This window comes from Prosopis cineraria, unplaced genomic scaffold, assembly GCF_029017545.1.
Source record: "Prosopis cineraria cultivar Desert tree isolate PC_DT_omini unplaced genomic scaffold, ASM2901754v1 PC2, whole genome shotgun sequence".
NCBI lineage: Eukaryota > Viridiplantae > Streptophyta > Magnoliopsida > Fabales > Fabaceae > Prosopis > Prosopis cineraria.
Window position 1 is genome coordinate 41,104,901 of NW_026555333.1, and position 124,117 is coordinate 41,229,017.

General features: G+C 31.8%; 2 protein-coding genes, 3 long non-coding RNA genes and 1 pseudogene across 15 annotated transcripts; 5 read left to right on the top strand and 1 right to left on the bottom strand.

Annotated features, from left to right (window-relative positions):
* Positions 1-23,999: 23,999 nt before the first annotated feature.
* LOC129301944 (replication protein A 70 kDa DNA-binding subunit A-like) lies at positions 24,000-30,050 on the top strand. Of its 2 annotated transcripts, none has more exons than XM_054940573.1 (12): positions 24,000-24,697; positions 25,418-25,523; positions 27,110-27,247; positions 27,359-27,626; positions 27,742-27,838; positions 27,950-28,074; positions 28,157-28,250; positions 28,348-28,480; positions 28,556-28,713; positions 28,828-28,948; positions 29,031-29,204; positions 29,578-30,050. In XM_054940573.1, exons 1-12 carry the CDS (start codon positions 24,216-24,218, stop codon positions 29,740-29,742), a joined length of 2,061 nt encoding a protein of 686 aa, XP_054796548.1. In that variant the 5' UTR covers positions 24,000-24,215; the 3' UTR covers positions 29,743-30,050. The 2 variants fall into 2 exon arrangements, with proteins under 2 accessions (XP_054796548.1, XP_054796549.1); XM_054940574.1 differs by having other exon boundaries at positions 29,595-30,050.
* Positions 30,051-34,813: 4,763 nt separating this feature from the next.
* On the top strand, positions 34,814-36,067 carry LOC129301535 (uncharacterized). Its single transcript, XR_008591034.1, has 2 exons — positions 34,814-34,959; positions 35,272-36,067. It is a non-coding gene; the product is annotated as an uncharacterized LOC129301535 (long non-coding RNA).
* Positions 36,068-36,396: 329 nt separating this feature from the next.
* On the bottom strand, positions 36,397-44,981 carry LOC129302330 (pentatricopeptide repeat-containing protein At2g16880). 6 transcript variants are annotated; one of them, XM_054941123.1, is made up of 7 exons: positions 44,637-44,981; positions 44,380-44,565; positions 44,005-44,276; positions 40,119-42,736; positions 39,520-39,636; positions 37,526-39,097; positions 36,397-36,716 (listed from the first exon to the last, which is right to left on the bottom strand). In XM_054941123.1, exon 4 carries the CDS (start codon positions 42,663-42,665, stop codon positions 40,386-40,388), a length of 2,280 nt encoding a protein of 759 aa, XP_054797098.1. In that variant the 5' UTR covers positions 42,666-42,736; positions 44,005-44,276; positions 44,380-44,565; positions 44,637-44,981; the 3' UTR covers positions 36,397-36,716; positions 37,526-39,097; positions 39,520-39,636; positions 40,119-40,385. The 6 variants fall into 6 exon arrangements, with proteins under 6 accessions (XP_054797098.1, XP_054797100.1, XP_054797099.1 ...); XM_054941125.1 differs by having other exon boundaries at positions 37,526-38,612; positions 38,723-39,097; positions 44,380-44,981; XM_054941124.1 differs by having other exon boundaries at positions 44,005-44,254; positions 44,380-44,981.
* A 22,337-nt stretch (positions 44,982-67,318) lies between these two features.
* On the top strand, positions 67,319-72,434 carry LOC129302027 (uncharacterized). 5 transcript variants are annotated; one of them, XR_008591147.1, is made up of 6 exons: positions 67,319-67,537; positions 67,947-68,045; positions 68,723-68,801; positions 69,345-69,501; positions 71,283-71,491; positions 72,073-72,434. It is a non-coding gene; the product is annotated as an uncharacterized LOC129302027 (long non-coding RNA). The 5 variants fall into 5 exon arrangements; XR_008591146.1 differs by having other exon boundaries at positions 72,153-72,431; XR_008591145.1 differs by having other exon boundaries at positions 72,190-72,429.
* A 4,861-nt stretch (positions 72,435-77,295) lies between these two features.
* Positions 77,296-77,387, top strand: LOC129304283 (U6 spliceosomal RNA; annotated as a pseudogene).
* A 35,504-nt stretch (positions 77,388-112,891) lies between these two features.
* On the top strand, positions 112,892-114,362 carry LOC129302139 (uncharacterized). Its single transcript, XR_008591185.1, has 3 exons — positions 112,892-113,021; positions 113,549-113,659; positions 114,119-114,362. It is a non-coding gene; the product is annotated as an uncharacterized LOC129302139 (long non-coding RNA).
* The last annotated feature ends 9,755 nt before the right edge of the window (positions 114,363-124,117 follow it).

The following is a 124,117-nucleotide window of genomic DNA, read 5'->3' on the forward strand; positions in this document are numbered from 1 at the left end:
TAATATTTTATGGCAAAATAATAACAACAATAATAATATTAATAATAATTTTTGAATTTTTTTAAGGCAAACAAATATTTACAAATTTATTCTTATTAAACTAAATTAAAAAAATTATATTTTTTTTTTACTCAGCCAAAGATTTTGCTCTAGCGAAGGTGCTTTTTGTAAGCTAGTTAAGCATTTCATAGAATAGTCTTTTACTCCAACGAAACAAAGTTTCACTCCAGCGAAGATACTCTCTGGTATTTTGGTAAAAAGTCATAGAGGCATCTATCGTCAGAGTGAAATGAGATTTTATTGTAGCGAAGGTGCTCTCTAGAATTTTTTTAATGAAAACTCACAGAGACATCTACCGTTAGAGTGAAATGAGATTTTACTACAATGAAGGTGTTCTTTGAAATTTTTGACAAGAACACAAAGAGACCTTTTGCTAGGGAAAAATTCTCTGTTACTGAGACAAACAAAATAAAGAATAAAAATACTCAAAATTTAAGAAAAATATGCAAATAAAGCAAAAAAACTCACAGAGAAAAGAGCCTAAGCACCTCCTAATCAACACAATCATCATATCAAACTCGCTTCCACACCTTCTGACATTTAATTAAACACTTTCAATCTAAAATTTCATAAACACAAGATCTTGATCCCATATAAAAACATATAAATATCATTAATTAAGCATAAGGATAGAATACTCCCCCAAAATATTATTGACCCGTTTTTTGATTCCAAGACTTGGCTTTAAGCTTTCAAATTCTTCAAGAACTTTGCAATCCTACAAACACACCAAAATAAAAGAAGTACAAACTAAAGATAAAGAAAACAAACAAACCAAAAACACAAGTAAAGAGAAAATAAACTTGGATTGCCTCCTAAAAAGTACTCGGTTTATAGTCTTTAGCTAGACTCTCTCAGATCATCAACATGGATCAACCAAGTAGACAACATACTTCAATTGCTCTATGTCATCTCCCCAATAATGGTTGAGTCTTTATCCATTAACTTTGAAAGATCTACTCGTTCTTTCATCAAGAACCTCAATTGCTCCATGTAGTTCTATAGAAAGCACTTTAAAAGGGCCGGACCATTGAGATTTTAGCTTTTCAAGAAATAGCCTTAATCTTGAGTTGAAAAGCAATACCAATTGTCCTAGCTCAAAAGTATGATGTAAGATATGTTAATCATGCTACCTCTTAGTTCTCTCCTTATAAAGTCTAGCACTTTCAAAAGCATGGAGTCTAAACTCTTTTAACTCATTCAATTGCATTATTCTTTATGCACTAACTTGCTTAGGGTCCATATTCAATTGTTTAATTACCCACCAAGATTTATTCTCCAATTCAATAGGTAAGTGACATGCCTTCCCAAAGACTAAAGGGTATGGGGACATCCCAATTAGAGTTTGAAAGGCTTTACAGTAAGCCCATAAAGTATCATCAAGCTTATCTAACCAATCTTTTCTAGTATGACCTACTATCTTCTCAAGTATCCACTTGATCTCTCTATTAGTCAACTTATAAAGACCATTGGTTCATGGGTGATAAGCAAGGGACATTTGATGATGGACTTTATACTTTGACAAGAGAGCCTTTAATTGGTTATTATTGAAGTGCGTACCCTCATTAGTGATAATGGCTCGAGGAGTACCAAATCTTGGAAAGATGTTCTTCTTTAAAATCCAAATCATAATATTACCATCATTTGATTGACATGCTATAGCCTTTGCCTACTTGCTCACATACTCTACAGCAATGAGTATATATTGATTTCCTCTAGAAGAAGGAAATGGTCCCATGAAATTCATACACCAAACATCAAACAATTCCACTTCTAAAATCATGGACTGAGGCATCTCATGTCTCTTAGAAATATTTCTTGTCCTTTGACATCTATCACACTTGGTAACAAATTAGTGAGCATCTTTAAACAAAGAAGGCTAATAAAAACCAGACTTACATACTTTAGAAGTAGTTCTTTATCCTTTATAATGCCCTTATATACAGATACATGACAGGTATATAAAATGGCTTCTTAGTCTATTTTAGGAACACATTTTCTAATGATCAAATCAACACATCTTTTAAATAAAAATGGTTCATCCCAAATATAAAAGTCAATATCACGCAAAAACTTCTTCTTTTGAAAAGGCTTCAAATCAAGAGGTAATAGTCTACACACAAGGTAATTCACAATATCCACATACCATGGTAAATTACAAATACCAACAACAAATAATTGCTCATTAGGAAAATTTTCAGCAATCAATAAGTCATCACCATAATTAGAAACATGAACAAGTCTAGACAAATGATCAGCGACCTAATTTTCAGTTCCTTTCCTATCAACAATTTTCACATCAAATTCTTGCAACAACAAAAACTATCTAATGAGCTTAAGTTTAGATTCTTTCTTATTCAACAAATATTTAATAGCAGCATGACCAGTATGAACTATAACCTTAGTACCCATCAGATAAAACTCTAAACTTTTCAAAAGCAAAAACAATAGCAAGCATTTCTTTTTCAATATTTGAGTAATTTACATGTGCACTAGCTAAAGTCTTGCTTGCATAGTAGATAGGATAAAAAATCTTTTCGTGCCTTTGTCCAAGCATCGCTTTAACAGTAAAATCACTTGCATCACACATGACCTTAAAAGGTAGTAACCAATTAGGAGCAACAATGATAAGGGCAGATGTTAATCTACCCTTCAACTCTTCATAGGCCTTTGTACACTCTTTATTGAAATTGAAAGGAGTGTCTTTTTTAAGTAGTTCAGATAAAGGCTTTAAAATCTTGGAGAAGTCCTTAATGAATCGACGATAGAAGCCAGTATGCCCTAAGAAACTTCTCATAGCCTTCACATTAATAGGCGGTGGCAACTGCTCAATAATTGAAGTTTTAGCCCGATCAACCTCAAGACCTTTCTTAAAAACTATGTGACCTAGAACAATACCTTCAGTTACCATAAAATGGCATTTTTCTCAATTAAGCACAAGGTTAGTCTCCTCACATCTTTTCAAGATTTTAGCCAAGTTGGATAAGCACTATTCAAATGATTCTCTAAAAATAAAAAAAATCATCCATAAATATCTCCATAATCTCTTCAATCATATCAAAAAAGATGCTAATCATGCACCTTTGAAAAGTGACGGGTGCATTGCAAAGACCAAATGGAATTCTTCTAAAGGAAAATGTGCCATAAAGACACATAAAAGTTATTTTCTCTTGATCCTCAGGAGCTATAGCAATCTGATTGTAGCCTGAATAACTATCCAAGAAGTAAAAGAACTCCTTACCAGCTAATATGTCTAATATTTGATTAATAAATAGAAGAGAAAAATGATCTTTCCTTATGGCATCATTCAACTTCCTATAATCCATGCAAATACACCACCCAGTAACTGTTCGAGTTGGAATTAACTCATTTTGCTCATTGGTAATTACTGTCATTCCTCCCTTCTTGGGAACACATTGCACCAAGCTAACCCATGCACTATCAAAAATTGGATAGGTTATCCCAGCATCCAACCATTTAATAATTTCTTTTTTTCCTACTTCTTTCATCATAGGATTCAACCTTCTTTGATTTTAAACAGATTTCTTATGATCATCTTCTAACAAAATTTTATACATCATAATAGAAGGACTAATACCTTTTATGTCTACAATTATCTATCCTAAAGCTTGCTTGTGATCTCGAAGATCTTTAAGTAACCTCTCCTTTTGATCATTAGACAAAGCAGAAGAAATGATAATCAGCAATGTCTCAAATTCACCAAATAAGCATAAGGTGCGGTGGTAAGGGTTTAAGCTCTAAAATTAATGCCTGTTCAATTGAAGGCTTTAAAGAAGGATCTTGCCTAGATTCCAACTCTAAAGATTCAAATACTCTTCTTAAATTGAGAAATTGAAGGGTTGCTTAAAGTAATTTCTTACATTCAACAATATCATCAATGTCAACCACATTATCTCCTAATAATACAGCATGTAATGAGTCTTTCATAATAAAGGACTCTAAAGTCTCTTGAACTACTTCATCTAAAATCTTCACTCCAGAATAAATTTCAGATTTCCCAGGATACTTCATTGCTTTATGCATGTTGAAGCTAATTTCTTCATCATTTACTCTAAGCTTGATCTCTCCTCTCTCAACATCAATAAGAGCTCATGCTGTAGCTAAAAATGGTCTACCTATAATGAGTAGGAGATTTCTATCTTCATCATAATCCAAGACATTGAAATCAATAGGAAAGATAAATTTATCAACCTTGACTAACACATCCTCAATTTTTCCCTTAGAAAATGCCAAACTTCTATTAGCTAATTGAAGAGTTACTGAAGTGGGATTAGCTTCACCAAGTTATAATTTTCTAAACACAAAAACTGATATCAAGTTAAGCCTAAATCACATAATGCCTCACCTTGAAATTTATCTCCAATCACACAAGAAATTGAGAAACTACTTAGATCATAGCATTTTAGAGGTAATTTGTTTAAGAGAATAACATTGCACTCTTCAATAAGTGTAATTGTTTCACATTCACTCAATCGCCTCTTCTTACTCAACATCTCCTTCAAGAATTTAGCATATTGAGGCATTTGCTCCAAACCTTCAATAAGAGGTATGTTGATATGCAATTGCTTGAAGATTCCCCAAAATTTCTTGTATTGCTCCTCTAATGCCTTCTTTTGAAATCTTTGAGGGAATGGTAGTGGTGGCACCCAAGAAAGATGATCACTAGTTGGTCCCTTCTTCTTAGATATTGTCACCGCCTCTTTTAGAGACTCCTTCTCAATATCATCTTCAATAATCACAACTTTAGCTTTAGTAGGTGTAGAAGATACCTCTTACTTAGTTTGATCAATTTTTAGCTCAGGTGTAGACTCAAAAGTAGGAGGGGAAATTTTAGATAATTGCTTCTTACTCCTTAAGGTAATTGCTTTACACTCCTCATTTCCTTCTCTATAAGGATTAGTCTCTGTATTGCTTGGCAATCCCCTTTTATAAAGTGCAGTCACTGCAGTTATGATTTACCCTATTTAAACCTTAAGATTTTTTAGAGATGAATCAACTCTTGCACTAATGGCAGCCTGTTCTTAATTGTTCTTAATATGAGATTATGCTAATTTTTTCATTACTTCTTTCAAGTTAACTCTTGACTCTGGAATAGGAATAGATCATTTTTTAACTTGAGGAAAAATTGGAGGAACGATTGGCTTTGCACTAGAAGATAAAGCTTGATTGAGGGTTGCACTATTTCTCTAAGAAAATTTAGGATTCTAACACCACCCAGGATTGTAAGGTTTGAAAATAGGTTGACTTGATTATTACCATAATAATTTCTAGCATAATTTACTATCTCAACTTGTTGAGAAAGATGGCAATGTTTAGTAGCATGTGCATGTAACATCCTAAGTTTTTCATTTAGTAATTATCAGTATTTTTAAAGATAATTTGGTCAATTTAGATAAATTATTAATTTAGTGAGGGTTACGGGAGACTAATATGGTTTTTAAATCCTTAGACAACCTTAAAAGAGGGGTAAGTTGATGTTTAAGCAGGCCATGGCACAAAAGGGAGTTTAAAATTTTGTAAGATATTCTGTGCCATATACCGTGGTGGGCGTTTCGACAAGCCACAGTGCACGTGCAAAATTTGCACTTATTAGATCGTAAATCAAACTCAAAAAATAAAAGAGAGAAAGAAGGAACTCGAGAGCAGCGGCGAAGGGAGACTTGTGGCTGCTAGGGCTTGCTTTCAATGTGATTTTGGAGGCCTTTCAAGCTTCATATATATTGGGTAAGCCTTCATTTCTTCTCCCTTTCCCTCTTTTATGTGAAAATCTAGATAGTTAGGGTAGTTGGGGCTTTGATTTCAATTTTCTTAGGTTTAGACCAAACCCATTGATTTATTTAAGGTCTTGGGGAGTAATCAAGCCTCTAACCCTAAGTTTATGAGCTTTATGGTGATTGGAAATTTTTGGTAAGGGTTTAGACGAACCCTAAGTATAATTTAAGGATTTTGAGATAAAGTAGGTCATTGGTTAGTGAATTTGGTGTGTTGAGATGTTTAATAGGATGGTTAGAGTGTTTGAGAATAGTTGATGTTATTAGAAAAGAAATTTAGGTATTTTAGACACTTAGAACCTAGAGAATTCAAAGTTATCCAGAGTGATAATTGATGATTGTCACTTGATTATATAGATTGAGTGTTGCTCGAGCTATATTATGTGTATAGAATGTGTAGAGCTAACGTTGAACCACGATAACCCTTTTGTGTGTGACAAAAGGTTGAGGTAATGAAATAATTTACATTAATTGATTATATTGCTTAATTATTTGTGAGTAGATATGTGGATTTGAACTTGAGATTTGATAACCTTACATATTGCGAAATGTGATTTTGTGCATGAAAATCTATTTTTGCAAATGATGAGTATGATGAAAGTTATATATAAATGAGCCGAGAAATTTAAAATATTTATGTGATATATATGTTGAGTGTGGGCATGATCATGTTAAGGGTGAGAGTTCACCTGTAAGGAGGAGGAGTAGAAGTCCATATGGCATATATCTCCTTAGTGTTTAATGAGGCATGATGTTGGAGATTTTCTCCTTAATATCCATGTAGAATACAGCATTGGAGAGTAACACTCCTTAGTATTAATGATGCGGTGTTGGAGTAACGAAACCCTGATTTGTGTGTGATAAGGGGGAATTGTAGTCCAAAAGTGGGATAAGACACCTTTGGTTGGGTAATCCTACCACTGAAGGTGAGCTCGGATTATTGTGAATGTGCACTTGGTCAAGGAGCCTATGGTTTCAGTCAGGGTGATATGAAGGCTCAGATGGTAGAATGATCATACTAGTAATAAAAGATTTATACTGATGAAAAGAGTATGTGGTGATATGCTAAATTAATATTTTGGAAGTTTCATAGTTTTACTATCTTATGATTGTGCATGTTAATTATTAATAGTAAATTATTCTGTTACTGAAATATTTATCTCACTCCGTAGTTATATTTTATAGGTGAGGGCTCCGGTAGGGGCAAAGGGAAGGAAGGGGCAATTGAAGGGTTAACAGTGTTGTAGTATAGCTCTTCCCTTTCTCTTTTTAGTTTTGTAACGAATATTGCCACTATATATTGCCAACTAAGGTACATGACATTATTTTGGATATTACTTGTATGAATTTATGATAAATGTGTGTATCTTGGTTCAATATTGATGTTGTGGATTAAGTGTGTGTGCTTGGCCAAGTTACACTTATATGTGACAAATATATTTCAAGTGTTTTGAGTGCCAAAATAACTAATTGATTTGTGCGTTGAATTTTATCTGCTCCATTGTGTTATTATCAAATAGGGGTTTGGTGGTCATTTTAAACATGATTGCTTAATTGCACGGTATGAATGAATTCTTATGTTGTGTATAGTTCATTTAAGATGGTCAAAGTATCTCTGGGGCTAATGGCATTCGGTATTGTGAGTTGGACACCCTTAATGTGTGGTTTGAAGTGAAAACAAACCATTTTGAGTTTAGGTGTCCATCTTTTAAACAAATGATATTTGAGTTTAGTGCTATTAGCTAGAGGGCCTAAAGAGCTTTATGTGGACACCTGAATCTCCTAATTCGGATGTTGGATGGCAAAACGGCACACTCTGAAATTTTAGAGGGATGTTATGACAGCAATCTGCTGTCATGACAATGGGCGCACACCGTGGCATGTGGTTGTCGCGCTGCGGTGTAAGAGGTCTTCAAGGGACTTGTCCCTCTGTACCATTTGTAACGGTAAACGCAACTTGCGCCGCGACGAACAGAGGAGAATTTATAGAAGAATGGCATTTTTAGCCTAATTTTGATGTGGTTTGTTTACCATGCTTCCATACTTATTCTAAATTGATTTTTGACCATGGTTTGAAATAATATTTTAAAAAATATTTTCTTGGAATTCCAATGTTTTAAACTAATTATATTTAAACCCTTAAGTTGTGGTAAGTTTTTTAGAGGATTTTATTTAATCCTAGTTCTCACAATGATGTGTAAGTATTGTCTTGGTAATGTCAAGGTGGACATTACAATTTGGTATCAATTTCAAGCATTTTGAGATTGGTATGTGTGGTTGTTATGTTCGTTGGTTTTGCTTGTTGTATTCATATCTAGAAGTTGGCATATATATTCGTTACACTTACCTTCCTTTTGCATAGTTATTTCATTTAACGCTTACTCTTTATATGGTTACTTCTATCCTTAGGAGGGGAAAGAGGATTGCAAGAAGAAGAACCGTCAGAACGGCTACGGGTGGTAACCCATCTTATATGGATGTAGTACCAGAGACCAATGAGCTACCACTAAAGAATCACATTCTGGTTAGTCAAAACTTAGAACAACCGAGAAACGAGCCGGAGGGTAATGAGGCCTTGCTATTGAAGATGAGGAATTTGATGCAAAAAATAAGTCATTCGGTACAGGGACAAGGTGCACAGAGGAATGATAGGGCAAGAGGAGACAGTAGAATAATTGAGAATGAAGAAGAGATGTATGAGCAAAAAGATGAAGTTTATGAAAAGAGCATACCCAAGCAATCTGGAACTATGGGTGGTAGTGGTTCACAGAATTTCATGGATTGAGTATGGAAGAGTTTCTCATGGCTTCATCCAACTACCTTTGATGGAACAATAAAGGAGGGTGAAGCCAAAGAGTGGATTGAGAGAATTGAGACAATATTTAAAGTGGTGCCATGCTCAGAGAAGTAGAAGGTGACTTTGGCCTCAATATTGCTTGTAAAAGAGGCTAAATATTGGTAGAAGTCAGTGAGATCGACGGGTGGAGTCAAGTGGACATGGGATGAGTTCAAAGTGAGGTTTTTCAACTTTTACTTCTCAGTGGCCTTTAAAGCAGAGAAAGAGGTCGAGTTCCATAAAGTCAAGCAAAGGAATCTTGATGAAGAAGCTTTATTGCCAAGTTCAATCAATTGGCAAAATACTCTACCTATCTCATAAGGAATGATTACTCAAAATTGAAGGCTGAGAGGTTACTTGAGAATATGAGGCCTAAGTACTGATAACAGCTGGGCTTACTTGAGATCAAATCTTATGATGAGATATGCAATAAGCTGAGAATAGCTACGAAAAGGGGCAGAGAGGCAAAGACGAAGAAGAGAATGGATAGTCATAGTAGATTCTCACAATCGCTTGGCCCTATTGGTGGAGTTAGTAAGAGATCTAGTTTTAACTCTAGTAATTCTGGGAGCTTTGGGAAGAGGAAGACTTTTCAAAGGGATCACAATCCTGAGGTTCCTTCCAGAAGAGCAGTGGACCAAAGAAAAGTACCAGTGGTGCATAGCTATCTCAACAGGCTTCCACAATGCCTGTGCCTACTCTTAGTACAACCAAAACCCCACAGTGCTTAAAGTGTGGGAGATATCATGTGAGAAAGTATTAGGTTTGCTTCAAGTATGGTAAGATGGGGCACATAGCCAAATATTGCAAAGAGGGTAGAGTGGGTACCACAGAGTAGAGATCGATTGTTTTTGGCAGAGTATTCACGTTGTCCCAGGACGAGGCAGGTGCGTCTCCAAATTTGATTAGAGGTAAAATCTCTCTGCACAATTGTGATATGGATGCTTTATTTGATTCAGGTACTACCCGTTCTTGCATTTCTGATGACTATGTGTTGAGGTTGAAATTGTCTATGCATACCTTGCCATATGTGATTAATGTGTCTATATTGGCTGAAATTTCTATAAGAACTAACCATGCTTGTCTAGGTATTAATTTGAGATTTAAGAATAAATCAACATTTATCGATTTGATCCATCTACCCATGATTGGGATTGATGTAGTTGTTAGTATGGACTAGTTGTCAACAAAGAATGCGACACTAGATTGTGTAAGAAAGATAATATCCTTGTCAGTGTACACTCACCTACAGTGAAACCTAATTAGTCAAGATTCTTGTCTATAATGCAAGTAAAAAAGTGCATTCAACAGGGCTATTAGGCATATATGGTGTTCTTTTTTGTTCATGCTGCTTATGACGAAGGAATTAAGCGAATTAGAGTGGTGAACGAATTTCCCAAAGTATTCTTAGTAGAAGTATATGGATTATAGCCTGAATGAGAGGTGGAATTTTCTATTGACCTTGTACCTGGAATAGAACCCATATCAAAAGCTTCATATCGGATGTCTCCGTCTGAGTTAGTAGAGCTAAAGAAACAACTAGAGGAATTACTAGAAAAAGGGTTTATAAGACCGAGTGTGTCTCCGTGGGGATCACTGGTGTTATTTGTGAAGAAAAAGGATGGTAGTATGAGACTTTGCATTGACTACAGACAGCTGAACAAAGTGATAGTCAAGAACAAGTATCCTTTACCCAGGATCGATGATTTGCTAGATCAGTTGGTTAGAGTTGCGATGTTCTCAAAGATTGACCTACAATCAGGCTATTATTAGTTGCGAGTCAGGGTCGAGAATGTACCAAAGATTGCCTTTCGCACTAGATATGGTCACTATGAGTTCCTAGTGATGATATTTGGATTGACGAATGCTCTAGTAATGTTGATGGACTATATGAATAGAATCTTTCATCCTTATCTGGATAAGTTCTTGGTAGTATTCATTGATGACATTCTAATTTACTTAAGATATGAGGAAGAGCACACGGAGCATCTTGGTACTATTCTACAACTTTTAAAGGACAATAAGTTATATGCCAAACTTAGCAAATGTGAGTTTTGGCTATGGGAAGTGAGATTCTTTGATCATGTGGTGTCGGTAGAAGGAATTGTCGTAAATCCACATAAGGTAGATGTTTGTTAAAATGGGAACCGCCTACCTTAGTAACAGATATTAGAAGTTTCTTGGGATTGGAAAGCTACTATCGACAATTCATTCAGGGATTTTCATAAATTATGTCTCCTTTAACCAAGTTGACCCGAAAGGATCAGCCGTATGTGTGGACCGACAAATGTGAATCGGCATTTCAAGAGTTAAAGAAGAAACTGATGTATGCTCTAGTACTCATTATTCCTAATCCTCGATTTCCATATGTAGTTTACACGAATGCATCATTGAAAGGTTTAGGGTACATTTTAATGCAAGATGATCAAGTTGTTGCATATGCCTCAAGACAATTGCTACTGTATAAGGAGAATTACCTAACCTATGATTTGGAGTTAGCAACAATGATTTTTGCCTTGAAAATTTAGCAACACTATCTTTATGGGTTTATGTTTGAAGTATTTAGTGATCACAAGAGTCTGAAGTACTTAGTGGATCAAAAGGAACTGAACATGAGGCAACACAGATGGATGAAATTTCTCAAGGACTATAACTTTGAGATCAAGTACCATTCGGGTAAAGTCAATGTAGTAGCAGACGCGCTAAGTAGGAAAATGGTACATGTTGCTTATATGATGGTTTAAGAGCATCGATTACTTGAGACTTTCTTAGATACTCAAAGGAAAGCACCTTAGATGATGTTGTACAACGTGCATTCTACAGTCATAACTAATGAATTCTGGAAAGAGTTGCGAACTGCTCAGTTTGAGGATGAGTATCTACTCGAGATCCGTAAGGATATATTAAAGAGAGGAGACCCACAGAATTTGGATTTAATAATGATGGATATGTGACTTATCGGGATTGGATTTGCGTCTGAGTGATGAGGAGATAAGGAAGACAATCCTAAAGGAAGTATACTATAGTGAGCATACTATTCACCTTGGTGTCACCAAGATGTATCAAGATATGAAGCAAATATGGTAGTGGCCAGGAATGAAGAAAGATGTGACAGAGTTTATGACTAGGTGTCTAATGTGTCAAAAGGTTAAAATTGAGCACCAAAGGCCTAGTGGTGTATTACAATCACTAAAGATCCCACAGTGGAAGTGGACAGCATATCAATGGATTTCATTACTAGATTGCCTAGAACTCAAGTGGGCTATGATGCAATATGGGTGATTATGGATTGGTTGATGAAGTCAGTGCATTTTTTGGCAGTGAAGACTACTTATTAACTTGAGAATTATGCCAAGGTTTATGTAAATGAGATAGTGAGGCTTTATGGGGTGCCAAAAGACATTGTCTTTAACCATGATCCAAGGTTCACATCGAACTTTTGGAGAGCATTGCAGAGAACAATGGGCACTAAGTTAAGATTTAACACGACCTATCATCCACAGACGGACGGCCAGACTGAAAGGACTATCCAAAAGCTTGAGGACATGTTGAGAGCTGGTGCCTTAGAATTGAGAGGCAGTTGGGATAAACATCTACTATTAGCAGAATTTGTGAATTTGCTTATAACAACAGTTTTCATTCTAGTATTGGAATAGCACCATACGAGGCATTGTATGGAAGAAGATGTCGATCGCCTCTATGTTGGACAAAATGAAGTGAGAGAAGTTTGTTGGGTTTAGATCTAGTAGACCAAACCACCCAGAAGATCTAATTGATTAAGCAAAAGTTGTTGACAGCTTAGAGTTGACAAACGAGCTACATAAATCGATGTAGAAGACCATTGGAGTTTCTAGTTAGTAATCATATGTTTTTTAAGGTTACGCCAATAACTGGCATTGGGAGATCGATAAAGGCTAAGAAATTGACTCTCAGGTTTATTAGTTCCTTTGAGATTTTGGAGAAGTTAGGACCTGCTGCCTATAGGATTGCCTTACCATCGAGTTTATCAGGTGTTCATGATGTGTTCCATGTGATTCAGCTCAAGAAATATCAACCTGATCCTTCTCATGTTATTAAGTTAGAAGAGGTGGAACTCCAAGAAAATTTGACCTATCGAGCTGAACTAGAGCGAATTTTAAATGTGAAACACTGACAGTTGAGGAACAAGACCATTTGATTAGTTATGGTCTTTTAGAAGGGTACAACTCTTGGTGATGTGACTTGGGAGACTAAGAATAAAATGAGGCAATTATATCCCTAATGATTTACACAAGTATGTGTTTGAGTAAGATTTTAAATTTTAAGGGTAAAATTCCTAAAACGAGGGGAGAATTGTAATATACTAAATTTTCCATTTAGTAATTATCAGTACTTTCAAGGGTAATTTAGTCAATTTAGATAAATTATTGATTTAGTGAGGGTTACGAGAGATTAATATGGTTCTTGAATTCTTAGACAGCCTTAAAAGAAGGTTAAGTTAATATTCAAGTGAGCTATAGCACGGAAGGGAGTTTAAAATTTTGTGGGATATTCTGTGTCATATGCTGTAGCGGGCGTGTCGACATGTCGCAGCACACATGCAAAATTTGCACTTATCAGATTGTGAATCAGACTCAAGAAATAGAAGAGAGAAAGAAGGAACTTGAGAGCAGTGAGGAAGGGAGACTTGTAGCTGCTAGGGCTTGCTTCCAATATGATTTTAGAGGCCTTTCAAGCTTCATATACATTGGGTAAGCCTTCCTTTCTTCTCTCTCTCCCTCTTTTATGCAAAAATGTGGATTGGTGGGGTAATGGGGGCTTTGATTTCAATTTCCTTGGGTTTAGACCAAACCCATTGATTTATTTAATATCTTTGGGAGTTAAATCAAGCCTATAACCTTAAGTTTATAAGCTTTGTGATGATTGAAAATTTTTGGTAAGGGTTTGGACGAATTCTAAGTATAATTTGAGGATTTTAAGACAATGTGGGACATTGATTAGTGAATTTGGTGTGTTAGGATGTTTAATAGGATGGTTAGAGTGTTTAGGAATGATTGTTACGCTGTGGCACAAGAGGCCTTTGAGGGACTTGCCCCTCTGTACCATTTGCTACGCCAGACAGAGCAGAATTTGTAGAAGAATGGTATTTTTAGCCTAATTTTGACATGGTTTATTTCCCATGCTTTCATACTTATTCCAAATTGAATTTTAACCATGGTTTGAGCTTAGATAATATTTTAAAAAGGGTTTTCTTGGGATTCCAATGTTTTAAACTAATTATCTTTAAATCCTTGAGTTATGGTAATTTCTTTAGAGGATTTTATTTAATCCTAGTTCTCACAATGATGTGTGAATGTTATCCTGATAATGTTAAAAGGGACATTACAATGCATCCCCATAATAATCACACTGAGCATATATGGCATGAGCTTCTATAGGTTCACCATTGTTTCGATCAACATGTGCTTCTAAATAGTCAAATCTTTTACTTAGAGTCTGAAGTAAAGCTATCACTTGAGAAGATGAAGAATTATTAGTAACTCTTTCTTGTGGTCTTCTAAGTCTTCTCTCATTATTGTTCTAGATGTAATCAACGATAAGATCATTTACATAGTTACAGACATAGTTCATCGGTTGCTTTGTAATCCCACCATTAGTGACTGAATTCATTTTAGACTTGGATTTTGGTGTCAACCAGCTACTATAAACTTGAATCAAAATCCATTTCTCTTAATTATGCCCAAGACTCTGCTTCACTAATTGCTTAAACTTTTCCTAAGCTTTATACAAATGTTTGCCAAACTGTTGATTAAAATTAAGAATGTTGGCTCTACAATCAACTATCTTGTTATGTGGGAAAAATCTAGATCTGAACTTACTTTCCATTTCCTTCCATGTTGAGACACTACCCTTATCCAAATTGTTGAGCCAATCCTTAACTTTCCCTTATGGAGAGTAAGGGAAGAGGCGAAGACGGATAACATCTTGAGGGACCCCATTTTGCTTGAATGAGTCACATATGTCAAGGAAGTTCACTAAATGTCTATTAGGATCCTCATCTTGATTTCCCACAAATTGCCCATTCATCTTAAGCATGGTTTGCTTAATCTCAAAGTTGTTTACTTGGAAGTCAGGCACTTTAATCCTAGACTGGTATCCTCTAGTTTGTCTACCTAAGAAATAAGTAACACAAAGCCTATCATTCTCATCGTTAGCCATCCTTTATTTGTAACTTTTTCATCGATCAGAGGTTGAGTTTGAGGTAAAATAGCTTCCAAGATTTCTTTGAGACTCCTTGTTCTCACAGTTGTCTTTTTCGGCTTAGCCTTGCATGGCATGCAAAATAGTCTTGTAAAAATAAGACAAGATTAAGGATCTAACTGAAAAAACAAAAAAAAGACCAAAAAAAATGCTCAAGCTAAAACTAATCAAGGTCCTCTATTTCTAATCACCAATTGCCTAGATTCCCCGGCAACGGCGCCAAAAACTTGATGCACACAATTATGTTTTACCATAGTATACGGTTCATAATTAGTAAGTGGCAAATCAAGGTTGATCCCATAAGGAATCAAATTAATTGGCAATTAAGCAATAAAGTTTTCATTTTCATTTAAGTTGAGCAACACAAGATATGAATTTGATTTTTGCAAAATAAGGATTGAAATTAAAAAAATAAATTAAAATTAAGATTCCAACAATCACAAACAATCAAGGCAACCTAGGGTGGCTAATCCCTCTTCAATTCATAAAGCATGTAATTACCCAAATAAATTCACTTAATATTAATATGTTAATCTAGAGTATTAATAGGAATAATTATCTTTCAATTAATTATACCCCTCTCTTAAATTAATTTGCTATTTCTATCACAATTACCCAAAAGGCAAAATGGCACAAATTCACTCTAATGTGATTATATAGGTCCAATAGGTATATTCCTATCCTATTGGAAAATTAGAATAAATTCTAATCCTACATTACTCAATCTAATGGTCAAATTTAGATTTTCCTCTTCTAAGGCAAAACCCAAACCCTCAAATTCTCACTCAATAGTGGCCAAGCATTAAGTAGACAAAAAGCACAAGATTAAGTAAACAAAACTAATATTAAGCTCAATTAAATGGTTCAAACATGCTCTAATCTAAGACTCAGTTCATAAGTACCCTAGATTAAGAGAAAACTAGCCACACATGGCTTTCATGATAGTAAAATTAGCAATATATACAATAAAGTAAAGAGAGGAAGGAGAAGAAAAGCCTAATTGGAGCAATCTTGAGCAAAATCCTTGATTTTCTACTAAACTCAAGCTTCTCCAACCCTTCTTTAGCTCTTTTCCCTCTTCTTGGACGTTCTGCAGTTGCTGGAGGTGAAGAATGGTCAAAATTGAGGTGCCCAAATCCTAAAAATTCATTGAGAGTCAAAACTGTACATTTTACTAAAATCGCACTTCATTGCAGCAAAACGTGTTTTCGCTGTAGCGAACATAACTTGTTCAGATTTTCTTTTTAGATTTAATTCCTTTGACTTGGGCTCCAAAATTCTCTTCTTTGGGCCTCCTTACATGCATAAAATCCAAAATAAATGATAGAATTAGTTCACTAACTTTTAACATATTTCCAAGCCCATTTTCATACACATTTATCCACTTAATCATATTTTTGCTAATGAAATTCAAATAAATGATTTCTAATTACATTAAAAATACTAATAAATTTAATAAAATATTAAAAGTCATGACCCTACCATGAATCAAGCATATAATATAATAGAGGATAATGCTTAACGTTCTATTACTGGATTCACTAAGTCCTCACCTATAGAAGGAAGTGCTATGATAGTAGGTCGGGGACAAAGATGTGGTAGAGATGGTGGACATACAAATTCCTCAGTTGAGTGCGCCCATCGTCACAAATGTGGACACGCCAAAGAAAATTGCTATGAGATTGTGGGGTACCTTGACAACTATAGAGGAAACAAGAACAAAGATGCTCCAGAATCAAAGTCAAGAAAAAATAAGATAGAGGCTAAAAATGGAGCAGAAGACATAAATCAAACTATTGCACCTATATTTACTTAAGAACAATATGAGCAAATACTTCAGCTATTCAAGAAGGATGGTTAACTAATGGTCCATGCACTCACTGGTACATGTTTGCATAGTTCTTCTTCTTTCAAGAATAAAACTAGTTAGATACTTGATTCTAGTATTACCACTCACATAGTGAGTGACTTGCGGTTTTTAGATTCTTATAAAAGATATACTGGTCGTATTAAAAACATCAAAATTCTAAATGGACAAAAAGTATTCATAACACATATGTAAGATATTAATCTTTCAAATGGAATATCCTTAAGGAATGTTTTATATACACCTGAATTTTGTTTTAATTTAATATCTATTCCTAAACTTGCTAAAGAAGAACACTATATAGTTATATTTTTTCCTAACCTATGTGTAGTGCAAGACCTTTAGGGTGGCAAGATGAAAGTGACTGGTAATTGTGTGGAAGGTTTACACGTTTTGATTATTAGTAACTATCTTGTTAATGCTGCTAGAAGTTTTGATGTAATAAAAGAATCTAGTGAACTTGGTTGTGGCACTGTAGATTAGGCCACCTTTCATTTCCTGTAATGAGGCATTTACCTTATCTGAAAAATTATGTTCACTTGAATATTGAAAATAAAGTTTATGAGACTTGCATGCAGTCTAAGCAAATTAAGATTCCCTTTTCTTCTAGTTTTATAAATCTACATTTTGTTTTGAGTTATTGTATATGGATATGTGGGGACCTTATAGAGTACCCACATACTAAGGTCACTAATATTTCCTCACTATTGTGGATGATTTTTCTTGTGCTACTTGAGTGTTTTTTTTTACAAAATAAAATAGAAACTATGTATAGCATTAAAAATTTTCTTGCCTTTGTTCTAAATCAATTTAATGTTCATGTTAAAAGGATTAGAACTAATAATGGGAAAGAATTCTTCAATAATGGACTAAGAAATATACTTGAAGGGAAGAGAATCATATATAAAACTACTTGCCCATATACTACTGAGTAAAATGGGGTAGTTGAACGCAAAAATAGGAGCTTCATATATGTCTCTATGTGTCTTATATCCCAATCTATCTTACTTATTCAATATTGGGGTAAGTGCATTAGAATAATAGCTTAATTGATAAAATGTACACCTTTTAGAGTTTTACAGTTTAGAACTCCATATGAGGTTGTTTATGGAGAGCCACATACTTTTGATAATCTTAGAATTTTTGGATCACTTGCATTTTGCCACAGATTTGAATGTCACAGATAAATTTCATTCCAAGTCTATTCCTTGTATTTTCTTAGGTTATCCTAATAATCAAAAGGGATTTATATTGCTTGATTTGAAAACAAAAAGAATTTTTGTAAGCAGGCATGTTGAGTTTGTTGAGAATAAATTTCCCTGCAAAGATACTATTATGGTCAATTAGACTAAAAATCTTAAATCCTTTGATGATATATTCTGATATGAAACTTAACAAGTTAGACTTGGAAATGAAAATAATGATTTTGTTAATGCTAAACCTGTTGAGGACAACCTACCTAATATGAATGAACTAGGAAGACCAAATAAGATAGGGAATGATGACATATAAATCTAAAATTAACATATAATTAAGCTTGTAAGGGAAAAGAGACAACCTATATGGGCCAAAGATTATGTCTGTTCTGCATGTGACATATATATTGTTAAATATCTAATACAATTGCAAGTGTCTTATAAATCTGTATCTACTTCACATCAATGCTATCTTTCCTCTATTGATTCTGATATAGAACCTATAAGTTATGAAGAGGCTGTTAAGGATAGAAAATGAGTAGAGGCTATGAATTGTTAACTTCAAACCCTAAAAGAAAATAAGACCTAGAAGATTATAGATCTACTAAAGGGAAAGAAGCCCATAGGTTGTAAATGGGTGTATAAAATCAAATAAGGTTGATGGAAGTATTAAGAGATACAAGGCTAGTTGGTAGCAAAGGGTTACAGTCAAAGGGAGGAGGTTGACTATCAAGAAACCTTTCCCCTTATTGTGAAGATGGTTACTGTTAGAATAGTTTTATCCTTAGTTGCATAACAGAATTGGACTTTACACTAAAAAGGATGTCTACAATGCACTTTTACAAGGAGATTTGAATGAGGAAGTCTTTATGACCATTCCTTAATGTCTCGTTGGTAAGAGGGAGAGTCAGAATAAATCATGCAAGCTTAATAAAACATTGTATAGTTTAAAACAAGCATCCTAATAGTGGAATTATAAGCCAACACAAGCATTAAAGGAAAGGGGTTTTAGTTAAAGCATGCATTCTTATTCATTATTTGTTAAACATTTTTATGATGGTGTGGTATTAATTCTTGTGTATGTGGATGACTTATTAATCACTAGTATTTCTGAAAATGGAATTAAATAGACTAAAGAGTTTCTACACAGCAAGTTTAAAATCAAAGACCTTGGTTTATTAAAATACTTTCTGGGAATCGAAGTGGTAAGATCCTAAAAGGGTATTGTCATGAATCAAAGGAACTATGTGTTGGATTTGCTATTTGAAATAGGGATAAGTGGTTATAAACCAATGTCGGTACCTATGGCATAGAATTTAAAGCTTATAGCATATGAGGAAGGTAAAAACTAGAAAGAGGAACTGTTAAAGGACCCAGGTAAGTATAGAAAATGCATTGTAAGCTAATATATTTCATAATGATACGTCCTGATATTTCCTCTTTAGTGCAACAGCTCAACCAATTTATGCAAGCTCTAATAAAGACATACATGGTAGTGGTTAAGAATGTGCTGAGATATCTAAAGCAAAACCTATGCTTGGGAATACTTTTAAGTTTAAAAAGTAGCTCAAAACTGAGATGGTTCTGTGACTCAGATTAGGTAGCATGTAACACCACTAGGAGGTCAATCTCTGGTTATTTATTGAAGCTAAGAGACTCCTTAATCTCTTGGAAAACAAAAAAGCAGGGTATTATATCTAAATCATCAATTGAGGTTGAGTACAAAGCTCTCATTTCTGCTGTGTCTAAGATAGATTAGGTATTAGGACTAATAAAGGACTTAAGACTACATGATCTGATGCTTGTGCAAGTTCATTATGATAATAAGGCAGCCATTCACATAGCTAATACCTTGTTTTTATGAACGAACCAAACACACAGAGAAATTATAGAAAAAAATGATTTCTCTCCATCATGTAATTTCTGTAGACCGAGAAGTAGATATATTGACTAAGGCATTAGGAAAAAAAATCTCAAGAGAGGTTCCTTAGCAAGTTTAGAACTATTGATTTACATAGTTCTAACTTGAGGGGGAGTATTGAGAGTAAATGATGTATTTTAAGTTGTTATTTGTGTAATTATGTCGTTTTTTATTTTGTATTATTGTTTAGCCTTATTTTATCTTGTATAAATAGGCATGTACAAACCTTATTTTGTTAAATGTAAAGTATTATTTAGATTATGAATTTGCATTCACATTGTTGTATAATGTGACAAGTTAGTCCATTACCACTCAACACATACCTTGAGATGATGTTATGGATGGCGAGGTAAAATGTTATGGAATTGTTGTATGCATTTTGTTTCAAAGCTCATTGAGAGCCCAGTGTAATCTCTCCATAAATTAAAAGTTCTAAGGTTGTGATCCTCCCCATAATAATCAAAGTAATGAAACTAAAATCTCTAGGAATTATGGGTTCAATTCTTGACTTTACTCAACATATTATCCCATTAATAAGGAACATGTCGACCACATCCAAGTGCTTCAAGAAGCCAGCTTGATTTAACCATTTCTTTTTTATATAAAATGGGTGGTATGGAACTAAATGTACCTTGGCACTGTAAAATAGTGGATCGTATGTGGAGATTGATACAAAAGGGAAGATTAGCTTGATGCAAGGAGAGAAAGGTAGAGTACAAAATGCTAGTTTTTATTTAGGGTTAAGGCACAATTTTTCTCCTAAACTATTTTCATAAGAGCAATGTTGCCTCTAAACTACTCATTCTAGTAATGTTGCCTTTAAACTAATTAAATAGGAGCGATGTTGCCCTTGCTGTTTAAATATCTATTATTGTAGTTAGTATGACCCACTTTTCATGAGTTAAGGTGCAATTTTACCCCTAAACTATTTTTAGAGGAGTAATGTTTCCTTTGTAGTTTAAAAATCATAAACGTCCATTAACTGTATTAAATGGGACCCATTTTTCATTATCTCTCTCTAGTTAACATTGAAGCAAGTCAGGATTTCAATTAGATTGTGGCATTCTAGTTGCTGGATTGGTTTTTGAGTAACTACTTTATGATGGTCTATGTATAGGCTTTTTTGTTGACAATGCATATGAGTGAGTACATTTATTTATGATAGTCAATTTTATAGGCTGATTTATTCAAGAAGATAAGAAGTGATCCTTTTAGCTCAACAATGTTGTTTATATGCTTTTTGTTAGATCAAGAGCTTCTCTTATAGTATTGTTAGTGTGTATTTATATTTCAACTATTGTTGTATTTGTCATTGAAGAAAATTAGTGCAAAAGTTGAGCTTCTTCTCATTGTATAGTTCATAACTCATTGAAATGTTGGTGGATAATATCATTACACAAATAAATACTTTCATATGAATATTGGATGTTAGAAAGGATGTCAATGGAATGGTACTAGTACAAAAGGTACTTTTCATTATCTCTCTCTAGTTAATGAACATTTATGATTTTTAAGTGACAAGGGAACATTGCTCAGATTTAATTGGTTCAGGGAGGACATTGCTCCTTTGAGAATAGTTTAAAGATAAAATTGTACCTTAACTCATGAAAAGTGAGTCCTACTACCTACAGTTGATGGTCATTTAAACGACACAGGCAACATTGCTTCGAATTAAGTAATTTATTGGCAATATTATTATGATTAATAATTTAGGAGCAGTATTGCCCGTCTAAGAATATTTTAAAGGTAAAATTACACCTTAACTTTTTTATTTATATTCTAACTATGCATGCCCTTCTCAAGTTTCATACTTTTCTAACTGATCTTAATGAATTTTTAATTTATTATTTTTCTTTTCCAGGACAAACAATTGCTGATCTCGATTGGTGTCTTCATCCCCTGCGTGTTCTCTTGATCCTCAAAGCTTCAAGTAGCTGCAAATGTGAACTGATGATGATCGGTGATCACAAATTTTTATTTTTCCTTTACTGTTTACTGCTTTATTTATGTATTTGCTGAAACCGGTGCGAATGGAGACAGACTCAATTGAAAAATCTCGCTTTAGCTAAATCCGAATCTCTAGATTTTTTTTTTCTGCCTCCAAATCATAAATTTTTGCTCAGAATAGTTTAAAAATAAAATTGTACCTTAACTCATGAAAAGTGAGTCCTACTACCTACAGTTGATGGTCATTTAAACGACACAGGCAACATTGCTTCGAATTAAGTAATTTATTGGCAATATTATTATGATTAATAATTTAGGAGCAGTATTGCCCGTCTAAGAATATTTTAAAGGTAAAATTACACCTTAATTTTTTTATTTATATTCTAACTATGCATGCCCTTCTCAAGTTTCATACTTTTCTAACTGATCTTAATGAATTTTTAATTTATTATTTTTCTTTTCCAGGACAAACAATTGCTGATCTCGATTGGTGTCTTCATCCCCTGCGTGTTCTCTTGATCCTCAAAGCTTCAAGTAGCTGCAAATGTGAACTGATGATGATCGGTGATCACAAATTTTTATTTTTCCTTTACTGTTTACTGCTTTATTTATGTATTTGCTGAAACCGGTGCGAATGGAGACAGACTCAATTGAAAAATCTCGCTTTAGCTAAATCCGAATCTCTAGATTTTTTTTTTCTGCCTCCAAATCATAAATTTTTGGATGACAGAGATTTTTTAAGTCGTATTTTATTGTTCTTTTGTTTAAAAAATGTAAAAGGTAAATCAAAAATTAAAAAAAAAAAGCTGGCCAAAATTTAGTCAGTTCAAATTTGATGGTTGATTGATGTTGAAAACTCTTTAATGAAATAAATTCAAATTCAAATACGAAAACTAATGACTAAGTAAAAGCCATGTTGACAAATAATTCTAGGGAAAATTGAGAAGAAGGAGCAAGAGGTCCAAATATTTAGGCAAAAGTCTAAAAAATGGATTTAAATACTGCCAGTGACCATGGGTTCGGAGAAACAATACATCTATATGAAAATACCATAATACCCTTCCCTTTAAGTGAGTTATACTTACAAAACAAAAAAAAAAATTAAAAGATAGAGGATAAAATTTCGAGATAACCTTACACTTTTATTCTAAAATATGCCCACATGACTTAAAATTTTTAGAACATGATATTTCGTTTTCATAAAAGATATCATTGTAAACTGAGTGCATGAAAAAAATAAAAGGTATCAGCAATAATCTTCAAGGAATCTTTCATGGATATTCATTTGACGTGGTTATGAATTGTTTGTTGATCATATAATGATTTCTTTTAATTGTTTTACTAGCTTGCATAACTATTTAACATGTACTCATTGCTTTCATCAAACACTTAAAATGATTTGTAAAAAGAAATCCCATTGCGAGAGATATAAAATTAGTTTGAATATAAATACTATTAGTGTATATCTCTATTGCGTTCACCATCCAATGTGATGGACTCTTTCCTTTTACATAATAGTGAGCTCACAAATATTTTAGGAATGTCTTAAATATATTTATGTAATGTGAGTGTATATTTTAAAATTCAAACTCACGACTTAGATAATTTGATTCACTTCTCCACCTCAAGTGCTATGATGGATGCTTTCGGAATTAGATATTTTAGATGTGTAAATTTTGGAGAAAAATTGATCGAAAACATTGTGATCGTAGGATTAGGTTCCAGATATCCAGCCTCCCTGCAAATGCAACGCACGAGCAAAGGACCAACAGTCAACAGATCATTCTGGTCAATGCCTCAAGGGCCGCGTCCCCAATCATTACAAACGACAAGAATAAATGGACCACTAAAGTGACCTTGTTCGACAAGAATAAATGGACCACTAAAGTGACCTTGTTCTATTTCTTTTTTGACTCCCCCCCCCCCCCCGGGGGATCGAAGACCATCAGGTCACTTCATCACCATTCTTTGCAAAAAGCGACTCAAGGTCCCACTATTAGTGAAAGAAGACACGAAAATGGAAACCCACCATTGTGGATGGAGGAAAAAAAAAAAAAAGACAACCAAGTGATAAAGTGAGAAGTAACAGCGCACCAAAAGGCGAAACGATATCCATCTTCGCATCTCAGTGTCTGTTTGGCTGGGGAGAAAAAAAAATTTTAAAAATTTTCTCTTCCCTCCCTTCCAAAATCTCTCCTTCTAAATTGGAGGATCCATTCCTCTCCTTTCCTCCTCTTCCTCTCTCCTCTCACCTCCCTTCCCCTCCCCTCCCGCACTAACAACCTTCCTTCTTCACAGTCCATTCAGTCGCTGAACATTTGATTCCCTTTTACCAATTTGCCCAAACGCTCCTCCAATGGCTGCACCAGGTCCTTCCACTGCTACATCTTCTACGATGAAGTATCATGTTTTCTTGAGTTTCAGAGGCACCGACACTCGCACCAACTTCACCGATCACTTGTACGCTGCTTTGCTTCGACGAGGAATTTTAACTTTCAGGGATGATGAAGATCTTCCAAGAGGAGAAGTTATTTCGGACAAACTCGTCCAAGCTATTGAGCAATCTATGTTTGCGATTGTTGTGCTCTCTGAGAATTATGCTTCTTCCTCTTGGTGTTTGGATGAATTGCACAAGATCATAGAATCCAAAAGGGACTCCGATCAAACAGTTTTTCCAGTTTTTTATGGCATAGATCCAGCTGATGTACGACATCAGAAAAGAAAATTTGCTACGGCTTTTGAGACCCATGAGGTTGGATTTTCAGATGTTAAAGTGCAAAGATGGAGAGAAGCTTTAACAAAGATTGCTAATTTATCCGGTTGGGATACAAGAAATAAGTAAGTTATCATTAATTCCTAACCCATTTTTTGTTTTCTATTCCCACAATTTTGCTTGTTAGTATTATCTCTTCGTCTTTCGATCGAATTTTTTTATTAATATCTGTGTGTGATTTTTAATGATGACATGTCAAAGATATACTTGTTATAGGATGATATATATATATATATATATATATTCTCTTCATCCCACTTTCAAAAGTTAGCAGATGTTGAAAGCTGCCGGCCATAGTAGTTGTAAATATGAATATCTCTGTTGGTTTGATTATAATTACACTTATAGAGACTTGATGGTTTAGGGAAAAAATTAATGAAATAAATTGAAATAGGACAAGGATGAGGCGATCAGGCTTTTGACATTTTTCTTTGATTACAACAATTCTCGCTTGCTATAAAAACGGTTTTAGTGGTTATAGTTTTTGAGCATCTGAGTGATTTTCTTATAACATATCGTTTTACATGATAACTTTAATTGTTTATTATAGATGTTGCATGTTGTCATAGGTTAAGCCAGGGATGTCAACTTAATATATATACCTTAATCAATGGCTCTCAATTGCAGCTAAACGAAAAAAAAAATTCTTTCCCCTCTCCTCTATATCCCTCAATATGCTTAAGAGATTATGTATACAGTATACTTCATTTACTCATTTCTCTTAAATTTGATTGAAATTTCTATTTCACAGAGCATAATTACTTAATATAATTTGGTCTATGCAGATATGAGGCGGAAATTGTTGAAGACATCGTCGGATCTGTACACAAATTATGTTGTAAATTGCCATCCAATTTTGAACATTTAGTTGGAGACGTTCCATCAAAGAAGGTAAGTAGAATAATCTCCCTTTTAAAGATAGGATGGGTGATAAATGCTTCATAGAATATGGGGCATTGGCGGTATAGGCAAAACAACTCTTAGCTGAATTGTTTATAATGCACTCCAAAGAAAGTTTGATGCTTGCAGTTTTCTTGCCAATGTGTAAGGGAGGATTTTGATAAGAATGGCTTAGTTTACTTGCAAACGAAGCTTCTTTCTTGCCTTGACATAAAGGTATCAAAAATAAATGATGCCTATGATGGAGTAGAGGCAATAAGAAATTATTTATCCCATAAGGTTCTAATTGTGATGGATGATGTCAGCCATGGAAGCCAACTGGACAATTTGGCTAGAAATAAAGAGTGGTTTGGTGAAGGGAGCAAAATCATCATTACTACAAAAGACATACAATTGTTGACTCAATATGAACAGTTTGAAGAGTATGGTGTTCGAGAGTTGAATGAAGATGAATCCCTAAAGCTGTTATGCCAGAAAGAATTTAGAAAGGATGAGCTTGAGGAAGGTTCTATGGATTTCGAAACTAATATGCTTGTGGACTCCCTTTGGCTCTTGAAGTTTTGGGATCATTTCTTTGCAAGAGAAATCAATGTGAATGGAGAGATGCATTGTGCAAATTGAAGCAAAATTTACAAAAGGATATCTTTAGTAAAGTTTGTATCAGCTATGAAGGATTAGAAGATGAAGAGTGCAAAACTATATCTATCTACCTATCTATCTATTTATATATTCAAATTTTGTGAGTTAATTTTGTATCTTCAAATCTTAGTTATGAGATTTTTAACTTATTATTATTAATTAATTGATAATATTCTATCTGTCTATATTTATATTTAGATTATATTATACTCCTTCCGTCCCAAATTATAAGATATTTTTAAACAAAATATCACATATCAATAAACCTCATTAAATACACTTAATAACCTTATCTTTCCAAAATAAAAATATAAACTTTCAAAAATATCTATTATTTAATATATTGAAAAGAGAAGAGACGGACATTAATTATAGAGAGAGGAAGGGTAATATTGAAATTGGCACATTTTATGAAACCTTAATCTATTCAAAATATATATCTTATATTTTGGGACAAAAAAACTCTTTCAAAAGTATCCTATAATTTGGGATGGAGGTAGTATTATATTTATATTTAGGTTAGATTGCTGCAATTTTAATGGTTATTGCAATTCTAAGTATCTTATTTTCCAAGTTTATCTCACCGCTTAGCTTAATGCTGATAACTGCTTCTCACCCCTCTGGAATTCCCATTGCCAATTCCCAATTCCCAATTTTATTTAAATTTCTTTTAAAACTTCTATATATTTTAGATATTTTAAAACTATAAATTAATAATTAATAATTGATAATTAATTAATGGGGCCAAATTTTAATATTGCTTTATCTGACCATTTAGCTTATCATCAATCATTTATGAATTATGATAACTTTTTGCTTATCCCTCTAGGTTGTACTTCGTATATAAATTTCATTCTGTCCTATTATAGAATCTGCATTACCTCCTTTTTAAATTTCATACCAATACCAATACTAATATAAATATGTCTTCTGTCCAGCATGATCTTATAGGAGACATAAATGACGACAAAGAAACATGGTCTATCGTAGCAAGAGTCATCCGAAAGTGGCCGCTCAAACGTAAAGATCCACCATTTGCGGTGTGGGGCATTACAATGGTCCTAATGGATGAAAAGGTGATATCAGAAAATATTAATCTTTCCATTCTTGTACTTTATCTTGGCCTTGTGTCTTGTCATAACAAAAGGATATTTATCATCCTTTCAATGAATGTCATTTACATGTAGGGATGTAGAATAGAAGCTGGTGTGCAGAACAAATGCTGGCTTGAAAGATATATGGAAGAACCTCTAGAAGGAAAGATTTTTGTGTTTGAGAACTTTAACGTGTTGCCAAACAATAGTCAGTATAAAACGACAGTACATCCATGGAAACTTGGATTGCATGGCAGTACTTACTTCAAGGAAGAAGATGCATCAATTCCGGATTATATATATGATTTCATCTCCATTGAAGATATTCTTGATCACTCAAGAAAAGCTGAAGCTTTATTCGGTTCTCTCATTTCTTTACCAATAGATTACTTTACTTCTTATCATTTCATTCACTGTGTTTTAAAAATGTGGATCACTATTATGACTAACCTCATTTTCCTTTTACTTTTGCCTAGACGTTATTGGGTTACTGAGAAGTTTTGGCACTGTTAAGAAACAAAAATTACAATTTGATACTATACCAAGGCTAGACTTCACCATTGCTGATGAACAGTAATTTCGACATTCAACTCCCTCCATTTCCTAGACAATTCATTACAAATCAAATTTATTTCCCATCATAATTCAAGTACATGATTAATATTTTTAAACTTGTGCTTGCAGGGAAAAGTCTATCACTGTGCGTCTCTTTGGTCACTGTGCAACTGATACTTTTTACAGTAATCAGTTAGTGGAGGATCTGCATCATGTTGTGGTTATTCAGTTTGCAAGAATCAATATTGACAAAGGTTTTGTCAAGGGACTTTTGTTTTATTAGGTAGAACCTTACTCTCTATAGTCTATAGTTTATTAACATCATGTCAATTATAGTTGACCCACAAAAAATTCAGTTGTCCAACTTTGTCACTGCGACAAGGGTTTATTTTAATCCGGATATTCCAGAAGTCCATAACTTATTGAAGAGGTAATTTTAATTTTTATTTCTTTACTTTCTATATATGGCATGTTGGAATATAAACATCTTCTCACATGTTCTATATGTGTTGACTTGTCCTATTCAGGTTGCAAGAGTCATCTGAGATGCCTCAAAACTTCACACAGGACGTTAATCTTGAAAGCAAAGAATCTACCACATCATCAATGATCACATTTCCGAAAAGGTTTACGATTGACCAAATTTCAACAATAGATGAGGTTAGTTTTGAAGGTATTTAAGATATTTATTTACATATAGTTCAATGCAGCCTTTTTGATGCCTTATTAGTGCAGGCATGTGAAATTGTTATCCGAGCACGTATAAAAAAGTTGGAAACAGCTCTAGGTTGGTGCTATAAGGGATGTGTAGTTCATGAGTCAAAGCTAAAGGAGGAAAATGGCCAGTTATATTGTGAGAAGTGCAAAAAGGAAAAATCCCTATCCGAACTGAAGTAAATTATGTACTTTCATATTTATACATTCACTTTGTGATTTTACTCTTGTAGTATTTTAATATATTAATTGGAGGGTAAAAGTCATTACATTAAAATATTTGTCCTATCTAGATTTAAAGTCCACTACACTGTCGTAGACAACACTGGGACGGCATCTGTGGTATTCTTCAACAAATTGGCGGAACAACTTATTCAGTCAAAGGCCATCAAATTGAAGAAATTACTAGATAAGGTTTGCATAATTTAACATTCCATTTTCCCTTTTATTGTAATGAGATGGATCTAATTTTTTCCATTCATACCTTTATTACTAGGAACGAAGATCACACTCGTTCCCATCAAAGTTGAGTGATTGCATTGGCAAGGAGTTGCTAATGAAGGTCAATGTCACTGACTATAACATGAATCATCGATCAAGCAGCCTTACTGTCACTGAGTTCTCTGATGACAATTCTCTGTTGCGGCTATTTACTCTCTCAAACAAGGAGGTTATCTTTTCAAACATTTATTTCACTCCTTTTTATTCTTTAACATTACGTAGTATGAAGATAAGTGATGGTTTTTGAGATTTTAACTGATATTATCATCATCTCTCCAAGATACTTACACTAACTTTTTTTTCAGTTTCATTCACTTTCTATTACGTAGTATGAAGATAAGTGATGGTTTTTTGAGATTTGAACTGATCTTATCATCATCTCTCCAGGATACTTACACTAACTTTATGTTTAGTTTCATTCGCTTTCTTCAACATTACAGTTTGTAAATTTCATATACAATTATGGATATAGAAGTTTATTTAATGCCATGTTATCTTAACTTCTAAACTCTGTTTTCATTTGAGTTCTTTACATTTGTTAGTCTGACTTCTATCAAAGGTCCAAGAGTGGGGCAGTAATATCAACTCCAGACGATGATGACTTAACCATCTTCCAAATGATGACCCCTCAGCCTATGAGTGTGAAGAGAAAACAATATCACAAGGAGACAACTTCTGAGCAAGACATGGCTGATTTGTCTCATTGAGAGGTCTAAAATTTAGCACAACCAAACCATCGAAGAAAATTAAACAATCCAAACACTGAAATCAAGTTTTATGTTCACTGATGTTCTACCATGTCTTTTGTCCTATTTTAATTATGAAGTTCACCTTCTAGATCTTTTTTTTATTTGTGTATTCTCAACAACTCATCTTAGAGTTAACTAGATGCCTCAGTTTAGTGGACGTCCTTGTTTTTCCCTATGGATAACTTTCCTGGATTTTTTGTTGGGACTGATGGGTTTGCTTTTTGTGACACTCTTCATTGTATTCATTCAAAGCCATAGTACTGTTATGTTACTCTACAACCATATAAATTCTCTAGAGCTGGTAATCTGAATTAGCCAGCCGGCTATTGAGTTTGGCAGGGTGGGCTAGCATAACCCGCATCCTAGCGAGTTGTATTTCTGCCAACCCTCCAGTAAAACATATTTTTTATAATTTTTTCAATTTTGAAAATTACAAATTCACCTCTTCATTTTTTTTTGTAGTAAAAAAATCATATTTTTCATCTAAAAACTAATCATCCAAATAACAATAAAACTCCTTCTAAATCATTAAAAAACACAATACAAATTTACAATAGATTAATAAAATCCTAAATAAATTTATACTTAATCACAAACAAATATAGTAAAAGGTTTAAATTACAATCCAAAGTTGAAGATTCCTTCTAATCAATGATAATATTAGAAGCTTTATCAAAAGATGCAATAACATTAATTTGAATAGATGTCTCCAAAGCTTCATTTGCCACAAAAAAAAAATAAAACATAATTAAACATGAAAATATCATTAACATTTAGAAGTTTAGAAGGTAAATGTGAGAAAATATAACTATTATATTACCAAGCCATGGAAAACCAAGAATCCAATTGTGAGTACAAATAATAACTTCAACATTATTTAGAAAAAGGCTACTTTGATACTTTATGAGAACTCTTGATCCAATGCTTAAAGCAAATTCGTTAGCCATTGCCGTGATTTGATGCTAAAAATATCACATGCCATCCTTGAAAGAAGAAGAAATTGAGTTGAGTTATTCCTCCAATATTCCAACACATTTAATTTTTTAAAGTTAGGATAAAGTGTTTCTTCTAGATAACAGTCTAATTCAGACTTTTCTATGGATGCAATGTCTTGGTTCTTGCAAGTAAGATAATCTTGGAATATAAAATTAAATCATTAAGCATAACTAAAGTTGTCAATCCAAATAATATTAAAAGAAAACATTTAAATATGAAAATATTTAAAATTTAGAGTAAAAGCATCCATGTAATTATTTTCCTCTGATCCCACTAAATTAAGAGTAGATTTGTATGATGATGATGACAAGCATTCTAGAAGCCATATATGTAATCACAAAATCAACATTATCTAAATTTGCTTTTAACGATAACTCAATATTTGAAATTTGCATGAAATATATGTTAGAAGTTGGATATGATGACCCAAAAATTAACTTTGTTATTACTACAAATGGCTTCAAGAATTTATACATCTCCTCTGCTCTAAACCACTCTTCACTCATGAGTACTCTTCTCTTAATACATCTAAGTGTCTGATCACCATTTAATTGATTTGTTCACTTAGGTAATATGTGAAAGGACTAGCTTGAGCGTGGAACTTGAGTAAAATAGTACAAAAACTTAAAATTTGCATCATTACTAGATGGTTTTATTAATAAGATAGAAATGTACTTACCTAAGTTTTGTTAATAGCTAACTAGGGTTGAAGTTTAAAATTTAATTTTATAGATTGTAACAAGAGATTGAGCAATTATTTAAATTAAACACTTGTTCATGACTTGAGAGAGATTGTTCAAATATTTTTAGAACTCTAAGTTATCACTTATTTTTATTAAAAATATTTATGAGATAAGGTTATTTTAATGTTATGAAATGCAAGGAGATAAATAATTCTAAGTCTAAATTTGTACTTGAAATTTGAGAACACTTTGCTTTTCTTTGTTTTCCAATTTTAATATAATTTGCAAAATCAACTTTCCCAACTAATTGTGTTTTGCTTAACTTGATTAAATTTGCTAAGTCTTTTGCTTGATAACTTTTTTTAACAAAGCAAATTCAAATGTCAAATTGTTAATTCAATATTTTTATTTTTAAAATTAAAATAAGCATACTAAGTACTAACAACTTATACAAAAAAAAAAACTAGTCTATTTTGTATCAGTGCAATTTATTAATTCAATGAGTTGTTGATGCCTGAGATATAAAGAGAGAAAATTAATTTTGATCATATTTATAGAACATTTCACTATTTTTTGTGTTTATCTTTACAATTCACCTTTATTAAATGCTAGAAATTTTTTTAAAAATAATCCTTCTTGTCCTTATAAGGGAGCATTGATGGAAACTTACTAAACACTAAGACAAAGTTAATGAGCATATTTAATTTTTCTTAATTTCAATAAAAATATATTAAAAGTGACTTATAAATAGGATTATAAAATATACAATAGGAATCATTATTTTGTGAATGTTTTGTAAACATTTAAAATTACTCGACCATCATTTTTATATTAATTGCATTAACTCTAGTAAGACGACTGAAATAAAATATTTAAATTAAGAGATTAAATTGAAACAATAAATAAATTTAAAAAGAATTGAAGGTGCATTTTTTCAAAAAATTATTTTATTTTTTTATTTTTTATAAAAGAGATTGATTCTGATGTCTAGAAAGAAAAAAATTAAATATTAAATTTATATATTCATTGTATCTGTTAGATTGGGAGTCACAGTGAAAAATTAAAATTTAAATCTCAATAGCAATTGAGGACTGATCAAATTCATTTAAATCAAAGTGAATAGAAAAAATACCTTTTCTAGCGTCGAACTTCTTAAGTTTTTTTCAAGTGTTTGGACCTTAGAAGCTAACAATGTGGATTGACTCTATCAACCAATATCTACACAAGCAACTTTCCAACACAAATAGCATACGGATTAGCGCTTTTAATGTCTAACTGTCCGTCAATCAGACGCTCCTTTATTTTCTAAGATATTTTCGCAACTCTTAAAGTTTTGCCGTCAAGAGACTCTCACTTTGAAAACTCATCCCTTATCTATATTATATAGATTAGGGTTTTGTAGCCAATGAAATTAAATTTAATTTATCTCATAAATTAAATCTATGATATCATATCTAATTTAAATTTATCTCATAAATTTAAATTATAGAAGTGATATGATATCTTCTTATATCATGTTAGTTATTAAATTTAATTTATCATATAAATAAATTTAAAAATAACACAATAATATAATATAACATATATATATATATAAGATATAAATATTGTACACACTCACACACATATACTCCCTCCGTTTAAAAATGTAAGATATTTTTAACTGAATCTCACCCCTAATAAAGTAATTACCTACTTTCCAACTAACCCTATTTTTTCATATTTGTCCATATTAAACACCTTACAATAAATATAAAGTCATTATCAATAGGGGCACTTTTGAAAAAAAAGGTAATGATTACACATCCAAAGACTAAAAATACCTTATATTTTTAAATATACAATTTCTTAAAAAATACCTTATATTTTTGAATGGAGAGAGTATATATTATATTTTAAATTTTATATTTCATATACATATATATACACAAATATTTGTCAAATAAATATTTAAATACATACATACATACATACATACACATACAAATTCATTCACCCTAGATAAAGTATTACATTCATTGAATCTAACACACATTTCTTATTCAATAAACTTAGACATTATAAATTGAGTTAGGGTATTCTTGTATGCAACCTTATAGGTCCATATGGAGTTAGCAGTAAGCCAATAACGCTATTAGCCCATAAGTCATAAGTGGTCTCTAGCAAGGTATTGTGACTACCTAATACATATAAGGATCAATGATTCAACGTAATATATCATATAATCGTATCACATCCTTTTTGTCACACAATATTTCGGTCAAGTGTGAGATATGAAATTGTCATTCTCCTTCATTTGACCATTACTTTCTCGATCTCTGAGTGAACTAACTATAGCAATGGAGAAACATTTTCTATTGTAGTATGGCCATATATTTTCTCAGTCCTACTTATCAAGGAGCCCAATAATATCTCTCAATTAATGTGAGGAATAAATTCCATCTTAACCACTCATATTCCTCTGCATGAATATCACTAGACTCAATTATAGTCTTTATAATCACTCGATTAAAGGTGGCTTTTGACGAGGTCAAAGTTGAGTAGTTATCATGTAGAAATTCACTATGATCTCAGGTCAAAGGGCTTAGTGACATGGTTACATACAACTTTCTCATAGCAGATCGGTCCAGCACCATGCACCCTTTCAAGTGCCTACAACTTTGATTTACATCTTTATAATTAATCAAAGTCATACTAGTCTTATTTCATTTATAATCCCTTATAAATAATCGATTAGAGACATTTAAGACAATCACTATAGTTTGTTTAAAGATACAGTTATCATAGTGAACATACAATTAATATGATAAAAAAATTCACTAAATAACAATGTTCAAAATACAATGATTGACCCTAAGACATAATTTTCAATAGTATCTCTATCTAATAAAATAAAATATTATATGTTTAGTTTAAATTTTGCCAATAGCTAATCAATAACAACTTTCTCTTATTTATAACCCTAAGTAAAATGGCTTTTTCTTTAAAAAAAAATAGCAAGAATTGAGTTTAACAATAAGGGCTAATCTTTTATAACATGATAAATAAAAGTTTTAACCCCTATCACAGAATGTGCCCACATTTAGTGTGTGATTGTGTTTTCAATAGAAAGATACTTGTAAAACGTATAGGGCATGGCCCAAGTTCAAGTTTAATGAAATGGTGCATTTCATTCATTAATTATGCAATTGATAAATAAATGAATTATAGCCATTCATCATAAAAATTTGTGTTGTTCGATGTAACTGCCAAAGCACATGGTTCGAGAATCCATAGTTTTTGAAAGCCTGTTGTTTTGAACAAATGCCATTTAGTCCAAATACGTTGAGATGCAGACTCGAAAATCAATTTTCACATCAAATTTTATTTGGCTTAGTTTTTATGCAGAGAAACTATCTATGAAATTTGATGCAAATGAAGATGAAGACGATCGCCATATGATGCCACCACAGGGGTTTGTTGTTGAAAAGAAATCAGATCAATGAAATACTAAAAGGTATTAAAGCAAAACTTTATCATTAGTTGTTTGATGTGATTTATATTTGTTTGAAGGGTTAATATATATTTTTATCCTTAAAATATTCATAAAGAAGCACTCAATATCTTAAAATAATAATCAATTAGAGCAATTTTGCGTAATTAAAACATAGTATTTTTGCTCCTCTCATTAAATTTCATAATGTTGGCAATTAGCTTCGAATAAATTTAACCCAAAATACTACATGTCAATTCATGTGGATTCCAAATGCGACATGCACCTTGCATATGTGATCTTCTGAACATTTTCTGGTGTTGGTAATTGAACCAGGCTCTGCAGAAAAGTCAGGATCGGGTGAGAGAAAGATCGACTCGATTAGGGCTAAGAGCAGTGAAATGAAGTGAGTTACGACATTCCAGTGTCGACCAATGTGCAGAGAAGATATAATTGTTGGAAATATTTTGTTCCGGTCATATACGACTGGTTCCTCAATCATAATCTTTGCATCTTATGTATTACACTGCAATGTATTAATTTCTTGTTCATTCTGTTAGCTGTTACTTGTATTAATGAGATTCTAGTTTTCCTATTACAGCAATGAGACCGAAGCGAATAAAAATAATGAGAGTAGTGAAAAGCGTGGTTGAAGTAATAATCAATGTTCGAAAACTTCTGCGTACATGGGAGTTAGCAGGTTTTTGGTATTCCTTATTCTCTTGACTCATGTTCATATATTTTTCAAATTTTGTACAGCTTATAGCTACTGAAAGGAAGAGCTTGCCACAAAAGTAAAAATGGATATGAACAGTGTAGCAGGTCCAGATCAAAAATGTACTGCAACATATTTCCTTGAACTATGTATTGTTTAACATGTAAAGCTCATTGTAATTAGATGATATGAAAAGGGGGAAAAAAATAGTCTGCCAAAGTTCCCAGCCTTTTCTCTTCTTTGGGGCAAAATTTTCTCTACAATCTTCCTTCTAATTATGTTATTTTGTATTAGTGGTGTCTTTTTCATGAATATGGATAAGGTTTTCAATTGTAAAGAAGATGAGGACAGTTTAGTTAATTTGTAATACATGTATGACGTATACGTAATATTGGATCAATTTAAATTTTTCAATTATCTTTTTGTGGTCCTTATATATACAATCTCAATTGTTGGAAGATAACAATTCATCTAATATATAAAAAATCAAGAGGTCTCTAGTACATGATAATAATATAATAATAGTAGTTCACAACAAATATCAAGTTGTTAATAAACATACAAGAAGAAAAATCTTAAAAATAAGGTGTTAAGGGGTTGGAGATGGCTTGGCCACATTAACTAACGTGTGTTGCTTTGTAAATGAGGTTATTTTAGTTGTCTAATCTTAATTTTTCAACTGACCTTTTGAACAACAAAACACTTAGGATTCACGTCATCTCTAAGTTCAATACACAATCTTCAAGTTTAAAGAAAACTAGCTTTATTTATTAACAATAGTTGATCTATTACAAGGAGTTTGAGTTGTCTCACAAATTTTTCAAAATATGCAGTTTTGATAGCCCATTGTTTCAAAGTACAGTTTCAATGTCACAGTTCATTATTTTCCTTGTCTTGTATATAATTTCAGTTCAGCTAAAGGCTCAAAAATTCCTTCGACTATTTCAAGGGGTGGTGAAACAATCCCAAGGGCTTCGATAAGCTGACCATGGATTGTATGCGGTTCAGGAATGGCCCCCTTGGAAGGCTGCTTGTCACCTGCTAGTTCCTCATTCTTATTCATAACCTGCAAAAGTCATAGCAATCCAAAATTTATTTAAGGCTTATTTTATCTCAACAAAGACTTAATTTGCTTACATATAGACAAATGAAACAAAAAATCATCTTAGATATTTACCTAGCACCTCAACTAAGCTGATGAGAATCTAGAGGGGGCCTAGAGTTCTATTGGAACCAATGAAGCAGCAATGCAAATAAGAGTATCAGATACGCGTGATACACGAACAGTAATTTTCAAAAATTTTAGAATATGAATATGGCCATATAAATAATTAAATATTAAATATTTATATACATATATATATATATATATATATATATAATTAAATAATTAAGTAATATCAAGTGGCAAAAGATAATGATCAACTTAAATTAATAAATATGAAAAAATTGTAAACAATTTCCTGCATATTTTAAGATGACAAGAACTAATAAAAATTTAAAATAAACAAATAAAAATTATCTAAATTCAAGCATTGCCATTATTGTAATTAGAAAGACTATAAAAGGAAGCCGAACTTATTTTTAAATAGGATCATGAAAGAGGACAAAATTAAAGTCAATGGATGAAAAGGGGAAACCAAATTTTTTTTTTTTTAAACAGCTCTCCTATCAACGATCAGCTCACTTTGTCCACATAATAAGTTAATAATGAAGAACAGCAGCCAAACTCAAGAATATTACCTCTCAAGTCGCAACTGAGAAGGAGAGACAAAGCAACACATTGACTAAGGAAGACACCAAAACAGTGACTGAGGAGGCGGAAGAGAGAGCGACAGTGGCTCAGAGAGATAGAGCGACAGAGGAGAATATTACCTTGCTCGAGCTCGACGGAGTAGGAGGGAAGGACGGCGGTCTACAGCAGTGGAGGGTCACTGGGTCAGAGCAGAGCAACACAAGTCAGGCAAAGGACTTGGGAATGAAAGGGATCGGTTGACATTCGTGAAGTAGGGCATCTAGTGGAAAAAAAAACCCCAAAACCTCGACGCTTCACATCCTAACCGCGTCAACCCATGTCCGCTTGCTGCCGCCCATGTCCGCTCATTTTGCAAAAAAAAAAAAAAAAAAACCAAGAAAGAAAGAAAGAAAGAAGGGAGACGCTGCATCCGCGTACAAGACACGTGTCCATGTCAGATACATATCTGACATGGACACAGCGCTGATTTTGGCGTGCTTCAAAGAATGGAACCAAGGATGCAGAATAGTTAACTTGTGCAGAGACTCGTGAAAACTCCAAACTCTGATTACATAACAGCAATCAAGAAATCACCCTTTCATCATTATTTTAAATTTGATTTGGGAGATTCTGATGAGGGACTAGTATGTTACTTATGAGCATGTGTTTAGAAAAACCAACACTTGCACAGTATGGCTAGCCCTACATGATAAGGACATCGAGTTTAAGACGATTGACAACCTCCCTTACAATAGGACTACTCTGCAACATGTACTTTTTTTTTTTTTTTTGGAGTGGAAATGGGAATTCATTTCCACATAGAAGTCTACCTTTGAGCAGTAACCAAATGAAAGTTCTAACTCTGTTACAAGGGAGTCTCCACATGCGGCCCCATCTTGGGTCTTTCATCATTCCAACTCAGGGACCGAAATGCTTGCTAAGCAGATTTAACTGTGAAAGTTCCATTAGAGGTAAGATGCCAGAAGCAAGACGGGTTAGGGTTAGTAGGAGTCACCATTGTAGCACGAATTTGTTGTAACAGTGAGTTCGGCAACAGATGAGAAAAAAGATTCCAGTTCGATTGCCCATCCGGTGTAAGAAAGTCAGAAATAGACTTTTGCTGTTCAGACTCATCAATCTAAGCATAGGAGATTCTTCAAGGGTCCCAAGTCACATACACAAAAATCATTCCAAAATTTAAGCTGGTGACCATCTCCCGGTGTCCACCTAACATACAACATAGTATCTGACCATACACTTGCGAAGCTCTTCCAAAGGTTAGGACGAGTTAGTTAAAGTGAGGTTTGAAGGAGTTAAGCCATTGAGACCATATTTACCTCTTTGAACACGCACCCATAATGATCCAGTTCTGCAACAATTTTGTAAGCCAATTTGGAGAGGAAAGCCTTGTTTTGGCCGTCAAGATTGATAAGCCCACAGCCTCCAAGAGATAATGGTTGACAAAGGTCAGTCCACTTAAATGAGACTTACGCCCGTGTTCCTCTGAATTTTCCCAGATAAATTTCCTCACAATTTTCGCAATTGCCTTACAACTTGAGGATGGGAGTAAAGTACTTTGCATCTTGTAAAATGGAATTGTCATGAGCACCGATTTGGCCACAGTGATGCGGCCAGCCACGGAAATTGTTTTGCTTTTCCACCCAATGATTCCATTACATAACCTTTTTCCTTGTATAACTTGATGCCATACCCTTTTATTCCAAAACAAAGAAAGAAACAATAAATCATCTGCTACAGTCATTATGTTAGTTTATTACAACTAATGTGTACTACACATGTTAGTATAGAATGCATCTGTCATAAGCATATGTTTATTCCTTTTTACAAAAAAAAAATTAATAAAGAAAGAGACCGCATAAAGTTACAACAACAAGAAGCCTTGTCCCCCTAAGTCAACTACATAAATTGCACAATTGCATAAAGTAATCCTCAAAGAAAGAAAACATCATAGAAGAATTCCTAAATAACGACTAATCAGTAATTTGGAGTGAGAGCTCTCCAATTCCTCGGAGAAAAGTGAATCCCTTTAAACAACCACAGACAGAGAAGGAAAGAAAAGCCATAATAATCAATATGTTAATTTGAAGTAATATTCCCTAAACTGAGAGTTCACCAGCCAAATTTCCGTCTCCACTTAGCAGAGATATGATCTGAATATCAGCTGCTGATTTGGTATGCAGTAAGCTCAATTACTGAAGCAAATATAACAGCATTTCCTACTTTCCCTTAACTGCATGGGGGCAAAAAAAAAAAAAAAACGGTATGTGATTATGCTGCATTTGATCAGTCGAGAAACAGACTGCTCTCCAAATTTATAGCACCCAAATACCACCCAAAAAAAAAAAAAAAAGCCATGCGTCTGAAATCCCCGTTATTGGATTATGTCTTTTATACTTGTAGACAAAGACAGACACACACACAGAAGAAGTCATGACAAGTGCAATAAATAAACTAAATGGTTTTCTTAAAAATATTTACAGTGTTCTGGAAGAAGTTATATGCACTAATCACTCTCGAAATTCTTTCCAATGTTCTGTTTACTCAAAGCTGGTCTTTTTAACTAGGTTGAATGGAAGCATCATTAATCAATATACAGACATAAATCTATTTAAAAAAACAGCACAATGCATAAATTTCAGTAATTTAAATTAATCTCAAGCTCAATAATAGACAAAAAGAACTTAGGCATGCGGGAACATAAAAATTATGTACCTTTTTGGATTCAGCATAAAGCCCCAAGAGCAACATAAAATGGAACCTCGCAACAAAGGTTATCTCCAATTCCATGAAGAAAGCCCCATGTACATCCATCCTGGAGCCAAATCTCAACCGTAGCTTGCTTCAATTGCAATATTGCCACTCTCAAAAATACCCCATAGAAAATTTTCAATGGGAAAGAATAGCATTGTTAGCTGACTTAGTGAATCAACCATGCCTCTTAAGAGTCCATGCATGATCAACTGCAACCTGTGGACCATTCTAATTAAGTGATATTTGTATGATTTTTCGTCTCTTCAAGATCCCGTCCATTAGCTTGATATAGGCATATTTGTTTACAGTAACTTCTTTCTGCTCTGATTCATGAAATAATTCCATTGCCTCTATATACTTCCCTTGAGTGCACAAATCACTTATACGATCTGAGTACATTGTACTACAAGAATCACGCTCTCGGGAAGCATCAAGAATTTTTTCATCTTGCTCAGTCCCTTTAAGTTTTGACATGAAAGACTCTGCTTCCTCAGTTCTACCGGCATTAATAAGTGCACCAGCAATAACATTATAAGTATAATGATCAGGCCCCAATTTTTTTTCTTCCATTTCAGTCAAAAGATCAAATGCATCATGAAGCCTTCCCACTTTGCAAAGGGAAGATATCAATGTGTTATATGTAACTGTATCAACAAACTTCCCTTTAGAGATCCATGTGTCAAAAAGTTTAAGAGCCTTCTCAAGCATTCCATCCCTGCAAAGTCCACGAAGAAGAATGTTACATGTAAAGACATCTGGCCTGAAAGAATTCTCAACCATTTTGTTGTGGAATTGAAATGCTTTATCCACCATTTTCTCCCAACAGTAACCAAGAATAATTATGTTGTACGTAATTTCATCAGGAGACAAGCCCCTCTCCAGAAGCTCATTCAATTTCTCCACTGCTTGATCAGTTTTTCCATACATACAAAGACCTTTAATTAATGTGTTATAGGTGACAATGCTAGGGATGATACATTTCTTCTTCATCTCATCCCAGAGGTTCAGAGCCTTTTCTGTTTGTTCATCCTTAAAGTATCCCATGATTAGAGTTCCATAGGTTACTTCATCAAGAATATAACCTCGCTTCCTGGCCTTCATGGTTAACTCATATGCCTCTTCAAGCTTCTTCTCCACACACAAAGCATGTACTACCGTATTGAGTGTAACAGTATCAGTTTTCAATCTCTTTGATAACATTTCATTCATCATCCTAAACGCTTCTCTAAACTTTCCAGCTTTACAATAACCATGAATCATGGTATTATACGTAAAACAGTCTGGAGAAAATCCTCTTTCTACCATTTTCATGAAAGTCTGCTTTGCTTCATCGATCTTACCTTCCTTAAAGAACCACTTAACCATTATGTTGTGAGTCACTCCATTTGGCTGGACCCCTTTAACTCTCATTTCTTCAATTAACTTAAATGCTTCTAGACTTCCTCGCCACTCAAAACAACCATCAACCAACGTATTATAAGTAACAACATCAGGTATCAATTTCAACTTCTCCATCTCACCTCGAAGCCTAATAGCCTCATCAATCTTACCTTCAATACAAAAACCCCTGATCATGGTATTGTAAGTAAAAACATCTGGCAACATATTATTTTGTGTCATCAACTCAAGAACACGGGCAGCTTCCTTCACACATTTTGATCTACAAAATCCATGGATCAAAATGTTATATGTGTTTCTATTTGGCACTAAGCCAATATCTTGCATGTCTTGCAACATTTCTCTAACCTTATGTAGCTGACCTCTCATACAAAGTGCATTCAAAATGGTATTATAAGTGACATTATCAGGGGAACATCCGAATTTACTCATCAGATTCTTTAGCTGAACAGCTGACTTGAACTTATTATCCGCACAATATCCATATATCATTATGTTAAACATGTTGGTATTGGGTTTCACCCCAAGTTTAATAGCATCATTAAAGACTCCTCTAGACAAAGAAATAGAATCTGAAGATGGGTATCTTACCAGCGCATTGATAAGTGTATTGCAAGTTAGCAAATTAGGGCGATACCCAAGATGCTTCATTTTGTAGAAAATGTGAAGAGCAAGATGGGGATAGCCAGCTTGAACATAAGCTCCAATGGAGGTATCAAGCAAGGCTTTAGTGCTTCTGGGAAGGTTACGATTAGGGTGAAGAATGGAGGTGTGGAGTAAATGGTGGCGATCAGAGGTGATGAAGCAGACAAGAAGAGACTTGGCATCAGTGAACATGCTACGGCTGAAGAGATGAGGGAGAAGAGTGAGGAGAGGCTGTGGGCTCATGGAAACGGTAGCAGGTGCATGAGTCTGAAGCCACTTGAAGAAGGAGAAGAGTGTAACAGGGTAAGAAGCAAGAAGCTTGGAAGAGAGAAGAGAGAGAAGAAGCGTGTGATTGTGGAGCTGGGGAATGTAGGGTTTGAGGTGGTGGAATTGGATTTGACTGGTGGTGAGGATAGTAGTGATGGCTTGAAGGAGACCACGGTGTTCTGTTGAAAGAGTGCTCATATTTCTTCTCTTACACTACCATGTGTACAAATTGTCTTCTGCCATTTCCTCTGCTGTAATGAAAACTTTGCCTGTAAATTATTAGGGATGAACGGTAAGCACCCCAATCAATATGAAAAAGCAGCAGGGGAAAATAAATCTATCAATTTTACTAGAGTAAGAATCTCACTCTAATAAAACTAATAGTCAAGGGTAGGAGAATCTCCCAGGGATAAAAGGATATTTTATTTCTCAATGTCACTAGCTATAATGAGAGCTAGCCTATTTATAATGATGAAACTACATCTGAATAATAAATAAATAATCAGAAAAATATCCCAAAATATCTGGGAAGACTCAACTGACTTGAAGGTGGGTGAACCACTTAACAACAATTGGACCACTTATTTATCTAACTAACACTGAGAAAATGCAACAAATAATCAGGAATTAACTCAAGTCTGCATAACTGACTCTAACTTCCTCCTCTTTCTTCTCTGATAAGTCAAAAGTGGAGGAGCACGCTGACTCAGATCAATGAAACAATCAAGTCTAAATGAATGTATCAAAATGATTATCATTCAACATAACTCAAACTCCTACATCTTAATTTGTGCACCATTTCATTTCTAACAGTTGCAAGTCAAACTCAAATTGTTCAGAGTTCAGCACATAATTACCACTAAGCAAGCATTAACTGTAGTCAGAACAAGCAAAGATATTTTCCAACAATTTGTCAAGGGTACAGGCAGCATCAATGTGTCATGCTGACGCTACTCAAATAACAGTCCTATTCTTATTTTCATATATCAAGGCTAATGTATTGAATAATTTTATAATGCGGCTAAGTGGTTACAATAGGAATTATTTCTCACAAGTTCAGCCCAAAAGATTTAATTAATTAATATTCTCATAATTAAGCACTAATAACTTTTGAGACTATATTAAAAAATATTGGACAGAAATCATCAAAAACTTAAAAAGTGCAATATAGCTAACATTCTTTTCGAGAAAAGAGATGGGTGTTTATTTTGTAAATTATATGGAGGAGGCACACATGTTAGAGAATTGGTGCATTATAGAACTTGGAAATCGTCTATCACATTATAGAATTTAAATACTGTATATCACCTTAATCACATCACTCAGCAGCTTCGTACATTGGACAGCAACATTCAACAACTATTGAATCACATCTTAAACAATAAAGCCACTAAAAAGCGGTAGACATGAAGATTAAGCTTGACATCATCAGTTTTCACGTATAGACCTCTATGAAACTGCATTTTTTAAAACAATATATATAATTCTTTTTATTATTTGAGCAATAACCGTTTATTGTACAAGAAATATTGCACACCTCCTCTTTTGTGTATGTGTTGCATGTGAGGAAGCAGAAATTCCTCAATTCATTGGAGACAAATTTCTTCGTATTTCCTTCAATCACAGAAAGTAGAAGGCAAATAAAAACATGTTTCCAAGCTTGGTGGAACTTTCTGTTTGCCTTCCTTCAATCCCAGCGTCAGGTTGTCTGCGATCAGACCACCTTCAATCACGCAAACCCTGGGCCCAACGCCTTTAGACCAAATCAACACCAAACCAGCCAAAATCTATAGAAAAAAGACGGATTCACTGCCACGATCAGCAAGCATGTTAGTCCAAAAGGAATAAAGAAGAAGAAAATGCAGAAGCCTGGAGCCAGAATCGAAGATCAATTAGATAGGCTTTGAGCTACCTTGCAATCTAAGGACAAAGAATCAAAGACCAGCAACTCCACACACCAGCGACGCTGTCGGCCTTCGCCGTTTACCCTGTTCGCCAGAACGAGTATCCTTTGAGCGTTCTGATTCCCTACACTGCGTCTCCCATTCTCTAAGCCTCCACTGCTGGGACACGACGTCGTTTGGGGAAATAAATTTACCTAAACACAGCATAGTCTGACAACGAGATTTCAATTGGGAAGCATCAATGTCCAACTCCAAACATATTTACCTCCCCACATCATTCACACGTTCAAATCAATTGAGAATAAGAGATTGAAGAAGCACGTGAGCAATAGCAATAATCAAACGCTTCCTCTCTTGATCGAGTCAGCATTTGCGCCACCGTCGCACCCACTGGTTTCAAGCAGTTTAAGAAATTCCAGCAATTAAGATTGGGATCGAAGAAGCTTCTCCGCGTGCCACAAACAAATCAACTTCGATTCAAACCCAAGCCGTTCAAGTTCACGCCACTGCCTAACTCGCGCCGCCTTCACCCGCTGTCGTCGAACCCACAATGTCGTCGCACGCCTCTCACTGTATGCCTTTGCACGCCGCCTTCACCAACAATGGATCAAAGAAAGGGGAACGAGGGACGGAGGGAGGTTAATTTTGGGACTGGTCAGGATTGAAGAACGAAATTCAATGGATCAGATTTTCCTACATCAGTAAGACGGTGCGTTTCACTCTAGTTTATGTTTTAGAAGATCTATCTAAGTTGTATAAATTCTTTAATCATTAATTTTGGAAACGGTAGGTGTGGCCTGTATGAGCCTGACCTTATGTATCTAGATTTTGATGCCATGTAAAATTGTCTTATTTTTTAAATTTAGCTTTTATTTTAAAGGTTAAGAGCAAACCCATAAGCCCATTTAAAAAAAACAAAAAAAAACATTACAAATAAAAATACAGACTTAATATCCACAATGGAAAATTCCTAATATATTCACATATGATTAGGAAATAGTAATACAACCTAAATTCAACTTTTAACACTAACTCTGGGAATCAACTGATAGAACAATACTATGACAAACAAGCAAATGTAGCAGTATGCAACACAAAAATTAAAAATTGAGATCTAAAATTTATTTAAACTGGCCAAGAAAAAATTGTTAAATAATAAAACCCTTAATAACTCAGCAAAAACCCTAATATCATCAACCTCACATGCATAACAAGAAAATTAAGAAGAGTGAGGAGAGCAACCAATCACCCTTGCCTGAAGTTGAAATCGAGAATCAAAAGATAGGAGTGATTGTGCAAAGAGCATCGTGACTAGAAGGTGAATTTAAGATTGAGCTAGCAAAGGAGCAACTTGTCGGTGTGACCTATCATTAGCAAGATCAAGATTGAGAGGAGTGAAAAGGATAGCTAGTGATTAATATCAAAAGGCTAGAGAACCTCAACACCGTGAGTTTGTGACTATGTGAAGGAGAGCATTATGATTGAGCACCTATGGCATCACCTGAAACCAAGAATCAAAAATCACAAGATGAAAGATGAGAGCATCATGAGTCCTCTATTGAGATCTAGAGCCAAGAGGGAGGAGAAGCTGAGATTGTGAGGAAAGGCTGAGAGGAAGAGCAGATTGAGAGATTGTGTGAGGGGAGCACTGTGATCGAGCACCCATGGCATCACCCGAAGCCAAGAATCAAAGATCACAAGACAACAGGCAAGAACACTGTGAGTCCTCTATTGAGATTGAGAGATCAAGAGTTACAAGGGAGAAAAAGTTGAGATTGTGAGGAAAGGTTAAGAGAGAGAGCAGATCTACAAGTCGAAGAGTGTGTGGCATAAGTATGCTTAGGGTTTTCTTTCAGATGCCAAGCCAAATGGCATATTTGAAATGGGAAAGGAACAAAAAAAGAGAATTAGGCTTAAAGGGTCGCCTAAACCTGAGCCCAAGCCCTTTTTAGAAGGTTTGGCCTTGAAACCTAGGTCCCTAAAAAATCACCAATGTTTTAAACTTGAACCCTTAAAATACGGGTTTAAATAAGTGGCCCTTTAGGCTCAACCATTATTTTCAAGTCTAAATATATCAATATAAAATTTATAAGAAATCATATTATTTACTTATTCAATGTCATGTGTATCACTAAGCCACTAAGGCCAACGCCTTAAGCCTAAAAATGTTCAATTGTATCTTATATAACTAGTCATTATTTTTTCCATTAAGTATTATTGTTAAATATATATTTTCATTAATAATTTGTTACTTGCTTATATCTTATATAATGCATAATTATTAAACAGTAATGTTAATTATATCTCTTCATTAAAAAATTATGGCTCCACATTTCGGTGCAATTATCACTCCTATTTCTAATATTAGTTAACCATTTTGTAACACTCGCATACTCTGTCACAATCACTTTGTTATTTTATCTCTTCTTCTCCCTTAATCAAATCATTTCTTGCATTGCCATCATTTTTTATTAAAAAAAATATAGCTCTTGTTCAGTTATTTCCACAGGCATTGTGGCTTGATTGATAACTTAATTTGCCATTTGTCATTACAAAGCTCACAAATCCTTTTATTTGTTCATGAGAGTTTTGCACTTCTATTAAAAAAATAAAGAAAACCAATTATAGATAGCTGGATATATCAAGTGTGTTTGTTACTCATTTACTCTTTATTTTCCTTTTTATTTGAAATTGTGATTGTTTTAATTTTTTGTAAGATTTGAAGTCATAAAATAACAACACATTAGATCTCTTAAATTGTGATTGTTTTAATTTTTTATAAGATTTGAAGTCATAAAATAATAACACATTAGATCTCTTAAATAATTTTGCCTTAATTCTAAAATTCTTTTACACGGCCTTAATCTTATTTTGGACTCCATGTGCTATGCACCTAATTAATAAGATCCTTATATTAACAAGAAGATTCAAGCTTGCATTCTTGTATCAAAAAGGAGATAGATTCACAACCATAATCAGCAGACAACCTAACACTAAAATTAAACTCATTTTGCATACTTTTAAAAGGTTCGTGTGTGTGTGCGCGCGCGCGCGCATGTGTGTGTGTGTTTTTGCACACGCACACATATGGATGTATATTATATATACACACACACATACATAATAACCTCCTGAATTATCTAGATACTTAACATGCTATCATGATGATAAAAGATTTAAATATATCATTAAGGATTATCATGATAAAAAGAATTAAACTCATTTTAAGAATATTAACCATAGTACAAAAAAGAATTAAACTAAATTATTGGAAAACTATGTGGTTAAAAGGTTATAACTATTTAATTTATGATTTATTAAAATGAATAAGGTTAAATTAATAAATTGAGAAACTAAGGCTGTGTTTAGTTTGAGAAGAGGGAAAAAGAAGGGACAGAAGGGAGGGGGGAGGGGGAAGGGAGTCTCCCCAATTTAGGGAGGAGGCTTTGGGGGGAAAGGGAGGGGAAATTTTAGGAAATTTTTCCTCCCCTCTACCTTATCAAACAAGGGGAGGACCCTTCCCCTTCCTTTAGTAAGGTGTAGGGGAGGGGAAATTTCTTAAAATTTTTCCTCCCCTCCCCCCAACCAAATAGGCCCTAATTGAGTTTATCAAGTTTTTGAGTTACTAATATATCTAATGGATCATTTGGACAGCTTCTAGATTAAGCTAAGGTGGTTATTGGGTAAATTGGGCTCCAAGAAAATGCTCAAATTGTGTTTGGACCTAATTGAATCATCTGCCATGGTAGGGGGACAAATTCATTAAATTTGTCACAAGTAAGAAAAAAAACAAAGAAGAAGTGAGAATGCAATGGAGGAGAAGAGTTGTCTACAAGGGCTTGCTTTCTGCACCATCTTGGGAGCATTTTGAGCTTGATTCAAGTTGGATAAGCTTCTACATTGTTCGGATAGGTTGACACCCAATAGGAAGGGTGAATTGGGTTTAAAAACTTTTGAAAACTAGAAAGAGTGAAGACTAAAGTGTGAAGGAAGAAGATGAGACACATAAGGTTTACACTAGTTTAGCCTCAAACTTAGCCTACATCCAATCCTCAAGATCACATTTGAGATTTTTAACAAGGTTCATAAGTTTCAATGAGTGCTTACCACCACAGTACAACTCTCAAGACTTAATTTGTCTTGTCTAGCAAGTTGTTACAAATAATTAAAAAATCTCTTTTCAAAATTTTTGAGAAAATGAAATAGCTTTTGCAGAAAACTCTCTTAAAGAGTAGATGAAATTATAATTAAAAACTTATAAACTTATGAGAGTTTTTTACAATTCTTTTCAAGAATAATAAATGAATGCAAGATGCAAAAGCACAATTTAAAGGCTTTTCAAATGCTCAAATAATGATTAGTTTGCTTAAGGGTTATTCATACTTATTCTGGCTCAAAATGAATCACATATATAGTTTTAATAGTTGATAGATCGTTGGAACAATGATTCTATTCATTGATGCAATTTCTTGTGAGTGATTAGTAGAATCATGTGTGAAATTGCACTTGGATTATTCCAAAAATATATATGTGATAAATCACGCGTGAACCTCTTGACCTCTCACACGTGGTTTTGTACTTCTGAATAAACATTCAATTTTGTGTGCTAAAACTCATGTGGTATTACTTTGCTCTTATGTGTGGTTTTACAATTGTGCATATGTATTCAGTTCTATGTGCTAAAACTTGCATGTTAACTCTTTGCTCTCATGTGTGATTTTTACACTTGTAAATATGCATTCAATTTTGTGTGTTAAAACTTACGTGGTACTACTTTGTTCTCATGCATGGTTCTGCACTTGTGAATATGCATTCAATTCTGTGTGCTAAAACTCACATTGTAACTCTTTGCTCTTACTCATGGTTTTGTACTTGTAAATATGCATTCAGTTCTGTGTGCCAAAATTTGCATGGTAACTTTTTGCTCTCACGTATGGTTTTGTACTTGTAAATATACATTAAGTTTTGTGTACTAAAACTCACATGATACCTCTTTGCTCTCTTATGTGGTTTTGCACTTATGAATATACTCACATATTAGAGTGCTAACTCTTATAAGTAAACCATTTGCTCTTATGTGTGGTTTTGTATATAAGAAACTATCATTAGTTCTGTGTGGCAAATCATGTATGGAACTTCTTCTCTCTCTCACATGAAATGGTTGGCAGAAAGCAAAGCTAATTTTTGTGGTTAAAACTTGTGTGAAACCAAAAAGCTATCACACGTGAAATAGCAAGCAATAATGCACAAACTTGTCTGGCTGCATTTTTACTCGTGGAACTGCATGTGACTTATGCAAGATTTTGCATAATTAAGAGATATAAATTTATGAATCAATAATTATACAAGTGAGCAATTATAACTTAGCTTGAGGTGACTTAAGACTCAACAAAGTAAAATGTGATTGTGCAATAAGTGACAAATCATGCACGACTACCATCAAACTCACACATGAAACAACACTTTGACATAATATAATGAAGCATGGTTGCTAAAACTTGCATGGACAATAATGACTCTCACGCGTGATTTTGCATGTAGTAACAAAACTTAAGGCATCAAATAACACAAGTGATAAATCATGTGTGAATTACTTTCTAACTCTTGCATGCTCTAGCAATCAGTGTGCCTAACCTGCAGAATCTCATGAGTGACCAACAGAATCATGTATGATTTTGCTTCTCATACTGTAAACAGCTTCTATGAAATTCAACACACAAGAAAGACATTGTTTGCAAACTTTAATACACTTAGAGTAGTCTTAATGCATATAAATGAGATATATGATGAATTCATTTAAATGATTATGAAAAGTGATTAAGCTCTTAAAGTTTTCATATTAAATCTAAGAGAATTTAAAATAATTTATCCTAAGCATCTTTGTCTTCTCTTGATTCTTCATGCTCTTGAGGTTTTCTCTTCATTCATGATTCTTTATATCTACACATATGACAAATATCTCTTCTTTTGATTTTATAATCATCAAAAGACATGATCCAACATACATCTCATCTACCTATATTATGCATTTTTTTAGTTTGAGTTGGGTTGTGGGAAGTTTGATTTCTAACATTGGGTGATTTGAACGAATCTTTTAACTTAGATGGAGCCATTAAGAGTTAATTTAAGCTTTGATATTTATGGTTGGTGAGTTTATGTTAAATTAAAAGTGGGCTTTAGCATTTGGACGAATCGTAACATTAAATTTGCATATTAGGAGTAATATGAGTTCTAAATTAGTGTTGTTTAACTTCATGGAAGCTAAATGGAGTTAGCAAAATATTGTTAAGGTATTGGTTTAGCCAATGATAAAGGTTAAGGGTTGTGGGTGACTCATTTAAGCTAAAAAATGTGCAACATCCTAATTCTAATTTCAAAAGTTGATTAAAGTTAATAGTGATTAAAGAACATTTGAAGATAATTAAATATCTTTAGAGATTATTATTGAGCTTATCTAAGGATACAATTTCAAGTTAAGATTTTTAAAAAATAGAAATATAATATATATATATATATATATATATATAAAATAATGTTTGGTCAGATTAATACATATAAATTATTGTTTCCGCATAAGAGATAATATTCATTTGGATATCATGATAATTTTGTTTAAACAAAATTATACAAGTAGAGTCTCATGTTGATAAAATATAATTTTGTGTCATAATTATAAAAGAGGAATATAATTAAGATGAATACGTAAAAGGATAAGAATAAAGGAAATAAAAGAAAGTAAGGAATATATTTAACAATTCAAAAAAAAAAAAAGGGAAAGATAGCCTAAGTGTCGCGGGAGATATAATTTGCGTTTAACATATTTAGAGTGTGATTCGTGGATTTCTAAGATTAGATATATTCTAAATATTTTTTTAATTATCTTCTTCTATTTGCTTTTTGAAATTAAATATGTTAATGGAGTTAGATTAAGTGTTTAATTAGTTTATATCTTTTCAAATGTTTGATTTGGAGATTTTGATGTTTGGGTTTCTAATAAAGTGGAGATTTGAGGTGGTTAATGATATTATAACTATGTAACTTTGAATCTGATGCTCAAACTATATTTATATAGGTTGGAGTTGACATTTAATTTATTTAGAATTTATTATTTGGACTCAAATTGGAACTTGAGAATTTTAGAGGAACCATAAGTAATGTAAAAACAAGGATTTTGATTTTTTTTAATTTAATTATTGTCTAGAACTTTAATAATTAGTTATGGGTAACTTAAAAATACTTGATAGAAATTGATTGTATGGTTAAATCACAAGCTAGTATGATTTTTCCATTTGTGGAGAATTAACGCAAATTTTTGGAGTATGTTTTAGACAATTTTTGGCAAAGAAATTATTTTGGTCAATAACTTTAGCTAATAAGGATGTTATATTTAAATTTTTATGAGAATTGAATTTGATTTGAATTCCTATTAAGTATTCAAGATTCTTAATTTGAAAAAAAGCTTTATGGCATATAACTAGAGTCATCAATTAGGATCAAGCCCGTAGGACCGGCCCTTTTAAACCCGAAAAAATTAAGGGTCGGGCCACTACTTTGGTCTTTAAAAAAGTAAATTGAGCTTAATCATTTAAACTCAAAAATAAAAGGGCCAGCCCTTTAGGGTCAGGGCCGGTCCTTTTAAGCCCTAATACATTTTAAAAAAAATAACATAAATATATATATATATATATATATAAAAGAAGACACCACATCACTCAAGCTCAGCACTTACTCTCTAGTCTAGACAGCAAACACACACATTATTATTTGCTTACTTTGAATATTTTTGCATTCTTTAAATAACTTGAAATTATGATTTTAGTTTATTATTTATTGCAAATAATGAGGATGAAAAAGTAAGATATGAAAAGCTTAACATATTTGCCATTGATGAGGATCTACAAGGAGAATGATCAAATCATATTGATGTTGATGATGATAAAAATCATCAAGATTTAGATAATGATGCTACCAACGTGTAATTGATGTCAGAGTTGATTTTGGGATGTTATTTTTTTATCAGACTTAAATTTTTTGTTGTATGAATTGATTTTATTTTATTTTTCTAGATTTAATGTGATGTGTAATAACTTTTTTAGGATTTTAAATATGTTTTTTAAATTTTTAAATTTAAAAATTAAAAAGATATGTAGGGTCGAGGCCCTGAGGGCTAAGGCTAAACTGCTAAAAATAGAGCCTTGAGGTGTAATCGGGCTTAAAAGGGTTAGCTTGTTTAAGCCCTGGCCCTTGAAGAGCTAGCCTTTTAGGGCCGGGCTGACCCTGATTGACACCTCTACATATGACTATGAAAATGGGAACTTGTAAGCTTTCTTATAGTTTTTTGAAAGCAGTTTGGGAATAAACAAAAGGTTATGAGATGGCTAAACTTGTGGGATCCAATTGTTGTACTTGAATTGAAGAGAGTGTGTGTGTAATTGGAAGTATAATGATAAAATTCAAAGTTTAGTATTTTGGATGTATTAACCATGAGTTTAGGAATTTTGGGTATTTGTGTAATTGGAGGACTTAATGATAAATTGAGATTTCTAATGAGTGATGGAGCTAAGAAAATATTTGATTTAGGATTAAAATGAAAAATTTGAGAGTTAGATATGAGAATTGAGAATTTTTAGTATATTTAATTAAATTAATAGTTTAACTAACTTTTGTATTATTAACTCTATTGACCATTAGTGAATGCCGTTATATGGGATCAAACTTTGAGTAATAAAAAATTGGAGTTATGATCAATTGAAAACTTTAGATTAACCATTGAAGGTTCAATTAGGTTGATAAGTCTAAATGATAATTAAGAATTAAACCTAGAATTATATATGAACCTAAATGATAATAATTGGGATTTTAAGCTTATGTATTAGCTTAACTATCTCTCATAAAATTGTACACTAATGATTATCTATATACATAGCTCATGTAAACTTATTTTAATTACGATCTAAAGCATATGGCTTCTCAAGAATTGTAGTTACTTTTATTAGCTATAGTGAGAGATAACCACTTTCTTGCTTATTATACATATTAGCTCGTGTTCATAAGCTATTTTTGAAATGTATGATTTGATGTTGTTGGAAAGTTTATGATATATTTGAATAAATTGGAACCTAAGCTATGTTATAGAAAATTCAACCTTGATATATGGAATTACCCTGTGGGATTTATGCTTTTGTGGTGAGAAATTATTATGGAATTAATTGATGTAATGATTGATTTAGAAATGAATATATAATTATCGAAGTTAAATTGTGATTTTACATACTAATGTTATGCTTTGTGCATTAAGCATGATAAATTGATAATTAAGATATGGCACATGTGATTAAGTATGTGATTATTTGCATGACCATGCTGAGGATGGGAATTCGCGTTATGGGAGGTAGTAACATAAAATCCACGTGATAAGTTCATCACTAGGAACTTGATGGTTGCTCACTCATTTTTCACTTGTTCAGTAAGGGACTATCCCACTATTTATTAAGGGACATTGCCCTAACTTGTCTCTATCGATTCTTTGAGAAGACTAGTTTAGGATTATGATACCCTGCTGGTTTAATGAGGGAGAACCTATAGTTTAATTATGTATCTTGTGAGCTTTAGCTAGCCTATGCCACTTAATCAAAGAGCTTGTTAAAGCAATCAATGACATGTATATTAACTTAGCCTATAGGTTCAGCCGGAGGAAATAAGGAGGATATAATGGGTGGTTAAGGGTCATGCATCGTGATATATGTGATTGATATATATTGGCATGTGGTGATTGATTGAATGGTTAAAGTTTTATAACTATCCCACTTAGCACCTCACAAGCACATATTAGTATATATGGTAGGTGGGATTGCTAGTTACTGAGACATTGTCTCATCTCTCATTGCTTAACAATTTACAGGTGAAAGTTCATATAGTGATCCATTGGAAAGGTTTTGAAGGCTTAGTCTTGCGTTAACTTGTATTGCCTTCTCCTTTATTTAATTGTCAAATTACTGTGTGTTGCCACAATTAAGGCTCATGCACACATACTCTGATAATATTTTATATACTTGATATTGTTGATTACCTTATTACTGGGATTGTCTGTTGGTGGTTGGCTGGAAGCCTTAAAAGCTATGTGTGGTTGTTTATGTTGATCCATGTGTTGAAATATCTGAGTACAATGATATTTTGAAATGACGTATATTCATGAAGAGTGTTTTGGGAATGGAAATTAGGCTTTATAGTTGTCATATGATTTAGGCTTCAATCACCCTAAGCCATTTATTGTGAACACTTGAGATAGTTTTAATAGCTAAAATTTGTGAATTTGTTTTCTTTAAACATGTTAGTAGGTTTGGACTTTTTATGGTTTTTCTTTTAATTGATTGGAAGGAAATTTTTATCCATGATAATTTTTCTAAAGCTAAGTCAAACTCTTTTATATCATGGATAGTCATTGAAGCCCAGATTAATCATTTTTAACCATGATAGTTGCTTTGAATATATAATCAAACATTTGCTCTCATTGTTAATATTTTAAGTTAGTTAAGTTGCTTTTATAACCATGGTAGGTTTTTTCAAGGCTTAGTTAAACTCTTTTCTATTATGGTTAGTTTTCCAAATTTTGAGAAAAATTTCTTTTCTATTATCATAGATTTTTAAATTATCTTTTTTCCTTTTCTACCATATTAGTTGATTTCATGATTCTTTAATCAAGTTATCTAATATAAAAAGGAGCATGTTACAAAAAGGCTTATATTAGGGCTGATAATTAATAATTAGAATATAATTTTATAGATTATAGTTGCTCCCTGTTTGCTTGAGCCTAAAGAGACATAGGAAAATATTGAATTCTATGAGTAATCCTTTTTAGTAGCAAAATGATTGACATAATCAAATAATCTACCTTATTTATTGACTTGTTAGACTATATATGGAATTTATCAAATGTGTAAAATTAATGTAAGTATACATAAGTGCAAGCATGTGAGTGTGTGAGTTAGTTTTAGAATTATATGTGAAGTGGGAAGGATAGTTTTGAAACTACATTATTTATATTTGTTTATAAATATTAGTTTCATGAATTCAATTCTATGATAATGTGACAATGATTGTACATGTAAGTGATATGGATCAATGCAATATGTGGTTACATGATTGTGTATGTAAGGGTGAGAGGTTCACCCTAGGGGAAAGTAGAGCAAAATCATATGGTATCTCTTGACACCTTGTGTGGCCATGATGTTCAGCTATATTTGTTTGGAAGTTTTTGCTCATAGCATGTGGTGATAGTTAGGCATGCAACACCTTAACCATTCAAAAGGGGGGAACTATGGTTCAAAAGTGGAATGAGGCCTTGGTCGAGTCATTTTCATAATCCGATGTGCTTGAGTCGGTCTGGTCACATAGACTACACTCAGTTATGTATTGGCCCATGGGTTTAGTCACTGGTGTTCAGGAGGTTTAGTTGGAACTTATGGATCATGCATTGTGAGTTGTGAATTGACTATAATATTGTGTTGTACTATAATCATGTAACTTGTTTAATATTCCACTTTGCATGTTCATTTATGTTTTGACTAATTAATAGGTAGTGTGACTTATTTGATTTTTGAGACTCTATCTCACCCTATGGTTACAATTTTACAGGTGACAGCACTAGTAGAGACAAAGGGAAAGCCAGTCAGGGCAAGGAGTATATAGGCTCTGCTTCATGTATGTTGCTGTTGGACCTTTAATTTATATTATGTGTAATTGAATATGTGTGTATATGTGCGCACTTCTACATTGCCAATTAGAAACATATCATTCTTTTGAATGTAATTGCATAAACTATATGACTGACGATGTGGTAACTTGGCCTGTGCTGTGTATCTTTCGGTGAGATTGTGTTATGGCCAAATTACTCATGCAAGTGCATGATCAACTGTGATAGACTTGATGTTTAATGATGGGTTGCTATTAGTTGGCCAAGTACCACTTATGGAACTACCCTTTTTTTGTATGAAAGTTTAGTAAGATTTAATGATCAATGTGTTTTTTAGTGGTAATATGATGTGTATGATTGCTTTATCAAGTGTTCGTCAATTCATTGGCTATTAGCACTCGATTAGGGTTTGAAGTGCACGAATGCTTTTTAAGTTTCGAATATGGGACTCTTGCATTTCGGTGTCTAACTTTCTAATAGGATGTTGTCTTGGTGTGGAGCTCATTCCATTAATTAGAAAATTGAGTAAGTTTTATGTGAGCATTTGAATCACTCTGATCAAATGTCAGACAGAAAAGTGGCTTGTGCCAGAAGATTGTCTCCAAATGCTATTATGATAGCAAGTGTGTTGTCATGGTATACTGCATGCATCATGATGAAATATTCTGTGGTAGTTGGCCACAACTAATAGTTTTTTTTTTTGGCATATACTAGCTATATCATTTGCCACAACAAATGATAGGTTGAAATGGTGGATGTTCTCTTTTGCAAAAAAATTATAGTTTTGCCCTAGATTCAATTATTTGTTCCTGTTCAATCCTTATGCTTCCTTATGTTGTTTAACTCTGAATTTTAAATAATGTGTTAAGCTCAACCAATATTTTAAGAAAAGGGCTTTTGATGAGATCCTAACTTTCAATGATTTTTAATGGCTTTCATTACTCATTTTATCAAACCCTTATTTCAATTGTGTTGATTGGGGTTAAGGGTTCCTTAACAACTATTACAATTAATTGTATGCTATATTTTGATAATATTAAGATGAACATTACAACAACGATAAGCCTAAAAAAGGCAACTACTAATACCTACCCAGTAATGACAACCTACATTGAATTTGACATAAATATTGCAAGGAATCCAAGAAAAAACTTGCATATCATATAGGTGTTACTTTTGAAAGAATTATTTTTAAATATTCAATCCTAGCCATTCATAAAAAGTAACAAACTTATGAATATTATATATCGAGATGAGCCATCTATTGTAAGAAAATTTAAGTGGTTTATTAAACTATTAAGGCACACTATTTTACAAGAACATGATTTTGATAATCCATTATTTTGACATCATATCTTAAGCTATTAGCTAAGTTGTAAATATTTATTCAAATAATTACAAAATAAGTGAATGTGAATTTCAAATAATAGCGAGTAAATTGTAAAATTTAAATATCTTATTTGTATTATTCTAAGTTCATATTTAAAAACTCTTTCAAATGAAAAAAATAAGGATCAAATTATTATTAAATTGATGTTTTGTGACCTAACTTCTTCTACCCTACTTTCTATAGACCATAATTATTTTCCAAAAATAAAAAAAAATTAAACTCTTTTCATATACAAAAGAGTAATTAATTACATGTATAGTAAATTGATTAAATTTAAGTTTGATCTTCTTGAATATGGCCTAAAAACCACATAGGAGTTAATTTAGAAAAAGTTATTTTAGATATTTAATCTTACTTGTTCACAAGATATAACAGATAACTACATATTATATTTCAAGGTGAGCTAGCTATTGTAAAGAAATATGTACAATAAAATTGATTTAATTTAAGTTTGATTTTCTCTAAAAATAACTTGACAACTACATAGGTGTTACTTTAGGAAAAGTTATTTTAGATATTCAATTCTAGCCATTCAAAAGATATAACAGGCATCTACATATTATATCTCAAGGTGAGCCATTCGTTAGAAGGAAATTTGATGTCTTAAATTAATTGAAAACATACATTGTAAGGAAATTTGTGTAGTAAATTAATTAAATATAATTTATTTTTTTATTTTCTCTAAGTATAGCCTGAAAACCACATAGGTGTTACTTTTAAAGAATTTATTTTAAATATTCAATCTTAGTCATTTACAAGTTATAATGGATATTTGCGTATCATATCTCGAGTTGAGTCATCCATTGTAAGGAAATCTGTGCAATAAATTGATTAAATGTATGTTTGATTTTCTCTGAGTATGCATATATGTTACTTTAGAAAAAAGCTATTTTAAATATTCAATCCTAGCCACTCACAAGATATAACAAACATATGCATATCATATCTCAAGGTGAGCCATTCATTTGTAAGGAAATTTGAATGGTTTAATGAAACTTTCAAAGCGTGTTGTTTTGCTAGAACATGGTTTTGTTAGTCTACTGTTTTGACAGCACATTGTTTTCTCAACTTAAAACCTAATTTCACATCTATAAAATGCCGTTAGCTTATATATTGAGATTATAGAGATTTTTGTAAATGTATCATCATCATCATCATATTTTACTTGTCCCAGTTTTCATCAAGAAATCACCTGTGAAATTTGAAGGCCATGGAGATGAAGATGGTGATGCCACCAACATAAGGCTTCACTGTTAAAAATAAATCAGATCAATGAAATACCAAAAAGGTATTAACTTTTTACTTTTTGTTATGAATTATTTGGTATTATTTATGTTTCTTTCAATTTAATGATCATCTGAATACTATTTATCATACATCACTAAAGATCAAGATTTTAAGGGAGTAGGGGGCTTTCAATTCTCACTTAAAGAATGATTATGTGCGAGAATTCAATATTTATTTAGAGATACTAACTAGGTTGGGTCTAGCATAAAGAACTAATCACTCATAATATGATGAATTAATGTTCAAATTTTTATTAAGATAAGTATTTATATTTAGTACCCAACTATACCTCAAATAGAGTTGTTTCTAATAGCAGGACACAAATGCACAATAAAAAAAATTACTTTTCAAACTTAATATTGCTTTTCTCAATTAATTATTTGTTCAAATTAAATTGCCCATATCTCATGATTCTCTTTCTAGTTAATTTCTTTTTAGGCAAAAACATGCTATTATTGTTGAATCCTCTTGATCATATGCTTGATAACATAATTTGTGTATGTAAGTCATGTTTGGAAGGTGCATTAATTTGCAGGTCATGCTTCTACAGATTGTGTGCCATGGTTGGGAGATGACTACCTTCCTAGAAAAGTGTGATGAAATGCCCTATTTGCCTTGTGTGTTTGATCTTCTCCATGGCCCAGAGGTGGTGGCTTATGAAACACTCTTTGTTTTTACTTGTTAGAGAAACAGTTACTTTTGATTTACTTTTTTATAAGTAAAATCATATATTTTAATAAACATTTATTATAAATTTTTTAAATTGCCCTTCATAATTTATAATAATAATAAACAATTAATGCATACTTATGTTGATTGACACAGGTTATTTTAGTCCAATTTCTTTATTTTTAGATATAATTATTATAGTTAGTTGATTTTTTTTTAAATTGTATGATATGGTTTTCTCTCTTACAAATAGAAACGAAAGGAATATTCTTGTTTCAGTTTTTTTTTTGAGTTGCTAAAGTCCTTTATTATATTTAATGTATTTACAATTTTTAAAAGATAATATTTTTTAAAAATATCATTTAATGTCTAATAAGTGATGTGTATAATGGTTTTTTCACGACACAAAATGTAGTGTAATTATAATGGATGTAGTAGAAATTAGATAATTTTCACAACATCATAATTGATTTAACTAAACAACCTTTATTTTAATGAAAAATGTACTTAAGCATTTCATCAATTTATATGAAGTTATTTATTTATATGTTACGAATGATATTATTTACTTTGAATTTCATGCAAAATACAGTAAAGTGGCGCTTTGGATTTTGATTTCCTGGGGCTGGAATGTAAGGCACAAGTCAATTAGCTTTTGAAGAAGGCATTTCCTCTTGCATTTGTTATTTTCTGAAAAAGTATTGCAAGGTTTTTCTCATCAAAAGGAAGACCCCCACCAAGAAGGCCATATAGAATCACTCCACAGCTCCACACATCTACTTCTGGTCCAGCTTATTGATTTCCAGCTACAATTTGGGGTAGATTAATTTCAGTGCTAATTAGTATACACAGTCTAACAGATTAAAGCATATATACATATATATTATGTCCAAATTAAGATTTAATTAATTGCAAATTAACCTCTAGAGCAGTATTGTTTGGGATACCACAACTGGTTTGAAGAAAGTGACCTTCTCACATGACATTGTTCAACCCAAAATCAATTATCTTGAGATTGCCTACAAAGTTCAGAAGCAAATTCTCAACCCTTGTTCTTGTGATGATACTCAACTGCAGATTTTATCTACTTTCAATAAAACTAGAGAGATGATAATCTAAGAAAATTGCCGGTGGTTCAAGCTTAAAAACTAGAGAGATTATAAACTTGGACTAGGGACTTCTAATATGTGTTTCTTCAATATTCTTTGTAATATCCCAACTTTTTGATTTTGTTTATTTTCTTTGGATTATTAATTTTTACATAAAATAAGAGATATTTCAATATCTTTAAGTCTTGTAAAGATGAAGTTTTATATTTTTTATGATTTTTCAAAAATAAAAGGTGTAATAATTAGTTAGAAAGTTAGAACGACTTGGACCAACAACGCTAAAAAATTTAAAAATAACATGTAAAAAGGAAAACCACATAGGCTACTAACAATTAAAAAAAAAAACACACCAAATATAATAATTGGTTGAGATGCATGAGAGCGATGGCGAAATTCATGCAATAAGCAACAAGACTCCCTATCACAAGGAGACACACTGAAGTTGAATATGTCACAATGACAAATCTAAAAAAGGCAGCTACTAATACTTGCCTAATAAAGATACCTACGTTGAATTTGACATAAATATTTTAAGGAATCCGAGAGGAGACTTGAATATCATATAGGTGTTACTTTTAAAAAAGTTATTTTTAAATATTAAATCTTAGCCACATTCACAAAATGTAACAAATATAAGCATATCATATCTTAAGATGAACCATCTGTTGCAAGAAAATTTAAGTACTTTTAATTAAATTCTTGAGGCACATTCTTTAAGTAGAGTATGGTTTTGATAATCAATTGTTTTGACATCATATCTCAAGCTATTAGTTAAGTTGTAATTATTTATTACAACGATTAAAAAATAGGTGAATGTGAATTGCAAATAATAATGAATAACTTATAAGATTTAAACATCATATTTGTATTATTCTAAATTCATATTCACAAATCTTTCAAAAAAAATTATGACCACATTATTATTAAATTGATATTTTGTGACCTAATTACTTTTTCCCTACTTTCTATAGACCATAATTATCTTCCAAAAATAAAAAATTAAACTATTTCAGATACGAAAAGAATAATTAATCACATGTGCAGTAAATTGATTAAATTTTAAGTTTGATTTTCTTCAAATATAGCCTAAAAACCACATAGGTGTTAATTTAGAAAAAGTTATTTTAGATATTCAATCCTAATTGTTCACAAAATTTAATATATACCTACATATCATATATCTCACCATATCATATATCTCAAGGTGAGGCATTCGTTGTAAAGAAATATGTGCAGTAAAATTAATTAAATTTATTTTTGATTTTCTTTGAATATAACTTTAAAAAACATAGGTGTTACTTTAGGAAAAGTTATTTTAGACATTCAATTCTAGCCATTTAAAAGATATAGTAGACATCTGCATATCATAACTTGAGGTGAGTTGTTTGTTATAAGGAAATTTGATGTTTTAAATTAATAGAAAAGGTCCATTGTAAGGAAAAATATGCAATAAATTGATTAAATTTATATTTAATTTTCTTTAAATATAGTCTGAAAACCACATAGGTGTTACTTTTAAAAAAGTCATTTTATATATTCAATTCAAGTCGTTCACAAGTTATAATAGATATTTGCATATCATATCTTGAGGTGAGTCATCTATTATAAGAAAATCTATGCAATAAATTGATTATGTTTTTTTTTTTGAATACGTAAAGGCGTTACTTTGGAAAAGGTTATTTTAAATATTCAATCCTAGCCACTCACAAAATATAACAGACATATGCATATCATATCTCGAGGTGAGCCGTTCGTTTGTAAGGAAATCTAAGTGGTTTAGTGAAACTTCCAAAGCACATTGTTTTGCTAGAACATGGTTTTGATAGTCCATTGTTTTGACGGCATATTGTTTTTAAAACCTAAAACCTAATTTCACATATATAAAATGTAGTTAGCTTATATATTAACCGTGTGTTTGGATAGGGGAAAAAATCAATTTTTCCCTCCCAAAATTGATTTTTCCAGTAAATTAGCCAAATGGTCAGAAAAGGATAAAATCGATTCTGAGCCCATACGCGTGTTTTTCCATAAGCTACTTTGATCAGCTTTCTAATAAAAGTTTGTCCAAAAAATTGGAGAAAATTACAAAGACAGGCCCAAGAAAAAATTACAAAGAAAGCATATAATTTAATAAAAATAAAATTAAACTCTCTTCTTTTTTTTTTCCTTAATAAAATTTAAACTTTGTATATTTAAAAAATTAATATTTGACATTTAAAAATTAAATTATATAATAATTTATATAGCTAAAAATTAATTTTGATTAAATTATCCAAATATCTTCAATTTTGTTAAAATCAATTTTAGAAAAAACAGTATCCAAACAGATTACGTTATAATATAATCAATTATGATTAAAATCTATCACTTAATCAATTATTTTTATAATTTATTATACCCAACTGAAATCCAAACGGATCCTAAACTGATAGAGATTTATGTAAATGCATCCTCATCATATTTTATTTGTCTTAGTTTTCATTGAGAAATCACACATGAAATTTGAAGCCCATGGAGATGAAGATGGTGATGCCTTATGTAAGGCTTCACTATTAAAAATAAATTAGATTAATAAAATACCAAAAAAGGTATTAAATTTTTACTTTTTGTTATGAATTATTTGGTATATTTTTATATTCCTTTTAATTCAATGATCATCTAAATACTATTTATCATACATCACTAAACATAAGGATTTTAGGGGATTAGGGGACATTCCAACTTAAAGATTGATTGTGTGTGAGAATTTAAGCTTTTTAAGAGATACTAAACAGTTTGGGTCTAGCATAAAAGATTAATCACTTATAATGTAATGAATCAATGTTCAGATTCTTGTTAAGAGAAGAAGTGTTTATGTTTAGTGCCGACCTGTCTCAAGATTGTTTTTAATAATAGGACACCTATGCACAATAAAAAAAATAGTTGCTTTTCAAACCTAATATTGCTTTTCTTGATTAATTATTTGTTCAAATTAAATTGCCCATATCTCGTCTTCTTTCTAGTTAATTTCTTTTTGGGCAAAAACATGCTGCTATTGTTGAATCCTCTTGATCATATGCTTGATAACATAATCCATGCATGTGAGTCATATTTGGAAGGTGCATTAATTTGTAGGTCACGCTTCTACAAATTGTGTGCCATGGTTAGGAGATGGCTACCTTCCTAGAAAAGCATGATGAAATGCCCTATATATTTGCTTTGTGTGTCTGATTTTCTCTATAGCCTAAAGGTGATAGCTCATGAAATATTCTCTTTGTTTTTAATTATTATAAAAACAATTACTTTTGATTTATTTTTTTATAAGTAAAATCATATATCTCAATAAATATTTATTACAAATTTTATAAATTATCCCTCATTATTTACATTAATAAGAAATATTAATGCATGCTAATGTTGATTAGCACAAGCTATTTTATTCCAATTTCTTTATTTTTAGACATAATTATTATAGTTAATTAATTTTTTTCAAATTGTTTGATATGATTTTTTTTTCCTTATATATAGAAATGGAAGGAATATTCTTGTTTTAGTTCATTTTTTTTTCAAGTTGCGAAAGTCTTTTACTATATTTAATGTATTTACAATTTTTAAAAGATAATAATTTTTTTTTGAAAATATCATTTAATATCCAATAAGTGACGCATACAGAGATATTATGTGGAGTCATCACTAGTGCAAAATCGTATTTTCACGACATTAGATGTAGTGTCATAGAAATAGATGTAGTATTGGCAAAAAAAAAAAAAGTAATAGAAATAGATAAAGTAGAAATTAGATAATTTTCACAACACAATAATTGATTTAACTAATCAATTTTTATTTTAATGAAAAATGTACTTGAACATGTCATCAGTTTATATGTAATTGATTTAATTAATTGCAAGTTAACCTCTGGAGCAGCATTGTTTGGGCTACCATAATTGGTTTGGAGAAAGTGACCCTCTCACATATGACACTGCTCAATCCAAAATCAATTATCTTGAGATTGCCTACGGAGTTCAGAAGCAAATTCTCAATGCATGTTCTTGTGATAGTACTCAACTGTAGATATTGTCTACTTCCAACAAAACTAGAGAGATGACAATCTCAAGAAAATTACTAGCTGTTCAAGCTTAAAAACCAGAGAGATGACAATCTCAGGAAAATTGCTAGGGGTTGAAGCTGAAAAACGAGAGAGATGACAATCTTGAGTTTGGAATCTCTAATGTACCTTTCAATAATACTTCTTATAATATCCCAACTTCTTGATTTTGTTTAGTTTCTTTGGATTATTAATTTTTACATAAAATAAGAGACATTTCAATATCTTCAAATCCTGCAATGGTCAGATTTTATATTTTTTACAATTTTTCAAAAATTAAAAAGTGTAATAATTGGATAGAACAACTTGGGCCAACAACATTAAAAAAATAAAAATAAAGTAAGATACAAAAACGAAAGCCCACATAGGCTACTAACAGTGAAAAAAAAAAACACATCGAATATAATAATTGGTTAAGATGCATGAGAGCAATGGTGAAATTCATGCAATAAGCAACGAAAAGACTCCGTGTCACAAGGAGACACAATGGCTCACTGATGTTGAATATGTCACAATGACAAACCTAAAAAAAGTGACTACTAATACTTGCTCAATAAAGATATATACTTATATTGAATTTAACATAAATATTGTAAGGAATCTGAGAATAAACTTACGTATTATATAGGTGTTACTTTTGAAAAACTTATTTTTAAAGATTCAATGTTAGTCATTCACAAAATATAATAAATATATACATATCACATCTTGAGATGAACTGTTTGGTGTAAGAAAATTTGAGTATTTTTTATTACACTCTTAAGGCATTGTTTTACTAAAACACGATTTTGATAACCCATTGTTTTGACATCATATCTCAAACTGTTAGTTAAGTTGTAATTATTTATTACAACAATTACAAAATAGGTGAATGTGAATTGAACATAATAGTGAATAACTTATAAGATTTAAACATTTTATTTGTATTATTCTAAATTCATATTCACTAATCTTTCAAAAAAAAAGTTAGGACCAAATTATTGTTAAATTGATGTTTTGTGACCTAATTACTTCTACCCTACTTCTATAAACCATAATTATTTTCCAAAATTAAAACATTAAACTCTGTTCACATACAAAAAGAATAAATTAATTACAATTGCAAAAAATTGATTAAATTTATGTTTGATTTTTTTTTTTGAAATATAGCTTGAAAACCACATAGGTGGTGATTTAGAAAAAAGTTATTCTAAATACTCAATTTTAAACTTTTAAAAGATATAATAGACATCAACATATTATATCTCGAGATGAACTGCTCTATTATAAAGAAATTTGAGTGGCTTAAATCAATAGAAAAAGTTTGTTGTGAAAATTTGTGCAATAAAATTGATTAAATTTATGCTTTCTTTGAATGTTACTTGGAAACCACATAAGTGTTACTTTAGACAAAGTTATTTTAGATATTCAATTCTAGCCATTCAAAAGAAATAATAGACATCTGCACATCATATCTTGAGGTGAACCGTTCATTGTAAGGAAATTTGAGTGGTTTAAATTAATAAAAAAAAAGTTCTTTGTAAGGAAATATGTGCAATAAATTAATCAAATTTATATTTGATTTTCTTTGAATATAGCCTGAAAATCACATAAGTCACTAAAAAAAAAAAGCTAATTTAGAAACACATTTTAGAGATAGATTAGCATCCGTCTCTAATAGAGACAAATAATAGAATTTTTGAGTTAATTATACAACTTAAATTCAAAAAAAAATGACAAATAAATAGTAGAAACGGATTTAGAGACATGTCTCTAAAATCTATATCTAATTTAAATGAATTTCATATGAAATATTTTAAGTACTTTTATAAATATTTTTAAATAATTAAAGATGGATTTAGAGATATATTTTTAAAATATTAGTGATGGATTATGAGGTCGTCTCTAAAATGATCTCTATTAGTTATATAGAAACAGATTTAGAGAGGAGCTTAGATACACACACTCTTTTAATAATTAGAGTAAATAGTACTTGTATCAAAAATCATCTCACTTGTTTTTTAAATGTGATTTTATAAATCAATTTAGAGACTCATCTTTTTTTTTTTTAAAAAAAAAAAAACTAGAGATGAAATATAAGTTCTCACTAGATTTCTTTTTTATGGTTTTTTTTAGAGACAATTGTGATATACTCCCTCCGGTCCTATTTATAAGTCATTTCTACTAACCTCATCAATATCAATACAATAAAAGTACAAAAAATAAAAGTAAGTAAAATTTCAAACATACCCCTCTATAACAAATCTAAAAAGTAATATCCTATTACTTTTTCTCTCTCTCATGAAGGGTAATTTTGAAAATACCTCTCAAATATTATCTAAAAAGGTGCACCATGACTTATAAATGGGACCAAATGCACCTTTTAAAATGAGACTTATAAATGGGACCGGAGGGAGTATATGCTTAATAATATAGTGATAAAAAAAATCAAACCAAAATAATTATGTTTTATTTTTGGAGAGAATCAAATCAAATTAATTCAATCCTCTATGTTTTTTTTTGACCAAATTCAATCCTCTATGTTTAGGGATTTCATGTTTAGATTGTGAATTGCGGTTACTTAGAAAATTAAAGGTTATTTTATTTTAATCCAAATTTGCACTAAATATGATTAAGTTAGGTAAATAAAATAAAATAAAATATTATATTATATTATGTATAAAAATTACTTTACAGTAATAAAAATATTATATGAAGACCCTAGTTTCATCGCGAGTTCTCTCTGCCGTCATGTAGCTCTCTATATCCGTGTTGTCTCTTCTCCCTTACCATCACATTGCTCCAGATCACGCTCTCTCTCTTCTTTCGGACTGCAAGTGGAAAGTTGCCACCGCCAGCGAAGCCTTTGAAACGGCTTCCTTTGCTACTTCAGGATCATTGAAGAAGGCTCGAGCAATACAGAACAAAACCCAATGGCATCGCACCTCTTGGATAGGTGCAGTTCAGACCTTGGTTCCTCTTTTTCTTTCTGAAATCACATTTTGCAATCCCTTTAATTTCTAATTAATCTATGCTGTTGTTATTGTTATTCTTATGTTTGGTTTCCTTTTCATGCCAATGAGCTCACTGTTCCCTGCAAACTCTCAAACCCTAACTTCCTCCTTCCCTCTCCTCTCTCTATTTTTTTTTAAGTGGTTTTACTTTCCCAGATCTAAATAACAAAATTTCTTATGTGGCATCAGTTTGTTGCGCCTGAATATGTTAGGGACCTTGAAGAAGCTGAAAGAAGTGAACAAGAATCTTTACAGAGATATTAGATACTCCTAGTCATTTTCAGAGTGATTTTCTCTTGTATATATAAAGATTGTTTGGTTAATGGCATATGTGGTTGCATAATTGAACAGACAGAGGATGGGGACTGCTTGGATGGTTTGAGCATGAATGACCTAAACCTACTTGAGGAAGAAATGGAATAGGCCACCGAGGTCATTCGTGAGTGAAAGGTAAGACAATGATTAGGCTATATATATATATATATATATATCCATTTTTGAATCACATTGAGTCAATTAATTTGTCATAATTAAATTTAATTCATTCAAAAGTTTATGAAATTTTGGGTTTTTCAGAGCACGTAAATGTATCCTTTGGTTATTTGAAGGAACAAATCTGTAGAAGTCTAAGACACAAGGCCTAATCATCGAGATACATACAGAAACTTGAGGTGTCTTCAAGTTAAATGAGTTGAAACTTGTATAGAAATGGGAAACAAGAACATGTATCAACATTCATGTAATGACTATAAGAAATTGAAGGAGTTTTATCACAATTTCAATGCATTGATCAACTTTTGACAGAGAAAATTAGTCGGGTAAGAATGAATTACTTTTTTGAAGGTGTTCATTAATAGATTATAATAGAAAAATATAACATACAGACGGTTTCTTACAAATTAGTGACATGTTATTGTAGGATATAAGGTTTTATACATACACACTTAAGTTGTATTTTTCATTTGTTGGTGTACATGACAAGCTATAAGGTACCTTATAAATAATTATAGTTATTTGGTTTTTTTTATTAATTACATTAGTTGATCCTAAGCCATTTGTAATCAAGTTATTGACTTTGGCTATACTGACTTCTTTTGCTTGTTTTTTTGTTTCATTGGTCATTGTAGGTTCTTGGCAAACAAAGGTTTTTACTCAGTGAGGATTGTAGGATGCACCCCCAACTCTTGCTTCAACAATGCACAACAGGTATATGATGAAGAGTATTGATTTTTAACAGGACGTGCCTTGTTTCCTTTGAGAGCAATATAGTGTGGGAATGAAATAGCAGAAGAACAATAGGAAATATTGTAGATAATTGGAACAGGTGACCAAGAATAATATGTATGGATGGAGGGAGGGAGGACGGACAGACCTCTATGTGTGTATTTCAATCTAATGCTCAATCAAAACTTGAATGGTGTGCTTTACAAACTAATCTAATGTAGTTGCAATTCACTTGTGACATGTACAGTTAATTTGTTAGAGAGGGTATTCTTTTTTCTTTTTCTTTTTTTGATTCCATATGGAGAGGGTATTCTACATTTTGATGTATATGGCTCATCAATTAGAGACACGCTACTTTGTTTACCTGTATATCTTTTTTCCTCTTTGAGCGATCATTTATAACTTTAAAAATTGGTACATTCCTAACTTTCTTTTTATATTAACTTTGTCAAAATATTTATATTTAATATATATTGATCAAGTTGGTTTATTTATTTATTTATTTTTTTGGTGTTTATGTTACAGGGATATATATGCGTCAAGTGATGATTGCATTTTGAGTTTAATTAATTTGTAGCTATGATTGCATTTTTGTTTTTTGTTTTTAGGAATAAGTGTTAGCTGATAACTCTTCATGCAAATAATTTTTTTCCTGAAGAATTTGCAGCACAATGTTGCTTAGGTAAGAAGAGACCATGTAACATCTTTTATGAACTCTTGCATGTTAGACATTGTATTTAACACAAATTAGAGGATTTCATGATTGAAGGCAATATCTCTTGTTATAATTTTTTTTTCTAATTATTAAATTGAATTTGTCATTAATGTGAAAAATTTGAAAAAGATCCTCATAATGGAGGGATGGGGGAGAGAAATATATATATATATATATATATATATGGATGTATGTACGTATGTTTGTATGTATGTATGTAATATTTTAAGATGGAGGGAATAATCTATCTCTAAAAAATAAATAAATTACATATAATGATTTTAGCAATGGATTAAAATCTGTCTCTGAATGTAGAGACAGAGATGAATTGTATTCCTCTTTATAAGGTATAAGGTGACAACTTTAAATTGAAATTAGAGACAGGTGAATTTCAATTTAGAGACAAAAGCATTTCATCTCAAGTAGAGACGAGTAACAAAAACCCGTCTCTAATTATTTAGTAACATCACTTTTAGTGACACCTTATATTTTCTTTCTAAATGCGTCTCTAAATAGTTAGAGATGGATTTTAAGCTACTTAGAGATGAATTTTCAGCTGTCTCTAAATCCATCTTTTTTATTTTTGTAGTGAGTGTTACTTTTGAAAAAAGTTATTTTAGATATACAATCTTAACTGTTCATGAGTTATGATAGACTTTTGCGTATCATATCTTCAAGTGAGTCATCCATTGTAAGAAAATTTAAGTGGCTTAAATTAATAGAAAAAGTTTGTTGTAAAGAAATATATGCAATAAATTGATTAAATTTATATTTGATTTTCTTTACATATAGCTTTAAAACCGCATAGTTGTTACTTTAGACAAAAAAAGTTATTTTAAATATTCGATTATAATCATTCACAATATATAACTAACATTTACATATCAAATCTCTAGGTAAGTTATCCGTTGTAATGGAATTTTAGTGGTTTATTGAAACTTTCAAAACGCACTGTTTTACGAAAACATGGTTTTGATAGGCCATTTTTTTTACTGCATAGATATTGCTTTCTCTACTTAAAACCTAATTTCATATTTATAAAATGCCGAGGCAAATATTTATGTAAATGTATCTTCATTATATTTTATTTGTCTTAGTTTTTGTGCAGAAATCACTCATGAAATTTGAAGTTAAGGTGGATGAAAATGATGATGAAGGTGCCAGTAACACAAGGTTTCCTTATTAAAAAGAAATCAAGTCAACAAAATACTAAAATGATATTAAATTTTTACTTTTTGCTATGAATTGTTTGATATTATTTATATTTCTTTCATTTAAAGATCATCTAAATACTATTTATCATACACTTGTGAGGAAAAATTTTAGGGGAGTAGGGGACTTTTCCCTTAAAGATTAATTGTGTGAGATTTTAAGATTTGTTTCAGAGACACCAACAAAGTTGGATTTAATATAAGGGATTAGTTTCACGTAATGTGATGAACAAGCTCAAATCTTTATTGGAAAATGTGTCCACGTTTAGTAGTCGACCATAGGTATCTCAAACCTGATTGCCTCCAATAAAAAGATACATATGCGCAATAAGAAAATAGTTACTTTTTAAACTTGATATTGCTTTCCATGATTAATTATTTGTTCAAATTAAATAGCCTATATCTCATGCTCCTGTTTCTAGTTAATTTCTTTTTGGGCAAAAAACATGCGATAGTTGTTAAATCCTCTTAAATCATATGCTTGATAACATAATTTGTATATGTGAGTCATGTTTGAAAGGTGCATTAATTTTGCAGGTCATGCTTTTACTGATTGTGTACCATGGTTGGGAGATGGCTTCATTCCTAGAATATGCCATGGTGGGGAAGGTCCCTGAACTAAAATAGAACTTGGTGGAGTGGGCAAGAGGGGTAAAGATGAACACCAATGTTTAGTGGCGAACCTACATATAGTTGAGGGTAGGCAATTGCCCCACCCCCAACTTGGGGAAAATTACAACAAGGAGGTAGGAGTTTTAAAAATTTTCCCCCATTATTCTTATAATTTTGAACCCATTAAACCTAAACTAAAATGTATCGGAGTTCAAACATATTTAGATCTTTTATATTTCACTTAAGCCTGATAGATTTTAATTTTAAATTCATTATATTTAAATGTAGATTACTTTTATAAGAATATAATTTTAATTTTTCTTTTTAATATTTTACAAAACTAAAGTCAAACTAAATAATAAATCACCCTAATAAAAATGAAATCTGAAACTTTAAAGCATACAAAAACTAAAAGAAAACCAAAAGACAAAAAGATAGAGAGATCCTTTGCTAAAAAAACAAAGTTTAAGACGAGAGACAGATTAAAGTGAATGGTGTGAGAATGTAAGACTGAGTGTAAGAAATTGATTCTAGCTAATAATGATATTATGTATGATTTAAAACCATCGACAATAAACTGATTATTCAATGGTTTTCAAAACATGAAGCCATGTAAAGAAAACTCATAAGATATGTAAATATTTATTTTATATATTAAATATTTATTTTTTAATTATTTTTACATTTTATATAATTTATGTCTCCACTGACACAGGGCCCTTTGTCCACCACTGCCAATGTTCATCTTCAAAAACTTCTAGCTCAATAACCTTCCAATATATGTTTATTCAATAGGTTAAAGGGCATCTTTCTTCTTTCTTTTTGATCTCAGTGGAGGTGAAATACAAAGAAGCACAAAACACAATTGCAACGATTTATAGCCAAACCCTTGCAAAGCTATAGCCAAGCGCGGATGGTTTCTTTTTATCAATCTCAAGAAAATTGCTAGCGGGTTCAGGCTCAAAAAACCAAAGAGATGACAATCTTGAACTAGGAATCTCTAATATGCTTTCCCTTGGTATTTTTTGTAATACTCAAACTTTTCAATTTTATTTTTTTAATCTTTGAATTATTGACTTTTATATAAAATAAGAGACATCTCGAAATGATAAAATTTTATATTTTTTATAATTTTTCCAAAATGAATTGTTGTAATTGTGATAATTTATGTATCCATATCCAACAAGTTTTGTTATAATTTTTTTTGTCAATAATATAACTTAATTAAATATTGAAAATATTATGTTTTTATGCTTTAAAATTTTTAAAAAAGGGTAAAGCATGCTTTCCCTTATAATATTATAGACTTACTAAATAATATTACAGTTGAATATAATAATGATGTTGGCTTTTCAAATATATGATTATAAATTGGGAATGAATTGGTATCCAAACCTCAGTGAATAAAATCGTGATAATGGATTGTCATGGGCTTTTCATCTCACTTTGTGATTGAATGGCTGAATGTTGACTAGTTTGAATTTGAGTATTAAATTATAAAATTTATTTGTATTTTTTTTATTTCTTGGATAAAATTTTAATATGTAAAATTTAAAATATAATATAATTACTCACCAATTTGAAAAGTAAATCTCACATGCACTTTTGTTATTTTGGATCATTTTCATTTCGAACACCTACTTTCTTTCTTTCTTTCTTTCTTTTCTTTTGTTTTTTTTTTCGGTTCACAAAATGCATCATGCATTATTGCATAAGATCACAATCTGATGCATTCATTTTTTTATTTCTGCCAATTAAAGTTTAATACATTTATGTCAAACAGAAAAGAATATTATCTTATATAAATTCATACATACCATAATTAATTTTCAAGAACAAAAAATATTTTTTGTATTATAGAAATAAGGTTGTTTTAATTGTTCAATTAACTGGCGAAAAAAAAAATGTTTGATCCCAACAATTTGCAAGACTCAAAAGAACACCTATAGGTCACATTACCTCGACATTGAATATTCCTTTTTAAACTAACAAAACGCAAAAATTTTGTATATCTTTATTTTTCACACTCAGAGCCTATATGAGTTTGAGTCGTTCATTGTAAGTTAAAGTTTAATGAAACTTCCAGAGCACAATGTTTCATCAGCAGAGTTTTGTGTGCCCATTCTTTTGTCAATTTATTGTATCACACCTAAGGAGCGCACCAATATTGCTTTAGAAATAACATTTCAGCTGTTCACAAAAATAATATTTTATTAAATCTCAACCATTCAAAAAACCGAACAAACATTTTCACATCTAAGTCAATTTAATATAAGATAAATTTTCACTATTAAAAATTAACCCACCCTACGAGAGAGCTTTTTTTTTTCCCTACCTTCAGGAGTGCTTACAAAACGCTCCCGTAGCCAATGCTTTTGCTATAAAAGCATTCTTATATAGAATGAGAAAAAGCATTTTCAATAGATGACTAGACAGGCATACTGGAATGCTCTTTAATTGATGAAACTCCAATAGCACATTGTTTTGATACAACATTAATGTTTCAACTTTTAACAGCCCATTGTTTTCTAAACCCTAGTTCTAATCTCCCATATTCACTACTTGTGAACCTAGACTTATAAGTGTGTGAACACATAGTTGTGAATATACGAAATTATGTTGTGAATATATGAAATTTTACTATGAATATGTGAACCATGTTATTGTAAATATATAAACTTGTAATTATAAATATGTGAACCTATGCTAGCGAATATGTAACTTCTTGTTGTGAATGTCTGAACCTCTATTTGTGAATTAGTGAATGTCTAGCAATAAATAACATATACTTGTGCCAGGGACATTTTCATCTTTTCAGCAAAAATCTTATTTGCAAGGAGGGCCCTTGGGCCTTGACAATTACAATTGAAAGAGCCTATAGTGTAATTACTTTGCATCTTAATGCTCTATGTACAATTCTCCTTGAAGTTTAATACATTTATGACAAGCATAAAAGTATATTATCTTATATAGAGTCATGCATACCATAATTATTTTTCAAGAACAGAAAACATTTTTTGTATCAAAGAAATAAGGTTGTTTTAATTGTTCAATCCTAACTATTTTTGTTAAAATTTTACCCTTAACATAGCCCTTCTCTATATGGAAAAGAGACATACACACCACGCAAAACATGTTCATGTCAATACTGTGTTCAAACCTAAGACTTCTTTTAAGTAAGGAATGTAGCATTATTGGTAGGACAACTAATCATTGACCCCAATCATTTGTAAGACTCAAAAAACATCTATAGGTCACATCACCTCAACATTTAATATTCTATTTTAATTAATTAATTCATTAAATACACATAAAATAAATACACATAAAATGAATTGCCTTGATAACAATTATGGTGCATGACTCCGTGCAGGCACAATTTCTTATAAGATATGTTTGGAAAGTGCTTTTGTGTATCCTTCTTGATAGTAAAAAACTATGCCTAGGATCCTCTATATTCATAAAATAAATACAAGAGTACATTGAGAAAGAGAGTAAACATGAACATGTAGTTGTATAATGGGATCCACATCTTAATTAAAATTTTAGTGGTGGAAGAGGCGTTCCAATTCCAACTACATATACATATCTTTTTTCTCCATCTCAGTTCACTGAATGCATCATCAACAAAATGAATATAGAGAGACATGGTAGAAGTGGGAGATCACAAAAATATGTGATGTAGACTCAGAAAATATTCAATGGCTTCAAGACTCAAGAGTGATCCATGAAGCAAGCTAGCCAATTGCAATGGTCAAGAAAGAGAGATTTAGTATTTTAGAGCCTGTTTGTTTTCTATTCTTAAAAACAATTTTTTTATTTTAATATTTTCAAAACAATAAAACTTGTTTGGTTAATGAGTTTTTAATTTTTGTTTTGAAAACAGTTTTTAATTTTTTGTTTTTAAATACAAGAAAACCAAAACAACTTTTAGCTGTTTCTATTCTTATTTTTTTGTTTTTATTGAGTAAAAGCGGGAAACAAAAAATGCTATTTCTATTCCCACACTGTTAGGAGGATGGTTTTGGTGATCACTGATTCAAACATTTTTGTCTTTCTCAACCTCATGCTGCTATGCTATTTGATTTCTTTCGATTTAATCTCCTTGTAATTAGGCTTATGTTAAGGCTTTTTTTATTTATACAACATAATTGGTTTATGATTTTCAATTGATTCTACCATATTTTGCTTAACTATATCTCTATCTCAATTATTGTAATAATTGTAGATTCTTTTAGTATTTATTAAAATATCTCATTTTATTATAATATAAATTTGTCATTTCTCATTTTCTGAAAAATGTTTCCGCTTTTGTTAATGTTTTATTACACACACACACACACACACACACACACATATATAAAAGCAAACTTACGTGCATAACTTTATATACTTAACATATTTTTATTTAATTAAATTAAATACATAAATTTTCATGTATTAATAATATTAAATAATTACATGTCTATCTTGATTTAATTAAAAAATTAAACAAATAATTTTACGTTTATAAGTTTTTATGTTCTTATAAACATTGCTCATTTTGTAAATTGTAGGGAAATTCCAAAAAATAAATTATACTTTATTGGCAGCAACATATAGACTAATTCTGCCATGCAAAATAACATCCCAAAATAATTTTTATCAAATGAGTTTTATTATATTTTAGTTTTTAGAACTTATTTTTAATATTAATTTTGCCAAGCAAGTTTCTTTGTTTTTTTTTAAATTCTATCACTGTTTTTGAATTACTGTTACCAAACAAGTTTTTTTTATTTGTTCTCAAAGACAGTTTTTAAAATTGTTTTATAAAATAACTTTTGAAAACAAAAAATGAAAACAATAACCAAACAAGCCCTTATTCTCTGAAGGAATCGAAGCACTACATACACTTCTTGATTTGTAATCTCAACCATTTTATTTTAAAATGATTATACAATCCTAGTCATGTACATGTTATTCCCTAGTTACAAAATGCTTTTCCCCCATAGTTACAATAAGTTATTACACTAGTATTATAATGTTATATCACTATTCTTCAAATTGGATTGGATCGACAAGCTCAATCATTTAGCTGGTATAATCTTAAGCCTCCATAAAATTAATCAAATTATGAATCTCATTCTAAAGTAATCAAATTTGTTGCAAACCCAAATACTAAATCTTAATGCATGTTAATGGTTGGTTTCATAACCTTTTCTATTCAGTTAGATGTTGGTTCAAGTTTCAAAATGACATTAATTTTTATTACCAGAAAAAATGGCATTGACATTGGAGTATTGGTTCTGAAATCATGTTGTTTTCATTGTTCAAACCCATCCTTCCACAAGACCTAAAAAAATATCTCCAAGTCACATCATCACATTGAGATTCAATGTGTCTTTGTTTTAATTGATCAATTGAAGCATTTTATTATTTATTCATGATAGTTTTCTCATTTCATTTTGTCAATACAAAATTAGTCTTACAATAATTTCATTAAATTCATATTCAATTCATTATATCAAGGGTAAGCCACACGCTAGTGTTGTGCAAAACGTAACATTTTAGTTATTCAATCACAACCGTTCATCAAACCTATCTACACATCTAAGCCATCCAATATAAGAATTATCTAATGAAACTCTTGTGGCACATAATTGTGTTTTTCTAGTACACTGTTTTGACGATCCATTATTTTCACAACATAATTTTAACCTCTCATCACTAAAATGTTGAATCAAACTTTCAGCCATTTATTTAAAAGACAAGCTTCCCTATTATTTATTGCAACCTGAATTAGTATCGCATATTAATTCATAAAAATCACAATCATTAAGGACAAAAAAAATTAAACCTTTTAATTTGTATAAAAGGAAATGCACAAGTAGTTACACACTACATTAAGTAAACTTGTCTTTGATTTGTTTATATCTATTACAAAAAAAATGTTGACATTGTCCTTTTTGGGACATTTGATAAAATTGAAACGATACAGAGAAGATTAACATAACCCCTGTACAAATATATTGTTTCTTAATATATTGTTTTGACAATCCATTTCTTTCTCAACCCTAATTCTAATCTAATCTTCCATGTATAAAATGACATTAGCTTATGCATGTTGAGTCATAAATATTCAAATGAATTTTCATGGATTTTATTTTCCCTAAATTTCACGAAGAAATTGGCCATGAAATGATCTTGTATTTTTCTTATTAGCTATTTGATGTAATTTATATTCCTTTGAATTCAAATCATTCTTTGACTTGCATTATTAGATGTGGGAAATGGACTGACATAGTCTGTATGAGCCTGCCCTTATGCCTTGATTTAAATTTCATGTTCAGAAAGGCAAACACCAGTGCCCATTTGTTGGCCACTCAAGGACAAAATGATTTTGTGTGTTATTACATTTGATCAATCCCCACCTTATTATAGTTGTCTATAGACTTGAATAGCTTGTAATCTTCTGTGATTAAGAAACTGTTTTCATTCAAAAAAAAAAAATTGAACATCTATATTAGCATATGGATGGGTAGACCTTAATCATCCATTACACTTTCTCTATGTTATAAGCTCAACTAAAATAAGTAACTTCTTAGCTCAGCCAATAACTAATGAGTAATTGTATAAAAAATAACAAGTAACGTCCACTCTTGAAATACAAGGAATCATCATCTTGATCAAAGGAATTTGCTAATGCTTTATATAAATCTTTGTATTATCCTCTCAGCAATACCACAACTTGTCCCATCAATGAACAAGCTTTGGCCTATTAATATGTAATTTGTCCTGAGACTCAGCTTAATGAAGCTTTTTGTAACACCCCAAAAATTAAGGCATGGCTAGCACAAAATGTGTGTACAACCCATATCCCTTAAGGTTTGGACACATGTATTTTTATTCATGCAAAACTATAAGCATATTTTTTCATAAAATATATTATCTTTAATTGATTTCATATAAACAAAACAATGAATTTCTTATAATTTTTTTAATAGAACCTTTATCTAAATAAGATTTCTTGAAATGTACAGTAGAGAATAACAATAATCAAATAAAAGGATATCCGTTCCTTACCAACAAATGTACAATCTTAAAAGAAAGAAGAGAATCCTACCTATAGTACATGTTGAACACCTAGGACTAGATCATGAAATTAATATAGGTTCAAATTTACATCAAACAAATATATCTGAAATAATTCTTCTACTCCATTTTAGCAATTCAATTCCTCAACTATCATCTTGAGATACAAGTTTAGCTTATATCATATGATGTAAAGGGCGCCCTAAATTAGGACTTAATCATCATACTAACCATGGTTAATTAAGGACTAACCTAAATGGATTATACAATACGAGATTAACCCAAATGAATTTTTAATATGTATTTTTTTAAAAAACTATTTAATATAAAGGGATCTCAAGTCTTTAAAATATTTTAAGAACTCATATCATTCAATTAAACCTATACGGAAGCATGATAATAACTATTTTTACTTGCACAAATATTTTGGCCCGTAATTATAGCACAAGTATCAAACCACATTCCCCAGGGCCTAAAATACATTTCCCCCAACACAAAACTCATAATGCAAGTGGATCAAGAATATATGATCTTAGTTAGCAATATCATAAACTAAATACACATATCAAATAAAAGGAGAGAGGCCTACAGAAGTGATTATTATCACTTGGCCTAATGCTCCTTTCCTCTGTTCTTCTGAGATGAGCTAGCTCCTGTAATATGTTAAAAGAGAGGGGTGAGTACAACCATTCAGTAACTAAGGTATATTTAAGTTATATAAACATATGATAATTAATCATGAATATAAGTGGCCAATAAATTTATCAAGGTGACCATTCAAACAATCACATTAATAACATGTTAATCACATTTTGAATAATTTCAAGAATAAAGTCAAGTATAAAATTTGCACAAATACCCACATATACATTATTCACATAATTACTACATGTTCTCATTTCTACAATTATAATCATATTCTCAACATAGCCATCACTCACTCAAATGGCATGATAATAATAATATGCATGATCAATCTCTTCCTTATATCCCCCCTTATTTCCTCTGATATGAAATTCGTGGGCCAATAATCGGAAGGGATCGTCCATGTGATGAGACTACCCAAAGCCTTAATCATATCATGAAGGACTACTGGGCCAGGGTTACCTTACTCACTTATGAACACGGTTTTCCTCAAATCACATACTATGGGGTGTCATACCCAAAACTAGCTCTACCTAAAACTCCAGGTAGGCCAGTAGGGTCAAGTCTCTTAATAGGAACAATGCTACAGTACCTTACAAGGTAAGTAGTGGCTATAACCCCTAAGATTATTGGTTAATAGCCAAGTACTATATGGATTTTGTATAACCGCTAACTCCTTCACTAAGGCGAACTCCCACCATATGATCGTGCTTATGAGAAAATACATTTCAAAAACTCATATATATAATTCAAAATTATCCCACATGCTCATCAACTTTCTTGCTCAACAAATATCAAGAATCATCATATTTCAATCATGCCTCTTGCATCAATTTTTTAAATTATCATACAAAACCACATTAACATCATATAAAACTCAACAAGCTCATACAATTCATCACTGTGCATAATCCACAACTTATAATCAAGAGTGTACACATAATCATCAACCATCAATCTCATTACTCACACCAAGTCATAATTAACTTGGTCACAAGTCATAGAGTCTCAACAAAATCACATGCATTAAAAACAATCATTTCAAAATTTAGACACACGCGCACACACACATTTTTTTATTTCACCAACATAATTAATTAAGTAACATACAAATGCATAAAATAGATTTCTCCCAATTACCTCAACCTTTGAGAGGTCAAAGATTACCCCTCAAGTTACAACACTTCCAAAGCTTTCCAAAGCTTGAATGGTGTCAAAAAAAAATTAATCTACAATTGATCATATCCCAATGTGTCAATAATATTATTAACACAATTTTCACTCATACTCTAACACCTAAGTATTTATTTTATTTTATTTTATATTTATTTTATATATATATATTTTAAGAATTTAGTCTTAGTCTCTTGAATTCTAAAATTTAATTTCATATATTTGAACCTATCTACTTGGTTTAATAGTCTTCTTCACAATAATTTCATTCAAATAATTTTCTAATATCAAAATTTCTCTTTTTATTCCAACAATTCGCACATAAAAATACCCAAAAATTGCAAACTTGATTTCAAGCCTAGAATTATTATTCTATAGCCATAATAATTTATTTCTCATCTCAAATAATCATCTAAATATCAACAAATCAATTTATATTTTCAGATTTAACCAAAAATCTACCCATAGGGATCTAGGGATAAACTCAAATGCCTCAAATTCCAATTCTATCAACAAAATAATACTCTAGAATATTTATTACACTATTAACAACCTCAAAAACTATATTTATTCAACATAAATTCATCCCTCTTTCAAACCCTAAGTTTTCTAAAATTTCAGAATCTGCAGCTCAAAGGGAAAAAACGACTAAGAAAAAAATGTTTAGAACACTTATCTAGTCATAGAATACTTAAAATCTCATCTGAAATATCTTACTATGGAGCTTCACCTTCTAAATCAACTCCTCTAGCCACAGCGTCGCTCGCTCTCTCGCTCTCTCTCTGCCTCAGCTCACGCACAAGGAAGAAATGAAGAAGCGAAGGAAAGAGGGTGGTTTTATAAAAAATACTGTGGGTCCCACATTTTTTTTATTTTCCTCTTTCCTCTCTCTTCTCTTTTTTTATTATATATATATATATATATATATATAATCATTGCAGCACGCGGGACGCCGAAAGCTCTCTTCTTCCTCTCTGTTTTGTTTTCTTGCATTATTTACACCTCAACACTTAAAGCAAAAATTACTTCTCTCCCCCCTCTAATTTTCAATTTATTTTATGTTCCTTTTTCCTTCTTCTTCTTGTTTTTTTAATAATATTATCATTACTATTTCTATTTACTATAAGATCATAACTTAGAATTTTAATCTAAATTAAATCCAATAATAATTTTCTAACTAAAATTATTTATATCTAAATATTCCTTCAAAATTACTCATTTGCTCTAAATTAACTTAATTAACCTTAGGTTAATTTTTTGGGATGTTACATATGAGACCAAAAATATATTTTCTTGTGAATAAAGTTTCAAATTTTAAATTAAAGGAAGTAAAAGAAAGAAATATAAATGAAATAAGCATGAATTTAACAAAATAATCATTTAAAATAGGAAGAGTGCATAACTCAAATAAATAATTACATTTAAATACCTGGTCTAAAAACATCTTCATATGCTGATAATACTACTATCAATTCTACTCTCCAACTATCAGGCTCATATCAAACAGTCAGGAGATGCATCACTTATTGTAAATAAATACCTTCATGAAAACTAGTTTGTTCAATAGGATTAGTTTAAAAACAGTAGTTTAAAAAAAATATTTTTTTAGTAAGATTTTATCAGAACGAATAACAAGCGTGAACATACAATCTACGAAGGTAAAACACAAAAAAACATGAACACATAGTCTACGAGTATAAGTAACTAGTCAAGTGTGGTTGGAAACCACAAAACAAGCGTGGCATAAGCCATGAAATAAACGTGAGTACAATGCTCATGAATATACATCCCTCCTTTCCATGTGCGTTAACCTGTGCACGGGGCTAGCACCTCCTACAAACATCCTGCTAGTTAGGTGGATCATAACTTGTTAAGGGCTAACGAAATTGTCGTTAGCAACAAGCGTTTTGATTTGTCCTACATTTTAAATCAAGCATGCATGCATGAGTCATAATAATAAATCATTTCTTAAACTATAAAATCAAACATTATCAATACTTTAAATAATGGTAGCTATCCAATTATAAAATAATTCTAACTCTTCGTATAAAACTTTATACAATAGACACATTTTTATTCATTATAGTTGATGACAATAACTTTTTTTTTAAATATTCTATAGAAAATAAACAAATTCTACCATATCTTATTTAACATTACGAATCATCTTTATCCCATTCAATTATCTTCATTTATCAAACCTCTAATCAAACAACCATTATCACTAAATATTATGATGGTAACCGAATGGCTACAAAAATGTATAAGATTAAATGCGTAGACATTCATAAGTCTATCCGTAAACAAGTTAAAATGTCACATCAAAACTAAATCAATTTTTCTCTTTTTCTTCTTCTTCTTTTAATTATTATAGAATTTGTAAAATTATATTACTCTATTCACATGCCTCACTCCTTGCAATCATGGACAACTGCCACGCTTCACATGCTTTTCCTTACCTAGGCAGCACTAAAGATTAAAGAACCCTTAAAAGGCAATATTCAGGGTATGACAAACTAAAAAATAGAACCACCATTGAACAGAATTTGACAGCTAAAGTTCTAAAGTTCTATTATACAAAAATAAGAAATAGAAGTTAGATCCATGAAAGAAAATTCAAATGCAAGTTCTAGAAATCATCACATAACATTCGTTCAACAATATCGGTCTTTTCAACTCAAATAAAAACCAAATCCACATTCAAATTTCAATTTGACCGAACCCCTTCTAATTCACAATCACGTATCAGCTGGAAAAAAGAGGAAGAATCACAAATTTATAGCAACCCAATCAACACACATTCACAGGTCCAATGCAAGAAAGGAAAAAGGATGAAGTTTAAACTCACCAAGGAGCAAAGGAGAAAGGGAAAACAGGTTATGAAGCTGTTCCTCACTCCCCAAGACAGTACCAGCACCAAGTAAATAGAGGAAGAAGAACGGCAGTGATGCAGACAACAACGAGAAGGAAAAAAGAAAAGCAACACAGGATTGAGGAAGAAGGCCTTGACGATGCGAAACAGGGAAGGAGCATACAAACCTCAATACCCAAAACTTCACTCCGTAATGTCGTCGAGCGGTGGTAAGGGAGGATGGAGGAGGAGAATTCTCAAAGCTCTCTGTCTCCCAAGGTCAGAGGATCAATCAAAATATTGGAGGAGGAAATAAAAAAAATCTGATATATATATACATATATATTTTACAAAGAGTATTTTAGTAATTTTGCCAAGGAATTAATCATAGGCACCAAGAAATTCTCCACTGAACCACAATACATCTTGATAGACCTCTCCTTAAAATTAATAAAATATAATCACTTACCTTATTATTTACTCTAACTTTATAAATATTTTATGGGTTATTACACTTTTGACTTGTGGTGAGGAATAAGGCCCCAACCCTTGGGGAGTCGCTATCTGTTCTGATTCCAACTTCAATTCAAGAAGGCTGCGAGCAGGGCAAACAAAAAAAAAAAAAAGCTTTAATGAAAAAATAATTATGCAGGCAAAATGCAAATTTAATGAGATCCAAAATCCCAGTAAGCTAATGCCAGTACAATACTCATGATACATCATCACATTTAATAAAGCATCAATACTTTTTCCTGTGATAAACCTAGCAGCAATACAGTACCTTGCAAATGCAAAGTCAAATACAAATACTCTATGTTTGGAGTGGCATTGCGTCACCCCAAAACTGTGTTTTGACAAAAGCAACCGTGTTTTTTGTTGGCATTGTGATGTAGCACACACTCACACTATCACACACACTAGCACAGATCTGAACAGAGGGAGAGATTAGGAAGAAAACTGAAACAGAGAGGGAGAGGGAAGAAAATGAAGAACAGAACAGTAGCCATTAGGGGGAGAAAGAGAGGCAGAGGCAGAAATGTAGAGAAAGAAGAAGAAAAGGAAAGACAGACGAAAGAGGGGGGGACCTTGATAATTCATTTATATAAGGAAACTTTAATAATTTTCAATCAGACTAATTCATTCATTCAAGTCTAGTCCCCCTTGCAAGTGCAAGGCTTAGTCTATTTTAAACCAAGCTTTCCTGCCTATAAAGAAAACCTTAGTAACCCATCCCATAAAGATAAGTTAAAGATTTCCTTTTGCAAAAACAACGCAAAAGAAAAACTATTTCTTCCTAGAATAAGCTACAACCTAGGTAGGCTTCTTGCAAGCTTACAAGCTAAAGCAAAAAACAATAATAATCTACTAGCTTAGGCTTCTTTAAAATATGTTATTCTTATATTTCATCACATTGCTCACACTCAAGTTTCATAATTTGATCATAATTTTCTCACCACCTCAACCCTTCAGTGCCATAACAGTTAAAAGCTCCAATGACAAATTTTCATCGTTTTGCAAAACCAACAATTGAAAGGCTCCAAACAGAGTGAAGCAGAGTGCTGGACGAAACGTGATGGAATAAATGTGAAATAGTAAATTTCAACTAGAATGCCAGTATGGCTTGATATTACTGTGGCAGTGGAGGTTGAAAAGGAAACATATTTACATTTAATTTCTTATGAAACTTTGAGGGTACCAATCCTCACCAGCTAAAACTGCCACAACTTGCCAGAATTAATGCTTTGAACTTATTCTTTCTTTACGGTATGCAAATAAAGTAAAAGGATAATGTGACCAAAAAAATTAAAGTACTTTAGAACAGAAATTACCTCTCATTTGATATGAGTTTTGCAAGACTTCACATTCTGTCATTTTTTTCTAGAAAATCAACCAATGTTTTCTCTGGCTGCGGCAGAAGGAACATCTACACAATTAACGAATGATTTGGGTGAAGAGCTTATTTCCATCAAATATATTAAGCCATAAAAAGAAAATTGGTAAAGCCATGTGCAAAAATAAGTAAAAAAAAGGAAAAAGAAAAAGAAAAAACCACAATGAGTTATACTTCACTTCAAAAGCTTAGCCAAAGTTCTGCAGTTGCCAGAGAAAAAAATTGACAATCCCATATAACCACATTAAAGGAATGCAAATGAAAATTAGACGAAAGAGATCAAATGACTACAAAAACAAACCTATAACACTTAATTGAGTGATTTTGTTACTTACTAAGAGGGAAACTCTCAAACTTCGACAACGACATTAACCATGTAATGCTTCTTGTACCTCTATCCCTATCACATCACGTAAATCACTCACAATAGGAATAATAATTTGAACATTTTACACATCCATACCATGATCCAAACTTGCTAAAGAGATAATAACATTCTTGAACAAAATTATTTGATAAAAATGTGTGTGTGAGCTAGAGTTCATGATAGAGACAACTAATTGTTAAACAAAATAACACTTGCAATACTTGCCTTTAATGGGATTTCTGTCGGTGGGAAGTACCTCAACATGGCAAGTGTCTTTGAAAGAGGTGACTAAACAAATTTTGGCACCAAACTGTACAAGAAGACACAAATAGTTAGAAGTCAATTGTAACAATATGGGAAAGGTTGTTTGGCAAGGCACTGACCCAAAATACAGCCACTGTAGGATTTTGTGAGTTTATTTTGTGAGTTTATTTTGACTACACTAAAACAATGATTTTCTCATAGCATATTTTTATGAGAAAACATCCCAAATTTTGTGAGAACATCGTTTCTCAATCCAAAAGGTCCATGACTAGAATAGTCAAAGGAAAAAATATTTCACACAAACAAAACCATATCTCATGTCATTATCTGCAAGAAGTTCTCGCATTTGAAACCATGAGACATTTTCGTAAAATAGTTCTAAAAGTCTAAGAGAAGTTCTTTCAATATAAATCTGAGTACAAATATGAGAGAATTTCTTTTAAAATGTTTCTGAGAGAAATTCGTTAGTCTCTCATAATAATGTATCATGAGAAACACTATGACTAATATCGCCATGTCAGCTGCCATGTATGCATTAGTTAATCCCACTTTACATGACATCTCATGCCGCATTAGGCACCACGTGTGCATCTGGTTCATGCCAAGTCACATGTCATCTAGCGCCATGTCACTCACTATGTGCGAGTTAGCTCATACCATGTCATTCACCATGTCACCATCTAGCATCACATGTCACTTGCCACCTTGCGTCACATCACCTTCTCTTGCCATGTCATTTATTTGTTGCAAAATATGTCATTGTCAAGACTCAAACTGTTAACCTTCCACCCTTCAAATCTTATGCCCTCCTTCTTTAACAGTTGAACTGAAGCACGCCTGCAATCATTATATGTGAAATTAAATATATATATTAACTTCATACACATATAATAAATAATATACTGATAAAAGATATAAATATATTATGTTTTATTTTTAATTAATAATATAATAAAATAATTTATATGACTATTTATATTATATTTTTAATAAATGTTGTTTTTATCAACAAATATGATTTTTGTTATGAAAATGAACTTAAAAGAAAAAAATTTTTAATATTAAATAATTACTTATAAATATTTTAACCAATTTATAAATTTTAATTTTATTTTTAAATTAAAATAATTAAATATATAATTTATTTATAATATGTATTACATTAGTTTATGGTAGTGACCAAAACAAAGTTTATATTAGATATTTTTTACTTTTATTTTCCCATATTTTTCTCAAAATCTAATAAATGGATGATTAAATTTTTATCTTCTACCAAAATGATTAAATGTCTTCCTTCCTTTCTTAAAAATAAATTTTGTGCACAATATTTTAATTATCTTAAAAAGTATTTTAATAAAAAAATTAATTTTAATCATATAAATTTTGTTAATAGTCACCTTGAACAACTTTTAATTTTTAATGAATACCAATAGCTCACAATACAAAATAATTATAGGGATATCATATGTGATCAATCTAGATAACCTCTAATCATTACTTACCTCAAAATAATAAGCCAAAGAAATCTAGGCTTTGAATAGTCAAATTCTTTTTTATTATTAATAAAATAAAATTCAAATATTAATTTTTTTAAATATAAATTGAAATTGACTAAAAAATAAAAAATAAAATAATATTTAATAATCTGGTTATTTGGTTTAGCTCTAAAGCACGAGTTGTTAGGACTAAATTTGACTATATGACTTTTTTTTATAAAGCTAATGAGTATCAATGTATTATTATTTACTTACAGATACTAAAAGCTTATGAAAAAAAAGTTTTTTAGTATTTTTGTATTTTATTGTAAAAAGAACTATGCACTTAAATAACTTTCTCACACCCATTATCAATGAAAATTTTTTACGGGTAGGAGTTTGAGAGAGATTCTCTTGACATATAAATCATGAGAAAATTTTATGTTTACTTTATTTTATTATATCAATCATTTATTTATTTATTTTATTTTTAATAAAAATAAAATATTTCTATACTTAAAAATGTAGATAAAAAGATTTATGGTTTGATTTTGGACAAAATCAATATTATTTGAATGTTTTTTAATTAGTTAGTAACAAACTTCATATAAAACAAAAAATATACACTTAAATACTTTTTCCATAAAACTAATTTTTTTAGTTAATTAATATTATTTAACAAAATTACTGAAAAAAATATACACTTAAATAACTTTCTTACAATGATTATCAATAAGAATTTTTCACCACTAATAAACTATGAGACACATTTAATATAATAATTTCTCATAGGTAGAAATTTAAAGGAAGTTCTTGATAAGTGCATATTTTATAATTAAATGGGTATAGATTTTAGTTTGAATTTGATTATATTTATTAAGATTTCATATCTATTTAATTGATATTTATATATTTTTCTCTCATCACTTAATTATAAGATAAAAAGGAATTTTAATACAAAATCCACTCATATCTTTTTATCTATATCTTTTTATCTTTATATTTTGCAAAGAAAAAGAATAAATCAAATAGAAGGAAAAGAAGAAAAAGAGAAATATATATATATATATATATATCAAAGTCCCACATCGACAAGGAAGAAAAGAAGGAGCCTCCATTTTAACTATAAATACTCCCTCCACTAAGAGGAAAGGCATCCAATCACTTATCTGAGTACCTCAAGAATTCTCTCTGAGATATTTGGAGCTCATAGAAGCATTCTGAAGGCTAAAAGCGAGATCATTGAGGAGTTTCACAAATTATAACTGTTTCTCTTCTACTCCTTAATTTTCTCTGTGATCATTTTTCATGATTGGGGATTTTAGAATGGTTTTATTTGATTTTATTATGTGTTTCTAAATTACCCAGTTGGGATAAGGATGTAGCCCAATTGGGGAGCTGGTTTTCTATTTCCTTTGTTTTGACTCTTTGCATTTATATTTATGAATATTTTTTCTTTTTCCCAATTATATTTATTTTTCTTGTTCTTCATATTGATTTAATGACTGACCACCATTTAATTAAATCTATGGGTAATCTTGATGGACTGGGAGGTGAAGAGAGAACCTAGATCTAGAGAAATAAACATAAATAACTAGGCTAGGGATAGTTCTAAAAATTTATGGTGACTTAAACTATAGTTTCATGGTTTAATTAGTTGTTTGGGTATCGTGGGAACGAATTCAACACTAATTAAAAAGGGACTAATAATTCGGGAGAATATTAGGACATTTTAAGAATCGTTGCCACTATAATTGATTTGAGTCAACTCAAAAGGTAGAAACTAGCAACCTATAGGGTGAATCCTAAATCCCAACGCTTCAAGTGATTGTGTTTTTATCATCATTATTTTCTTGATTTATTTTTATTCCTTATATTTTTATCAAAATTATCCATTTTATCTATTTTTCTCGAACTATTAATTATTTAAATTAGTAAAAGTGTAACTTCCCTGTGGGTTTGACACTTGAAATACTCCAGGTAATCTATTACTGTGATCTCGTACACTTGCGAGAGCGATCAAGTTTTTGGTGCCGTTGCCGGGGAAGTTACAAATTTGCTAACTATTTAATTTTTAGTTCATTTTAATTTTAAACTTTAAATTTTTATTTTATTTTTTTATTTTTTATTTTTTATACAACTCAGAAGTTTTGGTGATTTAAATTTGATTCCTATTAATTTAGAAATTGAACGGTTTTGCAGGAAAAATAGATCTCAAAGAAGAAGAAAGATGTGTGACGAAACTACTCCAAAGCCATCCATTACATTTAGAGATATTCAATGCCCATTCATCACATCTAATCCGTTATGCATCCAACTGAGTACGAGAGCGCGTAATTATGAATTTAAGAATATTCACTTAAATGCGCTACCTAATTTTAATGGGCACCGAACTGAAGATGCCTTGGATTTTATACGAGAATTTTATACAGTAATTGATACATTACCGCTAAATAATCTATCGGATGATGATTTAAAGCTGCGTTGTTTTCCGTATTGTTTAAAAGGAGAAGCTCGTCAATGGCTTTCACGATTACCAGAAGCTTCCATAAGCTCTTGGACGGAGATGTATGAGCAATTTATATTGAAATATTATTCTCCTCAGAAGACTTCAGAAGTAAGGGATAAAATTCACTTCTTCACACAGCAAAATAGTGAATTGTTCCATGAGGCTTAGGAACATTATAATCTCCTCATAAGCCAATGTCCACATCACCAATTTCCACACATACTCTTGATGGATTTTTTTTATGATGGGTTGAATGCTGAATGCCAATCAAAAGTTGATAATGCAGCTCGAGGTGATCCAAGTAATATGACGGCTGAAGAAAGGGAAGAGATTTATAAAATGCTAGCGGTAAATTCAAAGCAGAAAGTGATTCGAGGAAGGAAGGCGATGATTAATGAAGTTTCTACACCAGATGTCTCATATGAACTACGAGATTTAACAAAGAGTTTAAATTTATTATTGAAAAATTTTAGTTCTGTTAATTCCCTTTCTTCTACTAATAATTCTCTTCATACAGGTTGTGATGGTGATTATGTGGAGGAGGCTAACTATATGGGAACTGGTACCGATCAAATTAATCCTAGAAACGATCCCTACTCTAACACATACAATTCAGGGTGGAAAAATCATCCAAATTTCTCTTGGAAAAATTATACCACTCAAAAGCCACAGCACCACCAGGCTTTCAACAATAAAGAAACACAATTGAAGATCGTACAATAAAGTTGGAGGAAGCTTTGGCTCAAATGGCAAATTACCAAGTGAATAGTATGAAGAGTATGAATCAAGAGATTGACCAACTTAAACAAGCAGTCACCTCAACACAAGCTTCTATGAAGAATATGGAATCGCAAATGGGTAATTCTATGAAAAATGTAGAAACCCAAATAAGTAACTTGGCTAACTTACTCACTGGGCAAAGTCAAAATAAGTTTCCTAGCAATACTGAAGTTAATCCAAGGGAAGGAGTCATGACAGTCACCTTACGAAATGATAAAGAACTCCAGGAGGTTGATAATGAGGCTAAAAGGGTCAACAAATAGAAAAATGATGAAGATGAGGTAATTGAGATGCCTAAAATTAATGTTGCAACTCAGAGTGGCCCTTCTTCTTTTAAAAACAAACCTTATGTACCCCCCATTCCATACCCTGAGCACCTTCAAAAAAAAGATCCAGATTTAAGCTTCCAAAGATTCCTTGAGATGTTTAAAAAAATTCAAATCAATATTCTTTTTATCGAGGCATTAGCAAAGATGCCTGCTTATGCCAAATACATCAAGGAGCTTGTTTCAAACAAGAGAAGGTTGGAAGAATATGCCACAGTGACACTTACAGAAGAGTGCAGTGCAATTCTACAAAAAAAACTACCACCTAAATTGAAAGATCCAGGGAGTTTTACTATTCCTTGTGACATTGGTTCAAATATTATTGAAAATTGTTTATGTGATTTAGGTGCTAGTGTTAATTTAATGCCTTATTCTTTATGCAGGAAACTTGGGATGACAGATATCAAGCCAATCAATGTTACTCTTCAACTCGCAGATAGATCAGTTAGATATCCAAGAGGTGTAGTTGAGGATGTAATAGTGAAAGTCGATAAATTTTACATTCCTGCAGATTTTGTTATTTTAGAAATTAAGGATAGTTGGAACGTCTCTCTAATTTTAGGAAGACCATTTTTATTAACTGGTGGAGCCTTAATTGATGTAGCTGTGGGAAAATTAATTTTTAGAGTTGGTAACAAAAAGGAAGTGTTTCAAATAGCTAAAGCTGTTAAATTCCCCTCTTTTGATGAAACTATTTTTAGCATTGATATTATTGATACCCTTGCCCAAGAACATTTTAACATGTACTCATACAGTGATCCCCTTGAGGCATGCATTGCACTAAACTTAAGTGAAAAAGAAGAGGATGAGCATGATTTTATATCAATAATAATGAGTCTAGAAGCTTTTGAAATTGAAAATAAATATTATAGGAAACAATATGAGGATTTAGGAATAGGCAATTTATCGCCCTTACCTTCCCCAAACTCACCACCCTTTGTTGAATTAAAACCTCTTCCCTCCCATTTAAAATATGTTTTCTTGGGTGATTCTAATGCTTTTCCTGTCATAGTTTCTTCTGTGTTAACTTTTAAACAGGAAAATAAACTATTGAGAGTCCTAAGAGAATTCAAGCATGCTATTGGATGGTCTATTACTGACATTAAGGGCATTAGTCCCTCCATTTGTATGCATAGAATTCTTATGGAGGAAAATTACCTGCCAAAGGTGCAACCACAAAGAAGACTCAACCCCCATATGAAAGAGGTAGTTAAAGCAGAAGTTTTAAAATTGATTAAATCTGGTATCATTTATCCTATCTCTGATAGCCCTTGGGTAAGTCCTGTGCAAGTAGTTCCTAAGAAGGGAGGTATAACTGTGGTGAAAAATGATAAGGATGAGCTCATTCCCACAAGAGTAGTTACTGGGTGGCGTGTATGTATAGATTATAGAAAATTAAATGAAGCAACACGCAAAGATCACTTTCCTTTTTCATTTGTAGATAATATGTTAGAAAGAATTGCAGGGAACGCTTTTTATTGTTTTCTAGATGGTTACTCTGGGTATTTCCAAATACCAATAGCACCAGAGGACTAAGAAAAAATAACTTTTACCTACCTTTATGGTACTTTTGCTTATCGTAGAATGCCTTTTGGGCTTTGTAATGCCCCTACTACTTTTCAAAGATGTATGATGGCTATATTCTCTGATATGGTAGAGGACATAATTAAAATTTTTATGGATGATTTCTCTGTATTTGGTAATACTTTTGATTTATGTTTGACTAATCTTTCTAAGGTTTTACAAAGATGTTAAGAAACTAACCTGGTACTTAATTGGAAAAAATGTCACTTTATGGTAAGTGAAGGTATAGTTTTAGGCCATAAAGTTTCTGAAAGGAGAATTGAGGTGGATAAGGCAAAAGTTGAAATTATTGAGCATATGCTCCCACCCACCTCAGTAAGAGGTATAAGGAGTTTTTTAGATCATGCAGGCTTTTATAGAAGATTTATTAAGGACTTTTCTAAAATTGCTAAACCTCTTACTAACCTCCTTATGCAGGATACACCTTTTGTATTTGACGAGGCTTGTTTAGATGCATTTAATAAATTAAAATCTGCATTAATTTTTGCTCCTATAGTTGTTTCCCCAGATTGGAGTCTTCCTTTTGAAGTTATGTGTAATGCAAGTGATTTTGCAATAGGGGCTGTGTTAGGACAAAGGAAAGATAAACACTTACATGTCATATATTATGCTAGTAAGGTCTTAGATAGAGCACAACTTAATTATGCTACCACCGAAAAGGAATTTTTAGCTGTAGTCTTTGCATTTGAAAAATTTATATCATCTTTCTCTTGTTCTAAAGTAACGGTATATACTGACTACCAAGCTTTGAAATATTTGATGAATAAAAAAATACTAAAGCTAGGTTAATTAGATGGGTTCTTCTTTTACAGGAATTTGATGTCACAATTATTGATAAAAAGGGTGCAGAAAATCTAGTCGCAGATCATCTAACTCGATTGGAACATTTGCCAAAAAATGAAATTCCTATTAAGGAAGAATTCCCAGATGAAAAGCTTTAGGTGGTTAAATCCTTACCTGCTCCTTGGTTTGTAGATTTTGTTAATTATATTGTTGCAGGTGTAGTTCCTAATGCCATGAATTCCAATCAACAAAAAGGGTTCCTAGCAGAAGCAAGACATTACTTTTGGGATGAGCCACTTCTTTTTAGATGATGTGCTGATGGGATCATAAGTAGGTGTATGCCAGATAAAGAGATGATCCCAATTCTTGAAGGATGCCACTTCTCACCTTACAGAGGCCACCATGGACCTGATAAGACAGCAGCTAAAGTCCTTCAAAGTGGATTTTATTGGCCAATATTATTCAAGGATGCAAGAACCTTTGCGACAACTTGTGACAAATGCCAACGAACAGGTTCTATTGGTAAGAGACATGAGATGTCCCAACAAGGTATATTAGAAGTTGAACCCTTTGATGTTTGGGGACTAGATTTCATGGGACCTTTTCCTCCTTCATATGGTAATTTCTATATACTTGTTGCTGTTGATTATGTTACCAAATGGGTAGAGGCTATGGCACTACCAAATAATAAAACTTCTAGTGTGATCAAATTTGTTAAACAAATTTTCTCTAGGTTTGACATTCCTAGGGCCATCATATGTGATAATGGGGTGCATTTTAGGAACTATCAATTCAAGTCCTTGTTAAAAAAATATGGATGTCACCTTAAAGCTAGTACTACCTATCATCCACAAACTAGTGGTCAAGTTGAAGTCTCGAATAGGAAGTTAAAGGATATATTAGAAAAGACTGTAAGTGTATTTAGGAAAGATTGGTCTCTGAAATTGAATGATGCATTGTGGGCATATAGGACTGCATATAAAACACTCTTAGGTATGTCCCCTTATAGGTTAATATATGGTAAGTCTTGTCATCTTCCTATAGAGATTGAGCATAAAGCATATTGGGCTGTGTGCACTTTAAATTATGATTTGAAAGCTGCAGGTGAAAAGCATTTTCTATAACTCAATGAATTGGATGAGATTAGACGAGAGTCTTTTGAGAATGCCCATATATACAAGAAAAGAACTAAAGCTTGGCATGACCAAAGAATTCTCAAAAGAGAGTTTAAAATTGGACATAAATTTTTATTATTTAACTCCCGCTTGAAGCTATTCCCAGGTAAGCTAAAATCAAGGTGGTCTGGTCCTTTTGAAGTTGTAGATGTAAAACCATATGGAGCTATTAAAATTCAAGCTGATGATGGGAGGACATTTATAGTCAACGGATAATGCTTAAAGTTATATTATGAGGGAGTCCATGTTGACACATCTCAGTCTATCTCACCTAAAGAAATCTAAACCACTACAGCAGTGTCTAGCTATAGACATTAAATGTAGCGCTTGTTGGGAGACAACCCAATTTTGTTTTTATTTCCTTTTCTTTGTTATTTTAATTTGTTTGAATTTCTTTTTACCGTCTGTTATCCCTATAAAATTTTATTTGATCACTAAGACCCTCGCTAAGATGAATTGCAGGATTACAATGCTTAAAAGGGAGCTTCTTAAAGGTTATCAAAGTTATATCAAAACAAATTAAATCAGGAGAGTTTCAGTTCCTTTATCTTTTTCCTTTTCTGCAAACATTGAGGACAATGTAAAATTTAAGTGTGGGGGAGGGAATATCATGATAATTTTCTATTGCTTATGCTGTTATAATTTCCTTAGCAATTTACATGCTGTAATTGGCCTTAATTCTAAAAATTTTGAAAATTTTTGAATTTTTTAAAACTTTTTGCTCTTTTGTACTATTCTATTTAGCTATATAACTACTGAGGGCAACTATGTGTTTGAGAAAGAATTTAAAACTGTTAATACCCCATAGGAGTTTATCAAAAATATACTTAATGCATAAATTATTTGTCCTAATTATTTATGTCTATGCCTAGAAAGCTAACACCTTGCAAAGTAGTTAAAAAGGGGAATGATCCTAAAAAAAAAAGAGAGCAAAAAAAAATTGCTGAGTACCCACTCCGCTGATGCCAACTAGGCCTAGTAACCAGGGACCTTCATCACCAATGTTGGCCTTTGCGTCAAACAGCTTAATAAGTATCAAGAGTATGCCAATAAAGTTCTTGAAGTCTGAGTAACCAGGCCCTTGTATCACCAATATGAGGGTTCGTGTCAAAAAGACCTAAGAAGTATTTAAGAAGAAAGGCAATTCGTGAATAGTTAAAGATGGTGACCCCATTGCACTAACTCAAAAAAAGAAACAGGTAAGGTCTAAGGGCATAGACAAATTTATTTTACAGATAAGTGCTCAATCAGAATTTAATTCACTCCCTGTGGTGGTACTAGTATAATTATTAGCTTTCTTTCTCACATTGAAGCTCTGTAGGTTGGTTATACAGTTAAATTTTACTAGTACTTTGAGTAAAGTTCCTATATTTGATATACTTATTTAAGGAATAAGGCTAAACGCAGAAGTATTTGCTTGAGGACAAGCAACAAGCTAAGTGTGGGGGAATTTGATAAGTGTATATTTTATAATTAAATGGGTATAGATTTTAGTTTGAATTTGATTATATTTATTAAGATTTCATATCTATTTAATTGATATTTATATATTTTTCTCTCATCACTTAATTATAAGATAAAAATGAATTTTAATACAAAATCCACTCATATCTTTTTATCTATATCTTTTTATCTTTATATTTTGCAGAGAAAAAGAATAAACCAAATAGAAGGAAAGAAGAAAAAGAGATATATATATATATATATATATATCAAAGTCCCACATCGACAAGGAAGAAAAGAAGGAGCCTCCATTTTAACTATAAATACTCCCTCCACTAAGAGGAAAGGCATCCAATCACTTATCTGAGTACCTCAAGAATTCTCTCTGAGATATTTGGAGCTCATAGAAGCATTCTGAAGGCTAAAAGCGAGATCATTGAGGAGTTTCACAAATTATAACTGTTTCTCTTCTACTCCTTAATTTTCTCTGTGATCATTTTTCATGATTGGGGATTTTAGAATGGTTTTATTTGATTTTATTATGTGTTTCTAAATTACCCAGTTGGGATAAGGATGTAGCCCAATTGGGGAGCTGGTTTTCTATTTCCTTTGTTTTGACTCTTTGCATTTATATTTATGAATATTTTTTTTCCCAATTATATTTATTTCTCTTGTTCTTCATATTGATTTAATGACTGGCGACCATTTAATCAAATCTATGGGTAATCTTGATGGACTGGGAGGTGAAGAGAGAACCTAGATCCAGAGAAATAAACATAAATAACTAGGGTAGGGATAGTTCTAGAAATTTATGGTGACTTAAACTATAGCTTCACGGTTTAATTAGTTATTTGGGTATCGTGGGAACGAATTCAACACTAATTAAAAAGGGACTAATAATTCGGGAGAATATTAGGACATTTTAGGAATAGTTGCCACTATAATTGATCTGAGTCAACTCAAAGGGTAGAAACTAGCAACCTATAGGGTGAATCCTAAATCCCAACGCTTCAAGTGATTGCGTTTTTATCATCATTATTTTCTTGATTTATTTTTATTCCTCATATTTTTATCAAAATTATCCATTTTATCTATTTTTCTCAAACTATTAATTATTTAAATTAGTAAAAGTGTAACTTCCCTATGGGTTTGACACCTAGAATACTCCAGGTAATTTATTACTGTGATCTCGTACACTTGCAAGAGCGATCAGTTCTCTTGACATATTATCTGTGAGAAATGCTTGAATAATTTAAAAATTTTTTCATAGATAATGTGTCGAAAGAAGTTCTCATCATTAAGTTGATTGTGAGGAACATTTGTTCAAAAGACATTTTCATGGAAACTATTTGAAGATAATTTCTTATGGTGCACAATCCGTGAGAATTACTTATGGGCACAAATTTCATGAGAATTTCTCATGGATAAAAGGCATAAGAGTTCTATCATTTAAAAATATTTCTCATGGGCACAAGTTTTGTTAGAATTTCTTTTACATATATTGTTCGTAAGAAGTTGTTTTTATTATATTTTGACAACATTGCTTGTGTTTTCTTATAGTGTTTCTTTAATAGTGTTAGTGGGTTTGGACATTTTATAGTTTTGTGTAATGACTCTAAATTTTAAATTACATAAATTTTTCTCTCAATTGATATTTTGCTTAATTGTTTTAGTTCTATGACAAATGGAGAGTAGTGGCCTAGTAAAATTTATGATAAAAGCTTACCAAAAGGTTTAGAGTTTTAATCATATTAAGCAAAAGTTTGGTTTCATTTTGTTTTAAATTTTAGAAAAATCACCAAAGTGTCTATGTCTTTTTTGTAATAATAGAAAAAGTTTGTGCCACTTTTTGTTATGTTCCCAATTTTTTTTTGCTCATATTTTTTCCTTCTCTTCTCAGTCATTTGAATAACAGAGCAGTAAGAGAGGGAGGGATCATGTCGGTTCTTCACATCTCTTCCTCTCTTCCCTGTCGCATCCCCTTCGACCTCACCATCAGCTGTGTTCTTCCTCGCCGTCGCGTTCCGCCACTGGGAGAGTGCTATCACCAGAGTCTTGCCTTGCCTGCCACCCTATTTCTTTTCTAGTTTTTTTTTCTCTGCTTCACTGTTGATCCCTTCTCCTTCTTGTCTCTTCAACTGCTTAGCGATATAAGCTTCTTCCTTCTTTGTGGCATCATTTATGTGCTGGAGTGTGGAGTGTAACATCCCGAAATTTTAAGACTCGGATTTATAAAAAATAAAATAAAATATCTATAATTAAATTAAAATTTAGAATAATTTGATAGAGGCCTAGATTTTGAATTTTACTAAGCAAAAGTTTGGTTTTATTTAATTTTTAACTATGGGAAAAATTACCATAGTTGACCCGGGCTTTTGTGCAATAATAAAAAATGTTGGGCCCTTTCTTGTAATTTTCCCCAAACTTTTTGACCAGCAATTTAAAGACCAAAACTGATACAGAAACGCAGAAACTTAATTGGAAAGGAAAGGAAAGGAAACGCATGAGAGGGAGAGAGGAAGAAGAGAAGAGAAAGGGAGGGAGTTAGGCTTGGATCTACGAGTCTTTGCGACTGTTGCGAGCTCGGCTACACGATAGGTAAACTCCCTACTTCAATCCTCTTCTCTTTCTCTTGATTTTCTTCAATTTTTAGAAGAGAAAATTTTTGGATTTTGATCCCAAAGGCTTTATTCTTGTAAGCTTTTGTTTCTTTGGATCCTAGGGAGCATGTTTTGAGTTTCTATATAGTGATCTAATATTTTGAGTGAATAATTAGATGAAAAGAGGTGTTTTGGGCACAAAATAAACCCTGAGAAATTGGATTTTTGCTCCTCAATGGTTTAAGCTTATTGATTTAGTTATAATTTTTCTATTTGAGCCCAATAAGATTTAAATTAAGGTTTGGTTTTCATTATAAGGGCTAATGGTAAAAGTTGGTGACACTAAGTGAAGGTTTTTAATTGATAAAAAATTATATAAATTGGAAATTAGCCTAATGATGGCTAATAAATGGTTTTGGTGATTAAGTGATACTATGTGAATGTTTGGTTTAATATATGGACCATTAGGGTGGATTATGACTCATTGACCCAAGTTGTGTGGTATGAGTTATAGTCTTCATTAATGCTATTTGTCATGATAAATGATGTGGATCACTTATATGTTGTAGAAAATTGTTGGTGGAACTTATTGAGAAGTAAGGAACAAGCCGAGCCCTATTTTATACAAGGAGAACCCTTTTGGTACCAAAGGGTTGAGGTAACAGGGGAATTTATATTTCTTATTACTTTGTTTTAGCTATTTTTGAATAAATATTACTAGTTATCATGCATTACATGTTTTAAAAGATTAAATGTGCTTTATAAGGGGTTATGGGGTACTACTTTGATTCTAGTGCAAATATGTTTTCTAATTGTTTAATAACAATGTTTTTATAGAAATGAGATTTATAAATATTATACTACTTTAGAGTGTTGAATGGTCAATACTCAGAAAAGGTAGACAAGAGTAAAAAGCATGATCTCGGTGGGAGTTCACCAATGAGAAGGTGTGGATTTTTGATATTCTATGGCACACTGTCAGTACTCAGTGTTGTCTTACATATTGTGGGCTCAGTGCATTAAAGTGGTTAGTGTATTGAGTGTTCGACACCTCTCAGTGGGGCAGGGAATCCGACATATGAAGTGTGAGGTTGAGTACCTAGGCCAAGGTAGCCCTCACATGGAGAGTAAGTCGGGCTGGCTTTAGGAGGGAGTTAGCTTTGACTGCTCAGGATTCACGTCGAAGGGGCATAGGCAGTTTGGTGGATTAGATCATGCCTTAGATTATGTTTTATGCCTGTGGAGGTACAAGTAGGTATAAGGTTTACCTGCGAGTTAAAGAGTGCCAGGGGGCATTCTGTTGGTCATGAAAGGCCATACCGGCCTAGGTCATGCATTCATACATTTTAAATGGCTAAATTATATACTATGTTGAATTTATTATTCGTTTATTTGATTATGGCTTACTTTGTAATAATCAATGTAGATTTCGCTGTTACTGAGACTGTGGTTGTCTTTCCCCTTTCTTTTCAATATTCTAGGTCCAGGCGAAGGATCCAGTGGTGGACGGGGAAAGGAGAAAAGCTAGGGGTTTGGTTGTGATTTATAAAGAACTGCAACCCCTTTCTTTTGAGCAAATATATTGTAATGTATTTAAGATTAGGGTGCCAGTAGGATATGATTATGTATGTGTGTGTGAATATGTGTGGATTGTGTGCTTGTGTATGAATTTTTGTTTGTTTGCAGACTTGTGGCTAGGAAACTTGGTTATGGTGTGTGGTTTTGATGGATTTACTTAATAGACCAAGTTTCTATTATAAGCAGATATTTATTTTGATATATATGTGATTTTATAAGCAAATGCAAAGTGGTTGCATTGCAAATGATGTGCTATGGGCAAACATACACCTTGGATAGAAAGAGTGGGTGCGTGGGCCCCACAAGGAGCTCTGAGCCAAGTGAAAATGTTTAGCATATGTATTTATATAAATACATGGTATTTGGATTGATTTGTGACCACTCTTGTATGATTTGTGCAATTTGGGAGTTTAGGGTCCATTTTGGAAAATGGCACCCAGGTGGTCAAATTTTGATATATGAGGTTTTTCCATCATTTGAATGTTCTATCAGGTGTTTTTAGTCTTATTTGACGTGTCCAAAGTGTTCCCACAGGTTTGTGACCATTAGGATGAGATTTAGACAATTTTGAAAATGGTTTTTACCAAAAAGCTGCACTTTTGCATCCGAGTGTCCAAATCTTAATCCGACCGTTGGATTTCTCTAAAATTTGGGTCATAAGTAAAACCTTTTATAAGCTTCATGTGGGCTTTGGAATCACATTGATTGGATATCGGACAGAGAAACGACACACTCCGAAATTTAGTCTGGAGGTGCTGTCATGACAGCATTTTAATGCTGTCATGACAGCTACAGTGTTGATGTTGTAACCTGCATAAAATTTAATCTGTCTGTTGGATCTTTTCAAAATTTGGTATGCTAATATTATTCTCTAAAAGTGACATGTGGGATTTAGAATCACTCCGATCGGAGGTCGGATGATGAAATGGTGTACTCCGGAAGTTGGTCCGGAAGTGCTGTCATGACAACTTTTTAGCTGTCATGACAGCAAAAGTAACCAAATTTATAACATGTCCAATTTTTAATTTGACCGTTGGATCTTTTTGAAATTTGGTATACTTATAGTACCCTTTGAATGTGACGTGTGAGCTTTAAAATCACTTCGATCGGAGGTCGGATGGCGGAACGGCGCCTCCCAGAAGTTGACCCGGGAGGGCTGTCATGACAGCAATTTAAATGCTGTCATGATAGTATCTTTTTATTTCTCTTTCATCTAGCTTGCTTTCGTGCGCTATAGTTAGAACCTATAATTTTTTTTAAGGTTTTAAATGTTTACTTTGCAATCGTGTATTTGCTTAGTGATTTAAATAGTTTGTTTCCTAAGTTGGTTTTAGGATTAACTCCTTAACCACACTTAGTTTATTTGACTTGTGTGATTTTTGGATAACACTTGGGGCAAGTGTTATATTTGGTATCAGTTTTAGGTTTATGATTCCTTTTTCCTACTTGGCACCTTAAATACATTACTTTTATGCTCTTTCCCTTTTACCACTAACCTGGACTAATATTGTTTTTCTTTCTCTGGCTTGTTCCTTTAGGAGGGGAGAAAGGTCCGTACGCTTGTGGTCGTACACCTTTCAGTTCTAATATGGCTCAAAGGGGAAGGGGTAGATCGAGGAATGAGGAACGACCACCACCTCTACCTCCTCCGCCTCCACCTTCGCCTCCACCTCCACCACCACCACAGGGGACAGATGCAGTCATGGCTAGGCTGCTTGAAGTTATGGTGGATATACAGTAAAATTTTAGAAGTCATACTGTTCCAGATCAGCATGTTGACCTAAGTGCTGGGCAGGGATCTTCTAGTACTATGGGAGCTCATGCACCAGTTGTTAATAATCGAGAGGATGACATGTCCGAACCTTGGAAGGAATTCTCTCGCTCTAATCCGACCACATATGATGGTAGTATGCTTGATGGGAAAGCTGAGGAGTGGTTGGATCGGATAGAGCAGTTATTTACTGTTGTGAGGTGTACATCTGAGCAGAGGGTTATCTTGGCTACGATGTAGCTTGTTGGTGAAGCCAAGCATTGGTGGGATTCTGTTAAGCCCACAGATGAAAGATCTATGTCTTGGGCTGAATTTAAAGAAAGATTTTATGATTTTCACTTTCCACCAGCTTTCAAAGATGAGAAAGAGGCAGAGTTTCATGCATTTCAGTAGGGGGACTTAGACGAGGAGACTTTTATGAGAAAATTCAATCAGTTGTCTAAGTTCTCAACATATCTGAAGGCTTCTAATGATAGCAAGTGGAAAGCAAAGAGGTTATTAGAAAAGATGAGGCCAGAATACCGCCAACAGCTATCTTTGTTAGGCGAGGCGACATATGATGAGATGTGCAATTGTCTGAGGATTGCCGCTCGTCGAGGTCGAGACACAGAGAGTAGCCGGAGTAGGGATACACGAGGTTGATTTTCTTTTGGGTTGGCTCCTACTGGTGGTGTATCCAAGAGAATGGGTTTTAGCTCTGGTTCTTCTTCTAGTGGCTCCTTTAGAACTGGGTCTTCTTCTGCTTCTGGTGATCGAAATTTAAATAGTGGTTCAAGATTTCAAGGTAATCGGGGTGGTAATATGAGATCTGGGGGTTCTTGTTTCTCTAGGAATGCTCCAGCACGTTCTTCACAGACTAGTCAAGCCCCAATTTTAAGCACAGCGAGGTCACCTTGCAATAGATGTGGTAGGGTTCATTTTGGTCGCTGCTTTGCTTGCTACAAGTATGGAAAGTTAGGCCATTTGATCCGTGACTGCCCTGATTTACATGAGAGCTCGGACCGGAGGAACATGATTCCTGGTAGAGTGTATACAGTATCTCAGGAGGAGGCTAGGAAGTCATCGAATCTAATCACTAGTATGGTTTCTATCTGTGGCCTCGATTTAGAAGCTTTGTTTGATTGTAGTGCGATGTATTCTTTTATTTCTACCAAGCGCTTAGATAGAATGGCTATGCCTGTTGACCAGTTGCCCCATGATATAGAAGTTTCCTCTACTTTTGGTTTGGTTGGTCGATCCAGTGTGGTATGTAGGACTAAGATAACTTTTAATGGGCAATCGACTTGGGTGAATATGATCAAATTACCTATGCAAGGGATTGATTTAATTATTGGTATGGATTGGTTGATAGCTTATGGTGCTGTCTTAGATTGTGTGGCTAAGACAGTGACTTTGGTAGAAGTACCGGAGGTGATCAAGGAATACCCTGGTCATTCTTGTTTTCTTTCTTCTTTGCAAGTTGAAAGGTTAATTGAGCAGGGATGTGAGGCTTACGTGGTAGTGCTCGCTACCTAAGGGTTTGAGACAGGTATAGTGGATGAAATTGAGGTTGTTAAGGAGTTCCCAGAGGTGTTTTTTGAGGATGTATCAGGATTACCTCCATAACGTGAGGTTGAATTCTCGATTGAACTGGTACCGGGGACTCAGCCAATTTCAAAGGCTCCCTATAGAATGGCTCCTTCAGAGTTAGCTGAGTTGAAGAAGCAACTTGAGGAGCTGTTAGATAAGGGATTTATTAGACCTAGTATTTCTCCTTGGGGATATCCTGTCTTATTTGTGAAGAAGAAGGATGGTAGTTTAAGATTGTGTATCGATTACAGGCAGTTGAATAAGGTTACAGTGAAGAACAAGTACCCACTGCCTCACATCGATGATCTCTTAGATCAGTTGGTTGGTGCCACGATTTTCTCTAAGATTGATTTACGTTCAGGGTACCATCAGCTGAGGGTTAGTCAGAAGGATGTGGCGAAGACTGCTTTCAGGACTCGATATGGTCATTGCGAGTTTTTGGTTATGACATTCGGGCTGACTAATGTGCCTGCGGTTTTCATGGACTATATGAACTGCATTTTTCGACCTTTCTTGGATCAGTTTGTGGTAGTTTTTATTGACGATATACTGATCTACTCTAAAAATGAGGAGCAGCATGCCAGACACTTGAGGACTGTCCTAAGGTTTCTGCGAGATCATAAGCTATATGCCAAGCTCAGTAAGTGCGAGTTTTGGATGAAGAGGTTAGGTTCTTGGGACATATCGTGTCGGCAAATGGTATTGCAGTTGATCCATATAAGGTTGAAGCAGTCATGTAATGGGAGAGACCAAAATCGATAACTGAGATCCATAGTTTTTTGGGATTAGCAGGTTACTACCGACATTTTATCAAAGGTTTCTCTCAGATTTCTATGCCTTTGACTAGACTTACAAGGAAGGATAGGCCATTTATATGGGATAATAAATGCGAGACAGCTTTTCTTGAGTTGAAAGAAAGGTTAACAACAGCTCCAGTGTTGGTGATTTCGGATCCTCAAAAGCCCTATGATGTGTATACTGATGCCTCTCATAAGGGTCTTGGTTGTGTTCTAATGCAAGATGAGAGGGCAGTGGCATATGCATCTAGACAACTTAGACCGCATGAGGAGAATTATCTAACACATGATCTCGAGTTGGCTGCAGTGGTCTTTGCATTAAAGATCTGGCGTCATTATCTTTATGGAACAGAGTTCAAGGTCATGAGCGACCATAAAAGTCTTAAGTACCTGGTGGATCAAAAAGAGCTAAATATGAGACAGAGACGTTGGATGGAGTTTTTTAAAGATTATAATTTTGAATTTAAGTATCATCCGGGGAAAGAAAATGTGGTAGCAGATGCTCTTAGTCGCAAGACCTTACATGTAGCCTATTTAATGGTTCGGGAGTATAGATTGATGGAATCTTTGGTTGAAACTTCTTTGGGTATGACTGAATTCTCTTTGAATGGTCTTAATACTATGGTTATTTCTAATGAATTTTGGAAAGAGATACGAGATGCTCAGCTTCAAGATCCGATTTTGTTAAAAATAAGTCAAGACATCGAGAATGGTGAGATAATGGACTATTAGTTTAGTGATGATGGGTATGTGGTTTTCAAGGATAGGGTGTGTATTCCTAACAATGAGTCTATTCGGAAGAAATTGTTAGATGAGGCACATCGAAGTAGCTACACCCTTCATCCCGGTGCTACTAAGATGTATCATGACATGCAGCGTCATTGATGGTGGCCAGGCATGAAAAAAGATGTCACAGAGTATGTTAGTAAGTGTTTGACCTGTCAGAAGGTCAAGATAGAGCACCAAAAGCCATCGGGGTTATTACAGCCTTTGGAGATTCATAAATAGAAATGGGAGAGTATTTCAATGGATTTTGTATCTGGTTTGCCGAGGACCCAGGCTAGTTTTGACTCTATCTGGGTAATTGTAGATCGTTTGACTAAGTCAACACATTTCTTACCGGTCAAGACCACCTATACGGTTGATAGGTATGCTGAGATCTACATTAAGGAGATTGTGCAACTACATGAGGTACCGAGGGATATTGTTTCAGACCGTGATCCTCGATTTACATCAAATTTATGGCAAGCTATGCAAAAGGCTATGGGCACAGATCTGAAGTTCAGTACGTCTTATCATCCACAAACGGATGGACAAACTGAGCGGACGATCCAGACATTAGAGGATATGTTGAGGTCGTGTGCTCTAGAGCTTCAGGGAAGCTGGGATAAGCATTTACCTCTGGCAGAGTTTGCTTATAATAACAGTTATCATGCCAGTATTCAAATGGCTCCTTATGAAGCATTGTATGGAAGACGGTGCAGATCGCCTCTTTGTTGGTATGAGTTGAGTGAGAGGACAATGATGGGACCGGATGTGGTAGATGAGACTACAGAGAAAATCAAATTGATCCAACAAAAACTTCTTACAGCACAGAGTAGACAGAAAAGTTATGCAGATAATCGTCGTAAGGACTTGTCTTTTGAGGTTGGGGATCATGTCTTTCTCAAAGTTTCCCCAATGACGGGCGTTGGACGCTCAATTCGGGCTAAAAAGTTGTCTCCTTGATATATGGGTCCTTTTGAGGTTTTGAAGAAAGTTGGGCCGGTGGCTTATCAGTTGGCATTGCCGCCTCAATTAGCGGGTCTACACAACGTGTTTCATGTGTCATAGCTGAAGAAGTACCAACCAGACCCATCGCATATGATAGAACTTGAAGAGGTTGAAATTCAAGAGAATTTAACCTACCAGATTGAACCAGATCGTATTGTGGATGCTAAGGATAAGCAACTCAGAAATAAGACAATCCGGTTGGTAAAAGTGATTTGGAAAGGGACAGCTCCGGGAGATGCAACCTAGGAGACTGAGGATCAAATGAGGAAGGAATATCCATAGTTGTTTCCCTAGGTATGTTTATCTCTTTGGTTCATGTATTAGCTTGGATTTTGGGGACAAAATCCTTTTTAAAGGAGGGGAGAAAGTTGACTCAATGGTACCAAATTCAGCCTCAACTTCACTATGTAGGAGAGGTTGGAGGATCGAACCTGGGAAGGCTCCCTTAGCGCAGTGGGTGCGGGGAATAACTCCTGAACTACCAGGAGGAAAGTCGGCTTGGTTGCCGTGAGGTGGCACGGCCCAGTCCACCACTCGCAGCAGTGGGCTCGGGGGGGGTGTGACTATTACATGGAACTTGCCCTTCTCTCCTCTTCCCTGTTCGTGATGTTGTTCTGGTTTGAAGGAATTTTAAATTTTTCTCTTGCCTTGCTATGGTTGATTGAGGTGAGGACCTTCAAATTTTTCCCTTCCTTATTGACTTTGTATGTGTAATTAAGTGATAGAGATTGTAAAATTTTTCCCTTGTTCTTTATTCTGCTACCTTGGAAATTTTATAATTAAGAGTAAAATGAAGATGGATCAATTTGGTACCTTATAGTTAAAAATTGATTTCTGTTAAAGGAATTTGTTGTAAAAAGTTGTATTAATTCAAATCTTTTCTTAGAGTTTAAGTTTGACTTAAGGATTAAAGGATGAGGAGAATTTGGTACTAATAAAATTTGAGTTTGTAATAAAGATACGTGAATGCTATCAAGATATTTGTGGAAATGCTTGAAAGAAAAAAAATTTGTGGAAATAATGTTAACTAAATTGGTATAACATAACTAAGAGGAATATATGAGTTATTAATTAAAATTTAAAAATATCAAAATAGGAGAAATAATTACATGAGATACTTGTATAGTATTTTATTAAGTCTAAAGGAAATATAAGAATGGTTGATATAGTTTATTATAATTTATAATTGATAATGGACCATAATGAGGTATGATAATGAATTGAGATTTGTCAAATGGTTTAACTAACTCAAGTGTATTTGAAACATAATTGATTAGAGTATTATCCTTGATATTATTCAAATTGAATTTAACTAAGTTTGACTTAAGGATTAAAGGATGAGGAGAATTTGGTACTAATAAAATTTGAGTTTGTAATAAAGATACGTGAATGCTATCAAGATATTTGTGGAAATGCTTGAAAGAAAAAAAATTTGTGGAAATAATGTTAACTAAATTGGTATAACATAACTAAGAGGAATATATGAGTTATTAATTAAAATTTAAAAATATCAAAATAGGAGAAATAATTACATGAGATACTTGTATAGTATTTTATTAAGTCTAAAGGAAATATAAGAATGGTTGATATAGTTTATTATAATTTATAATTGATAATGGACCATAATGAGGTATGATAATGAATTGAGATTTGTCAAATGGTTTAACTAACTCAAGTGTATTTGAAACATAATTGATTAGAGTATTATCCTTGATATTATTCAAATTGAATTTAAATGCTCACTAAGTGCTTAAAGAATTTCTTGAAAAATAATTTTAGAAATATGATTTATTTGTCAAGAAATTAAGGACATCATTAGAATTAAAGTAAAAAAATAAAAGAAACAAACTTTAGAATTTTTGAGAAATTCTCAAGTGAGTAGGTAGTATCCCGAATAATTTCTTACAAAGTATTTATAAAAATTTTTTATTTAAATTTTTATATTATTTCTTTATAAATTGTATAAATACTCTAGTTAATCCTATTTTTATGATACAACTATTCTTCTTACTTACCTCACTTTCATATTAATTGGTTCATTACAGAATCTATTTTATTTTCATTAAGAATTATGCTATTGTTAAAGAATATTTGAATTCGATACATTATTAATTGATTATTTATTCTAAAAATTTTTGTGGTTTAAATTTTACAATTTATATGACAGTGGTTAACATGGTGATTTGTGCATGAAAAAAATTTGAAAATAAAATTTGATAGTTGAATATTATATTTTGAAAGAAATAGTTTTCAATGAATATTTTTAACTCCATGCACGCTTGATTTAATTAGAAAAATTAAGTTCAAAACGCTAGATGCTAACGGCAGTTTTGTTAGCCCTTGGTACGCCATGGTACACCTAGCTAGTAGGATGCATCAAAAGTATTAGCCTCGTGTGCTGGCCAACACACGTGAAATGGAGGATGTAGTTTCATAGATATAATCTGCGCCTATTATTCATGAGCTTTATGCTTGTGCTTATTTTTTGTGGCTTATTGTCACACTAGATGTGTTACTTACCCTTCTAGACTGTGTATTCATGCTTATTAATCATTCTGATCAAATTTCACTAAAGAAGGAATTTTGAAACTATTTTTTTTTTAAATTTGATCTCAAATAGTAAATTGCTATTTTCTTTACTATATGTAGATTTTATATTGAGTAATATATACATATATATATATATATATATCACAAGAGGTTTAAGTGTGTGTGAAAATTTAATAATTTAGAATTTTAAATTTCAATAATTTCATTTGTATTTATGTATTCTTAATTTATGTTATTTTTAATTAATTATTTTAATAAATTTATAATTGGCTCATTGATTGCTTTCCATTATTCCCTTTAACTATGAATTGGAACGCTGCTCACTGAAAAAAAAAATTTAGTCTCAAATATTAAAACTGACTCTGTACCTCCTATTGATCACTGAGGAATACAATTATTATTATTTTTTACTATGGAAGCATGTGTTAGTTACTTTTGTTGTAAATATATTATATTTTATGAAATTGTAACTTAGTGCTTCATGTATATCGTAGTTAAGTTCTAATCTTATTTTATTATTGTGAAATATGCTAGTGTGGAGCTAAGTTCCTTTTTGGTTTAGCTAATAGGTTTTGTTACTGTAGAAATTTTGGGAGGTTTTAATTACAGGAAAAATTTTTCAAAAATTTCTAATTTTTTTTAAGATTTTATCAACTTTATAATTATATATATATATTAGAGACTTTTTTACTAGCAGTGATTATTTATCAATATTTTATCTTTATATCTATTTAATTAAGGTTTAGGGAATATGAGTGTATCTCATATTCTATGCCGATCATACTTTTAGTATCAGAGCGTGATATTTTGCTTGTAATTGATTGGAAGGAAATTTTTATCCATGATAGTTTTTCTAAAGTTAAGGCAAGCTCTTTTCTATCAAGAATAGTCATTAAAGCCAAGATTAATCATTTTTAAGCATGATAGTTTCTTTCAATATATGATTAAACATTTTATATCATTGTTGATGTTTTAAGTTAACTATATTACTTTTATAACCATGGTAGGGTATTCCAAGGCTTAATTAAACTCTTTTTTTATCATGGTTAGTTTTCTAAATTTTGAGAAAATACCTTTTCTAATGTGGAAGATTTTTTAATTATCTTTTTTCCTTTTTGTGCCATATTAGTTGATTTAATGATTTAATGATTAAGTGATTTGATATAATAAGGAGCATGTTACAAAATGTTTATATTATGGCTCATAATTATTAGTATTTAATCATGTAGATTGTAGTTGCTTAGTGTTTGTTTGAGCTTGAGGAGGCTTAGGAAAATATTGAATTCTGCATGTAACCCTTTTTAGAAATAAAAGGGTTGAGGTAATCGATTAATCTGCCCTATTTATTGACTTGTTAGACCATATGTGGGGTTTATAAAATGTGTAAAAAATGTAAATATACGTAAGTGCAAGCATGTAGGTATTTGAGTTAGTTTTAGAACTCTATGTGAAGTGGAAAATATGCTTTTGAAACTATATTATTTATATTTATTTATAAATGTTGGTTTCATGAATTTAATTTCATGATAATGTCATAATGATTGTACATCTATATGATATGGATCAATACAACATATAATTACATGATCGAGCATGTGAGGGTAGGAGGTTCACCCTAAGAGGAAGTAGAGCAAAATCATATGATATCTCTTGACATTGCATGTGCCCCTGGTGTTTGGCTATATCTGTTTGAAAGTCCTTACTCACATCATGTAGTGGTAGTTAGGCAAGCAACACCTTGACTATTCAAAAAGGGGGAAACCATGATCTGAAAGTGGAACAAGGCCTTGGCCGGGTCATTTTCTCAATTTGGTGTGCTTGAGTTGGTCTAGTCACATATACTAGCTCAATTTGAATTGCCCCATAGATTTAGTCATTGGCATTTAGTAGGTTCAGTTGGAACTTATGGATCATGCATTGTGAGTTGTGAATTGACTATAATATTGTGTTGTGCCATAATCATGTAACTTGTTTAATATCTCACTTTGCATGATCTTTGTGTTTTGACTAATTAATAGGTAGTATAACTTATTTTATTATTAAGACTCTGTTTCACCCTATTGTTGTAATTTTACAAGACAGCGCTGGTAGAGACAAGGGGAAGTCGATCAAGGAAGGAGTATACAGGCTTTGCTTCATGCATATTGCCCTTGGACTTTTGATTTATATTATGTGTAATTGAATGTGTGCGTGCATGTGTGTGTGTGTGTTTTTTTTTTTTACATTGCCAATCTAGAAACATATTATTCTTATGGGTGTACTTGCATGAATTGTGTGACTGACAATATGGTAATTTGGCATGTGTTGTGTATCTTTTAATGAGATTGTGTTATGGCCAAATTACTCATGCAAGTGCATGATTAGTTATAATAGACTTGATGTTTAATGATTGATTGCTATTAGTTGGCCAATGCCATTTATAGAGCTGCCCTTTTTTGTGAAAGTTAAGTGGGTATTTAATGATCAATGTGTATTTGAATGGTGATATGATGCGTGTAATTGCTTTATCAAGCATTTGTCAGTCTATCAAACTTGGTTCAAGCCTCGATTGAAGCTATTGGTACTCTGTTAAGGTTTGGGCCGTGTGAATGCATTTTAAGTTTTGAATATGGGACTCTTGCATTTGAATGTCCAACTTTCTAACACTATGTTATCTTGGTGTGGAACTAGTGCCATTAGTTAGAGAATTGAGTAAGCTTCATGTAGATACTTGAACCACTCTGATTGGATGTTGGACGGAGAATTGATGCACAATAGAAGATTGTCTCCAAATATTGTTATAACAGCAAGTGAGTTGCCATGGTATGTTGTATGCACTACAGCGAAATATTCTATGGTAATTGGACACAGCTAATGGGTTTTTTGGTTATGGCATATACTAGCTATGTCATTCGCTGTAGCAAATGATAGGTTAAAATAATGGATGTGCTCTTTTATGGCAAAGTACAATTTTACCCTAAATTCGATTATTTGTTCCTATTTCAATCCTTATGCTTCCCTATGTTGTTTAACTGTAAATTTTAAATAACATGTTAAGCTTAGCCAATATTTCAAAAAGGGCTTTTGGCAAGATCTTGACTTTTAATGATTTTTAATGATTTCAATTACTTATTTTATTAAACCCTTATTTCAATTGTGTCAAGTCTTGGAGTTAATGGTTCCCTAATAACTAGTAAAATTAATTGTATGATATATTCTGATAATGTCAATGTGAACATTATAATAATAACAAGCCTTGAAAAGATGACTGCTAATACCTACTCATTAAAAACAACCTACACTGAATTTGACATAAATATTGCAAGGAATCCAAGAAGAAACCTGCTTGTCATATAAGCGTTACTTTTGACAAAGTTATTTTAAAATATTCAATCCTAGCCATTCATAAAAAGTAACAAACAATGAATATCATATTTCGAGATGAGCCATCTATTGTAAGGAAATTTGAGTGATTTAATTAAACTATTAAAGTGGTTGGTAAAAAAAATAAACTATTGAGATGCACTGTTTTACTAGAACATGGTTTTGATAATCCGTTGTTTTGATATCATATCTCAAGCTACTAGCCAAGTTGTGAATATTTATTGAAACAATTACAAAATAAGTGAATGTGAATTGTAAACAATAGTGAATAACCTATAAGATTTAAATATTTTATTTTTATTATTCTAAATTCATATTTTAAAAACTCTTTCAAATGAAAAAAAATAAGAACCAAATTATTATTAAATTGATGTTTTGTGACCTAATTACTTCTACCCTACTTTCTATAGACCATACTTATTTGTCAAAAATAAAAAATTAAAATATTTTCAAATAAAAAAAGAATAATTAATTACAGGTGCAGAAAATTGATTCAACTTAAGTTTAACTTTCTTTGAATATAGCCTAAAAATCACATAGACGTTAATTTAGAAAAAAAGTTATTCTAGATATTTAATCCTAATCATTTATAAGATGTAACAGATATCTACATATCATACTTCGAGGTGAGCCATCTGTTGTAAAGAAAAATGTGCAATTAAATTGATTAAATTTATTTTTGATTTTCTCTAAGTATAACTTGAAAACCACATATGTGTTACTTTAGGAAAAGTTATTTTAGATATTCAATTATAACCATTCAAAAGATATAACAAACATTTACATCTCATATCTCAAGGCATATGTTACAAGGAAATTTGATGTTTTAAATAAATAGAAAAGGTCTATTGCAAGGAAATATGAGCAACAAATTGATCATATTTGTGTTTGATTTTCTTTGAATATGCAAAAGCATTAATTTAGAAAAGGTTATTTTAAATATTGGATCCTAGCCGCTCACAAGATATAACAAACATATGCATATCATATCTCGAGGTGAGCCGTTCATTTGTAAGGAAATCTAAGTGGTTTAATGAAATTTCCAAAGCATGTTGTTTTGCTAGAACATGGCTTTGATAGTCCATTGTTTTGACGGCACATTGTTTTGTCAACCTAAAACCTCATTTCACATCTATAAAATACCGTGAGCTCATATATTGAGATGACTAAGATTTATGTAAATGTATCGCTATCATATTTTATTTGTCCTAGTTTTCATCAAGAAATCACCCATGAAGTTTGAACCCCATGGAGATCAAGATGGCAATGCCACTAACATTTGGCTTCACTATTAAAAATAAATCAAATCAATGAAATACCAAAAAGGTAATAAATTTTTACTTTTTGTTATGAATTATTTAGTATTGTTTATATTCCTTTCCATTCAATGATCATCTAAATACTATTTATCATACGTCACTAAAGACCTAGATTTTAGGGGAGCAAGGAACTTTCAATTCCCACTTAAAGATTGATCGCGTGAGAGAATTCAAGACTTTTTTAGAGATATACTAAGTTATGTCCAGCATAAAGAACTAATCACTCATAATATGATGAATTAATATTTGAATTTCTGTTAAAAAAATATTTATGTTTAGCAACCAACCATGCTTCAAATAGTATTGTTTCTAATAGCAAGACATATATGCACAATAAAAAAAAAGTCACTTTTAAAAGTTAATATTTCTTTTCTCGATTAATTATTTGTTCAAATTAAATTGCCTACACCTCGTGGTCCTCTTTCTAGTTAATTTCTTTTTGGGCAAAAACATGCAACTATTATTGAAACCTCTTTATCAAATACTTGATAACATAATTGTGTATGAGTCATGTTTGGATGCATTAATTTGCAGGTCATGCTTCTACAGGTTGGGTACCGCAGTTGGGAGATGGCTACCTTTCTATAAAAGTGTGATGAAATGCTTTATTTGCCTTGTGTGTCTGATCTTCTCCATGGCCCAAAGGTGGTGGCTCATGAAATACTCTCTCCATTTTTATTTGTTAATGAAATGATTACTTTTAATTTATTTTCAGACATAATTATTATAATTAATTAATTTTTTTAAAATTATGTGATATGATTTTTTTCTTATGAATAAAAATGGAAGGAATATTCTCATTTCAGTTTATCTTTTTTTTTCAAGTTACTAAAGTCCTTTATCATATTTAATGTATTTACAATTTTTAAAAGATAATATTTTTTTGAAAAGATCATTCAATATCTAATAAGTGATGTGTATAATCATATTTTCACGACACCAAATGTAGTGTAATAGAAATAGATGTAGTAGAAATTAGATAATTTTTACAACACGATAATTGATTTAACCAAAAAAATTTTATTTTAATGAAAAATATGCTTGAACATGTCATCAATTTATATGTAATTGATTTAATTAATTGCAAGTTAACATCTGGAGCAGCATTGTTTGGGCTACCACAACTGGTTTGAAGAAAGTGACCATCTCGCATGACATTGCTCAACCCAAAATCAATTATCTTGAGATTGCCTACGGAGCTCAGAAGCAAATTCTCAACCCATCTTCTGTTGATAATACTTAACTGCAGATATTATCTACTTCGAATAAAACTAGAGAGATGACAATCCCAAGAAAATTGCTGGTGGTTCAAGCTCAAAAACTAGAGAGATGACAATCTTGGACTAAAGGTTTTTAATGTGCTTTTTTCTAATACTCTTTGTAATGTCTCAAGTTTCTATTTTGTTTATTTTCTTTGGATTATTAATTTTTATCTAAAATAAGAGACATTTCAATATCTTGAAGTCCTACAACAATGAAGTTTTTTATTTTTTATGATTTTTTAAAAATGAAAGGTGTAATCACTGGTTAGAAAGTTAGAACAACTTGGGCCAACAACATTAAAAAATTTAAAATAACATAAAAAAAGGAAAACCACATAGGCTACTAACAATAAAAAGACACACCAAATATAATAATAACTGGTTGAGATGCATGAGAGTGATGGTGAAATTCATGCAATAAGCAACAAGACTCCATGTCACAAGGAGACACACTGAAGTTGAATGTGCCACAACGACAAGCCTAAAAAAGGCAGCTGCTAATACTTCCTCAATAAAGATACCTACATTGAATTTGACATAAATATTGTAAGGAATCCACAAGGAGACTTGCGTATCATATAGGTGTTATTTCTTAAAAAAGTTATTTTTAGATATTCAATCTTAGCCATTCATAAAATGTAACAAATATATGCATATCATATCTCGAGATGAACCATCTATTGTAGGAAAATTTGAGCACTTTTAATTAAACTCTCAAGGCATTGTTTTACTAGAACATGTTTTTTGATAATAAATTATTTTGACATCATATCTCAAGCTGTTAGTTAAATTGTAATTATTTATTAGAACAATTACAAAATAGGTGAATGTGAATTGCAAATAATAGTGAATAACTTATAAGACTTAAACATCTTATTTGTATTATTCTAAATTCATATTCACAAATCTTTCAAACAAAAGTTAGGACCAAATTATTATTAAATTGATGTTTTGTGACCTAATTACTTCTGCCCTACTTTCTATAGACCGTAATTATTTTCCAAAAATAAAAAATTAAATTATTTCAGATACAAAAAGAATAATTAATTATGTGTAGTAAATTGATTAATTTTAAGTTTGATTTTCTTTCAATATAGCCTAAAAACCACATAGGTGTTAACTTAGAAAAAAATTATTCTAGATGTTCAATCAAAATCATTCATAAGATGTAACAGATATCTACAAATCATATCTTGAGGTGAGCCATCCATTGTAAAGAAATGTGTGCAATTAAATTGATTAAATTTATGTTTGATTTTCTCTAAATATAACTTGAAAACCACATATGTGTTTCTTAGGAAGAGTTATTTTAGACATTCAATTCTAGCCATTCAAAAGATATAATAGACATCTGCATATCATAACTCAAGGTGAGTCATTCGTTATAAGGAAATATGATGTTTTAAAATTAATAGAAAAGGTCCATTGTAAGGAAATCTATGCAATAAATTGATTAAATTTATGTTTGATTTTCTTTGAATATAGCTTGACAACCACATAGGTGTTACTTTTAAAAAATTATTTTAGATATTCAATCCTAGTCATTCACAAGTTATAACAGATATTTGCATATCATATCTTAAGGTGAGTCATCCGTTATAAGGAAATCTGTAAATTAAATTGATTAAGTTTATGTTTGATTTTCTCTGAATACGCAAGGGCGTTACTTTAGAAAAGGTTATTTTAAATATTCAATCCTAGCCACTCACAAGATATAACAAACATATACATATCACATCTCGAGGTAAGTTGTCCGTTTGTAAGAAAATCTGAGTGGTTTAATGAAACTTCCAAAGCACGTTGTTTTTGTAGAACATGGTTTTGATAGTCTATTGTTTTGACGGCATATTGTTTTCAAAAGCTAAAACCTAATTTCACATCTATAAAATGCAGTTAGCTTATATATTGAGATGATAGAGATTTATGTAAATGTATCCTCATCATATTTTAGTTGTCTTAGCTTTCATCAAGAAATCACCCATGAAATTTGAAGCCCTGGAGAAGAACATGGCGATGCCTTATGTAAGGCTTCACTGTTAAAAATAAATTAGATCAATGAAATACCAAAAAAGTATTAAACTTGTACCTTTTGTTATGAATTATTTGGTATTATTTATATTCCTTTCAATTCAATGATCATCTAAATACTATTTATCATGCATCACTAAATACAGATTTTAGGGGAGTAAGGGACTTTCAATTCCCACTTAAAGATTGATTGCGTGCAAGAATTTAAGATTTTTCAAAGATACTAAATAGGTTAGGTCTAGCATAAAGGATTAATCACTCATAATGTGACGAATTAATGTTTAAATTCCTATTAAGAGATGAAATGTTTATGTTTAGTGCCCAACCGTGCTTTGAATAGGATTGTTTCTAATAGTAGGACACTTGTACACAATAAAAAAAATAGTTGCTTTTCAAACCTAATATTGCTTTTCTTAAGTAATTATTTGTTCCAATTAAATTGCCCATATCTCATGGTCCTCTTTCTAGTTAATTTCTTTTTGGGCAAAAACATGTGCTACTATTGTTGAATCCTCTCGATCATATGCTTGACAACATAATTTGTGCATGTGAGTCATGTTTGGAAGGTGCATTAATTTGCAGGTCACACTTCTACAGACTGTGTGCCATGGTTGGGAGATGGCTACCTTCCTAGAAAAGTGTGATGAAATGCCCTATTTGCCTCATGTGTCTAATCTTCTCCATGGCCCAAAGGTGGTGGCTCGTGAAATATTCTCTCTGTTTTTATTTGTTAGAGGAAGTATTACTTTTGATTTATTTTTTTATAAGTAAGATTATATATTTCAATAAAAATTTATTACAAATTTTTTAAATTATCTATCATAATTTATATTTATAAGAAATAATTAATGTATGCTTATATTGATTAACATATGCTATTTTTGTCCAATTTTTTTATTTTCAGACATATAATTATTATGGTCAACAAATTTTTTCAAACTTGTGATGCGACTTTTTTCTCTTATATATAGAAATGGAAGGAATATTCTTGTTTCAGTTCATCTTTTTTTTTTCAAGTTACTAAAGTCCTTTATTATATTTAATGTATTTACAATTCTTAAAAGATAATATTTTTTTTTTGAAAATATCATTTAATATCTAATAAGTGACGTATATAGAGATACTACGTGGAGTCATCACTAGTGCAAAATCGTATTTTCAGGACACCAGATGTAGTGTCATTGAAATAGATGTAGTGTTGGCAAAAAAAAAAAAGTAATAGAAATAGATGTAGTAGAAATTAGATAATTTTCACAACAACATAATTGATTTGACTAAACTTTATTTCAATGAAAAATGAACTTAAACATGCCATCAATTTATATGATGCTATTTATTTATATGTAACGAACAATATAATTTACTTTGAATTTCATGCAAAATATAGTACGTGGCACTTTGGATTTACGTTACCTGGAACTGGGAAGTAAGGCACAAGTCAATGAACCTTTGAAGAAGGCATTTCCTCTTGCGTTTGTCATTTTCTAAAAAGCATTTGCAAGGTTTTGCTCATCAAAAGGAAGCCTCCCATAAAGAAGTACATATAGAATCACTCCACAGCTCCACACATCACTTCTGGTCTAACTTAATGATTTCTAGCTACAATCTGTGGTAGATTAATTTCAGTGCTAATTAGTATTCACAATCTAATGTGTTAAAGCATATAGGTTACATATATATATATATATATATATTACAGTCCAAATTAAGGTTTAATTAATTGCAAATTAACCTCTGAAGTAGCGTTATTTGGGCTACGACAACTGGTTTGAAGAAAATGACCATCTTGCATGACATTACTCAAACCAAAATCAATTATCTTGAGATTGCCTACGGAGCTCAGAAGCAAATTCTCAACCCATGTTCTTGTGATAGTACTCAACTACAGATATTATCTACTTACAACAAAACTAGAGAGATAACAACCTTAAGAAAATTGCTAGCGGTTCAAGCTCAAAAATCAGAGAAATGACAATGTTGGGTTTAGGATCTCTAATGTGCCTTTCAATAATATCCTTGTAATACCCCAACTTCCCAATTTTGTTTATTTTCTTTGGATTATTAATTTTTATATAAAATAAGAGACATCTCAATATCTTCAAGTCCTACAATGGTGAAGTTTTATTTTTTTTTTTAGTTTTTCCAAAAAAAAAGTATAATAACTTGTTTGAACAACTTGGGCCAACAGCATTAAACAAAAATAAAATAACATACAAAAAAGAAAGCCCACATAGGCTACTAACAGTGAAAAAAAAACACATCAAATATAAGAATTGGTTGAGATGCATGAGAGCAATGGTGAAATTCATGCAATAAGCAACGAAAAGACTCCATGTCACAGGGAGACACAATGACTCAACTGATGTTGAATGTGTCACAATGACAAACCTCAAAAAGGCGACTCCTAATACTTGCTCAATAAAAATATATACCTATATTGAATTTGACATAAATATTATAAGGAATCCAAGAACAAACTTGCGTATCATATGGGTGTTACTTTTAAAAAACTTATTTTTAAAGATTCAGTCTTAGCCATTCACAAAATATAATAAACATATGCATATCACATCTTGAGATGAACTATTTGGTGTAAGGAAATTTGAGTACTTTTGATTAAACTCTCAAAGCATTGTTTTACTAGAACATGGTTTTGATAACCCATTGTTTTGACATCATATCTCAAGTTGTTAGTTAAGTTGTAATTATTTATTACAACAATTACAAAATAGGTGAATGTGAATTGAAAATAATAGTGAATAACTTATAAGATTTAAACATCTTATTTCTATTATTCTAAATTCATATTCACAAATCTTTCAAAAAAAAAAGTTAGGACCAAATTATTGTTAAATTGATGTTTTGTGACCTAATTACTTCTACCCTACTTTCTATAACCAATAATTATTTTCCAAAATTAAAACATTAAACTCTTTTCACATACAAAAAGAATAATTAATTACATGTGCAAAAAATTAATTAAATTTTTGTTTGATTTTTGTTTTTGAATATAGCATGAAAACCATATAGGTGTTAATTTAGAAAAAAAGTTATTTTAAATACTCAATTCTAAAAGTTCAAAAGATATAACAGACATCAACATATCATATCTCGAGGTAAGTTGTCTATTGTAAAGAAATCTGAGTGGTTTAAATCAATAGAAAAAGTATATTGTAAGGAAATATATGCAATAAAATTGATTAAATTTATGCTTTCTTTGAATAGAGCCAGGAAATCACATAAGCGTTACTTTAGACAAAAGTTATTTTAGATATTTAATTCTAGCCGTTCAAAAGAAATAACAGACATATGCATATCATATCTCGAGATGAATCATCCATTGTAAGGAAATTTGAGTAGTTTAAATTAATAAAAAAAGTCCTTTGTAAGGAAATATATGCAATAAATTGATTAAATTTATGTTTGATTTTCTTTGAATATAGCCTGAAAATCACATAGGTGTTACTTTAAAAAATGTTATTTTAGATATACAATCTTAGCTGTTAATTTGTTAGAACAGACACTTGCATATCATATTTTCAAGTAAGTCATCCGTTGCAAGGAAATTTGAGTGGTTTAAATTAATAGAAAAAGTCTATTGTAAGGAAATATGTGCAACAAATTAATTAAATTTATGTTTGGTTTTCTTTGAATATAGCTTGAAAACCACATAGGTGTTACTTTAGATAAAAAAAAGTTATTTTAGATATTCAATCCTAACCATTCACAATATATAACTGATATCTGCATATCAAATGTCTAGGTGAGTTATTTGTTAAAAGGGAATCTTAGTGGTTTATTGAAACTTCCAAAGCACATTGTTTTATGAGAACATTGTTTTGATAGGCCATTGTTTTGGTTGCATATATATTGTTTTCTCAACCTGAAACCTAATTTCACATCTATAAAATGCTAAGATAGAGATTTATGTAAATGTATCTTCATCATATTTTATTTTTCTTAGTTTTCATAAAGAAATCACCCATGAAATTTGGAATTGATGTGGATGAAGATGATTATCAGGGTGCCACTAGCACAAGATTTCATTGCCAAAAAGATATCAGATCAACGAAATACCAAAATGGTATTAAATTTTACTTTTTGCTATGAATTGTTTGGCATTGTTTATATTCCTTTCATTTCAAAGATCATCTGAATATTATTTATCATACACCTGTGAGACAAATTTTAGGGGAGTAGGGACCTTTCTCTTAAAGATTGAAAATACTTTTAAGATTTTAAGATTTTTTTTAGAGATATCAACAAAGTTGAGTTTAATGTAATGAGGGATTAGTTCCACACAATGTGATGAACCAAAGTTCAAATCTTTATTGAAAAAGGTACTCACATTTAGTAATCGACCGTAGATAGCCCAAGCAGGTTTGCCTCTAATGAGAGGTGCACCTATGCAAATTAAAAATATAGTTAATTTTAATTTCAAACCTAACATTGCTTTCAATGATTAATTATTTGTTCAAATTAAATAGCCTATATCTAGTGGTTCATTTTCTATTTAATTTCTTTTTGGGCAAAAACATGCGACTATCGTTGAATCCTCTCAATCCAATGCTTGATAATGTGAGTCATGTTTGGAAGGTGCGTTAATTTTGCAGGTCATGCTTCTACTGATTGCGTACCATGGTGGGAGATGGCTTCATTCCAGAATATGCCATGGTGGGGAAGGTCCCTAAACAAAAATAGAACTTGGTGGAGTGGGCAAGAAGGTTAAAGATGAAGACCAATGTTCATCTTCATAAACCTCTGACTCAACGACCTTCCAATATATGTTTATTCAAAAGGTCAAATGGCATCTTTCTTCTTTCTTTTTGATCTCAGCGGAGGTGAAAGACAAAGTAGCATAAACCATAACTGCAGCAACTTTACAGCCAAAACCTTGCAAAGCTACAGCCAGGCGCGGATGGTTTCTTTCATCAATCTCAAGAAATTTGCCAGCGGTTCAAGCTCAAAAAACCATAGAGATAACAATCTTGGGCTTGAGGCCTCTAATTTGCTTGTCTTTAATATTCTTTGTAACATTTAAACTTTTCTTTTTTTTTTTAAATCATTGACTTCTACATAAAATAAGATACATTTTAATATATTAAAAATCCCGAAATGGTGAAGTTTGTAATTTTTACTCCCTCCGTTCAAAAATGTATGGCAGTTTTAACTGAATCTGACCTTGAATAAAGTAATTACCTACTTTTCAACCAACCATATCTTTTTATATTTACCTCTATTGAACACTCTATAATAAATATAAAGTCATTATCACTAGAGGCATTTTTGAAAAAAAATAATGATTATATCTCGAAAGACTAAAAATACCTTATATTTTTAACATCCAACTCCTCAAAAAATATATTACATTTTGGAATGGAGGAAGTACAATTTTTCAAAAATAAATAGGTGTAATTGTGATAATTTATGTATGTGTCCAACAAGTTTTGTTACAAATTTTTTGTCAAAAATATAACTTAATTAAATATTGAAAATATTATGTTTTATGCTTTAAAATAATAAAATAAAAAAGAGAGAATGACAAAGAGGTCCCAAAAATATCAATTAATTTAAGTTAGGTCCCAAATGTCAAAACTCTATAAATTTGTAGCTCAATCTCTCAATTTTACAATTGCATTGTGAAGAATTTGCAACTTATTTTTTAAATTTTAATATGGTTAAAGAATAAAAAAAATTATTTTTCCTGTTAAAATTTGAATATAAGTTGTAAATTCATCATAACAAAATTATAAATTTTTAAAATTTAACATTTAAAATTTAACTTAAATTAATTAATTCTTTTGAGACCTTTTTATTATTCTCTCAATAAAAAAGGTAAAGGATACTTTCCCTTATAATATTATAGACTTACTAAATAATATTATAGTTGAATATAATAATGGTTGTGACTTTTCAAATATATGAGAATAAATCGGGGATGAATTGGCATCCAGTTGCAACGATCTCAGTGATTAAAATAGTGATAATGGATTGTTATGGGCTTATCATTATAAGTTCACTTTGCAATTGAATGGCTGAATGTTGACTAATTTGAATTTGAGAATTAAATTATAAAACTTATTAATATTATTTTTTATTTCTTGGATAACATTCTAATATGTAAAATTTAAAATATAACATAATTACTCACCAGTTTGAAAAGTAAATCTCACGTGTACTTTTATTATTTTGGATCATTTTCATTTCGAACACCTACTTTCTTTCTTCTTCTTTTTTTTTTTGGGGGGGGGGGGGGTCACAAAACGCATGATGCATTATTGCTTAAGATCACAATCTAATACATTCATTTTTTTTCTCTCTGCCAATTAAAGTTTAATACATTTATGTCAAACATAAAAGAATTTTATCTTATATAAATTCATACATACCATAATTATTTTTCAAGAACAAAAAATATGTTTTTATCATAGAAATAAGGTTGTTTTGATTGTTCAATTCACAGGTCAAAAGAAAATGTTCAATCCCAACAATTTGCAAGACTCAAAAAAACATCTCTAGGTCACATCACCTTGACATTTAATATTCTTTTTAATTGATTAATAAAACACAGATATTTTGTATATTTTTGTGGTCCCCGCTTAGATGAATCCAAGCTGTTCATTGTAAGTTATTCAAGCTGTTTAATAAAACTTCTAGAACACAATGTTTCACCAGCCTAAGGAGCACATCAATATTGCTTTAGAAATAACATTTTAGATGTTCATAGAAATAAGGTTTTGCTAAATCTCAACTATTCACAAAACCTAACAAACATTTGCACATCTAAGTCAATTTAATATAAGATCAATTTTGAGTTGTTTGATGAAACTTCCATGACACATTGTTTTGATAGAACATTAATGTTTCAACTTTCAACGGTCCATTGTTTTCTAAACTCTAGTTCTAGTCTCCCATATTTGTTAATTGTAAACCTAGACTTGTAAGTGTATGAACGTATAGTTGTAAATATACGAAATTATACTATGAATACATGAACTTGTTATTGTAAATATGTGAACCTGTAATTGTAAATATATGAACGTATACTTGTAAATTAATAAATATCTAGTAATACATATGCAAACATATACTTGTGCTAGGGACATTTTCATCTTTTCAACGAAAATCTTATTTGTAAGAAGGGCATTTTGGCCTAGACAATTATTTTAAAATTGAAAGGGCCTATAGTGTAATTACTTTGCAACTAAGAGCTCTAAGTATGATTCTTCCTAAAGTTTAATACATTTATTACAAGCATAAAAGAATATTATCTTATATAGATTCATGCATACCATAATTATTTTTTCAGGATAGAAAACCTTTTTTGTATTAAAAAAATAATAAGGTTGTTTTAATTGTTCAATCCTAATCATTTTTATTAAAATTTTACCCTTAATACAACCCTTCCCTATAGGGAAGAGAGACACACACACACACCCCCATGCACACACACTAACATGTCAACATTGGGTTTAAACCCAAGACCTTTTTCCAGTGAGAGAAGTGGCATTATTGATAGAACAACTAATTATTGACCCCAATCATTTGTAAGACTCAAAAAACATCTATAGGTCACACTACCTCAACATTTATTATTCCTTTTTGATTAATTAATTCATTACAAGCGGATATTTTGTGCTTTTTTTTTTTTGGGTTCATGCCTAGAGCTTAGATGAATCTAAGCCATTCATCGTAAGATATTTGAACTATTCAATGGAACTTCCAGAACACAATGTTTCATCAGCATAGTTTTGTGTGCCCATTGTTTTATCAATTCATTATATCACGCCTAAAGAGTACGCCAATATTGCTT

Bases quoted from the DNA above. Each gene is read 5' to 3' on its own strand.
- LOC129301944 (XM_054940573.1), top strand. From the start codon at position 24,216: ATGGCTGCACCAGGTCCTTCCACTGCTACATCTTCTACGATGAAGTAT. The intron at 27,839-27,949 runs GTAATTTCGACA...TTGTGCTTGCAG, and splicing joins TTCACCATTGCTGATGAACA to GGAAAAGTCTATCACTGTGC. The intron at 29,205-29,577 runs GTTATCTTTTCA...TACATTTGTTAG, and splicing joins TTACTCTCTCAAACAAGGAG to TCTGACTTCTATCAAAGGTC.
- LOC129302330 (XM_054941123.1), bottom strand. From the start codon at position 42,665: ATGAGCACTCTTTCAACAGAACACCGTGGTCTCCTTCAAGCCATCACT.